The sequence below is a fragment of the Eretmochelys imbricata genome, chromosome 27, assembly GCF_965152235.1.
Source record: "Eretmochelys imbricata isolate rEreImb1 chromosome 27, rEreImb1.hap1, whole genome shotgun sequence".
Lineage (NCBI taxonomy): Eukaryota > Metazoa > Chordata > Testudines > Cheloniidae > Eretmochelys > Eretmochelys imbricata.
The window spans coordinates 9,701,458-9,844,375 of record NC_135598.1 but is presented as its reverse complement, the minus strand read 5'-3'; the positions used below and the strand labels follow the sequence as shown (position 1 = coordinate 9,844,375).

The 142,918-nt window shown below is 51.1% G+C and overlaps 1 protein-coding gene and 1 non-coding gene across 2 annotated transcripts; both read left to right on the top strand.

Moving 5' to 3' along the window:
* The first annotated feature begins 73,015 nt into the window (after window positions 1-73,015).
* Window positions 73,016-110,021, top strand: NGFR (nerve growth factor receptor). The gene is made up of 6 exons (XM_077806504.1): window positions 73,016-73,060; window positions 82,450-82,591; window positions 95,079-95,438; window positions 106,274-106,508; window positions 109,173-109,333; window positions 109,720-110,021. Exons 1-6 carry the CDS (start codon window positions 73,016-73,018, stop codon window positions 110,019-110,021), a joined length of 1,245 nt encoding a protein of 414 aa, XP_077662630.1.
* LOC144258179 (U5 spliceosomal RNA) lies at window positions 77,008-77,118 on the top strand. Its single transcript, XR_013344644.1, has one exon. It is a non-coding gene; the product is annotated as a U5 spliceosomal RNA (small nuclear RNA).
* Window positions 110,022-142,918: the final 32,897 nt, after the last annotated feature.

Sequence of the window (142,918 nt, the reverse complement as noted above, 5' to 3'; positions counted from 1 at the left end):
TAGCACAATGGGGTCCCAGTCTTGGGTGGGGTCTCTAGCTACTGCTGTAATGAGAATCAAACTGAACTCCAGAAAAGGGGTGAGTTTGGATTTTGCACTGGGTGTGGCCTGTGCTTGCAAAGCATGTTGGGAGAGGTGCCTGCTCACAAGCTTACATTACTTTTAAGATATTTTCCTTTTTCTCTGAAAAAGAAAGAAGAGTCCTTCATGGAAATTCAGGGTTTTTTTTTAAAGTTAATGAATAAATGAACCATAATCATGAGCAATGAACTGCTGACCCTCTCTCATTGGAGGGTACTTTGGATACATTTTTTTTTCTTCTTCAATAAATTTAATGCTGGTGAGATGCACTGGGTAGGATAAGGGAGCCCTCTAGCTAACCACAGACCAGATGGAACCTGGTTGTGGAGGGCTCGTCCACTGTCCCCCACCAATACGTCTCACCCACACCCCCTTGTTTTGAGGGACATCACTCACCTGAACCTCAGAGTTCCCTGTACTGCACACAGATGTGTCTTCCCCCTCACTTTTGCTGTGGCCAGTTACTGACACCAGAATCACAAAACTCAGGTTGTCGTTGGAGTTATTTACACTCCAGCAAGGAATCCTGGAGCATCGCAAGCTTCATAGATTCATAGTTTGTGAGGCCAGGAAAGGACTGTGGTGATCAGCTCGCCTGATCTCCTGCATAAGCAGGCCCAGAGAATCTCACCCAGTGAGGCCCATGGTTGAGCCAGAGCATCTCGTTTAGAAAGACATGAATAAAATGTTTGCATGCAGCGTTGTTGTAGCCGTGTTGGTCCCAAGATAGTAGAGAGACAAGGTGGGTGAGGGAATATCTTTTATTGGACCAACTTCTGTTGGTGAGAGAGACGCTCGCTCTCTAAAATGTTTGTCCATCATTTAGAACGATGGTCAGACATTGTAGGCCACATTTGGGCTTTGGCAGGTTGATGATGATGATTGCACCCTATTGGGCTAGGTGCTGTCCAAACAGAATCAAAAGAGCTTACAATCTAAGTACAGTATAAGACAAGAGCCCATGGGGGGCTACAGACGGATGGATGGGGGAGAACAGTGAGCCAGGGCAGGTCAGCATGATGGTCTCCGCTCACCCTGCTGTCTCACCGTCCTCTGGTTTTTTGTAGGCATCCCACCAAAGGCTGGTTTGAAGGAGGACAGTGAGGTGGAGAGAGACGGTTTCATACTCTGATCTGGACACGCTACTTCTAAAGGGAGTTCAATCTCCACAGCTCACTCTGCTCTTGGCCTCTTTAATGCTTTTGCTGCTTGTGGGTGGGCGCTTCCAGGATGGGTGACCGGCTTTTTCAGGTGGCTTCCGGGTAGAATGTAGCTTTCCCTTGGTATAGCCCTTTCTGGGAATATTCAGATCATCTCTCTCTCTCCTAGTGTGCGTGGAGGCTGGGGGAGAGGTATTGTGGGGTCTGGATGATAAAAAAAAAAAAACAACAACGCATCTTTCCCTTGCCTGACTCGGATTCTTTTGTCAAGTAAATGAGGGTTTGTTGCTCCATCTGCAATTCCAGCATGGTTTGAAAACCCCAAGCTAATTATTAAAACGGCCTTCGTGAGAGCATCAGGCAGCTGGGACCGCAGGAAGAAAACAACCCATTAAAGAGCACAAATGAACTCGGCGTGCAGGGATGGGTTGGAATCAATGGCTGTGCGCCGGCGTTCATGTTATATTTATTCCTCACTGCACTCACGGCTCAGCCCCCTTTGGAAAGGGACTCTAATAGCATTTCCATTTGTAGCCAGAAAGCTTTGGAAGCAAGGCAGCCTCTCCCAGGCCGGCCCGCCGGTGGCGAGGCAGGAAGCCGAGGCCTTTCCTTGCCAAAAAGTCATATCCCCCGCTTGTGTCTGTCCGATTTGGTTGGGGAGCCCGGGTGGGTTTCTTTGGTCTGTGGTGGCAGCTGCCTGGAGGCCCCTGTGCACTGATTGGTCGTGGTTTGCTGTGCACGGTGTCGATGCCGTGAGCAACACCATTGTGGGCAATGACTAGGCTCCGCAGCCTTTGCATGGCCAGGCTCCGCAGAGAGGCCACGGAGACTGACCCCGTAACGAGATCCCTTGATGGCCGGGCTGGGCCCCCTGTCCCCGTTCCGCAGACAGAGCACTTCAGTCTCCCTGGTTGTCCGTCTGACACCTTTCGCCAGGGCTGCTTTAAACCCTTCCCCCACAAAAACCCCTGAGAGCTCCACCCTGCAAGGGCTTTGGCCCCGAGCCTTAAAGAGATTTAGGTGCCTAACTCATTGAAAGCAGTGGGAGTTAGGTGCCTGAATTCCATGGAGGAGCTGGGCTTGAGGCCTTCAACTCGCACGGAAGTCGATGGGACTTCAGGGCCCTCAGCACGTGCAGGATTGGGCTGCATTTGCTCACAGCCAGATTCTGGGATTCTTACGTCCATTGTGATTTCAGTGGGACCACTCATGGTCTGTGGTACTATTCAGTGTCAGCAGGGGAATGAGAGCCTGGCTCCTGTCCGCTAGGCAGAGCAGTTCAACATGGACCTGTGCTCAGTCCTCCCTTTAAGTTTCAGTGACCAGTGCACTTTGGGACAGGTGTCTCGATTGATTAGTGCGTATCCAGGCACGGGGACAGGCGTCTGCCTAGGGATCGGTGCGTATCCAGGCACGGGGACAGGCGTCTGCCTAGGGATCGGTGCGTATCCAGGCACGGGGACAGGTGTCTGCCTAGGGATCACTTGGTATCTAGGCACAGGGACAGGCGTCTGCTGAGGGATCGGTGCGTATCCAGGCACGGGGACCTGCATCTGCTGAGGGATCGGTGCTTATCCAGACACGGGGACAGGCGTCTGCCGAGGGATCAGTGCGTATCCAGGCACGGGGACAGGCATCTGCCTAGGGATTGGTGCGTATCCAGGCACGGGGACAGGCGTCTGCCTAGGGATCGGTGCGTATCCAGGCACGGGGACAGGCGTCTGCCTAGGGATCGGTGCGTATCCAGGCACGGGGACAGGTGTCTGCCTAGGGATCACTTGGTATCTAGGCACAGGGACAGGCGTCTGCTGAGGGATCGGTGCGTATCCAGGCACGGGGACCTGCATCTGCTGAGGGATCAGTGCTTATCCAGACACGGGGACAGGCGTCTGCCGAGGGATCAGTGCGTATCCAGGCACGGGGACAGGCGTCTGCCTAGGGATCGGTGCTTATCCAGGCACGGGGACAGGCGTCTGCCTAGGGATCGGTGCGTATCCAGGCACGGGGACAGGCGTCTGCCTAGGGATCAGTGCGTATCCAGGCACGGGGACAGTTGTCTGCACTGTGATGGGTTTGTATCCAGGCACAGGGGCAGGTGTCCGTATTGCATGCCTGTGACTTCATGAGATAGAGTCCTGCTCTTGCCCAGGTTTGCTCAGTTACTTCACACGAGCTATCAGAGAACTTTGCACTCCCCATCTGTGACTGAGATCCTTTTGGAACAATGGCACTTAAGTCTCCACTTCCCTCACAACCCGCAGCTGGTCTGAACACCCAGCCATGCCCCTGTGACCCCTCCAGCACTGAGGACTCTCTCTCACTGTCAGGCTTCCATCAAAGATGCTAGCCGTAGGTTTCCTCTCTTTCAGTCCAACAGCCCCATTAAATCCCCCAGGGCTCTTTATGACTAGGAACCTTTTACTTGACTGACAGATGCATAGACAAACCTGACTGCCTGGATGGGTGGCTGTTTCCATGGTAATAGCAAGAGGGTCAGAGAGAGGTCTGGGATGTTTTAGTCTTCCTGTAATATCCTTAATTGCCCATTTATTTAGTGCAATTAGTCCCAGGTGCTTGTTCTTGTCTGTGTGACCCCTAGCGAATGCATCTTCAGCCCTGCTGGGCTATTCTGAGCTGCCCTATCGATCAGTTTCCTGCCAAGGTGGCTGAGTCTATCAGAATTCTAATTTAGGCATCATGTGATTGTGTATAGTGCGTGTGCTTGAGTGTGCATGGGCATATACATCTCAAGTGCAAAACCACCCCTAAGCAGTGAGGCCTTGTTACATTTACCCCCTGCAATGTCAGCAAGGCCCTGTCCCACATCCTGTATATTTTACAGCATGTACATTGACACCGGACCTTCATGCAACTTTTGCAGATTGTCACAAAATTTTACCAGCCCAGATTCGTCATCCAACCATCACCGGCAGGTCTGGGGATAGTGTAGCAATGACTGATGATATTGTATCCGCTGTACCTCAGAAGGACATTGCTCACTTTAGTCCCAAAATTACCTACATGCCACAATAAATCTCCTTACTTCTGTTGTTGCATATTATTTGGATCTGAAATGAAGAATCATAAAACTGTGGAACTTATGCTGGGCCTGACAGGACCAACCCAATTTGTCCCGGAATCCTGTTTCCATCAGTGGCCAGAAGCTGATGCTTCACAGGAAGGCATAAGAAACGCCTATAGATGGCTGATGTGGGATAACCTGTCCCCTCATCAAGGCCTCGACTTATCCCTAACAGTTAGAGGTTGTCTTAAGCCCTGAAATATTAGGTTTTATCTCCCTTCTGATATTTTTGTTTTAGGTATTATAACTCTGGATATTCTTGTTATCCATATAACTATCCCGAACCTCTCTGAATCTTACTAAGTTCTTGGCCTCAATGACATCACGTAGCAGGGAGTTCCACGGTCTAATTACATGTGTGGAAAAGTATTTCCATTGTCAGGAACTCCTTTTGGAGTTTACAGAGGGTGTCATTCTCATGAATGGAATGAATTCCAACGTATTTTAAGTTTCCTCCCTGAATAATTTTGGTGGGTCCTGTCTTTTAGGTCTTCATCCACATTATGTCCCACACTTGGCCCTGGTCAGATTAAGAGGTTTGCAATTTGCCCGTGGTGAGAATTGCACAAGGCTGTTTTAATGGATTTCTTGTGTAGATTTTAAAAGGAAATCAGGAAGAGATACTACTGCTCGGATTGTAAGATCTTTGGAGCCAGGTACTATCTTTTAGTTCTGTGTTTATACAGTGCCTAGCACAATGAGTCCTGGTCCGTGACTGGGGTTCCTAGGAGTTACCCCAATACAAATAATAACTACTGACATGAAATACAGATGAGCTGGTTATGTGGACACAGCCATGGTTTTTTCTAGTTTCCTGCCTTTTGTGTGTTTGAGTTTGTTTTTTTTTATGTTGCACTAGTATAGAGAGGTTTTTTGCATTTCATTTCCTACCCTTTTAAAGCAAAAAATGAGGAGGAAAAGGAAACAAAGCAAAACAACAAAATCCAAGAACTATTTGATGTAGGGAGCTTAGAAATTTCCTGAGCTAGAATTGTCCAGCTAATGATGCTTCCTAAAATCTCTCTGTTCAAATGGCTCTTTACTGTTTCTGGTCAGAACCGGAATTTCTGTTCCATGGGAAATTCCGACGTTCGGTGGGGTGGGGTGGGGTGTGTGTGTGTGTCATAGTTTGGAACAAAAAGCAACATTTTGAAATTTGCTATGAAATGAAAGTTTTAAAGAAATGGTTTTGCGTCAATTGAAACGTTCCACTGTGATCAAATTGAAACGTTTTGTTTTGATTTAGACTCTTTAAACATTTTTTATTATACTATAAAATAAAAGACTTTTAGAAACAAAACCATCAAAATGTTCTGTTCTGAAAATATGGACATGATCAAAACGCTTCGCTTGGGATTTTTTTTTCCAAATGAAATTTCATCAGCCAACATGTTCCCCAGAAAAGTTTTGATTCTGATGAAATTACATTTCCTGACAGAAGAAGGTTCAGCTGGAAAATTGTTAAATAGCTCTCCTCTTTATCCTGTATAGCCTAATCAACAGAATAAGGTGTCCTTACAAACCATCCTGAGTACGGGTAGACTTGGCCAAATTAGATTTTTATTTTATTATAGTTTTGATGGGTAATATTGATGTTAATTTGTAAGCATTTTTTTATTTTTATCAATTTAAATTTTCACGGTCATACAAAATTATAGGTTTTAAGGAATTTTTTTCTATCTTTGATTTGAATGTTCACAGTTGGGGGAAATTATGGGGGGGGAGGGGGTCAGACAATGGGGGAGGGGCATGCAATAATTACACATACAAATAAAATCCAAGCAACACACGAGTTGAGGCAGATTAGGGGTTTGTGGGGCCCTGGGCCAGAGCAAGTGGGGGCTGCTCCCCAACCCCTTCCACCTGCAGCCCCCCCAACCCCCCGGCACTCCTGCTGGGGAAAAGGGGTCGGGGCACGGAGGGCTTGCCCTGCCCCCGCCCAGTACTCCTGCTGGGAAATGGGGTCGGGGCATGGGGGCTTGCCTCACTCTGCCTGCCCAGCACACCTTCCGGGGAGCAGGGTCGGGCCATGGGGGCTTCCCTGGCAGGAGCGCTGGGTGGGCGGGGCGGGAAATTGGCCCGGGCCCCTGGGCTAATCCGTGACTGCACACGAGCAGAGAGAACACTGTGACCGGCTGCTAATGTCAGTGTTGTAATTTCAGAGGAGCAGCCGTGTTAGTCTGTATCCGCAAAAAGAACAGGAGGACTTGTGGCACCTTAGAGACTAACCCATTTATCTGAGCATAAGCGTTCGTGAGCTACAGCCCACTTCATCGGATGCATTGCAGATCGGCCCCGTTTACCACATCCCTTCTAGGGAGCAAGAGCAGCCGGGGAAGGTCTGAATTGGGCCTTCGCTCAGCAGAACTGGAAACTCAGGCGGGCAAGCCTGACACGGCTCGTTCGTTGTTGTTGTTGATGCGCAGGGGCCGATGCTCCGACAGTGCTCGCCGGCTCCTAGGAGGAACAATCTGGGCCTTTGTGGAGGCTGGGAATGTCATGGGAAAAGAAATCTCCCCCAAATGGCCAGTGATGTCACTAATCATCTGGGCCCCTTTTGTCCGGCAGGGCGTTGTGCAAGCTAGGCTGCCAAGAAGCGACGGGCACAGTTCACCACAAGGGTCTTCCCACGCTGTCTTTGCGGTGGGCAGGGGGTGCGTGTGGTGTGGGAAGGGGGGAAAGGAGCTGCAGAAGCTCCCCGCTTGGTCAAGTTTTATTGAGGGAGGCGGCGAGAGGCGCTGAAATGGACGGAGCTGCATGAGTCAGCGCCCGGGGGGCCGGGCAGTTATCTGAAAGGGCAGAAATAAGGCTGGGTTGCTCCCTGGGAACAACGCAAGGGGAAGTGACATTATCTAGCCCCGCGCTGAATCCTGCCCCCCCCCCCAGGGGACCCCATTCCCACACCTAGAGTTCTTGCCTCCCCCAGCGCGGGAGATCAGGGAAGGAGGCAGGGCGTGGCCAAGTCGGGCTTGCTGCCTGGTGATTCTGCACCCCCGCAAATCCCCATGGGGCTCATTGAACCAGGGGTGAGATGCCTCAGCCCCCGCTGCCCCTGAATATGGAATGGCTCCACCTGCCTCCCTTTGAATCCGCCTCAGTGAGTCCTCCTGACTCCTCCAGCATGGCGGGATGGATTTGCCCCCACCCCCGGACAGGGTGCAGGGCCCCCACGGATCCCCATCAAGATCCACCCAGATTCGGTGTCGGCAACAGGAGGACACGGCCCCGCCATTCCTCCCAACCAGCTTTGCGTCTGTTTTCAGCGGGTCTCTTCCCAATGATCTGAGCGGCTGCACTCGGCAGAGCGCGACGGGATACGTGGCAGAAAAGGTGCGATCCAGGGCCAGGAGGATTGTTATTGTTCTTAGTGACTACACAGGGACTCGGGGGAGTCATCCTGCTTAAAGGGTCTGAGGGCAGCTGGCATTGATCAGCTCTGTCCAGAAGCCACACATGTTCCTCCTCCGTCCCCTTTTCAGGCTGCTAAAGTGATTCCAGACCTTTTGTTCTCAGCGTCCAGAGAGATTCTCCGAGCAGCTTTTTTCAGTTGCCGTTGCAGGTCTCCACGGCCCTCTCAAGGTCATAACAGCAGCTCATGTGTCGTTTGCTTTAAGAGAGAGAGAGGGTGAAAATATGATGCTGGCCACGTCGATGAGAGAGGGGTCCTGAGTCGTGGCTGTTTTTCCCTTCCCCCCGCGTTCGACACATGATGGTGAGAAAGAAGAAAACCTTGCAAAAGCCTCTGCTGGAACCAGATAGACGGGCGCTCAGTGATGCAGAGAGCGAATATAAATAAATCGCAATGAAAGATTGGGGAAGTTGTCACGGCGCACGGAGCGCCAAGACTTAGAGCGGAGTAAGAGGGGCGATTTGGAACATCTGGTTTTCAGACCATGAAGCTCCAAAGTTTTCTGGTGCGCTGGGCTCCGGGATGCTGCTAACCCTCGCCTCACGGCGTCTGCGACAGTGTTGTCACATTTGCCGGTCTCTCCCCCCCAGTTTTAATCCTAGAGGCCGGGCACCAAGGCCAAACTTTTCAGACGGGATTTGGAGGGGCCTCCATTTCCGAGTGCCCAACTTGAGACACCCTCCCGGGGGACTGATGGTCAGGTGCTCAAAAATGCCTAGGGTGGAATTTCACCCCCTTGCTGCCACAGGCTGATGTGGGGCCAGGAAGAAGCGGAAGGTCTGCGTGGCTGGAACATGAGCCAAAGACTCAGGTTCTCTTCCCTACTTTGCCAGAGCCTTCCTGGGGCAAGTCATGTGATCTTTTGGTGCCTCAGTTTTCCCATCTATAAAATTGGGATAATAGCACTGGCCTACCTCACAGCAAAGATTCTGAAGTACCCCAGTACTACCCTGATGGGGGCCAGATAGGTGCTTAAGATGGATGGCTGCTAAAAGGGGGCTTGGGGAGAATTCCATGCATGCTGTTATGGTCATCGTAGCATGCCCCAAGTTATGAGCAGCCCTGGGAAGGCTGTTGTAGCATAGAGCAGCCACCTGGGCTGCTCCAAGTTACACTGGTTGCCATTTTGTCTTCCACAGTAGCCTAGCATTATGAGGGCAGAAAAATGGTGTAAAGCCACCTTAGTGGGCAGAAAAGTGGTGTAAAGCCACCTCCCTCCCCCAGGGCTGTCCCAGGAAGGTGCTGCCTAGAATCTCACCCCAGTGTTCACAAGCCACAAAGATGGCTTTTAGGATTTGCCCTCTCTCGTCACCCAGCAGCCTTTACTCCTCATCCAAACAGTCACCATCCTTCTTTAAGGGCCTGCTCCTGCTCTCGTTCAAGTCAATGGGATTATTTTGTTGCAATTGATTCAAAGGCGGCAGCCTGGGTCCCTAAAGGCAGCAAAGTTAAGTGCCAGGGATGGAGCTGTTTACAGCCCTGTTCTTTAACTCTTAGAGCTTCTAAGAGGAAACCAGGATTCTCTGCCAAATCCACTTCCATTGGTCCCCAGATATTTCCTCCCGAGTATCTCCACCCCAGCATCTCATCCGTCTGCATCTTTCCGAACTCTGGCACTGACAACAACCGACAGATCTTTGAGCTTAAACCTTTTTGCTGCCTATTCCCCCATAAACCAAAATTTCAGTGCGCCTTAATTGTCTGCCAGTTGATTGCCTAAATTCCCCGCTGACACACATAATCATAGAACATCATAGAATATCAGGGTTGCAGGGGACCTCATATTGGGGACGAGGCGACACAGGGGCTGGATAAGCCCACCTTTAACTCATCAAGTCCCAGAGTTCCAGCCTGAAAGTGCACTTAGCGAGTCAGAAGAAGGCGGTTTAGAATAGACACAATGTCATTATTTTTTCTTTCTTTCTTTCTTTTTTTTTTTGCACCGATTCCTGGATGGTTAACTTGCTTGTTTGCAGCAGTAAAGGAAGATGCACAATATGGTTGACCGCGGGGGCTCCTCTTGCACACTAGGGCCAGATTTTCTCAAAAGTCCAGCACACCTAATAAGGGTCTGATGCTCAGTATGCAGCAGCTCCTAGTGTGACCCAAGGGCTCCGGACACAGCTCTTCGGAAAACCCACCACCTTATTCTGGGGCCTAAATGGGGGCTGAGCTCTTTCCAAATCTGGCCCATAACCACTTCCCTGCCCATAACTCTGCTTTTAAAATCTGTCCAGCTATGTTTGTTTTCAGTACCTCTATACCCCTGCCGGCAAGGCTTCATTTCTACTCAAGGGCTGTTGTATCAAATTTCCTTCTCAGCTACGCCAGTGTAAATGACAAAAGGATTTGGCCCATTCTTTGGGAATCCAAGCTCGGCTGAGAGCAGTACTGGGGATAAAAAAACCTAACTTGTTCCAAGGCTGAGCTTGATAAGTATATAGATGGGAGAGTGTGATTAAGTTGCCTACAATGGCATATGGCCCATCCACGTCTGCTTTGAGCAAATATCTCTAATGGCCAGAGATGGGACACTAGATGGGAAGGGTTCTGAGCTACTACAGAGAATTCTTTCCCAGTGTCCAGCTGGTGCGTCTCACCCACACGCTCAGGGTCAAGCTGATCACCATGTTTGGGATCGGGAAGGAATTTTGCACCAGGTCAGATTAGCAGAGACCCTAGGGCACGGGGCGTGTTCGCCTTCCTCTGCAGCATGGTCACTTGTTGGTTTTAACTACAGTAAATGGTGGATTCTCTGTAATGTGAAGTCTCAAAATCAAGTTTTCAGGCATGGGCGGCGGGTATTGTAGGCAGGAGTAGGCTGTGCCTCCCCAAACAGCCTAGCATGGTCCCACACACACTCCGCCCCCCAGGCCAGGCCCCCTCCTGCGATTCCCAGTGCTCTGCCCTGGCTGTCCCAGGCTGGCTGGGACTGGCTGGCCTGCCTCCCGCAGGGACTCAGGGCAGTTGGTGCTGGGGCCGCGCCACTCAGAGCACCGGGACTGGGGGCGATGCCTGGTTGCCCGGAGCTGGGGGCACTGTCACCTGGTGCACCAGGGCTGGCCGCGCTGCCCGGCCACCCGGAGCACCAGGACTGGGGTCTTGCCCCCTGGCCAGCCGGCGCTGGGGCCGGGGGCTGCAGTGGGGGTGCTCTGGGCTCCTGCTGGGGAGGGGGGCAGAATGGGAGGGGGAGAGGAGGGGCCTTGGGCACAAGGGGAGGGAACTAGCCTCCCACAATGGCACGGTCACCGGCCACCCATGATCAGGACTTCAGTAACGCAGCCAGAGGTGATGGGCCTATTGCAGGAGTGGGTGGGCGAGGTTCTGTGTAGCCCGTGGAATGCAGGGGGTCAGACTAAACCAGAGGTTCTCAACTTTTTTCTTTCTGAGGCCCCCCCGAGATACTATAAAAACACCACAGCCTAGTTGTGTCACAACAAATGTTTTTCTGCATCAAAAAGCCAGGGCCAGCATTAGGGGGTCGTAAGCACGGCACTTGCCCAGGGCCCCATGCCACAGGGGGCACCGCGAAGCTACATTGCTCAGGCTTCAACTTCAGCCCCAGGTGGCAGGGCTCAGGGACCCGGGCTTCAGCCCCTTGCAGTAGGCTTCAGCTTTCTGCCCTGGGCCCCAGCAAGTCCAATGCTGGCCCTGCTTGGTGACCCCCCTGAGACCTGCTCAAGGAACCACTGGACTAAATTATCCTAATTGTCCCTTTTGGCCTTAAAGTCTATAAATAATAGGGTTTTTTCACTTTGATGGCAATCCTGGGGGCAACAAATTGTTGCGTGTCAAACCAAAAATGAAATTTTTCTACATTTTTGGTGAATTGAAAAACCATTTCCAGCTGAACAAAATGTTTTGTCTGACAGAGAACAAAATGTTTTATTTCAATTTTGAGCATTTTACATTTTAAAGAAACGAAAGGACATTCTGAAGCAAAAAGTCATTGTGAACAGAAAATTTGAAATGTTTCATTTAGAAAATGTTGAAATGAAATGTTTTGATTTTTTTCAGGTTTTTTTTCCCCTGACCAAAACAATTTGGTGAAATGGACCCAGATGCATGAACTATTCCGGTGTTACTGAATCTGCATTTTTCACAGAAAAATCATGTTGCTCACAAAATTTCACCCGTCTCTATGACAGCATCAGTTCAACCTGGCAAAATCTGAATGTACTTCGGTGAAACTGGCACGCAGAGCCAAGTTTACAGCAGTGGGTAAAGATCAGAATGTATCCAACTTCAAAAAAGGGTAGGCAATGCCCATCTTGCCTTCCCTGAAGGTTCTGCTGCTGACTTGGTAGGCTGGGCATGTCACTTAACAAAAGGTTATCATATGTAATAGAATATTGTCACCCCTGCGTTGAGTGGTAGCAGTTGTTGGGGCCTTGTAATTTAGCTTCGCATTGGAACTGAAAGCAGTGACACGGAGTCTGGGTATATTTTTCATGCAACTTGTTTATTTACCCTATGTACACCAGTCCTGGAACAGAGGTGGTCACAAAGAGCACACAGGCAAACCTTTCTTTCAGGGATTGCAACTTAGGCACCAACGACTGATTCCCAGGGAACAACTCTGTCTCTGGATTAAGGCAGAAAGCAAAGTCTCTTGAAACTTGCCACCGTTCCCCGCACAGAATCTTCACAACACCAAAAGCAATATCATCAGTTCTTCAAAGCCTCAAAACTTGCTTGCACACTAAAGAAAAAGTTCTTGTAAGACTATGTGTAACAGCACCGCCAGGTGATTCCTGCCATAACAACAGGAAGTGCTGGTTCTGAACACAGCACCAAGACCTTTGCTCACTCACTGAAAATCAAGCAAACCCCCAAATTCCTATAAAGTCAGTATATGTTTTAAGTAGGTCACATATTAGTTTAGGTCCAGTAGTATTTCTCCAAATCTATGTAGCTGCTCATTACAATCATTAATGAATTTATCCTCACAACAACCCTGTAAGATAGGGAATTAAGATCCTCGTTTTACCATTTTGATAAATGCAAAGTAATACACATTGGAAAACATAATCCCAACTGTACATATAAAATGATGGGGTCTAAATTAGCTCTCTCAAGAAAGAGATCTTGGCGTCATTGTGGGTCGTTCTCTGAAAACATCCACTCCATGTGCAGCGGCCATCAAAAAAGCAAACAGAATGTTGGGCATCATCAAGAAAGGGATAGATAATAGGCGAGAAAATATCATATTGCCTCTATATAAATCCATGGTATGCCTGCATCTTGAATACTGCATGCAGATGTGGTCGCCCCCTCTCAAAAAAGATATATTGGAATTGGAAAAGATCCAGAAAAGGGCAACAAAAAATATTAGGGATATGGAACGGCTGTCATATGAGGAGAGATTAATAAGACTGGGACTTTTCAGCTTGGAAAAGAGACAACTAAGGGGGGATGAGTTAGAGGTCGATAAAATCATGAGTGGTGTGGAAAAAGTAAATAAAGAAATGTTATTTACTCCTCATAACACAAGAACTAGGGGACACCAAATGACATTAATAGGCAACAGGTTTAAAACAAACAAAAGGAAGTATTTTTTCACATAATACACAGTCAGCCTGTGGAACTCCATGCCAGAGGATGTTGTGAAGGCCAAGACTATAACAGGGTTCAAAAAAGAACTAGATAAGTTCATGGGGGATAGGTCCATCAATGGCTTTTAGCCAGGATGGGCAGGGATGGTGTTCTTAGCTTCTGTTTGCCATAAGCTGGGAATGGGCGACAGGGGGGTGGATCACTGGACGGTTACCTGGTCTGTTCATTCCCTCTGGGGCACCTGGCATTGGCCACTGTCGGAAGACAGGACACTGGGCTAGATGGACCTTTGGTCTGACCCAGTGTGGCTGTTCTTATGTTCTGTATGAGGAGAGATTAAAAAGACTGGAACAGTTCAGTTTAGAAAAGAGACGAAGGGGGGATACAATAGGGTGCTACACAATCATGACTGGTGTGGAGAAAGTAAATAAGGAAGCATTATTATTATTATTTACCCCTTCACATAACCCAAGAAATTAATAGGCAGCCGGTTGAAAACATACATAAGGAAGTACTTCTTCACACAACGCAGAGTCAACCTGTGGAACTCCTTGCCAGGGGATATTGTGAAAGCCAAAACTGTAACTGGATTCAGAAGAGTTAGATAAGTTCCTGGAAGACAGGTCCATCAATGGCTGTTAGCCAAAGTGGTCAGTGATGCAGCCCCATGCTCGTGAATGTTGTACGTTCACGAGAAGACCAACTGCTAAGATCCATCCTTTGCAGTCCTGCAAAGAGAACGCCAGGGCAGGTTGCTGTCCCAGGATAAATGCTCCTGTTTTCCTGCCCTGCAGAGATGCCCTGGAGTACCTCCTGGCATTTCACAGGCAAGGTGTGTGTGTGTGCTGATGGCAGTTCCTGAATCAAGGTCATTGAACCAATTTCTCCTGGTGTGGGGAGCAACTGTGCTTGAGCGAATCACCACCACTCCCCAGTACAGCCTTAGCTCCCATTCCTGCTTTTCTCTGGGGGACCTTGACTTCAGGGTGAGGAGCAGCGGGGACTTGAATTCCATCTCCATTCAGCAGAGACTACGGTGACTGGGGTGGGGCTCCTGCTCGCCTTTGGAAATGGAGCCAACGCTTCAAGAGCCCTTGCACAAGCTCCTGGAGATGCCACCATCATTCCCACGTGGGCCTTCAGCACCACTGAGATGCATGTGACTTCAAGAATGGGATGGAGGAAGCGTATGGCACAAAGGAAGTGAAATATTCTGGAAGGGATTCAGCCTGCACTTCTGCAAAGAGAGGCCATAAACACTTTTGGGTTGGGGGAGACACTGCATTGTTCCACCCATGAGCCCCAACAAAGGGGGCATAGGAAGGGTGGAGCCAGGAGTGGACGGGGTTATAACGTGGCATAATGACGCTGGGTTATGGATGCCTTCAGACTGTGGAGCAGTCCTCGGGAGGCAGCCGTCCATTTGAGCAGTCCCTGGCTGCAGGCTGCACCAGCCGTCTGGAGCAACCCCAAATCCTCAGGGCACAAAGACTGTGGAGGAGCCCAGAATCCCAAGGCCCTGCTCCCCATCACCCTCGGCCTACACCTTGGCATAGCGCAGAATCTCAGCCGCTGTGTTTGCATGTAATCAGCTGGGTGAGGCGGAAGGTCCTTGTTATGTTACTGTCTGATTTAGGTGGATTATGCTTCAGGCCAAGGCTCTGTTAGGAATTCTTCTCCAGGAGACACAAAGTTTGTGCCCGGCGTCTTTTCATGAACAGCAAGGAGGTTGAGAGGGGACATCTCTCCCAGACGGGACCTTTCAGCAGCCTATTAGAGAAAGCAGCAACAGTAACAATCAGAAATAATGAGCTGCCGATGAAACAAAGATGAAAAAACAGCTCGGTTAATGGCTGAGCACAAAGGGGACTTTGAAGTTTATTGGAGCCAGACCCAGAGTCCCTCTAACAGATAAAGCGACCCCAGGATGGTGGTTTCCTGATCCCTCCAACGGTGAGTTTTGGGGACTGACTGGAGATGTAACAATCTTGGATTCATAAAAGGGAATTAGAGCAGGGCAGCTCCATGGGGGAACAGCTCAGGAGACCCCAGCTTGAAGAATCATCTCTCCGCAGAGGTCAGCTAGTGTGAGAATTATGATGCATGAGGGTTCGGTGCAGGGCTGGATTAACTCTCCCATGGGCCCGAGGCTATTTGATTTTGTGGGGCCCCTGGGGGTTTGGAGTGGGGGAGTGGGCTCGGGATTGGGGTGTGGGAAGGGGTGCAGCTCCAGCTGTGGGGGTGGGCTCTGGGGTGGGGCCAGGGATGGGACAGGGGGTTGGGATGCAGCAAGAGGTTCGGGGTGGGAGTTTGGGTGCAGGAGGGGGCTCCGGGCTGGGGTAGGGGGCTGGGGTGCAGGAGGGGGTGCAGGGTGCAGGCTCTGGTCGGGCTGCGCTTACCTCAGGCGGCTCCTGGATGGCGGCACAGTGGGGTTAAGGCAGACTCCTTGCCTGCCCTGGTTCCGCGCTGCTCTGCTCCCCGAGGTGGCCAGCATGCCCGGCCCCTAGGCAGAGGGGCCAGGCCGCTTTGCATGGTGCACGCTGCCCGTGCCCACCCCCACAGCTCCCATTGGCCGCGGTACCTGGCCAGTGGGAGCTGCGGAGCCGGCCCTGGGGGCGGGGGCAGAGCACAGAGATTCCCTGAACGCCCCTCGCCTAGGGCCCACAGGGGCACATCAGTAGCCGGTGCTTGTGGCTCCAACCCCAGGGAGGCGCCAAGGCTCAGGGACCGGTGCCCGGCCTGCAGCGCAGAGACTTGCCGTGGGCCAGATTAAAAGAAGCAGTGGGCCGCATCCCACCTGCGGGGCCCCTGTAGCCCAAAACCCTGGGCTGCAGCCTCTGCATTAATCTGGCCCTGGTTCAGTAGCAAGGTTGCGCCCAGATTCTGCTGTCAGTTATGTTGGTGTAAATCTGGAGGAAAACCATTGAGTTCAGCAGAATTACACCAGTAGAGTTTAGGCCACTAATTCAGAAGAGCGTCCCAAGCAGGGGACTAGAATGGGCGTCCAGATGCCTGGGTTATAGTCTCAGTTATGCTGCCCATCAAGTCACTTTCCCTTTCTGTGCCTCCCTGCTTCTGTCTTGTCCAGTTAAACTGTAAGTTCATCAGGGCAAGGACTGTTCTAACTCTGTACAGCACCTAGCACCGTGGCCTGAATGCCACTGATGCCTAGGCGCTACTGTGACATTACTTCCACCACTAATAAGGTATGAGCAGATATAAATTCCCAGGGCAGAAGAGGACTGCCACCATCTCCTGGGCACAAGAGAAAAAGAGTAGGCCAGGAATCCTGTGATTTCCGAGAGGCTATTTTGTGGTGGGGCAGCGTGGAAGTTGCTGAGAAATTAGCTAATAAAGACCGCGCTTGTGTCAGATAGTGAGCACCATGAAATCTTTCACAGTGTAATGGGGAGGAGGTATCTGATCTGGATTTGTGTGCCCAGCTGAAACGGGACTTGGGTACAGCTGATGGGAAGAAAAGATCCCCGCCTCGAATGAGGCTCCAAGTGCAGACCCTGGAGAAGATATACCTGGGTATGGGCTCTGGATATTACTAACCCCTTGAAGAACAAGATGCTTCTGAGCTGAATTTCTCAGCCTATCCTGGGATGGACTCAGGGTGCAACATCCACGGGGAGAAAAGACATCTGGACGGGATTCCTCTACGATGAAAGCCAGGCTTGACGACTCCCAGGAAAGGGAGAAGAGGCTGGAAAGAGATTCGGCGCTGCCCTGGAATTGCGTCTGTGTTCAGCACCCCCAGCAGGAGGGGTGGGGAGGAAGATTTCTGTGCCTGCCACCAGCACAGTAAGAGAAGGTGGCTTCATAGCTGTGAGATGGAGGGTACATAGAGGAGCTCTTGGATATATGCTGAAAGGGGAAGACAGTGTGTGTGGGTGTGGGTGTGAGACACACTCATCCACCTGCCCACCCCTTCTCTCTACCTCCCGTATTATGGCTGCTGCTATCTGCACTGGAGAAGGTACATGTGGTGTAGCTATCACCATCCATGAACTGGCAGTTGGCCCTGCACAGGATTTATTACAGTGTGATTAGAACAGTTCATGGCAGGCTCCTTCCTAAGCGGGCTCCGCATTAAGGCAGGAGCTCAGTTTTCACACTGCTGCTAACTGAACAATTTGCCAGGCTAATGGGAGAACTAATGAGGCTGGCAGGAGGGGTGGAGAAAGCTGGGGGCTCCTTCCTTTGCAGGTGAAAGGGAGCCATGACATTTCCATGTGCTCCTCTGACCGACCCGGGGCCTTTCCGGAGGCAGAAGCAGACCCATCAGTTTTCCAACCTTAATCTTTACACACTCCAGACTCAGGGACTAGGCGCAGCCTTTGCCAGGAGTGTGGGATCAATTTGCAGGGGAAGCAGCCAGAGAGAGAGAGAGAGCGTAGTTACTGATCGGGCACATTATTAATTTTACCGAGATCTGATCAAAAAAACAGGACACCAATTTCAAAGTGTCCAAGTTGTTTCCCTTTTGCAGGGGACCTGTTGTCACGCAAATTGTTTTTGCCATTTTTTTCATTTGCCGGCATCTCTGTTTTCAGGAAGAAAATGTGGGTTTGCTGTGTATAAAAAAAGTCCGTCATTTTAAAGCAAATTTTGACAAAAGTGTCATGGGAAATGTTGGTAATGTAGAATTCTTTTAACAGAAAGTTTCAGGGTTTGGGGTGGGTGGGGGGAAACACCATGTTTTGATTAAACAACTTTTCATGGCTAAAATGTTAACCAGCTCGGATTCTGATCAATTCCTGGGCTTTTCAGAGAGAAACATACTTTCTTCCTTTGCAGGATATTTCTCCCCGGTTCACTGGCCAAGTCTTCATTGATCACGTTATGGGTCATGCAGTGCTAGGAGAGGTGGATGAAAGCAAAGCTGGGAGAATGGGTGTGAGTAATATTTTTTTATCTAGATGTCCCCACTTAAAATGGCTTGCTTTGGTGGCCTAGTGGCTAGAGCACAGGGGTGGGACTCAAGAGATCTGGTTCTTTTCCTGGTTCTGCCACTGGCCTGCTGGGTGAGTCATTTCAATGCTCTGTGACTCCGTTTCCCCATCTGTAAAATGAGGCTAATGACACTGCTCTTCTTTGTAAAGCACTTTGCGTTCTACTGATAAAAAGCAGTATATAAGAACTAGGTATTATTGAGAAGGAGAGTGGTCTAGTTCTAAAAGGAGGAGGCTCTAAGATCCAGGTGGTCTACATGCTATGCTTTTGCCCCCCTCTAAGACAGGAATGTGGCCTCAGGGCTTATGGCTTTGTGCTATGCATCTGGGTTCCAGCCCTACCTCCGCAAGGGGAAATATGCTTTACAGTAAGGACTTCCAGATTCTATTTCCCCCTCTGTCCCTCCAACCTCGGTCAAATTGCTGACTCAGTTTCCCTACCTGTTGTGATTTACCTTCCCTTGCTTGCAGCAATGTTGTGACACTGAATTAATTAATCCTTGTACAGGGATCTGAGGAATTCTGGAAGGAGAATATATTAGACTGCTGCCGACCTCTCTTGCAGTATACTGTTCAGACAGCAAAGAAATCTGGGATGGGAAAATTCTTGTTTCATTTCCAAGCCCAATTCTAAAACAACAGAGGTTTGGAAACGCTAACCTGTTCTCAGTTGCTCTTTATTTTAATTGTTCTTTTGCGCCAAGGGAAAGCTCCTCTTTTAGCAATCAGGACCATGCCCCCCTGGTCGTACAGCAGACGAGACCTGAATCTCACCTTCACTCACTTGGACCCAAAGGGCAAATCTGGGAGGGAAGATGCTCTGATTTTCTGGCTCCCTCTGGGATTCTAAAGGTCAGGGTGGCTGGCAGCTCTCATTACATGGGCTAGAACCAGTTAATTAACTATTTTTCCTTTGAGTTTCTTGGATAAATTCGAAGAGAGACCCTCAACTTTCTCCCCACAGTTCCTGGAGAAACATGATTCACATGCCCAGGGGGTGTGAAGGTCAAAGTGTGGAGAGAGGCTTGCGGGAGGGTGGATCCAGAGTTCAGGCACAAGTAATTCAAGCTACAGCTAGGCGGAAGGGGCACTATTGCATTCCCAGTTAAGTTTAGATTCTGGATTTGTTACTGCGCCAAGTCTAAGGCTTGACTGGTAGAGACAAGGACCAGAGCTAGGATTGGGTGCAAAGGGTGCCGAGATACTTGCAAGCTGCCCTCATGGACTCTCATCCCCTACTGGAGGCATCTCATGATAGTGCCTGACCCCATGGGATTCCCTCCATGTCAGATGGCAGAGAGCTGACATGATCAGCTGTTCTGATGAGTTTTCTGCCAGCGTGGGCCAAACACATAGAAGGGATATGGCTGCATCCAGATCACAGTTTGAAAGCTAACCCTTCTGTGATGGGGTGTTCACCCCATACTAGCCTAGAAGGGGTTAATGAGGCTGAGAAGGGGGCCAGTGAACCAGACAGGCAACAGCTGAGGGGAATTCGGTAGCCTCTGAATGATGATGGAGCCCAACTGAGAAAGAACAGGCAGGGCTAGTATAAATCCAGGAAGCTGGCAGAAGAAAAGGGCTGCAGAGAGGGAGTCTGCAGCTACTGTCTGGCTGATAGAAAGGGAAGGAAACAAAGCAACCCACCCAGTAGAAACCGCTGGGGATCCAGGCTCTGAAGGAAGGATTTATCCTGAAGGGTGGTGGAGTGAAGGCTTGAGAGAAGCAGAGTGAGAAAAGGTCTCAGGGAAACATCAGCAAGGTGGGACATTGCAGAGCTCAGTGGCTGATTAGAGGGTCTCTGAGCTGGAACTGGAGTGGAGAGCAGGCCTGGGTTACCATACCAGCCACTGGGGAAGTAGCATGATCTGGGCAGTGAATGGGAAGACTACTTGAGACCGTTTATGTGGAGAGACTTTGGTACCCCCAGAAGGGAAAAACACACAATGTGGCCAGAGGGCCAAGCCACAAAGAACACCCAGAGAGAATCATAGAATATCAGGGTTGAAAGGGACCTCAGGAAGTCATCTAGTCCAACCTCCTGCTCAAACCAGGGCCAATCCCCAATTTTTGCCCCAGATCCCTAAATGGCCTCCTCAAGGATTGAACTCACAACCCTGGTTTTAAGCAGGCTAATGCTCAAACCACTGAGCTATTCCTCCCCCACACTGAGAGAGGCGTCAGTGTGCATGTGCAAGTGACAGAAGGAGGCATTGCTCCTGGAAAGAGCTAAGCCCCAGAGCAGCCAGCAGGAGGTGCCCTAGCAGTAAGGGTATCTGGTGACACCTTCTGAGTTAGGATAGAATCCAGAAGCAAAACCACAGGTCTCTGTTTAGATTGGGGATTCACTCTCCAGGCTGTGCTGAATGAGGGGAGGGACTAAAATGCCCTTTGATAGGTAGCGGGAAAGGACAAAAGAGATGAATGGACTCAACGAAGACCCCAATTCATTTCACATCAAACGACAAGGGCTTTTATTCCCACTACAACCATAGGCAGAATTTGAACTAGCAATGAGTGGGGGGTGGGAAGGGGAAGAAGCACCATGTCCATCTAAAATCTCCCTCTAATTACTAAAATTCACTAGCCAGCAAAGTTAAAGTAGGACCAACCTGCTCCTGGGAGAGTGAAAGCAGTGACATTTATATATTGCTGGAAATAGTCCAGTCCTGCATTGAAGGAGCACAGCGCCCGGGTAGTGTGGGGATGGAGAAGATAGCTGTCCATGCTTTCATGTTGTAGAAGCTAATTTATTGTCATTTATATGAGCCCCTACTTGTGTTAGGCACAGTACAAAAAAATCAACAACGAGGCGTTCTTGTGGCACCTTAGAGACTAAGAAATTTATTTGGGCATAAGCTTTCGTGGGCTAGAACCCACTTCATCAGATGCACGGAGTGGAAAATACAGTAGGCAGGTCTAAATACACAGCACATGAAAAGGTGGGAGTTGCCTTACAAAGTGGGGGAGGTCAGTGCTAACGAGGCCAATTCAATTAGGGTTGATGTGGCCCATTTCCAACAGTGGGCAAGAAGGGGTGAATATCAACAGAGGGGAAATTACTTTTTATAGTGCTAACGAGGCCAATTCAATCATGGTGGATGTGGCCTGTTCCTAGCAGTTGTCAAGAAGGTGTGAGTATCCACATCCACCCTAATTGAATTAGGAGAAAATGTGTGACTCAGGCCGACTTAAATCTCCTATGGATGCAAAGCCTGAGACTAGTGCCCTCTCCGCTAGATCACACTGCCCCTCTTGGGAAAGGAGAGGACTTCAGTCTCCTGAGCTTAGCAATGCAGCAGACTTAAATACAAAAAAATCCCCAGTCATCTTTCTTATCCCAACTCCTTTGTTTGAGGAAATCTGCTGCTTTGAACATAATCTCAGTCCTGGATGCTCAGGGAGTCGCCAATCCCACACTAGGAAAGCATGAGGAACAGAGTAGGAACCCAGGACTCATGGTTAAAATCAGTTCCCTCTCTCTGCTCCCCTCTGCCATCTCTGACTGACCCCTCCTGGTATGGTTTATGCATCTGGAGACTTGGTTTTCTCCAATAAAAGTTCAATCGATATGGTGCAAGTTTCCGAATGCTGACAATGAACTGGGCCGTTTGAAACAGCCTAGGATAGAGAGAGCAGAATGTGGGGCACAGAGAGAGAGATTGAGACTTAACAGCGAAAATGTAAATGGCTCATTTCCTGTACTGCTCCATCTCCAAAAAACAAGATTATACAGCTGGAGAAATAACAGGGGCGGTCGAGTGGCGAGGGCTACAAACAGCAAATGAACATCCAGTCACATGCTCAGTGGGCCCGTAGCTTTATTTTGTGGGGCAGACATTTAAAGGTGGAATTTTAAGGCTCTGACAGGGGCAGGTCAAGCTTAACCTCAGCCTGACTTGCTGAACCCCTTCAGAAGGGCTCGGGGTAAAATCGACTCCCTACTTTCTGTTGATGTGCAACACTTCTGGGATGCTCCATCCACCTTTCTCCTACACAGCGGGGGGGAGGGGGGGGTTTGGGGGGGGGGGGGAGAGGGATAATAAAGGCTCTTCTTGTATCCTTGCGGGTCTAGGGAAGTTATCTAAGGTCTGTCGTGATGGAGATGGGGCCAGACCTAAAATCCTGAACCAAACACTTCAGGCTTTGGGGAACCTCGGCTTTCTTCTCCTCCCTACCACCTTCTCTATTTATATATCCAGCATTGTGTCCCTCTGGCCTTTTGAAGTTCTTGGCTGGTCTTTCCTCCTCCCCCACCAGGTATGGAACCTCTGTGAGTGCTAATACCCTGGCCATTCCATTTCCCCACATCCACCAAACCTCCAGGAGAACTTCTTGAGAAGTAAGGTGGTTTGTCTTCATATTCAAGGCCCATCATAGCCTATCCCTATCGTCTCTTTTGCTATCAAGATGTCTAGTCCTGCCTCCGACCAGCCCCTGATCCCAGCCTCCATCTCCCACTTGTTACTTCTTCAAACAAGCCCCTTTGCTTTGCTGCCCCCCAGGCTTGGGAGGCACTCCCTGTAACCGTAAACATGTGCAAAATGACCTTCCTTCAGATCCTTCCTTAAAACTCTCCTGTGCTGTGAGGCCTACAAAAAACTTGACAACAGCTAGGCCTCTGGTGAGCTCAGACCACTGCCCGTCCTGCTGACCAATCTTGTCTCATTGTTTCCTTATACTCTGTCCATCTGCATCCATCAGTTGTCTCTTGTCTTAGACTGTAAGATATTTGCGGCAGGGACTTTTTGTTGCGTTTGTATGGTGTCTAGCATACTGTGATCAGGACTCCTTAGAGCAATACAAATAATTATAATGGGAGAAACCAAGTGAAGTGTCACATCCCATCACTTTAAGGACACCAAACAGTTGATGTCTGCATTGGGCCTGGATATGCATCCCAAGAGACCTTTTGATAGCCCCAACATATCACCAAAATTGCCCCGGGTTCTTTGACTGCCTCACACAGACGGCTCCTACAATATCTAGCTTGGGGCTATGTGTTCCTAACGCTATGTCCTCTCTTCCACTCCCTGAGCTATGGGACAAGCCCTTAAATAATTTAATTCAATTGGGCCTTATGGTCCCTGCCAGCGAAGTTGACTGATTGCAAGACCTCTGCTCTCCCCTTTCCCTAAAGGCTGATCTTTCATTTAAAGTGCTTTTCCAGGTCTGTTACGGAGGGAGGATGTGGAACATACCAGCCCTGATTAGCAAGAGAGCAGCTGAGAATGAAAACTTCAGAGCTGAATTTTAAAGAACCCCAAAGGTTGGGGGCAGAGGGCCCAGATTCTGTGCTGCAGCCCAGAATAAACAGCGCAGCGTGCTCCGGCCATTCCTCATCCCACCTCCCTCTTGTCCTCTGTGGCCAGGCTGCATGGGAGGAAGTTTGGCATAGAGAAGCCTATGCCAGCCACATGCCACCTGTGAACTGGATAAATTCCCTGGGACACTATTCAACCTAGTTTACACTGTGGAAAATTCATCCTTAAAAATTCCCTTTTCATTAACATGGTCCAAATTAAGTGTTGGCTGGACTGTTCGCGGAAAGCAATGCACAGGGGTTTCTTCTTATCTACTACACTACTGGGAGAGTAGTAGGGAAAGAGGGTTAAACTCTAGTTCACAGGCATATTTGATCCAGAAGCAAGTTTGGATCTGCCTTTATTCAGAACCAGAGCTAGGGAAATAATGAATTATAAAAAATTGTTTCAGGTCAACCCAAAAATAATTTTTTTTTTTTGGTTATGTTCAGCATATCAGAAAGTTGAAGACAAATTAGTTTGGGCTCAAAGTAAATGTTTCATTTGACCCAAAATGAAACATTTCAACAGTGAACATTTATAACGTTTAAGTATTTTTAAGAATAAATTTAAGAATGAAAAGCTGTTTTGAATTTAGACATGGAAGTGTTTCATTTAGCAAAAGTCAAAATGGAACATTCTGAGTTTTTTCCCCCGTGACCAAAGCAATTTGATGAAATCAGCACAAATTTGCACAATGTTTTGAGGTCACGGTGGTTAATTAAATCAACTGAACATGAGCTCCCAGTGCAATGCCGTGGCCAAAAGAGCTAATGCGATCCTTGGGTGAATAACCAGGAGGGGGTTTGAGTAGAAGCAGAGGGGTAATTTTATTGCTGCTGGAATCCTGTGTCCAGTTCTGGTGTCAACAATTCAGGAAGGATGTTGGAAAACTGGAAAGGGGTCAGAGAAGAGCCACGAGAAAGATTAAAGGATCTGAAAACCTTCCTGACCGTGATTGACTCAAGGAGCCCAATCTGTTTAGCTTAACAAGGAGATGGTTAAGGGATGACTTGACTAGTCATTAAGTAGTTACATGTGAAACAAATATTTAATAATCGGCTCATCAATCTAGCAGAGAAAGGTAGAACATGATCCAATGGCCAGAAGTTAAACTGAGACAAATTCAGACTGGAAATAAGGTGTACATTTTTAACAGGCAGGATAATTAACCACTGGAACAATTTATCAAGGGTCGTGGTGGATTCTCCATCACTAGCAATTCTTAAATCAGGGTTGGATGTCTCTCTAAGAGATCCGCTTTAGGAATTATTCTGGGGAAGTTCTCTGGCCTGAGTAACACAGGAGGCCAGATGAGATGTTCGCAATGGTCCCCTCAGGCCTTGGACTCTATCGTGCAGTACACAGGAAACATCACAGCAGCATCTGGAAAGCCTATGCGATGGTTTGTCCCATACTCAGGATTCGATCACTTGCAGTGCGGGGGATTTAACGTCCTGCAGCATGGAGCTATTTATTGCCGGGACAGTGTTAGCAGGAGGTGGAATGGATCTCTTTCCTTTGCCACGCTACGAACATTGTGTCCGTCCCATCAGGACTTGGCCACGTTTTTCTGTTTTCGTGCTCATTTCTCTTTATGTGCCTCTGGTGACCCAACGCAAGCTGTAACCTTTCGTCTCTGCTAGCACGAGCCGAGATGCGGTGGCTGATGTTCATTAACACACTTCTGCCCTTTTGTGTTACCCCAGGTTGGAGCATGCCTGTGGAATGTGTCTCCACATCTCTCTTGGTCAAGTGAGGAAGGGATCCTACTGGATTATTAATAAAAACAGCAGCGCGTGGGGGAGAACTGGCAGGCAGGGGTGAATGACTGAAGCAAAAGCTCTTCTGCATCGCTACAGAGATTTCCCATTCTATAGGCTCTGTATACAAAGGATGGTTAAGGCACTGAGCTGGGAAGCCTGGGTTCAAATCCCGAGTCTGATTTTCTTGAAGAGGGGGGAACGCCAAGCATTCCCAGGGCCTTGGCTGAACTGGGGGAGTGCTAATGAAGAGCCCGGCAGTAGGGGCAGGGATTTTAGGTCATAGAATATCAGGGTTGGAAGGGACCTGAGGAGCTCATCTAGTCCAAGCCCCTGCTCAAAGCAGGACCAATCCCCAATTTTTGCCCCAGATCCCAAAATGGCCCCCTCAAGGATTGAACTCACAACCCTGGGTTTAGCAGGCCAATGCTCAAACCTCCCCTCAATGCTCAAACCTCCCCAATGTAGCTATCCCTCCCCTCAGGTCTTCGTTACCCACAGTTTTCGAAAGAATTTAGCTCTCATTTAGGGTGCATCTACACAGCAGTTAAACACCTGTGGCTGGCCCGGTCTGCTGACTTGGGCTGCGGGGCTGTCAAATTGCTGTGCCAACATTTGGGCTCAGGCTGGAACCTGAGTCCAAGCCTTGCAAGCCGGAGTCAGCTGACCCAGGCCTGCTGCAGCTGTGCCATGGGTCTTTTATTCCAGTGTAGACATACCCTTAGGCACCTCGTTACAGGTCAGGTTTTCACAATGGGTCAGGGCCCACTGTGCGTTTTATGGCCAGATTTTCAACACTGCTCAACTCCCAACATGCTAAGCGCCCATGAAATTCTGAGCCTTAGCAGCTGGGCCTCAGTTTCCCCATCTGTAAAATGGGGATCATTGTATTTCTCCTCTCTCAGACTTTGCCTGTCTAGTCTATTGAGACTGAAAGCTCTTGGGGGCACGGATTGTTTTGCTATGTCTCCATACAGTGCCTAGCACCATTGGGCCTCAATCCAGATCGGGCCCCAAGGCACCATTGAATTAGTAACGATAGATTTACTTAAGAAAAAGCAAACTTATGGCTAACACTCCCCACCAAAGGAACCTGCACCCCAAACTCAAAACAAACTCTTGGAAGGATAAGAAAAATGTGGTTCCATTTTTTCAAGCATATTGTTTTCCCATTGGCCTTTTCACTTTCAGTCCCCAGTTTGAATTCCACAGTCAAGGCTGTTCTTGTGATGATGCATAGAGGTTGGAGCGTGAAACCGGGAGCCAGAGGGGCTGCGAGACCTAATTTATTAATGTTTATAAAAACACTTCGAGAGAGAAAAGTGTTTCTGGCTGGACAGAAAGCAGGAAGTGCTTTAAATCAATGGAGAAATCCTGTTCTCAGATTTCTAGTCTGCCGAGTCTGCCTAAGGTTCGGAGCAGTGTGTCACCTTTGTTTGATTATTGTTTGGTGATACAGTTCCTTTCACCCATCTTTAGCATGGTGGCCCATTGAAGACAAAGCATCATCCCTCTCTACTGGTGCCAGAGGTGCCTTGGCTGATGGTAGACTGATTCATGGAAGCTAGATAGATTCATGGAGGATCGGTCCATCAATGGCTATTAGCCAGGACGGGCAGGGATGGTGTCCCTAGCCTCTGTTTGCCAGAAGCTGAGAATGGGTGACAGAGGATGGATCACTTGATGATAACCTTTCTGTTCATTCCCTCTGGAGCATCTGGCATTGGCCACGGTCAGAGGACAGGATACTGGGCTTGATGGACCTTTGGTCTCTCCCAGTATGGCCATTCTTATGTTCTTATGTTCCTACCTATTCAAGCTTGAAGAGACATGACTGGGCATTTCACTAGCTGTTGATCTCTCTCACCCAGGTGGTTCCATAGTTCCCCAGCAGTGGAGGGCACACGGATTGTGAGTGGGTTATTATGCTCGGCTGATGCTACAGGGCAGAGCCACAATGGACAGTGCAGTGTGACTAATTGACAACATGCTCTCAGAGGCTGTGGCAGAGAGAGAGAGGACGGGAAGAAAGATCCTCTTTCCTTTGCTTTTTAAACTGCTCAGGCTATGAGCAGCGGCTTCCCACTCGCCCTGCTGTGTCATTCCTGCAGGACCCCTGCAGCATTGACCTTCTCACTTCCAGCAGGATGCTGGTGGGGGCCTGGAAGTGACCCCCCTCCAGCCGTTGTTTGAATGTCCAGGATGTTTCCTGCGTGGATGGGCTTTTAAGCAGGACAAGACAGAGCTTGAGCTCTTCCACACTTGAGTTGTCTTGATGCCTCGGCAAGCAGCTGGTCTTCAGCACATAAAGGATCCCAGATACCACTGGGCCCGCGTCAGCTTCACACACAATGGCTGGGTTGTGCTGAAGCATGAAAGGCTGTAAAAGGGGCGGGGGCGGGGGGAGTGGGAGGGGAGAGATTTTGGGGTGGGGGATGACTCTCTAGTGTCTGTGTTGGCATCTTTATGTAGACAGCAAAATGGTTTAAATTAAAGCAGTTAAGTTAATAATAAAAGCTGAAGATTAGAGGGAATTTTTGCCCTGGAAGGCAAAAGATCGGAAGGATCTTGCCCCCTGTTCCCCACCTCCCAAAACAGTTTGCATGACAAAGCATTCCCCCATGCGGATTTTATTCCCTTCCCCCCGCAATGTCTCGGAAGTCTGGGCTGCAGCATGTTTGCTCCCTTGGGCCTTTGAATGGAGATTTTATTGCAGCTAATAAATGTTATGATTGCAGCCTTGCAAAATGCCACTCGCCCATGCGCCGGGGCTAGTCTCTGTTTTGATGAACGGGTGAAATATCACTAATCTTCTGATTGCCCTCTGGGGGCAGAGCAGGCGCGTAGATGGGGTACCAAGGTTGGCGAGTTTGCAGGCCATTACTGGGGCAGATTCGCGTGCCGGTTCAGGGAGGGAGAGGAGGCTGTTTGGTCCCAGTGAGGATACAGTAGGGCTCCTGGAGCTGCCCCTAAATTGTACCCCTGTTATAATTACCCTGGCCTTGCCCCTCCTCCAGCCTGACCCTACCCTACCCTCCACTGCCAGCCCACTCTTGCAAGCTTTGGAGTTGCTATGGAGGCAGGGCAGAGCCTCTATAGTCCTGGGAAATCAGGAGACCTGGGTTCTGTCCTCGGGTCTGCCATGTAATCATGGCCAAATCACTTTGTCTTTGCTTCCTCTCCCACCCTTTGTCTATTTAGACAGTAAAGTCTTCAGGGCAGGGACTGTCTCTCACCATGTGAATATTGCCCAGGGAGGTTGTGGAATCTCCATCATTGGGGATTTTTAAGAGCAGGTTCGACAAACCCCTGTCAGGGATGGTCTAGATAATACTTAGTCCTGCCTTGAGTGCAGGGGATTAGATTAGAACAGGGGTTCTCAAACTTTTTCTTTCTACGCTATAAAAACTCCACAGCCCAGCCACAGTAACTGGTTTTCTGCATGTAAAAGCCAGGGTCAGTGTTAGGGGGTAGCACGCAGGGCAATTGCCTGGGGCCCCACGCCACAGGAGCCCCACGAAGCCACATTGCTCAGGCTTCGGCTTCAGCCCTGGGTGGCGGGACTTTGGCTTTCTGCCGAGGGCCCCAGTGAGTCTAGTGCTGGCCCTAATTGGCGAACTTCCCTTTCCCCCCTCCCCCCCGAAACCTGCTCACTGAGGACTACTGGATTAGAAGACCTCTTGAGGTCCCTTCCATGCCTACGATTCTATGTGCAGCACCTAACACAAGAGCGCCCTGATCTTGTTTGCTGCTACTCTGTTGTAAGCCACAGTCTCCCAAGCCTGGCTTCATGGGAAACTCCACGACGGAGCCTGCTTTCCTCTGCAGACCTGAGTGTCAGTGGTCTTTATTCCTTTATACAGCCCTGTGAATGCACGTGGGGATTTATCATAGAAAATCAGGCTTGGAAGGGACCTCAGGAGGTCATCTAGGCCAATCTCCTGCTTGAAGCAGGACTAATCCCCAATTTTTGCCCCAGATCCCTAAATGGCCCCCTCAAGGATTGAACTTGCAACCCTGGGTTTAGCAGGCCAGTGCTCAAACTACTGATCTATTCCCCCCCAAAATTTATGGAGGCAGCTAGAGACAGACTCTCTTTTGCTGCTTTTGTTTCTGTTTTCACTCAGATCCAGATCTGAACACAGCCCTTGCCCCCCTCAGCTCCACCCCCCCAATCCCTATGTCAATTCTAGTTTCTCTCAGCCTTTGAAGGGGGCCCCTGGGCATAGCAAAAATCCAGAGCTCAGCACAGACTCGGTATAAAATTAAGAGGGGACAGCAATTCCTTCCCTGCTGCCGTCCCACATGGCCCCTTGTGGCAGGGACACATCTGAGGTCAAGGGTCGGGCCCTCCTCTTGAACAGAGGGTCAGATCCTCAGCTGGGGCAAATGGGCCAGGCTCCACGGATGTCAAAGCTCATGCTCACCAGCTGAGGCTCTGGCTCATTGATGTGAATGAAGCTCTGCTGATTTACACCCTCTTGGGCCCAGATTCAGTCCCTGAAAGGGTCTGGGGGTGAAGGAGCTCTGGGTCAGCCCTTAGTCTGCTATCGGGCCAGGGAAGGGTAGGCACCTTTCTCTTTCTAGAGATTTTACAGAATCTCCCTACCGTCGAACGGCCGAGACACATTACAGAGAGGCGGGGACAAAAGCTGCTGCTTTTTCCACCAGATTCCTCCCAGCTCTTAATATCTTTGGGAAACTCGCCCTTGGAAGCAGATTTTCCTGAAACGCACACAACTCTGAAACTCTATCTGGGGAGAAAATTCTAATTGGCCATGACAGAGAGGCCCTTCCCCGGTGCTCTGGGTGCGCATCAGCCTTCTCTTGTTTCGGAGCATGTTTGTATTTGGTCTCTTTTGAATGTGTCTTTTTTCCCAAGGTTTTCTGTTTTATTGAGTCTCCTCGGACTGTTCCCCTGGGTCCAGGCATGCTCGGGTTTATGGGCTTTTCTTGCGACCTCGAAAGCAGCAAGGGCCAGCTGGGCAGCTGCTCAGTGGTAAGAGGCTGATTTGGTAGAGCAGGAGTTGTCCACTAATTATGGGCCATGGACTTTCTAGGCTTTATTAATAAGGTAAATTCTAATGGGGGCTGGTGGGGAACTCTCCATCCTTGTCCTCAAAGGAAATCTGCGCAAATCCTTCATAAGATAAGCCTGGGCCCTTAAATTCATAGATTTGGCTAGACCTACCTTCAAAATACTGCAATGGCGCAGCTGCTGTAGCTATGTGGATGAGAGAAGCCCTCCCATCGACATAACCCTGTCTACACTGGAGGGTTAGGTTGGTCTAACTGCGTTGCTCAGGGGAGTGGACTGTAAATTTGTAGTGTAGACCTGGCCACTGCTAGACACCAGAAATCATGGGCTCCATAGCAAGACTGGTTTTGTCTCATTAAAGCAATCTGTAACCCACTTGCTCTCCTTTGTCCTGTGACTGCTGAGGTGTTAATTGCCCACTTCGTTTACTCCTTGTGCTTGCTAATCTGTTCCACCGGCTGTGACACCCTGAGGCCTAGTCTACAGGAGGAAGTATAACAATGTCGCTCAGAAGGTGTGAAAAATCCACACCCTTTGAGCAATGCACTTAAAAAAGCCTAACCCCCTGTGTAGACAGTGCTAGGTTGACAGGAGAATTCCCTTGTTGCTTTCACCAAAAGAAGTTACTTTGAAAAATTATATTACCTCACGCACCTGGTCTCCCTCGTATCTGGGACCAACACAGCTACACCAACACTTCACGCAACTTTGTGTGTGGTCAGTCTGAAACGGAATTAAACCTGCAAGTAGTTCTATTATCTGGGCTTAGCATTCGACTGTTTAATGTTACCCACGCAAACTAAACCGACCTCAACTTCGTTTCGTTTGAGTTGAGACCAGCCACACGCAACGCTGAATGCTGGGCTGAAGAGCAGCGCCAACCACTCCACTCCGCAGGCCTAAGGCAACTGTCTACCATTAGGAGAAAGCTGGTCTGAGCAGGAGATGGAGCCTTCTGGGGGCTGGTCCAAGACTGGAGTGAACTCCCCTAGGACTTACACACCCTCATTAACCTCTCCACCTTCCACTTCATTGGGCTGGTGCACTTCTCCAACTGGCCTTCGCCAATGGAAACACAGAGCAGCCTGGACAATCCCCTGCCTCCTGTCACAGGGCGTATCCCTCGCACTGGTGCTGAAAAGGAAAAGGGAAGCTGGAGAGCTCTGTTAGGGCAGCTGGTTGTATCTTGAGGGTGGGCCAGGCCCAATTAAAGACGAGTCCTAGCTGAGGAAGGGGCTGGGTGAGAGGGAGCCCAGCTGCAGGGAGAGAAGGAAAACTACGGTCCCTTTCATGACAGTAGGGAGACTGGCAAGGTCAAAGAGGAAGCTCAGGGAACCCTGTCCTGGGGAACTCTGGCAAGAGGCCAGGAGAGAGATGGGGAAGTACTGCCCACACAATTCTCCTCCAGGGGAGAGGGTGAGAGAGCGAATGACCCGTATGTGATAAATGCTAGTCACGTCCCTTAACGCACAATTGCAAGGTGCTCAGGCATGACTAGGGGTCCGTGGCAACACAAATCATATCATTTTAATACAAATCATAATACACTGATGAGAGCAGTATAAGAATCCAAATAGAATCAAAGCTAATGTGACCAGTTTTAAACCAATGGAGGAGTGTCCGCACAGGGATTTGCACCAGTTAGCTAAACAGGTTTATACACTGTTTGTTTGTTTGTTTTTTTAAGTTAAACTGGTGCCATTTATGTGTGGCCGCAAGCCCTGGGAATCAGGCCCACAGTAATGCAGAGGTGGGAACAGAAGAGGAATAGCTGGCTCCCATGCCTCAGGGAAGAGGACAGACAACGAGAGGTTTTGTAATTAGCACTGGAGATACATTTTTCAAACGCAGGGAGGCCTCTTAAGCAGTTTGGGGGAGATTAAGCAACACAAAGGTATGTTTTGATTGTATAGATTAGGTGATACCATTGGCAGCATTTCACAGGAACATAAAGAAGGATCTTAAAATTTCAGAAGATCCAGAAAACCTTGGGCTGAACGCAAAGGAGCATTGAGAGAAGGAACAAACTTTTTTTTTTTTTTCAGGTCTTATATAATATTTACCTGGAGGGAGATGACTCAGCCGTTGTGCCATCTGGCCAGATTCTTTCTACACAGACAATAGCATAGAGGAGAGAAGCACTCCATCCCAAGATGCAGGCCAGGGAGTTGGGTTGGGAGGGATAATGGGATTTACAAAATCCTCACGTGGATGGAAATGTGTGATAGATTTCTTTAAAGGTGTCAGTGAAAAGGCAAGCTGGGGGCTGGGGTCGGAGATGTATTTCAGTCTCCCCCTGTGACAATGGAAACTTGACTTCAGTAGGAGTTATCCCTCAGGGAACAACTGGGCCCACTGATAATCCATGTGGCTGCAACTATGGGTCTCATCACCATTGTATTGGGCACCTCCCAGCCACAAATGAATTTACCCTCGCAGCAGGTCTGTGTGGGAGGCCATTTTACAGATGGGGAACTGAGGCAGAGCAAGGTAAAGCAATTTGCCAAAAGAGTTAGTTAGAAGGAGTGGAGTCCAATCTGACGAAACGCTTGTTCACAGCTTAAACCACCAGGAGCCAACCAGCGGACCGAATTCGGAGATGAATCCTGGTCACGTGTCACCTGAGGCACGATGCACATCCGCTAAGAAGACCACACAACCATCCTTCGTGCATAGCTAAACCCCTGCAAACTTTAATGGAGAGAGAGAGGGAAAGACATCACGTGGCCCGCTGTGGCTGGTGCACAAACAAAGGGTAAGGCACCTGCTATAATACCTGCTGAGGGAGTTTTCCTCTCGCTCAAGTGTCAGAGACTTGTGTCTTTGAAGCTACTCCCAGCATGGCAGGGACACACGCGCATCTGCTTTTTGCAGTGGACAGGTACAATTCAGCGTTGCGTGGCAAATGGAGAGAGCGCCTGGGGAGCGTTCCTCGTCTTTCTTTGGAATTTGAACGGCTCAGGGGGCTGTTGAGTGGTTACAGTTCACGGGGTGGGGGGGGGGGCAACAGGGAGAGACTCCCCCCTCCCCTCCCCACAGCAATCTCAGTGGACCCAGCCCTTCGTGCTGACTTAAGCTGGTGCAGGTCAAGAACGCGCGAAAAAGGAAAACCCCCCTCACATCTGTAAACCGCTGGAGCTGGAGGTGAGGAAAGGGGAGCTCGGCTCCCCCTTGGAGCACCCACTCAGTGCTCACTCGGCAGGAGAGGCACTAGCCGAGGAGGAAAACCCACCCAGAAGCTGCTGCGGCCAAGAGGCATCCACGTCTCAAAGGGTGCACCTGGCCCTCGGCTGCTGGCCTGGCAGGGGAATGTGCTTCACGCCTGAGCGGCACGGAGGTTGCTCCCGGTGTGCTAACCCGCCCTGGCATCTCCTGGCTGCAGCTGCGGATGGGCGGGGGGATTGATGAGCCTGTTGCAGGGGGATTTATCCTAGCGGGGCTCCTCGAACGTTAGCATAGCCTTCCCCTTCCTGCCCCCCAGGCCCTAGGACAGCAGCACATCCACCCTGCCCTCGAATATTTGATGCCCAGCTTGGGGTTGGGGGGGAGCCATCTGTCGGCCAGAGCACTCGAATAGGAAGCTGTAGTCTCTTCTCAGCGCTGCAGCTGACCTGCACCGTGACCTCAGGGGAGTTTCTTTACCTCGGTTTCTCTTTCCCAGCCCTTTATCTGTCTGGGCTGGTTAGACTGCAAGCTCTTTGCGGCAGGAACTGTCTCTGACTGTGGGAACACCGAGGCTGCGAGGCGATATTAATAATAAAGAGCAGGGCTGTTGCCGACTCCTGCGTCAAACTAATCCAGGGTAGAAAACAGGGGTTCTCGGCCTTTTCCATTCCAGGACCCCGCTTCATTTAGCAATGTGGGCTATGACCCCTTGACTCCTCTTTGCACCGCCTCGGGAGTCATGGTCCCAAGGCAGAGAACCTCTAAGATAGAATATATATATATATATATATATATAAAGAGAGAGATCTTTCCTTCTCCCTCCCTTGCCATTTTCTCTGAGCTTCCTAGCGCCCCAAGAAGAAGAGACACCTCACCGTCGATTCCAAGAGAGACGGCTGTATCTCTCTCTACACGTCCAAATTGGTATTCCTACCACCAGTCTCTCCTGATACATTCAACTCTTGCTTGCTCTGTGTTTGCACACTCACTTCCCCAGGGCAGGAGGATCTAGTGCTCAGAGCAGGGGACGGGGAATCAGGGTTCCCAAGGGCTAGTCCCAACTCCGCCACTGAGCTCTCTTTGTGGCCTCGGGAATGTCATTTCATCTATCTGTGCCTCACTTTCTCTGTGTGGGGGAAAATAATATGTAGCATTCTTTGCAAAGTGCTTTAAGTTTTTTGGCTCTGTAAATCACCCAGACAGAGAGCGATATGTACTGGACACCTTTCACTGAACAGAAACGCCGCAAGATCAGTGCATTTGCTGTTATGGCCGAGGGCTGTATGAGTGCAGGCTTCTTGCTTCCCCTGGGCATCAGCACTGAGGGGCTGATTCTCAGTTGCCCTGCACCTTGCATAGTCATTTGAGGCATTGCAAAGTGGGGGGTAAACTGATCCCCTTCTGCTTGGGTAGCATTTTGCACTGGTGTAAATAATCCCCCTGGTTCAGGGCCAGGGAGATTCGGGCCCAGGGAGGTGATGTGGCAGCAGAATCAGCGAGATTAATGCTTGTACCTTCTCCTCCTGCCGTCTGAAACATTTACTCTCCGTCAGCCTGGCTTCCTACAATTAACTTAATCCCTGAGGAGCAATCTGTTACAGCTCTAAAATATAACCACCTGTTTTGACCTGTAGCTCCAGGTGTTGCTCCTGCCAGCTTTACAGACTCACCCAACATGGCAATGGCTTATGGGCAGTGCCCCACACCTCCTGTACCCATTGGTCTAACTCCTAGGCTAGCTGCTCCTAGCCCAGGTCCCTTCAATCAATCATCTGAAGGAGGTGCTTGTAGAAGGGCTTCTGGGTATGTGTCTAGGTTCTTGTGTGGTGCTCATCTCTGTAGCATGTGAGCACCTTGCTTGGAGACATTAACAAACTGAGCTTTGGTGCCCCGACGAGATCACTCTTTTTTAAACATGGTGCAGGGACAGGTAAGTGCTTGCCAGGATCAGAGAAGGAGACTAGACGGGGCCCATGGTCCAATGGTTTGCACGCTAGCATGGCGCTCTGGGGGCCTGGGTTTACTTCCCTGCTCTGCCACAGAACTCCTGTGTGACCTTAGGCAAGTCCCTTAGCCTCTCTGTGCCTCATTTGTGCCGGGGGATGATAGCGTGGCTCTGCCTCACCAGGCTGTGGTGAGAGGAAATACGTTAATGACTGTGAGGTGCTCAAAGGCTGTGGTGATGGGGCGAGAGGCTGAGATCAGAATCCAGATTTCCTCCTGAGGCTACAGGGTATCATCCTCCCTTTGTCAGTGGCCGGGGCCCTTTTCCATCGGGACTGAGCAAACACACACAGGCACTTGGAAGTTGGTAGTTCTCAGCCTGCACTGGGGTCCAAGTCACAAAAAATAGCCCCACAACTGATCATTTGGTCGGGCACCTCATCAGAGAGATGATGAATGGGCTATGGAGACGGAAGTGTTCTCTAGCGACGATGGGACACTCACACTTGCCAGAAAGAGTTCAGAGCACTACTGCACCTATCAGTTAGCACCCTAGGGTTGGGGATAGGGCACAGGGTGAATACCCCTTCTGTCAGCCTCCCCCCCACAAAATGCAACTCAAACTCCATCCAGGGAGCGTTTTAAAGTCATAGACACATTTAAAGATCTGGGGGGGTAAGAGAGGAGATTGGGGTAGAAAGGGATGGGAGAGGAGGTGGCAGTGGGGGGAGAAGATAGGGAGTAGGAAGAAAAGACGGGACACTTGGCGGGGGGCAGGAAACATCTCTTCATTCTTGTATTTGTACAGCACCTTGCACCGCAGGGTCCTGGTCCGTGACTGGAGCTCTTCGTGCTATCGCAGTACTAAATGATGATGATGGGGCTGTCAGCAGAGGAGGGGGAAGGGTTTCTTCCTCCTCTTCCCCCTTACATCTCCTTCCCCCATTCTCCCCTTTGTTCCTTCCATGAATAAACGCTCCTCTGTTCTGGAGGCAGTTATTCCCTCCCTCTCTCCCTCCTTCTGACGCATTATTACTACCCCGTCTCTCCCTGTAAAGTCTTCGCCGCGTGCTCTGACAACCAGGAAATATGGCACAGTGAGCTGAGACCCCAGCAGCTGCCACTGACTCCTTCCCCGCCATGTGCCTGATGTTAAATATTGACTGGTGGGGCCCCCGAAGGGATGATCATTAAAATCCTTCCAAGGCCTGGATGGCTCAACGAAATCAGCCAAAGGAAAGGAAAGCTCAGGAGGTTTATGAAAATCGGAATGTGTAGCAGTCATTTAGCTAAGGTTAAGTTTTCCGTACGGAAGAATTAACCGGAGTGTTTGTGAGAAGAGGCAAGAGACCACATGCCACGCATGGGAGCCGGTGAGTCAGTGTGTCCCCCCTCACCCCCTCAGCACAGATCTTCCAAATCTGATCTGAACCTCTGAGGTTCAAATAAAGTTCAATTTTTGTGCATCGTTTTTCACCTGCCAGTTGTGACTGGATAAAGAAGTGAAATAACATCATGGGAAAGGCCGTTTCCTTGCTGGATCAGAAGCAGGAATTCTTCCGTTTCCCAGTCCATGCAGCTAACAGATACTTTTCAGCCCAACAGACTTAATTTAGACAAGAAGAGCAATGAAACAAGAAAGAACAAAAGTAAAGTCTCCAAAAGAGAGCACAGTGTTTGTTCCACATCTCTAACTGTCTGCACTGAACCAGACACAAAATGGCTGCTGATCTCTGCAGCCAGCATAGGCCCCAGAGATGGAAGGGCACAGTACAAAGAAATAGAGTTGTCTCAGTCACGTCGTTATATATACCACAGGAACTGCTGAAGTTCTGGCAATAGAGGCTGCTCTTGGGAGAATTCCAGCCCAGAAACTTTCCTGGCAGCCTCAGCACAAAGAATATTTCCTTCCGTGTCTCATAGTGGAGAAATCATTCCCCAGCTACGCCTGCAGTCAGTTTCCTGAGGAGCTTCCAACCCATAATGTGAGGCTATTCCTGAGTCAATACCAGGGAAAGGGCAAAATGTCTCTGTAATTAGATTTTTCTTGAGACTTCATGTTTAAAAAAGTATTTTTTATTCTACAAACTGCAAACAAAAGAGACACCCTTTTAGATGACTTCTATTAGATGTCTTTTCTGAAGAAGGTCCCCGGATGAAATTAACCCCTGTGCAGAGGAACAGAGTAACAGCTACCAGTTTGGCCGAATACCAGTGACTGATCTGGGGAACCTCCAGACCTAAAATAATGAACTGCTACCACTTGAGCGAAGGAAAGAAACCTATTTAGCTGGTGCTATAACAGAAGCATATCCTCTGTAGATATGCCACAGAGTGGGAGCCTAACACACGCTCAGTAGTGGGTTTCATCAGCCGTAGCCGATGTATTTAAGGTTTATAGGGCTTGATGCACCACAAATGTCATGCTTATATCTTGCAGAGAGCCGGCGGATATTTCTTCTGATGAAAAATTATGGTTTTCTATAAACTAACTGTGGGAGAATATCAGTGCCAATGGCATGTTCCAAAGCTGCATTTTGAGCCAAAGCGCTGCATTTCAACCGAAGTTCAACTTCCACTGTCATTTTCACCTGACATGGCCATTGAAAATGAAACATTTTGGTTGCAGTCAGCATTTCGTTTCCATTAAAAACCGATCAAACTCTTTCGATCGAAAATGTTCAAATGATTTGTTTCGACATTTCTGAATTGAAACGTTTTGGACCGTTCCGGTTTGCAAAACTTGTTTCGACTCTTTATCCCAATTCAAGATCAAAATGAACGTCGACGTTATTTTCCAGTGCCAGTCAAATTTTCGAAAGAGCTGAGGTACAAGTTTTTAAGGGCTCGGCACCCTGAACCGGCCCTGCATTTTCAAAAGACTTCAGCTCCCACTGAGACACCCAAACAAGGGCCAGATTTTCAAAAACACTCAGCACCTAAAGATGCATCCAACATTCTGAGCTCTTTAGAAAATTCGGGCCCCAGGAGTTAAGTGGTACCTAAGTGTTGTGCTGGCCTTCTTCACAGAGGTGAGTTTCACACTGAAAACATTATTTTTGCACACCCAAAACTTTAATGGAATGGGAGTTCTGGGGTGCACAAGGAGTGCAACGTTACAAGTTATTTTGAGTCTCATGATAATTATTGTTTTCCTTAAAGCCCCAGCTGCTGGAGTCAAGTGGATATGTGATTATTTCAGCCTTCATTCTTAAAGAAAAATTAAGTTTCTAGCCCTTGTGGCTGTGGAGAAAGCTTCAAAATGTGACCCCAGGGCACCCAAAAGGCTCAAAAAGCAGAAGGCAAATAAAAAGAGCCCCACATCTATTGTTTGTACATAGTCTCATGATTGTAAAGCTGATCTCGTGATTTTTGGTGACATGATTTTGGAACATTTGGGGTTGGCAATACTGGGATTGCAAGATTGGTCCCTTATTGTGGAAGTATTTCTTCTTTAGGAAGTATTTCTGCACACAGTGTACAGTCAACCTGTGGAACTCCTTGCCAGAGGATGATGTGAAGGCCAAGACCATAACAGGGTTAAAAAAAGAACTAGATAAATTCATGGAGGATAGGTCCATCAATGGCTATTAGCCAGGATGGGCAGGAATGGTGTCCCTAGCCTCTGTTTGTCAGAAGCTCGGAATGGGCGACTGGGGGTGGATCACTTGATGATTCCCTGTTCTGTTCATTCCCTCTGGGGCACCTGGCACTGGCCACTGTTGGCAGACAGGATACTGGGCTAGATGGACCTTTGGTCTCACCCTGTAGGGCCATTCTTATGTTCTTATTGTGATCTGAGGCAGATCTTCCTTATTGAGTTCTCACCAGACTGAGGGCTAGTGAGAAGCCCATAGGGATGTGTGTGAAAGGTGACGGTCGGTTCCTCCCTGCTACCAGCAGGAGTCGCTGTCAACAGAACGAGGTGCTTTGAAAGCCCTGTGAAAGCAGACCATGTATGACGGTGTGCGTGTGGAAAGCAGAAGCATCTGGTGCCCGTAGGAGGTGCTGTTGTAGGGTTGCATGAGACATTTCAAGGCGGAGAGAGCAGAGTGGGTTGCTGGGAGGGATATGTCTTATTTAAAGGAAGGGAAGATCTGGCTTTCTTGGAATGCTCGCAATTTTTTCCTCGCTAATCTTCAAATATAAAAACACTCGAGTCTCCCCGGTATTTTTTCATCCCTGCTACCCCGTTATCTGTCTGTGCAATATGCTGGCAGCTCCAGTTCATTTGTTAAAAGTCGAGGCTGGCGACCGGGCTGATGGCACGGTGATGTGTCTCTCCGAAAAGGGAGCGGTAAAGGGGAGACAGCTCCTGATTCCTGCTCCGGCTCTGAAGTGAATTCCATGTGGGGGAGAGAAGGGAGACAGCCAGCGCCATCAATTAGCCTCAGTGTTTCCTAATGGGACCCTGATTTATCTTCTGCCTGCTGTCTGAACTAATTGAGTTCATTCCACTGGGTGATTCATGCCATGGAAATGGGTTCCAGAGAAAATGGGACCTCAAGCCACTTCAGCAAATCCCCAGGTTTATTAGCCAGGGAGCCTTAATGGTTTTAAAACCAGAAGACTTTCAAAAGGCACATTCGACCTGGAATCAATCAGTCACTGACAGTGGCCACAGCTCAGGTTTCAACCGAGCTGCGGGCGTGGGGGGAAGTCTTGGTGAAAGTTTTCCCAGCTGCTGCTGACTGTGGCCTTGAGGGTGTTAGAAACGGGTGCCTTTGAGATGGGGATCCACGGATAATGAGAACGCCTGGGAGACATGGGGCGAGATTTTCTAAGAGTTTAGGGCTGGACTTCCAAGGGCTTGGCACCCACAATTCGAGCTGGATTTCGACAACACCCCTTCCCTATAGCAGCTCCCGGCGGGATAACAATAGCTAGATTTTCCAAAATTGCTCAGCTCCCATGAAAAACGTTTTTTCGACCAAAACTTTTTTTTTTTTAACAGACAGTTATTGCTTGGGTCAAAATGTTTCAGGGTTTCGATCTCCTCACCCCGCTTTCCTGCTCGTTTCCCTGCCCCGCCCCCACTAACACCACCTCTTTCCCCCACCCCTTTTCCTGTAGTGCCCTGGCCGAAGGGAGTTTAACTTCAATATGTGCCCGATTGGTTTGCAGAATGAGGGCCTGTGGTAAGAAACCCTGATGCTTAAAAGCAGAACTGTCTGCTTATAAAACTTAGCAGGCCCCTAGGGTCTGTTCCTGTGGGGTGCTCAGCACCCCAAACCCCCATTAGTAGCAGTGAAGTTGAAGATGCTTAGCATCTAACAGACCCTTTACCAGGATAAATTGTGTCAGATCAGACCTTTAGCATGCACCAGCAGATTATTGCATCCCTACCCTTGACTCATAAGCTTGTGGGCTGACTGCTCCCGTCCTCCAAGATATTTAGGTACCTAACTCCCATTGATTTCATTATGCCAATGGGCATTAGGCACCTACATATCTTGGAGGATCGGGGCCACGGTGTCTGTGCAGATTTGTTTGTACGCACTTGTGCACATCTGCTTCAATCCCATGCTGGTTTGTGTGCATACAAGGGGGCACCAGTGTCCCATTTTGTTCACACCTGCCATATTTGTGTTTGTTTGGACACTGGGCCAAATCCAAGGAAGTGCCTATGCAGTCCTGGTGAAATCATGGGGCATTTTGCATTAGAGTATAAACATCAGGATTTCACCCATTTAAGTCTTGCAAACCCCAGGACACTTGATCCATGGTATTTTCAGCAAATCTTGCGGGCAGCTCCGTTTTACATATCCCCTCTTACGTCCAACTTAGCCAGGAGTTAGTCATACAGACCCAAACTTGTCATGAGACTAGGACCAAACTGTCAAGTCAGGATCAAAGCAATGCATGAATTGGTCCATCTAACCCAAGATCCTGTCTGTGTCATTGGCCAGCACCAGATGATTTAGACAAGAGGAAGGTGCAAGAACCCTGCGGTAAGCAGATATGGGATGATATGTGGGAAACCCCCACATAGGTCTCATCTTAACCCCTACTAGTTAGAGATTGGCTTAAGCCCTGAAACACAATCTCCCTTCCAGAACTCTTGCAGTTAGCATTAATCATGGATATTCTTCTTATCCATACAAACATCCAATCCCTCTTTGAATCTTATTAACTTTATCCAGACCCTTCACAAAAACTGGAGTGCTTCACAAAACCCTCATGATCAAACTTGCTGGTCTTGGGGGAACCTCTCTCTGAGCCCCCCTCTGTTTTGTTATCCCCATACCTCAGTCGATTTCAGCTGCCGGTCCCCCAAATTTCCTTGGCCTTTGTTACGGAGGGTTGACATAGCGCCACGCCCAACGTGCTTGTCTATGCATGGATCCCATGTGCATGTATGAATATTCATTCATGAATATGTACTACATGTGCATAGGAAGACAACTTTGCCAGAAGCTGGGAGTGAGAGACTGGGGATGGATCACTTGATGATGACCTGTTCTGTTCATTCCCCCTGGGGCACCTGGCGTTGGCTACTGTCGGAAGACAGGATACCAGGCTAGATGGACTTTTGGTCTGACCCAGTAGGGTCATTCTTGTGTTCTTAGGTTCTTAACTATGTGTGTAAAATCCTTGGGCCAAATTTGGCCAGTGACTTAAGTGGTGCTGCCGCAAGGGATTGCTCGAGGATGGAATTGGGCTGCTTGTTTGTGAGATTATTTATTTGTCTGTGCATGCATTGTGTTTGTGGGAGGGGGCAAAGCAGGCTCGTGAGTGCATATGGATGTGTGGACATGTACGTTTATGTTGTGATGGCCTGAAGGAGCACAGGGCAGGGCATAGACTCATAGACTGTAAGGTCAGAAGGGACCATCAAGATAATCTAGTCTGGCCTCCTGCACATGGCAGGCCACAGAACCTTGCCTCACCCACTCCTGTAATAGGCCCATTACCTCTGGCTGAGTTACTGATGTCTTCAAATCTTGATTTAAAGACTTCACGTGACAGGCAATCCACCATTTGCACTAGTTTAAACCTGCAAGTGACCCGTGCCCCGTGCTGCAGAGGAAGGGGAAAAAAACCCAGGGTCTCTGCCAATTTGACCTGGGGGAAAATTCCTTCCCTACCCCAAATATGGCGATCAGTTGAACCCTGGGCATGTGGGCAAGACCCACTAGCCAGACACCTGGGAAAGAATTCTCTGTAGTAACTCAGAGCCCTCCCCATCTAGTGCCCCACCACCGCCCGCGGGAACCGCCCGCGGGAGATATTTCCTGCTAGCAGTTGCAGATTGGTTACATACTATTGTAGGCAGTAATGGATAATGGTTTGCTTGCTTTCATCATGTCTCAGGGGTCCCAGCGGAGTCTGAAGGCTTGGCCTCCTATCCCATGTATCCTGCCCCTGCTGCTATAACCAATCTCTGAAGGAGGAGGGTGTGACGGTGCAACTCCTCATGGAGATCCTGCAGCATTCACACCATAAAGAGTTAAAGCCTTCAGCACCGACATCAAGGGAGGAGGGAGAGCCTCCCATAAAGGCATCACAGCACTCAGCACGCTGCCCACTGAGAATCCTTAAGGAATCTCTAAACTCCCTGCACAGCTAATGAAGAGTTTTTACTGAAATCTCAAAATCTCCGAACATTGCTAATTGCAAAACAAATAAACACTCTCTCTAATCAGGCCTCCTGCCAAATAACTGACCAATTTAGTTGCCTCTCTCTGAACATTTTTTTAGTTCAGTAATGTTCTCATTAAGGGTGAGGTGCATAGGATGAAATGGCTGTTTCAAGGTGACCAGGATGGGGTGCAATGGCTGTTTCAGTGTGTCCAGACCTGAATGCAGTAGCTATTTTAAGGTCAACAGAATGAGACGTAGGTTTCTGGACATGGATCTACCTGGGATACTATAATATTTTCTAATTTATATCCCATTGTAACGCAACCTGTTCCTGTTTGCCTTTGGCAGCCATTGCACATTGAGCAAACTCTGAACTTGTCAGCATCTTCCCTAGATCCTCTCCCAAGGATGTGCTGGCTAATGTAGGACTCCACAGCATACATGGGAAACCCAAATGAGTTCTCATATTTGGCACTTACATTTTGCCCAACTTGGTTGGCCAGTCACTCACTTTGCCTGAATTCTTTCGAAGCCTCCGGTGACTCCGTCACTCTTCCTCTGTCACTCTTAACAGCTGCTTGGTGTCATCTGAAAACATAGCCCTTCAGAGAGGATAGAGGAGAACTTCCAACACTGATGCCCAAGGCAGCCCCACTACAGAATCTCTCTCATTCCATGTAATAGTAATTAAGGTCTCATCAAGCACCATGAATGATTTTGAGGTTGAGCACCTGGCTGCAATATCGGAACGCAATATAGGTGCATATGGGATCTGACCGTGTCCTTGAACTTGTCACTCCAGAAGTCCAACGCGGAAAGAGAATCCAGGAGCACTGTTCAAACGTGGTTTCTTCCTGTCTAGACTGATAGTGCTGGGCTTCGACCTATTCTAGTCTGTTTGGGTTCTTATAATGCCTTCATCACCGTAGCCAAGCACTTTACCCGATCATCATGTTATTGCAGCATTAATGGGACCTTGTTCCCACCCCGATCACTCACTTTTATCGCTTCTTTACTCCATGCTTCCCCCACCACTTCAACTACTACTCACCCTGTGGTTGTTACATTTCTGTAACAGTGTCATGTGAGGGATCTTGCTAAAAACTCTCTGGCGTCCTGAGTAATTTACATTCATCCATTTCCTCATTTGTTTCCTTTATTTATTTGAGAATTCCAGCAGGGTTAAAAGGCAGGATTCACCCAGCAGAACCATTGCTGGCTCATCCCCATCCGTTTATTTTTATCCAATTGGTCTTCATTAAACTGACCTTTATAAAGCTCTCAACCAATTTCCCAGAGCTGAAAAGCAGTTTATTGGCCTATCATTTCCTAGGTTCCCCGCCCTATTCCCTGCCATTGCTGTTCTCTTTTATATTGGTACATAAATCCCAAATTAAATACAAAGCTAATAGGGATTTACTGCAAAGCTCCAAGGTTTACATGGTACGCTTATGGAAAGTTTATTAAAGAGATCTTGCAACTTCATCTGGTGGTGGAGTGGGGGAAAGATTCTCAACTGCAGAGGTGGATCAGAAGTCAAACCCCATATTTGGTCCCCAGGGTGGATTTTTAGGGTTAAACAGAAGTGCATTAGCAGACATGGAAAGGAAGTTTGCAAACCACCTTGAACCTTATGGTCCCAAGAAAACTGGATATTTCAACTCTGGTGAACTGGTGGCTTCTGGATCAGATACTAGTGGACAGGTTCCACATGGCTGAACCCCCACCCCAATGCTGCTAGCTGGTCCCCTTGATGGTAGAGGAGCCACTAGGCGAACGGGCCTCAGAGACACTTCTCTACTCCCGTGCCAGCTCAGGGGTGCGGTACAATGGAGGGGGAGTGTGGCGTGAAGAAGCACATCCCGCCGCTGCTGATCCCATATTTGTCCTTTGGGAACACAGAGGATTCAGTCTTCAGGGCTGTCAGTCACCTTTTCCCAGCACTAAATGCACTTTGAAAAATGAAAGGGGGAATAAGATCTCTTGTGATTCACAGCTGCCCGTGGGCATCGCTCATTTTCCAGTCCACCTTCTGACCCGACTTTTAGTTGCCTAATATGGGGACAGCAGGGCACAGGGAATAGAACCCAGGAGTGGGGCATCAGCAGACCTGGGTTCTATTTCTGACTTGGTCACTGACCTCAGGCGAGTCATTGCTTGGCTCTGTGCCTCAGTTTCCCCATTTGTAAAATAGTGGTGGTGATGGGGCGTAATAATAGCTACCTTCCTTTGTTATTACTTGTATTGTGGCAGTACCCAGGAGCCCCAGGCTTCCTCATTGTGCCAGACGCTGCAGAAACACACAACAAAAAGCTGGTCCCTGCTCCAAAGAGCTTGCTCTGTAACCAAAGTAAGCTAGAGAGAGTGGGACCCATAAGGTAGCTAAGAATTATTACTGGCCAGCAGCAAGCCCAGCACGTTCCACTTTAAATTGGGTGGTGGCAAGTGTGCATCCACTCCACGGCTTTTAGGGGTAGAGGTCCAACCTGCTGGTGCTCAGATGTGCTTGTTAAGCTTTGCCATTCGCTTGTTCCATAAAGGTGCTTTTCTCTTTGTTCCGGGGGCCAGCGTATGCCTGATTTGCATGAGGAATGAAGGCAGCTATTAGTGTACATTTTCTCAGCAGACTGGGAAATTAGCCCCATTAGGAGTTAGTCACAATTGCTGGGAAAATACTCAGGAGGTGCGAGAAGCCCCCTAGTAGGAGGCATCAGGAGCTCATCCGCTGAGCGGGGCAGCAGCCTGCAAAGCAAGAAGGCTGGGAGTTGTCTCAGGGATCCATATCCTTCTCCAAGTGCCGTCACGCAGAGGCTCATTCACCTTCAGACTCTGGGGATTGACTGGTATCCAAAGATCAAAGTGTCCAGGTGTCCGGTTTTTGACTGGAAAGCCCGGTTGAAAAGGGACCCTGGCGGCTCCGGTCAGCACTGCTGACTGGTCCGTTAAAAGACTGGTCGGCGGCGCAGGCAGGCTCCCTACCCGGCTCTGCGCGACTCCCGGGAAGCTGCTGGCATCTCCCTCTGGCTCCTAGGTGGAGGGATGAACACGGGGGTTCTGCACGCTGTCCCCGCCCCCAGCGCCAGCTCATCTGCTCCCATTGGCCAGTAACCGTGGCCAATGGGAGCTGACTGGGTGGTTTCTGCAGACACGGGCAGCGCGCAGAGCCATGTGGTCGCGCCTCAGCTTAGGAGCCGAAAGGAGATACCGGCAGCTTCCTGGGAGCTGCCTGAGGTAAGCACTACCTGGAGAACACATCCCGCATCCCCTCCTGCACCCTAACTCCCTGCCCCAGCCCGGAGCCCCCTTCTGCACCCCAAACCCTAGCCCCACCCCAGAGCCCATACCCCGAGCCAGAGCCTCCATCCCCCCTGCACTGCAACCCCTTCCCCAGCCCAGCTCCTCCTCCTGCACCCTGAACCCCTCATTTCTGGCCCCACCCCAGAGCCCGCAGTCCCCAGCCCAGAGCCTGTACCCACAGCCGGAACCCTCACCTCTACTCCCACAAACCCCAACCCCCTGCTCCATCCCAGACCCCTTTCCCACACCCTGAACCCCTCACTTCTGGGCCCAGCCCAGAACCCACACCCCCTCCCATATCCCAATCCCCTGCCTCAGCCTGGAGCCCCCTCCCACACCCCAAACTCCTGCCCCAGCCCGAAGCCCTCTCCTGCACCCCAAACCCCTCATCTCCGGCCCCACCCCAGAGCCTGTGCCTGCAGCTGGAGCCCTCACCGCCACCCCCCCACACACACTCCAACCCCCTGCCCCAGCCCGGTGAAAATGAGCGAGGGTGGAGGAGAGCGAGCGACGGAGGGAGTGGGGTGGAGTGAGCAGAGGTGTGGCCTCAGAAAAGGGGCGGAGCAGGGAGCGGGGCAAGAGTGTTCGGTTTTCTGCAAATAGAAAGTTGGCAACCCTACCTACATCACAATCCATTTCAATGCAATTACTCCTATTTTGCCTGTGTAACTCTAGATTTCAATACCGTTACTCCTGGTACACAGCTGCTACTTCACATGCTTAAAATTAAGAACATGCTCCAGTACCTTCCTGAATCAAGAGACCTGTGTAAAGACTCACAGCCAAGTCCACTTTTGACCTTGCAAGGCATCATGACACAGGCATGTTGCTTTCACATACATGGGTTCTCTGCCATGCCCGGGAAAAGAAACAGGCACTGGAGAGCAGGTGCTTTTGTTTGTAAATGCTTAACCTCACCATGCAACCAGCTGCCGTTTCTTTGCCTTCTCCATAGGAACCACTAATTCTTCCTGAAAATTTATTTCCCTGCATGGGAATATTAATGAATCTAAAAGGAACCCAGGAGCCCCCTTCCCCATTAGAGCTCTTGTTCTCTTGACCTTGATGAACACTTCATTCCTGAGTGTTAATCGGAGTGTCTTCTCCACTTCAGGGAGATGGATGGAAATGCATTTACCAGAACCACATGGCTGCGAGATAATGCATCTGACCAGGCTCTGAGAAGGACCCGCCACATCTCTGAGGCTCCAACCTACAGCTCTTTTACGGGGTGGAATGAGGATCTTGTGGGTTTTCTGGAAATGTAAACCAGGAATAGTATCCTGATAATGCTGAGAAAGCTCTGGGTGGGATCAGGAGAGTGTTTTAGGCTCTGAATTAATCTGCAGGGATTTCTCATCATAAATGTAACACCAGCAAAAAAATGCAGTTTTTACCAGCATCGAGGTATCTTCTTTGTGTGTTATTACCATTCACATGAAGACTAGTCTGAAGCTACCCTTCTCAACATTGCTCCCTTTATATCTCGGGCAGATCAGTTCCCAGTGCAAAGAGAAAATGACAATAGAATTGTCACACCATGGCCAGTACGCTAGGAATTGTCTTGAGCAGCTGTTCTCCAGCTACAGTTCATGGCCCCCCAGTAGAGCCCGTCAGGGCAGACTACAGAATGAGAACCCAGCTTTGGAGGATTTGGGGGTTGGAAAAATGAGGTGGGTCCACTGAAGCATTTTGTCCCTACAGAGTGGTCCAAAGAATGAAGATGCTGGAGAAGCAAAGTTATAAAAGGTCTAATGTTTGTGGAATAACATCACACAAAGGAGGGAAAGTCCAAACACTCCGGAGTGTGAACTTCATTAAACATTTTTTTTTCTTTTGTCCTGACTTAGGATGAAAAACCAAAATTTTGGTTTTATTTCTGTGCTACAAAATTTTTAAAAAAAGTTTTTTTCATTCACGGTCCATCAAAATATTTTACCCTTTTTAATTGTTAAAAGTTTTAAAATGTACAATAAAGTAAATTTTGAAATGAAAAGTCAATTTGGAACGAAAAATGGAAACTTTTCATTCTGAAAATGTTGAAACTTTTTTTTCCCAATTTTTTAAAACAAAATTTTGTCCAAATTCATACAATTTGACCAAAAAAATTTGGTTTTTGTCAAAACAGCATCTTCCGACAAAAGCTTTTCTACCAGCTCTTCTGGCAGACTCAGGGAGTTCAGTCTATTTAGCTTAACAAAGAGAAGGCTAAGGGGCGATTTGATTACAGTCTGTAAGAACCTACCTGAGGAACAATTATTTAATAATGGGCTCTTCAATCTAGCAGAGAAAGGTATTGCATGATCTAATGGCTGGAAGTTGAAGATAGACACATTTAGACTGGAAATAAGGTATAGATTTTTAACTCTGAGGGTAATTAACCACTGGAACAATTTACTAAGGGTGGGGGCAGATTCTCCATCACTGACAATTTTTAAATTAAGCTTAGGTGCTTCTCTAACTGGAATTATTTTGGGGAAGTTCTATGGCTTGGGTTATTCAGGCGGTCAGAGTAGATGATCACATTGGGCCTTTCTGGTCTCGCAATCTATGACTCTGTGTTCCCCAAAGGCAAGGCTAGTCAGGGCAGGAGAAGCCCATGCTTGGATGGTTCAGGAGGTGAGGGCCAGCTTTGCCTTTTTTTTCAGGTAGAACAAGGAGAGTCCCCGTGCCTGGTGGTCCCTGCTATACACTTGCTAGTTGCAGTCACTTGCCGTTACATCTCCCCCTCCAAGGAGGGCTTAGCGTGCCTGAAATGCTGTTGCGACAAAAAGAGAACGTTGAAAACAAAGGGACAAATTGTCCTCACAGTCACACCAGGGTAAATCCAGAGCACTCCACTGAAATCAATAGCTACACCAGACTGAAACCATCATATGGGAAAGCCAAACCCTGAAGTCTTTATTAACACAAAACTCAGTGGGAGGAGTCAACACGCAGTGAAGACTTCCGTATTTGGCCCTGAGACCGACACTGGGTCCAAAACCTCCCTCAGAAGTTCATGGGATCTTTAGAAGAAAATGCTACCGAGTTCTGGGTGGAGAAATAACCCTACAGGGTACCTCTGTCCCCAACGCCCCATCTCTGACCCAGCCAGCATAACTTCTGTAAGGTTCTCTAGAGATAAAGAGATTGTGGGCTCTTCTTTCAGTCCCAGTGATTGCTGGTGTGAAATGGCATCTCCCCCATCCAGCCTCCCAGGCTTCTCTCTTTACCCTCATGAGGCCTTCTCTTTGGCCTGAACCTGTTGGAAAATCCAGCCTTCTGTGCCGCTGATGCATGGAAAAGGAGACAAAGGGAAGAGGTTGCGGTAGAAAGCAATTGCCATGGGGACAGTACCTCTGAGTGGCAAGCAGGCCTTGTTTGCTATCTTGCTTTGCTTGCCTTCTTATGTATCCCTCTTCATATCTTTTGGGAGCTGAATTCATTGGTGCTGCCAGATCTGGAGTCCCGGGGCGCCGGTAACCAAATCTTCCCCATCTGGCATAGCGGGGTTCTGCTGGCCGGTGTTAAATTGATGTAGCAGGGCCAGGACAGAGGGCCTCAATGGCTTGATAGGAAACCCCTTGCCTTGATTAAAGCTTAGAGACAGCCGCACAGAGCCAGTCAGAGGGGAGTGGATTTGACAAATGGGGCGAGTGGGAAGGAGAGAACGGAGTAAGGAGGAGGCAGGGAAGGGAAATGCAGACAGACAGCTCCACAAAGAATGGTACCCTCTGATGAAAGGAAGGGAAGGGGGCTGGAGCACCAGAGAGGGGAAAAGGAAATCAAGGCAGACAGCCTGCAAATGGGCTGATTAAAGGGGAGAGTTTGGAACCAGCCCTAGTGCCCCACCAAAGATTGATACTGATGGCAAGTTAACCATCAGCAGGTTTGAGGGTTGGAAGACCCAAAGTGAACACACTCACCGTGTCCCATGCACAGAGGTGCACAGTCATACGCAATGCATGTTTCCACTAGCAGTCACATGGCCACATATACAGCCATAACCAGTTGCAAGAAGGTGGATGAGCACATGCAAACATAAAGCCACCCCTACAGATATCCTCTGGCCTACGTGGACAGTCATACATGGTGGCTGGGATTTTCAAAGAACCCTAAAAGAATTCAGGGGAAGTTGGGTGCCTAATTCCCTTGGGCTTGTTTGAAAATTCCAGCTAGAGCTGGTCGGAAAATTTTCGTTGTGCCAGGTTTTCACTGGGAAAGGTTGTTTTAACCAAAGTGAAAATGTTTAGAAAAAAATATGTTGATTGAGGGTGGAATTTTGTTTTGGAAACACCCTCCCCTCCCCTGCACCCAAAGGGTTTCAATAATGTTGCCCTGGCCCCTCGGCCAAAGCAAGTGGGGGCCCCTCCCCATCCCTTCCATCTGCAGTCCTCCCATCCTCCTGCGCGGGAAATGGGGTCAGGGTGCAGGGCTTGCTCCGCCCCAGCACTCCTGGCGGAGTCGGGGTGTGGGCGCTTCCCCCGCTCGCTGGCAGGAGGGCTGGGTGGGCGGAGCAGGTCAGGTTGCGGGAGGCACCCATTTTTCCAGGGCCCCCCAATTGACCGGGACAGCACACGGAGCCCCCGTGGATGTCCCCATGCCTAGGAGCCGGACATGTCGGCTGCTTTAGGGAGCCGTGCGGAGCCAGGGCAGGCAGGGAGCCTGCCTTAGCCCCGCTGCTCTGCTGACCAGACTTTTAGAGGCCTGATCAGCGGTGCTGACCGGAGCTGCCAGGGTCCCTTTTTGACTGGGCGTTCCAGTCGAAAACCAGACACTTGGCAACCCGAGGCACATAAACTTCTCAACTCTCGTGAGCTGTCACACTTTGGTCTCATTTCGGTTGTTGGGGCTGGTGTGCGGTGCTTGGTGGGGTTCACGGCCTGCAATATGCAGGAGGTCGGGCTAGATGATCTAGTGGTCTGTTCTAGCCTTAGACTTGATGACTCTTTAAGGCACAGAGGAGCAGAGGGCCTGCAGGATGGCACAGGGCAGCCTGGAGAAGAGGAATGCATGGGATGTGCAGGGAAAAAGGGGAACACAAGGAAACCCAGGAAAACATGAGGGATTGTTGGGGAGCACAAGGGAACAAGAGTGGCGGAAGCATCCTAAAAGTGGGGGGACCACAGGAACCCGAACTGTGGCCTTGCGTCCCCCCCATGCTGCCCCTTCCCCCTGAGGCCCTGCCCCCACACTGCCTCTTCCCCCCAAGATCCCACCCCCTCTCGCTCCTCTCTGTCCCTCCCCCATCACTTGCCCTTATGGCAATAAAAAGGGAGGGCTATGGCCTCCTGGCCCCCGCCTCCCCCAGCCTCCCCTTCTGGTGCCCCTGCAAGGGAACATGGAAGAGAGCCGGAAGATGGGTGTCAGGGGGTGCTTGGTCCCTTAAAGAGGGAGCGGGGTCCAGTGCTCCTGTGACTCGTCAGCTGCCTCCCAGTTGGACTTAAGAGAGGGCACCTGGGCCATATAAATGAGAACAACTGGGGTAGTGGCAAGTCAGTTAGGACAGGGGTGGGTGAGAGGTGCAGAGACCCAGGGAGAAACAGGAACTGCGGCAGGGAACTGGTACAGAGAGCGCTGGGGAAGGAGAACAGGTGATTACCATCGTTGGGGACTGGCCCGAACCCCCTGCTGAGTTACAGGAGCGCTCGTGCAGAAGCCCTGGGGACAAGGGGAAGAACGGGCCTGGTTAAGGGAAACTGAGTCGACGTTGGAGGGCGGCTCCCAGGAGCAGGGGTAGGAACCCCAGGCAGGGACATCTGGGTCAGTTGTGGGGTTCTCTCACGGGAGATTTGACTTAGGGCTGCTGGCGAAGTGTCCAGGGAAAGAAGCGAATCTGGCAGCTCTTAGGCAGGAGCTCTGGGACATGGGCCAAAAGCCTGCAAACAGATTGGCTCTTGGGAGGGGGAGATGGTCAGGAAGTCACAGGCTGGGGGTGCAGAGCCAGGGACCATGGGGAAAGCAGGGAGAGAAGTAAGCAAAGGGAGTGCAGGGAAGCGCTGGGAGGGAGAGGAGCCTGGGGGGATCACAGACAGGGCACAGGGAGACTGGGAATCCGTTTCATTTATTGAGCTGTTCTCTTGTCTCTCCGTGGGAATAAAGGAAGCTCCCTTTCCCAACCCACACCTCTGTTCTCTGTGGGCTGATAGCAGCTGAATGGGCTTTGCGTGGGGGAGACTTACACAGGACCCACCCTCGTTAAAGTGGCCTTTTCACCCAGAAGTAGAGAGCAGGCCATGTCCATGAGCACTGCTTTACCTGAGATGGTTTGGCCACTGGATGCCCATAATCCAAGGGTTGTTAACCTGCAAGGGTGGAACAGGTGCAACCATCTTCCCTTTCTTTGTAGCTAAATGGGATGGGTGGATGTCAAAAATCTCTTTGGTTGTAACAGGAAATGGTTGAGAACCATCTGGGTCCCAATGTGACAATATCCTGCCTCCGTAGGAAGTGTCTTGCTGCCAGATACAAGAGCTGGCCACGGAGCAGGAGCCTTTCTAAGCAGCTCCCCCATTGTCAAGGGAACCTTTCTCCGTGTTAGTCTCATTCCAGGGTCGCCTGGGGCCGGGTAGCAATGAGCCAAGTCCAGTGACAGAACAAGAGGAAGAGACGGAGCGCGCGCCTCTGAGCGACCGTCTCCTCTCTGGCTGTTGTCTCCCAGGGCTGGAAATGACGGCTTTAAACTCAAAGGCACCATCTTTTTTGGTTCAAACCTAGGGAGATAATTAAATATTTAGAGGATGAGCTAATTTGAAAATGGTTGCCTTCTGCTGAAAAGCACTCAGCCATCAGATGGGATATTAAATCCCTCGGCTCTGGCTCTGGTCTGTCATCAGAAATGTTTTAAGCTTCTAATAAGGAAGTAATATGATAAACTTTATTACAAAACTTAATTGCGAGGAGAAAATTGCAACGTCACATGTGCTACGGTGCAGGATCACTTTTTAAACTTCCTGACACAAGACATTAACAAGGCCGCAGCGGGAGGGAGGGGAAAAGACATACACAAGGGAAAGTGGTGGGGGAGCCAGCCAATGATTTCTTTCATGGCCAGGACACTGCTTTTCCATCTCACTGGGGAAATATTTCTTGATTTTTGAGTTAGGCCCAAATTAAAATCCTGGATCCAGACACCTCTGTTCTTCAAGGGGGGTTGAAATCCAAAGCTGGATCCAGATTGGCCTCCCAATTCCACCGAAGCTAGTGGCTAAAGCCACGTGGACCACAGTGGGGCTGGAATTCAGATCCAGGCAGCAAGGAATTCAGATTTAAAGACCCTGAATTTAGGTTCCTATGAAATCTGCATCGAAATGGCTTGATTCTCTGCTGCCTTGTGACTCTTATGAATTAGTTTATTATAGTCGGACCTAGAAATGCCGGCTGAGATCAAGACCTCATTGTGGTGGGCGCGGTACGTACACATAATGAAAGACAGGCCCTTCCCCAAAGAAAAACAGCCACGCTCACAAAGCAGATCTGGGACTAGAACTCTGGTCTTCTAGAACCCAGTGCACTCACCTTATAGGTCACATGGCCTCCTATAGTGCTACCTTGCCCATTGTGTTGTCATTTATATTAACGCAAAGTCAGAGTGGTAGCTATTTGCAAAGGCCACAAGGTCTGAGGCGAAGGAGCATCAGACTCGGAGCACCTGTGCTGAATCCATCACAATGTCATCTGTAAAGCAACTTTCCCATGCATTGTATGAAGGGACTGAGTAATACATAGGCCAAATGGGGTGGAAACCCTAGAGCAATAACATTGGCAATAACTGCAAATATATATATTTTTCTGCGGAAAAGGACCTAGGGGTGACAGTGGACGAGAAGCTGGATATGAGTCAGCAGTGTGCCCTTGTTGCGAAGAAGGCCAATGGCATTTTGGGATGTATAAGTAGGGGCATAGCGAGCAGATCGAGGGACGCGATCGTCCCCCTCTATTCGACACTGGTGAGGCCTCATCTGGAGTACTGTGTCCAGTTTTGGGCCCCACACTACAAGAAGGATGTAGTTGGTTGGTTATAAACTGTTCAGGAAGGACAGGCAGGGCAGAAAAGGTGGGGGAGTAGCACTGTATGTAAGGGAGCAGTATGACTGCTCAGAGCTCCGGTACGAAACTGTAGAAAAACCTGAGTGTCTCTGGATTAAGTTTAGAAGTGTGTGCAACAAGAGTGATGTAGTGGTGGGAGTCTGCTATAGACCACCGGACCAGGGGGATGAGGTAGATGAGGCTTTCTTCCAGCAGCTCACGGAAGCTACTAGATCGCATGCCCTGATTCTCATGGGTGACTTTAATTTTCCTGATATCTGCTGGGAGAGCAATACTGCGGTGCATAGACAATCCAGGAAGTTTTTGGAAAGCGTAGGGGACAATTTCCTGGTGCAAGTGCTAGAGGAGCCAACTAGGGGGGGCGCTTTTCTTGACCTGCTGCTCACAAACCGGGTAGAATTAGTGGGGGAAGCAAAAGTGGATGGGAATCTGGGAGGCAGTGACCATGAGTTGGTTGAGTTCAGGATCCTGACGCAGGGAAGAAAGGTAAGCAGCAGGATACAGACCCTGGACTTCAGGAAAGCAGACTTCGACTCCCTCAGGGAACGGATGGCCCTGGGGGACTAACTTGAAGGGGAAAGGAGTCCAGGAGAGCTGGCTGTATTTCAAGGAATCCCTGTTGAGGTTACAGGGACAAACCATCCCAATGAGTCGAAAGAATAGTAAATATGGCAGGCGACCAGCTTGGCTTAACGGTGAAATCCTAGCGGATCTTAAACATAAAAAAGAAGCTTACAAGAAGTGGAAGGTTGGACATATGACCAGGGAAGAGTATAAAAATATTGCTCGGGCATGTAGGAATGAAATCAGGAGGGCCAAATCGCACCTGGAGCTGCAGCTAGCGAGAGATGTCAAGAGTAACAAGAAGGGTTTCTTCAGGTATGTTGGCAACAAGAAGAAAGCCAAGGAAAGTGTGGGCCCCTTACTGAATGAGGGAGGCAACCTAGTGACAGAGGATGTGGAAAAAACTAATGTACTCAATGCTTTTTTTGCCTCTGTTTTCACTAACAAGGTCAGCTCCCAGACTGCTACGCTGGGCATCACAAAATGGGGAAGAGATGGCCAGCCCTCTGTGGAGATAGAGGTGGTTAGGGACTATTTAGAAAAGCTGGACGTGCACAAGTCCATGGGGCTGGACGAGTTGCATCCGAGAGTGCTGAAGGAATTGGCGGCTGTGATTGCAGAGCCATTGGCCATTATCTTTGAAAACTCGTGGCGAACCGGGGAAGTCCCGGATGACTGGAAAAAGGCTAATGTAGTGCCAATCTTTAAAAAAGGGAAGAAGGAGGATCCTGGGAACTACAGGCCAGTCAGCCTCACCTCAGTCCCTGGAAAAATCATGGAGCAGGTCCTCAAAGAATCAATCTTGAAGTACTTGCATGAGAGGAAAGTGATCAGGAACAGCCAGCATGGATTCACCAAGGGAAGGTCATGCCTGACTAATCTAATCGCCTTTTATCATGAGATTACTGGTTCTGTGGATGAAGGGAAAGCAGTGGATGTATTGTTTCTTGACTTTAGCAAAGCTTTTGACACGGTCTCCCACAGTATTCTTGTCAGCAAGTTAAGGAAGTATGGGCTGGATGAATGCACTATAGGGTGGGTAGAAAGCTGGCTAGATTGTCGGGCTCAACGGGTAGTGATCAATGGCTCCATGTCTAGTTGGCAGCCGGTGTCAAGTGGAGTGCCCCAGGGGTCGGTCCTGGGGCCGGTTTTGTTCAATATCTTCATAAATGATCTGGAGGATGGTGTGGATTGCACTCTCAGCAAATTTGCGGACGATACTAAACTGGGAGGAGTGGTAGATACGCTGGAGGGGAGGGATAGGATACAGAAGGACCTAGACAAATTGGAGGATTGGGCCAAAAGAAATCTGATGAGGTTCAATAAGGATAAGTGCAGGGTCCTGCACTTAGGACGGAAGAATCCAATGCACCGCTACAGACTAGGGACCGAATGGCTAGGCAGCAGTTCTGCGGAAAAGGACCTAGGGGTGACAGTGGACGAGAAGCTGGATATGAGTCAGCAGTGTGCCCTTGTTGCCAAGAAGGCCAATGGCATTTTGGGATGTATAAGTAGGGGCATAGCGAGCAGATCGAGGGACGTGATCGTCCCCCTCTATTCGACATTGGTGAGGCCTCATCTGGAGTACTGTGTCCAGTTTTGGGCCCCACACTACAAGAAGGATGTGGATAAATTGGAGAGAGTCCAGCGAAGGGCAACAAAAATGATTAGGGGTCTAGAACACATGACTTATGAGGAGAGGCTGAGGGAGCTGGGATTGTTTAGCCTGCAGAAGAGAAGAATGAGGGGGGATTTGATAGCTGCTTTCAACTACCTGAAAGGGGGTTCCAAAGAGGATGGCTCTAGACTGTTCTCAATGGTAGCAGATGACAGAACGAGGAGTAATGGCCTCAAGTTGCAGTGGGGGAGGTTTAGATTGGATATTAGGAAAAACTTTTTCACTAAGAGGGTGGTGAAACACTGGAATGCGTTGCCTAGGGAGGTGGTGGAATCTCCTTCCTTGGAAGTTTTTAAGGTCAGGCTTGACAAAGCCCTGGCTGGGATGATTTAACTGGGAATTGGTCCTGCTTCGAGCAGGGGGTTGGACTAGATGACCTTCAGGGGTCCCTTCCAACCCTGATATTCTATGATTCTATGATTCTATGATTCTAAGGATGTGGATAAATTGGAAAGAGTCCAGCGAAGGGCAACAAAAATGATTAGGGGTCTGGAACACATGACTTATGAGGAGAGGCTGAGGGAACTGGGATTGTTTAGTCTGCGGAAGAGAAGAATGAGGGGAGATTTAATAGCTGCTTTCAACTACCTGAGAGGTGGTTCCAGAGAGGATGGTTCTAGACTATTCTCAGTGGTGGAAGAGGACAGGACAAGGAGTAATGGTCTCAAGTTGCAGTGGGGGAGGTTTAGGTTGGATATTAGGAAAAACTTTTTCACGAGGAGGGTGGTGAAACACTGGAATGCGTTGCCTAGGGAGGTGGTGGAATCTCCTTCCTTGGAAGTTTTTAAGGTCAGGCTTGACAAAGCCCTGGCTGGGATGATTTAACTGGGAATTGGTCCTGCTTCGAGCAGGGGGTTGGACTAGATGACCTTCAGGGGTCCCTTCCAACCCTGATATTCTATGATTCTATGATTCTATGATTCTAAGGATGTGGATAAATTGGAAAGAGTCCAGCGAAGGGCAACAAAAATGATTAGGGGTCTGGAACACATGACTTATGAGGAGAGGCTGAGGGAACTGGGATTGTTTAGTCTGCGGAAGAGAAGAATGAGGGGAGATTTAATAGCTGCTTTCAACTACCTGAGAGGTGGTTCCAGAGAGGATGGTTCTAGACTATTCTCAGTGGTGGAAGAGGACAGGACAAGGAGTAATGGTCTCAAGTTGCAGTGGGGGAGGTTTAGGTTGGATATTAGGAAAAACTTTTTCACGAGGAGGGTGGTGAAACACTGGAATGCGTTGCCTAGGGAGGTGGTGGAATCTCCTTCCTTAGAAGTTTTTAAGGTCAGGCTTGACAAAGCCCTGGCTGGGATGATTTAATTGGAGATTGGTCCTGCTTTTGAGCAGGGGGTTGGACGAGATGACCTCCTGAGGTCCCTTCCAGCCCTGATATTCTATGATTCTATGATTCTATATATGTGGGTGGGTGTGCTGGGGCATACAGGCCCCACCCGGGCAAGGAGAGGGTTAATGAAGGCCTGTGGCCCCCCCTGGCCCAGCTCTGCTACACCTGCATCAGATGTCAGGTGTGGAGAGGGTAGTTAAAAGGAGAAGGCCCAGCCCAGTTTGGGATTGACCAAGAAGGACAACACACCTCTGCTTCTCCTTTGGTGAGGGAAGCCAGGTTTCAGCCAAGAGTCAGAGCCCACTTACTGCCTGGATGAGCCTCTGATGCATGGGATGACCAGTCCCAGGGAGATCACCCACAGGATTGGCTGCTTGAAGACCAGCTCTGAGTAGGAAGGTGGGGTCTTGCCAAAGACTCCTCAGATACTCCTCAGAACTGTTTTGGAGTTCATACCATTCCTTTCCTTTTGAACCGTAATGCCCTGGCTAATTCAAGCATTTCATAGCCAGGGGGGCTAAAACACCACTGCATTGGACCCTGTGAGAAGCAGCATCTGCCCATCAAAGACCCTGTGAGAGGGTGAGTAGGCATTAGGTGCTGTACATTTGTATTGCTCTTAGGTGTATTATGGTCGCTCCTAGCCACCCCACTCAAGAACCAGGGCCCCATTGTGCCAGGTGCTGTACAAACACAGAGCACGAGCATGGTTCCTGCCTTGAAGAATTTATAATCTAACCCCAACCGTAACTCTGCTTGGGCCAAATCCTGTAAATCAAAAGCATGCAGCACTGGCCTAAGTTCTGCGCCGCTCAATGTCAGTGATACAAGTCCCATTGATGCCAGGGGGCAGACATCAGCCAGCGCTGAGCACTTGTGAGAATCCCACCCCTAAAAGCAGAAAGAAGGTCTCTCTCGCAGTGTTTGCGGAAGGGTGTTTCTCTAGCTGGGGGCCTGGCCCTGCTTCCATTGAAGTCAGGGGAGGTTTAGCCCCTGGCTTCGGTTGGAGCCGAATCAGGGAGGGCATAAACGTGAAGGAAAGCAGCTCAGGATTGAGCCGGGTGGCTAATCCACACAAGGATGGCAGGTTAAAAACATGAGTCTATGGCCCCTGTTTTCTGTGCACTCGAGGAAGTGGCTGTTCTTTGGGATGGGCCTGAAATAACATCCCCCATGGACGGTGGGTATCGTAACACAGGCTATGCCTCCCGTAAGCCAGACCATGGCCCCACCTATGCTCTACCCCAAGGCCCCACTCTCGCTCCTCCTCTCCCCGAAGCTGGTGGGGGCTCTGCTCTAGCTTGGGGGGCAGACGTGGCCAGTGGCAGCTCGGGCCAGCTGGCAGCCCAGGGGTCAGGCTGGTGCTCGGGCTGGCTGGGGTTCCTCTGGCCGTGGGGGGGCTCAGGCTGCCGGGGGACGGCCTTGGGTGGAAAGGGCAGGGCTGGGGGCTAGTCTCCACACAGGGGAAGTTCACCTGCTACCCTTGACACCCCTTCTCCCCCCCCAACCCGCAAGTTGGGATGTGGATCAGAAAATCGGCGTCACTCCCATGCCCCGTTTCTCCCTCTCGCACATATGGTGCCCTGACCTGGCTGCTTCTCCAAAACAGACAATCCCACTTTGCTAGCCCCGGATGTCACAGTGCCCACATCAGAAATGCTTAGAGGAGGCAATGAAGCGGGAGCAGACAGGGAAATAAACCTGATTTAAAGAGAGGGAACCATGGGGCCAGTGACCCAGCAGCGAGAATGAGTAATGGACGCGGAGTCAGTCATATCCATGAATCTTGCTGTCTGGAAACTGCTGCGTTGCAGCGTTTCTGGCTATGTCCAAGCAGCAGGCGGCAAGCGCTCTGCAATATACAGCTGTCCACGGAAAGATGGTGGCCTGTGATTTAATGAATCTTGTAGTAAACGATTTCAGAGCGGGAGGATGGGAATCTCATTCCAAACTGGAATCTAAGCCATTTCCTGACAGCCACTGAAGAGAATGCAGGAGAGGGCCCGCCTGCTACTAGCTACTCTTCTCCCTCCCCCCCACCCCCATCCTCCTGGTAGCAGATGGAGAATCAGTCCTGAGCAGAATGAAATGTCTGTCTAGAGAGCGGTAAGGATGTGGGATGGTGCAAGGAGGAACAGTTTTCAGAGCAGATGGAGGGAAATACCAGTCAAGTGAAACCAGCTGCCGGGGAAAGTCCAAGGAGGACCAAGCTGGACTCCCCTGCTCCCTGCCAAAGGGCTGTTAAGATGTAACCAAGCTCAAGGATCATGTGTAAGGTTATTTCCCCAGGTGTCAGTTGAGATCTGGTCTTTAACGAGAAAATGACTCCGTGCAGGGCATCTGTGGGGGCTGATTGGGGTCGTTAAAGCAAAACACTCCACCTGATAAAAGGGTGCAAAGCCCAGAAAAGGGATTAGAAGGAGAAGCCCAGGGCTTTAAAGGCAGTATGTCTCAGAGGGCTGCTGGTGGGAATGAGAGGTGCTGGATGGTACTTGGCACCTGGCAGGGTTTGGCCCAAGCAGAGCTAAAGTTGGGCTCAGGAGCTCCTGAGTTGGGTCGGGAAGGGAAAGGTGTCGCCTGCCTCCTGAGAAACGCGAGGGTCAACAGGTCCATGGGGGCTGGACGCAGCACAGCAGATGGAGTCAGACTCCAGCTTCCTGCTTCTTAGAGCCACCACGGGGCCTTTGGCTTAGCACAGAGGACCAGGGAGAGAGAATGCACAGAGCAGACCCCAGGCAAAGCCACGCCGGGAGCAGCCCAACGGAGAGGGGAAAAACAGATGGCTAGGAAGGGTCTGTCTTCGGTGAAGAGTTCCCCTGAGTTGTTAGCACTCGGGTTGCTCCCCCTCAAGTTAGCCTAGCTCGAGCCAGAGCAGCCCCGCTGCGAGAGAACGCTTGAGCTGCGCTCACTTGTGTGCGGTGCTAAGACTTCTGGGAGCACATCCCATGGTCCTTTGTGCTGCAGCAAGCTGACCTGCTCTAGGACTTCTTTCCCAGTGAAGTGTGGGAGACCTTGTCTGTCCTTTCTGGGTGCATAGGGGAGAATTGTGGGAAGATATTGGAGGACTAGCAGCGCTCGAGTAAAGCTAACCAGCATCCATGCTGTCAAATGATCATGTTAGCAGCTGACGGGTTGTGCTCATTTGAGTTTTAGCCTATACCCCCTTACGGGCCAGCCAAATCGAGCTAAAAGCACCCCCACTCTCAGGGGAAGAGTTTCTGTTTGCGGACAGGACTCCAGTTAGGAGAGGCAACACTTGAATTACCTTGGCAGTGAAAACAAGCCTGGTAAAGGGTACAGTCCAGAAATGGGAGGCTGAAAGCACAAATATGCACATTTCTGTCCACTTGGAGCAGAATCCCAGAGAGCTGTTGAGGAGGCTGTGCTGTCTAGTGGTTAGAGCAAAGGACTGGGAACCAGGAGGACTCTGAGTCATTCTTGGGTGCTTAGCTACCACGGCAATCGGTGCCTTAGAAATATCACAGATGACCTGGAGCAAGCCTCTGTGGTTCTGGATACACTAGACAGAGTAAAAGGCAATTTGAAGCTGAGGTAGTTTGAAACTGGTTAGGTCACAATGATGCAAACCCCATTTGACACATGAGGAGGGTTACACTGATATAGCTTTACTGGTGCACCTATCCCCTGTGAAGACAAGCCTTTCCAATTAAACATAACCCAAGAACTAGGGGTCACCAATGACAATAAGAGGCAGCAGGTTTAAACAAACAAAAGGAAGTACTTCTTCACATTACACACAATCAATCGGTGGAACTCCTTGCCAGGGGATGTTGTGAAGGCCAAAATTATAATGGGCTTAAAATAAGAATGAGATAAGTTCATAGAAGATAGGTCCATCAATGGCTATTAGCCTAGATGGCCAGAGATGCAATCCCATGCTCTGGGTGTCCCTCGCCTCAGACTGCTAGAAGATGAATGACAGGGGATGAATCACTTGATGATTGCCTCTTCCGTTCACTGCCTCTGGGGCACCTGGCACTGGCCTCTGTCAGAAGACAGGATACTGGGCTAGATGGACCTTTGGTCTGACCCGGTATGGCCGTTCTTGTGCTCTTATTGTATAGTAGAGACCAGCGCTGGTCCCTGTGCCAGATGGAAACCCCCTCTCCATCCTGCCTGAAAATACTTAGGATCATAGAATCATAGAATATCAGGGTTGGAAGGGACCTCAAGAGGTCATCTAGTCCAACCCCCTGCTCAAAGCAGGACTGATCCCCTACTAAATCATCCCAGCCAGGGCTTTGTCAAGCCTGACCTTAAAAACTTCGAAGGAAGGAGACTCCACCAGAGATTCTACTTCAGAGACAAAAGAGAACAGCATAGTAGAGAACAGAGAAAGCAACATCTTGATCCCCAAACTGAAGGGACAATCATGATTTAGAGCAAGTAACTCCAGATTAATTAATTCTACTCTCCCTTTCATCCCGGGCTCTCTAAGCACTTTGTAAACGTTCATTAAGACTCCCAAGAGATCTGCAAGCAAGCCTAGTATTATCCCCACTTTACAGATGGGGAAACCATGACACGAGAAGCTAGCAGCCAAAATGTCAAAAGTGGCCACTGATTTGTGGGCACAGTTTGAAACCCTTTAGGTCTGATTTGCAGAGATGCTGCCTCCCTCTGCTTCCAGTTTGAGATGCGCTTGGCACATCGGAAAATCAGACCTCAAGGCCTCTCCCATCAGGTGAGAAACTGAGGCCACCAAAACCAGAGGTCACTATTGAAAATGTAGGTATGACTTGCCCAAAGTCACGAGCAAAGCCAGGAGCAGAACCCAGGAGTCCTGACTCCATGTCCAGCACCTGCCTTTTTCCTTCATATCTAGGCAACAAAGGACCTGAAGTTCATTTCCTTTCACTTGCAGAATTCCTGGTCTATCAACAACATAACTGAATCAATCAGTTCCCAAAACCTGGGCCGGTGAGAAGAAAGCTTGCCATGCCCTTGGCATGTGGAATCGATCAATACCTTAAATAGAAAAATATTGATAATGCAGTCTCCAAGCTGCTGCAGCAGACATATTTATGCCCCTAATTATACGCACCATGAGGAACGTCCCCTGAATTAAGTATGTTGTTTTTGATTTTGCAAACTCTTGTTGCTCAGGGGGGGAAACTCATGTTCTATTTTTATGTCTCTCTATTTTCCCATTGTTCTAGCCCGTTCGTGGCTCATCTTTCTTGGACATTGTGGTCTGTGGTCCTAGCAGACCCCCATTCTTTCTCCTTATAAGGAACTGAAGTTTCATTTCATGCACTAAATGACTGCCCCTCCCCCCGGCTATGCTTTAGCAATGAATCTTCATGAAAGGACAATTTATAGGAAACAAAGGGAAGATGGGAAGCCCTGAACTGAAGAGATTAACAAGTGAAAAGGGGGAAGCATTAGGAAAAATGATAGGTCTGTCTAATGAGAACCTAAACTGGACACTCTGACATTGATGGAAATCAGACTTTTGTTAGTTAGGGGAATGTTACACCCCATTTACCTCCCCAAAGTTATGGGTACAAATTGATCTCGCTCTTGTTGTTCATCACATGATAGGTACCAGCATAACTGAAGTCCGATATTTATCCCCAGAGAAGCCAGCAAGACATCCCAAGATTCAGCACGTGGTCCCTCCTCTGCATCTCAATCTTGATCTGCAGAGACCATCTGTAGGGGTGGGAGAGGATTCCTGTCTGCCTCCACCTTCTTTATGCAAATCCAGCAGTGTATAGGTGCTGGAATCCGGGCTGATGCAGGGGGAGGTTTCCCCAGGCAGCATAACCTCTCTTCCTCATAACCCGTGGAACCAGGGGCAGGAAGAGGCATGTTGGAGGTGGGAAGGGGTGTGTCTGGAGCGCTCTAAACTCTGGCTATTTTGTGTTGCTGGACAGCTCCATTGGGAACCATTGGAGGCAGCATAAATTAGACCAGCTCTTTATAACAGCCAGACAGTCCCCAGCCAAGGCCAGAATTTGCTTAACTTTAAGCACATGCTTAAGTCCCTTTGACGTCAACATGTGTAACTTATCAGGGCATATATGTCATTTTAAATTCCTTGAGCAATTCAGACTGTTCTGTACCTACAGTATGCAGTGCAGTTGTAGCCATGTCAGTCCCAGGATATGAGAGACAAGGTGGGTGAGGTAATATCTCTTATTGGACCAACTTCCGTTGGCGAGAGAGACAAGAACAAAATAGATTTGTCTAAAACATCAGGCAAAAAACCCTCACAGGTTGTGACTTCAGAATGCAAATACTTGTGCTGCATAAATTGGAAGGCTGCAGATGTTAGGATTTGGGTTATAAAAAAAGAAAACACATAGGAGTTTTGTTTTGTTTTTTTGCAAATTGTCACCTCATAAAACACATCCCCATGAATAGTCCTGGTGCCATCTTCTGGGTTTTTTTTTGGATAGTTTATAGAAAACCAATATTTCTAAAACCTGCAATTTTTGTGACATCTGCATGATCTTTATTAGAGCTAGATGAAACACTTCACGTGGAATGTTTTCCTTCTGGAAAATATGGCTTTGTTAAAACCAAAGTTTTTGGTGGGGGAAAAATGAGTCTCCACCCCCATATGTTGTATGCAGTGTTCCCAGGATATGAGAGACAAGGTAGGTGAAGTAATACCTTTGTATTGGACCAGCTTCGGTTGGTGAAAGAGAAGTTTAAACTGGTCCAATAAAAGACATTACCTCACCCCCTTGTCTCTCTGTCTTTCCCACATGAAATTTCAAAACTGAAAGTTTTTCACTTGTCATTTACTTCACGTGTTATTTCTTTCTGGTTTAAATAGGTGAAAGCAAAACAAGAGTTTTAAACTAAGTTGATTTGAATCAAACTTGTTCCTTGAGTCAGTTTGAAACTTCCTCTGGGAAACCAAATTTTGAACAACAAATTTTCATGGGGATAAAAACTGGATTTCCAACTAGCTCTTGTCTCAGTTACAGATATATTTAAAGAAATGACTGGGTGTAGACAGATACCAAAACAAAGTAGTAGACCATCATAATTTAGTATGCATTTCTGAAAATGGATGAAAATTCATCTAAAAGCATCAAATTAAATTTCTTTCAACTCCAGTAAGTCACAATAAAACTGGGTTTCTGTCATTTTTTAAAAAATTGGAACAGTTTAAAATTTGTTTTTCCAAATATATTCAGTTTAAATAAACAAATCGGAAATCCTGTTTTTTACAATATAATTTGAAAATCAAACATTGTAATGGAGTTACATGTTGATACCATTGTAATGTCTGTGGGAGCAGAATTTCATAGATTCATATTTATTCTTTGTGTTTAGTCAGTACCCAGGGACACCAGTCTTGCACCAGAACCTCAGTGTGCCAGGCGCTGTACAAACTCTCACTCCCTCCTTCAAAGATTCATACTTGCAAAGTCAGAAAGAACAAGATTGACCTTGGGCCTAATGCAGGCCAGAGGCAAATGCTTTAATTTCTTTTCTCTTGTTAGCCTCACAGCCCCACAAGGCGGGGGCTTGACTCTAGGACCTTTAACACCAAAGATCAGCTTGTTACCACTTGGGCTAAACCAATGAATCCAAAGATAATGACTAATTGGGGGTACCTCAATGACTGGGGGCCCATTTGAGACACCTTGGGCCTAATTATTTTTTCAGAGTTTTCCATGACTTAGAAGTACAAATCCCATTGATCTGTCTGCTGAAGTCAGATAGGCCCAGATCCTCAAAGGCTTTTAGGTACCTAATTCCCATTGGTTTAAATAGTAGAGGAGGGCTAGACACGTGAATGCCTTTATAGGATCTGGACCCTAGGTGCTTTTGGAGATCTGGAGTGTCTAAATGGGAGCTGAATTCTTCTGTCTATAAATGGTCTCACTCTCACATGTACAATCTCAATGAAGATGGAAGTGAACCTGATGCCAAGCAACCCAATTTCATTTCAGCCCCAGCTGTGCATACTCTGGGTAGTAGTGTTATCTTTTTCCATGTGTGTCTATGTATTATTTATTCATCATTATTTATAACTGATTGTAATGTTTTACTGTCTTTGTCGGGCCTGTAATTACCTACTGCTTTTGCGTAAAATCAATAAAAAGTTTGAAGGCAGGAATTCACACAGTGTTTAACGCTATCTATTTCTGGGGGGGGCCTCTGAGTTCACAGGCCACTCGTGCATGGTGGGAGGAAAGCAGGCCAGCATTTTACCCCTTGTTGGTATCTGGGAGCAGAGCTGGCTTGGATAAAAGCTAAATTCAGAGAGAAAGAACACTCTGATGAAAACTCTCTCCAGGTTCACCGTGCACTTAGGCTCCATCCTTGAGAATAGCTTAAGAGAGCACTTTGTACGTACATAGGCATTAACTAATTCACCCTTAGAATACGCCTATGAGGTAGGTGTCTGTGGGCTTGTCTACACAGGGAGTATTCCTGAATAGCTATTCCAGAATAAGGGGCTGTCCATAAATGATGTAATGCTTTAGGGGGTGGATGGGGCCGTAATTCTAGGTGTCTGTTTCAATGTTACAAGGGGATGGATTGGTCTTGAAAATCACCAAAAAAGGTTACGTAATTTATGGACAGACCCTAACTCCCTCTGAGGATGCTTTATTTCCAGAATAAGAGACCCTTATTTCGAATTAGTTTACCCTAATATTCTATACAACAGTGAAGAGTTGTTGTTGTTGGGGCCCAAATTTTGCTCTGAATTACACTGAAAGCAATGGGATCACTCTAGATTTATGAGTGGAACTGCCACCAGGATAAAACCCAGCATCTGGCTGTCTTGTAGGCACACAAATTTAGCCATGATTTCCTGATGTGCATCTCTCTAATCATCCGGTCTTCTGTCTTCTTTCTCCTCCCCTTTCTTACTGCTGTTTCATTCTCTCTCTGAACCCTGCCCTCTTATCCCCTCCCTGATGGATAAATGCTGACTCAGTAGCAGATGAATTCAAAATGTGATGAGCCCCACATACAATTCTTCCTGCTGCAGCACAGAGGGGCCCTGCAGCTGGATTGCCACAGCGTGGCTGAGCTCAGCCCCTGACACTCCTTCCTTGAAGCAGACAGAGTCTATCTCTGTGTGTGTCTCCCCCAGGAAAGCTGGCTAGGAATGACACATGGCTCATGCAAGATGAAGGAAGGGCTTCCCCTCCTGTTAGAGAAACACACACACAGACACAGACAGCCCAGCTGGCTCGTGAGCCGCACAGCTGAGCTGTTCAGATTAGTGCAGTCTGTCACTAGGAAGTGTTTTATTCTTGCATGATAAAGGAATGTCCCAATCCTGCTGTGAACGGGTCCAACTCAGCTCCCCTGAGCCAAACTCCCTCCTGAGGCTCAGGGTGTTACAAATCTGGGCCTGAATTTTGCCGCTTGAACTAATTTCAATTGAACTGTCTAATTTCAATGGGACCAGCAACAAACACCTCCCATAAAACTGGATCAGTGTTCAGCACCTCCTGCGTGGGTTTTCGTCCTGCAGTGTCCCTAGAGCGAATTATTTAGATGTAAATGCCCATATATAAAGTTCTGGGGGGTTAACAATCACTTAGACCTGCAGTCCCATAAGGATGACTACCCAGTAGTATAAAAATAATCACAGGCAGGGACTAATGAGCTCAGCCAATCAATAAATCAAAGCAACAGCAAAGCCCCTTTTGCCCTCAACTCCTTAGCAATGTCCCACTAAAACCCTAGCAGATGGTTTTTTGCAGCATGTCTGGAGGGCCATCAGCTTGGCACCTATTTCAGACCAAGGGCATGGAGCATGTTCCAGAGTCCTTCCTCTCTCCAGCTAGCATGGGGCTGGAGAGATCCAGAATGGGGGGGGGGGGGAGGGGACACACACTACCAAACCTCTGAGAGATGGGGCTTGAGCAGATGGCTGGAGCATTTTAGTTGTGGCCTTTGAAAATGCACCTCAGACCTGGGGAGAGTCACATCTCTCTTGTCTATCAGCTTCCCTGCCCCCAAAGTAGTCTCCATACTGGCTCCTCCCTGCCCTATACCTGACTGCCCCAGCCCAAGAGAGGGTCAGGAACAGGCAGTGAAGCCAGGTCATGCTGGGGGTTCAGGGCACAGGAGGAGGGTAGTTGTGGTGGCAGGAAGGTGGGGCAGGGCAGGGCAGGGCAGGGCTCACTCCAGTGACTAGAAACCCTCCCTCTTTTTTAGAGGCCTCATCTCCTTGGAGACCAGATATGCTAGACCCTAAACCTTCCCCCTTGGCATGGAGTCCCTTGGGCTCCCGCAGAACCCCAGGAAGTCAGCCAGGACCTGGGTGTTAACCCTAGGAGGTCAATCTCTTAAAGATCAAAGCCCTGAAGTTCTTTGTGGACCAGACGCTCCCCGCACCCTCCAGTCATTAGCGTCCATTGTGTGGTGCCCCTTGGCCTGTACGAGGAGCTTTGTTGTGACACACAGCCATCAAGGGCTGCCAGCAAAACACATGGCGGGAGCTGATTCAGCGGCCCTAGCTAACGCGGTCAGCAAAGACGCCGAAGGAGGTTACAGTGGGAGCAGAAGATGTGACTTACCATAGCTGTCTCCCAGCCCAACTGCAGATACAGCCCACCTGACGGGGTGTCTGTCTGCCTGACTCTGCTTTAAACGACCATTATATTCCTCCTCGTGGGCCAGTTGCTCCATCCGTGTCAGGCAGTTCGCTCAGGGCTGAGCAGAGAGCAGTATGTGGGCCTAGGAAGAGGCATCGGGCTTTTGAGGACTGAGTATCCCTGAAGAGTAGAGCATATGGGGGCTGGGGGGAGGGGAGATCACAGATCTAACTGCATGGGGCTCCTGCTTTCTGCACGTTCTGTAGATCAACCCCACAGCCTGTGAGCCAGGGCAGGCAATGCCTGAGAGGGGGGTTATTCGAGCCCAGAACCCTGGAGCGGAAAGTGTTAGCCCACGGGTAATGGAGACAAGAGGCCCAGTTCTCCACTCGCTCACTCCAGTGTAATTCCCTGATCTGCATGGGCGTGAGATCCGAATCAGGCCCAAAGGGTTGAGTTCCAGAACCCCTGAGGTGGAGGGGTTTCCCTATGATTTCCACTGTAACGCAGTCCGGACCCAGAGCTCCTATACAGTGGCTTTTCCAGTGCCTGTGTTTGGGTCCCTCAGATTTGAAGGTCAGAGTCAGAGGGGATGCCTCAGTTACAGCTGGGGAAGTGGAAGTTCCCTGTAACTTACACACTGTGGGGCTGGGAGGTGGTAGGAGTTAAGAGGAGGAAAGATAATTTAACTGACACTTTCCTGTTCACTTCTTTCCCTCAGGTGCTGCTCATGTCTAGCCCTGGAGCGTGGCAATTACACCAGTGTAGCCCCACCTTGCACATCACCTCTGAATGGGGGCCTTTGAGGATGTGGGGGTTGTTTCAGGGTCCATGACACCTGGAGTCGATTTGTAAACTCCCCGGAGTTTGGAAGGCATTCCCAGGGAGCAGCAAGGGACTTGTGTATTACTAGAGAGAGGAGTGGGAAGCACAAGATTAGTCATCTCCTTGTTCTGGATCTCCCCCATTGTAGCCACACCCCTTTGCCCTACAACCAGGCAGATCTCCCCATTGCAATCTTCTCAGCATTAGCAAAAAGAAAAGCTTGGTTTGTCACCACTGCTTCCAGCTCCAAGGGTTTGATCCTTGAGTGGGCACTGGGCTCATGTCCCAAAGACCAGCTCTGCCAAGTGGGTACTCAACTGAGGACCCTGCTCCCAAGCTTCACCCTGGACAGACAACTGAGTGGAGCCAGCAAACCAAACTTCAGATCCTGCCCTGGGGTGGGATGCACGTGTGATGCTACGTCTGGCTGATGAAGAACAAACCGTATCCTTTGTTTAATTTTATTGGACTTGAGCGAAAGGCTCTGAAAGAGGGACTTTCCTAGAGATCCTTTGTAGCTGCTCATGAGAGCAGACTGAGCTGCCCAGAAGAATACAGCTGCCCCACTCGTGCTGTTTGACCCCATCCGCTTTGGCAGGTCGATAGCTCGCGTTTGTGAGAGGAAACGCAGCCTGAACCGATCAATATGACAAAGTCCTTACTCCAGCAGCAGGAAGGCTTGCAATGGCAGGAAGGCAGCCCAGAGCTGTCTGCGGGGAGGTACCACCTCTTCATTACAAGCCGGTTAAGGAAGGGTGTTTAACATATGGGTGAATGCCCAGCTGCTCTTAGCAAGGTGAAGCCCGTCACGCTGCATCTCGCAGCCAAGCAAGGTGTAGTAACGACGGCTATAAACCAGTGCTACAGTCATCATCTGAAAAACACACCCCGCAGTCATGCTCCTGCCTTCAGCGGTGGGCGCTTCATTGCCAGGAAGATAGATTCAGCTGGAGGCAGTTCAAAGGAGAGCGTCAAAAAAAAAAAAAAAAAACCAAAAAACCATCGGGGAGCTGCAGGGCTTGATTTGCGAGGCAAGATCAGAAGAATTGAAATATCTTGGCTGAGCAACTGCTCTGCAAGACCCTGGTCTCCGCCTGCAAATGCCGGAAGGGGGCGGAATGCACGAGGTTTAATGAGGCACAGCGGGATGAGCAATGGGGAGGAAACCGGCGAAGGACAATAACGCGCGAGTGGGGGGATGTCTCTTGGGCCTGGGGTGTCAGAATGCTGATGCCGGGAAGCAGTGAAACAGTCTCCTGGAGCGATTGAAAACTAAACTGGGGCAATGGATTGGAGACTGGAGGGAGGAGGGGAAACTCCTGCACCAGCTGGGGGTGGACCTTTAATTTCTCACTCAGGCAAAAATCCCACAGCACTCACCTAGGGGTGGGAGGGTTTGGCCTTCTTAGATGCTGCCAGGTTGTGGGTCCTGGCCGGAGGGCAGGACGGTATCTTAATTAAGGCCATTCTCCTCCTTTGGCTTGGTTTTTCATTCACCCATTTCCAGCGAACTCCAGAGCTGGGCCAGATCCTTAACTTGCTTTCCTAGGCCAAAGTCCCATTGTCTCCCAGTAAGGACTGGGGAGGATCGAGTACATAGGTTGGGGTGCAGAAAGGAAGTCACAGCGCCCCCCTCTCCTCCCCCCTCCCGCAACACCCCCCCCTTGAGTTTCATCCTAATTCTCCACTTAACATTAGAGAACAGGCTCACGTTCCCCCATGCCTTGCCCTGCCAGCTGCTGCTGGAGCCATCTGGCTTCGAGAGCTCCTTGTCCCCCGGGGTTAGGGGACATTTTGGGAGGGGCAGGAACGCCGAGGCCCAAGGGAAGAGCGCCCAGCCAGCAGGAGGCTGCAGAAACCAGGTCTGTGCACAGAGGAGGGAACTTGCTGCCAATCAAGGAATCAACTCACCGTTTTCTTTCTTATTATATGTATTATTGTAGCACCTACTGACCCCAACTGAGGTCAAGGCACCTTTGTGCTCGGTGCTGTAAAAACCCGTAGCAGCAGACAGCCTCTGCTCCAAACAGCTGGCAATCCAAACAAAGGGAGCGTTCTATTGCACCTGTGTTACAAATGGGGAAACTGAGGCAGGGAGTGTTGTTTTTTTTAAGTGACTTGCTCAAGGTCACATGAGGAGTCTGCAGCAGACCCTTGGAAATGAGCCCAGATCTCCTGAGCCCCAGAACAGTGTGGTAGCCCCAAGACCACCCTTCCTCGCTTGCAGTGAGGGACAAGGGGAATTTTACCTTAATAATAAAAACTGCACTACAGTGTTCTCCAGTAATGGCCCCAAACAGTGTCGTTACAGTGTTTAATTAATACAATACACAACCATAATCTCTCCACACACTATGGTAGAACAGGATTCTTCCGATTCTCCCCTGCAGCATGGGCCCAGTGACCCTAATGCCAGCATCCCTGGCCAGGACAGGGGAATTGCTTGCCCCAGTATAGGGCAATTCTCTGGAAGTTAGGGCCTGGGTAGTTCCTCCTCTGCACACCCCTTTCTGCTGCCGATGTAGGGACAGGGACTGGAGGGAAAAGGAATGTGACTGACTGGCAGTCCCTGGTTGATGTATCAGCCCCCAGGGACCGCCAGCAGCTGGGCTCGTTTAGAGCAGCCTTCAAGCTGCTCTGAATTATGCCGCACACCCGAGCTGCACACAGCTGGCCTAGTTTCAGGAGGGGCAAAAGACACTTCCTTGCTCCCCTCTCCGCCAAACTGTACTGGACGCGTCTCCACTGTAACGGAGGGTCTGGCCCAAACATTGTGGACCATTCTTGTAGAATACTATGCTCGCTTTTAAAGAAGGGACTCTGACGTCTTTGGGACCCGGGCTGCACAAGGGCAGTCTCCAGTCTTCATTCCCATCTGGGCAGCCCTCTCCACACCAGCAAGCTCTGACTTAAAAGAGGACCAGTGGGATGGGCAGGTGAAAGGGGGAATTTAGCCTGCAGGTCATCTTCCTCTTCGGGCTGCCTCACCCAGGGGCCTCAACCCGATGGAGGCTTCTGGGTGCCGCTGTACCACAAATAAAGACTAAAATAGACAGGAGCAAAGGTGGACAGACAGATGGGGGGGTGGGTGGGAGGGATGCTGGGCTGGGTAGATGGATTTGGGGGAGGGGGGTAGGCATAGGTGGGTAATACAGAAGGTCCCCAATGAAAGCAGTCCATCGGCCCTGTGTGTAGCCCTTCTCCTGGAAACCCAGGCCATTTAGCTGCCATTCAGCGTTTCCAGGGCCATGCATGGCAGCTGGCGAAGGGGAAGGGAGCTGGAAGTTGCCTGCTGGTTCTTGTCAGTTTTGTGCATTTCCCAGCTAAATTGTCTCCCAGGCTCCTTTCCGAAGCGTCTCTGGCTGAGCAGGCAGATGCCAGCGTGTGTGTGTGTTACAATATTCCTGGGGGTGGAGGGGAAGTGTGTGTGGGGGGGGGGGCGGCACAGGGAGGAGGGGCTGCTGCAGTGACTTGGGTTTTTGAAAAGCCACCCAGCCAGTGGGAGAGCAGCATCGATCGTTTTAATGAAGCGGGGCTGAGCTTCGGGCTCAGAGGCAGGTGCTGTCCCGCAGCCAGCCGGGCTGCGTCCCTCTTCCGACCTGAGCCCGCCGGGGAGGTGAGAGGCTGCAGGGGCCCGGGGGGAAGCGCCGCTCGCTCTGCCCCGTCGCGCCCGCCCGCGGGAGGGACCATGGGGAAGAAGCTGCTGCTGCTGCTCCTGCTGCTGGTCCCAGGGGTGAGTCAACCTGCGGGCTCTGGCGGCGCCCCGGGCCCGGGGAAGGGGAGCCGGGTCCCGGGGGGGGACCGTGCGCTTGGAGAGCCCCGGAGGAGGAGGCAGCCCCGCGCAGGGCGGGTGGGGAAGGGGGGCAGGCGGGCAAAGGGATGGGGCGGGCGCGGGGGGCAGCCGGACGCAGGGAGAGAGGCGGGCAGTGTAGCGGGACAGGGGACGGGTGTCCGGGCACAGGCGGGACGGGCTGGGGGGCTGGGGGGAGCAGCCGGATCTAGGGATGGAGACAAGGGGTGCAGCGGGTCAGAGGGGACGGCGGGGCAGAAGGGCTGCGGGGGGTACCCGGGCACAGGGGGACGGGGGAGTGGTTTGCGGGGGAGCGGTGCGGGAGGTACCCGGGCACAGGGGGACGGGGGAGTGGTTAGCTGGGGAGCGGTGCGGGGGGTACCCGGGCACAGGGGGACGGGGGAGTGGTTAGCTGGGGAGCGGTGCGGGGGGTACCCGGGCACAGGGGGACGGGGGAGTGGTTAGCGGGGGAGCGGTGCGGGGGGTACCCAGGCACAGGGGGAGTGGTTAGCGGGGCAGAAGGGCTGCGGGGGGTACCCGGGCACAGAGGGAAAGGGGGGTGGTTGGGGGGGAGCGGTGCGGCGGGTACCCGGGCACAGGGGGACGGGGGAGTGGTTAGCGGGGGAAGGGGTGCGGCGGGTACCCGGGCACAGAGGGACGGGGGAGTGGTTAGCGGGGAAGGGGTGCGGCGGGTACCCGGGCACAGAGGGACGGGGGAGTGGTTAGCGGGGAGCGTTGCGGGGGGTACCCCGGCACAGGGGGACGGGGGAGTGGTTAGCGGGGAAAGGGGTGCGGCGGGTACCCGGGCACAGAGGGACGGGGGAGTGGTTAGCGGGGAAGGGGTGCGGCGGGTACCCGGGCACAGAGGGACGGGGGAGTGGTTAGCGGGGAGCGTTGCGGGGGGTACCCCGGCACAGGGGGACGGGGGAGTGGTTAGCGGGGAAAGGGGTGCGGCGGGTACCCGGGCACAGGGGGACGGGGGAGTGGTTAGCGGGGAAGGGGTGCGGCGGGTACCCGGGCACAGGGAACGGCGGAGTTAGTGGGGGAGCGGTCCGGGTGGTACCCTGGCACAGGGGGAGTGGTTAGCGGGGGAAGGGGTGCGGCGGGTACCCGGGCACAGAGGGACGGGGGAGTGGTTAGCGGGGAGCGTTGCGGGGGGTACCCGGGCACAGGGGAGCAGCGGGGTGGGGGTACCGGGGTACAAGGGGACTGGGGGAGGGGTTAGCTGGGGGGAGGGTTACAGGGGGACGGAGGGAAGGGGGTTAGCCGGGGGGAAGAGGGTTCGGGGAGAGGTACCCGGGCACGGGGGGAAGTTAGCCGAGGGGTGCGGGGGTGGAGGATGGCCAGGCAGGGGGGTGCAGAGCGGTGGGCTGCTAGGCACAGTGTGTGGAGGGGCACAGAGAGCAGGGCTGGGCTGTGACCTTCTCCCCTCTGGACCGGGCACTTTGCCTGGAACATGCTCCGTCCCCTTCCCTACAGCTGAGCCCCGCCCCGGGGGCTCCATCCAGCCCAGGAGCTGAACGCCCACAAAGGGATGCTGAGGGGCTTTAAATCAATGCACGCGGCTGGGCTGGGGATCATGCGGCCAGACTGGCCCCTGTGATGCATCCATCCAACACCCCTTCCCTTCTCTTCCCTCCACCCTCTCCATCCACCCACCCCTTTCCCCAACCCATCCACCCACCCCAGCAGCCCCGTCCCCTCCCTTTCCCGACCCCTCCTCCCCACTCACCCGCCTGTGCCCCTTTCCAGACACTCCCCTGCTGCTATCCCTTTCCCAGGGATGGGGGTGGGGGCAAAATCTCTCCAACACCCTCAGGCGTCTGGTTGAACGGCCTGGCAGCTTCCAGTGTCCCTGCTCGGGGTGCTTCAGACACCCATCCCTGGCAGAGAGAGGGGAAGCCCCAGCCCAGGGAAGGTATCAGCCAGCAGACCCCTTTCCACAGCTGGCTCAGTTCAGCTAACCTCACCCTTAGTCTGGATGGCAGCCCAAGTGCCTGGACCCCTGTGACCTTCACACATAGCAGAAGGGGCTAGCAGGGGGCCAGGGGTTTCTCCTCTAGTCTGGGGCCCCCTGAGGGCATCTGCCCCCATGAGATCTGGGCTCCCACCCGAGCAGGAGCTAGGGGATCATAGAGCAATTGTGCTTTGATTGCTAAAGCACCCCTCTCCCGCCCTCCCTGGGTTCTTGTGGGGGCACCAGCCATTCAAATATGATAGGGGACAACCATTAAAAGCATTGCACGGGGGAGAGTGTGAAAGGCCAGTGAAATATTCACAAGCCAAAGGCAGTGACCGAGCAGAAGAAAAGGCCCCTAGGCAGAGGTATATTATAAATCCCTAGGAACAGAGGAATTGCTAGCCCCACTCAGATCCACAGCCTGGGTAGGAGTGGATGTTTCTGTGGATATCAGGACTATCCAGAATTATGAGAGTTACTGCTGAGCACATTTTGGAGGGGATTTTAAACCTCATACTTCAGGGCTTGAGCCAACCTCATTTATTTAAAACCATTTTGCACCTCCTTAGCCCACAACTTGATCTACAGAGCAGAAACAGGCCAAGGACCCCCAGTGCTCTCCCTGCTCAGCTGTGACCCAGAGGGATCACCTCTGGGGCTCAAAGGGGTGTTCACTTGTACCCTTGATTCTCTGCTGAGACAGCCAGCCGAGGGGCGTGTGAGTGGGGAGGTAGGCAGTTGTGGACTGCAATGAGCACATCTGCCCCTAGAAGGTAGAGAGACACCCATCAGCCCACTTCACACAGACCACCGAACAGATGGAAATAACTTTCAGTCATCACCGAGCTGCACTGGATTGGAACCGCTTGCTTAGAGCCGAAAGGCTCAGTGTCCCATTACCAACCCCAACCAGCAGATAAACTCCTTGGGAGGAATAGGAAGGGAAGGGGAAGGGTCTTCAGTTTGGTCAGCGCCGTTCTCAGGTGGCAGGATGCAGAGAGAAACTGCCCATGTGGGGCTGTGACTTGCGAATGACCCAGGCTGTAGAATTCAGATCCAGATTTCAGATGTCCCCAAAGTATGGGGGTTGTTCTGAGCTGGCATTTTGGTTCTGCTGGTTGTGGCCAGTGAGGCTAGTAGCCATGGAATGTGACAAGCCTGTGGGGCAGTATGGCTCCAGGATTTTGGGCCCATCTCCAGCTTGAAGTTTGCCCCAGGTCTCCTGTTCAGGATGAAATCTTTTTCATGCCAGAGATTTACTGGTAATGTGCCCTGCTACCATGTCCTACATGTATTCCAGGGTTTATGATCAATCATCCTCTTCCTTAAAAAAACAAAACAAAACACACACACCCCACCCACACACACCAGCACAACTTAAAAAGCAATTAAAAGCTCATGGAGGTGTCAATCTCCCCTTCTTGTTCCAGCTGTCATAATGCTTTATGGGGTTAATACCTGTGGCTTTGTCAACAGGAGTTGTGTTAATAACATGCACATTTCGTTGGACTAATGTAGACCATGTGCCCTCCTATAAATGTGTTAATCTTTATGGGAGTTTTCAGTGCTCGGGACGCAGAGCGGAAAGGGAAAGGCAGGCTGGCAGGGAGGCTGGATTCTGGAACCTGGGAATGGAAGTTATATTTTCCACATCATTTAGTAGCACTGAGGGGAGGGATTGCCAAGGAGCAGGGGGCATTGCTCATTTCTTCTTACCTTTCCTGGCAAGAATTACAACAGGGGATGCAGAGTGTGGGCTGTCAGTCAGTGGCCCCCGCCCCCGGCAATCAGATTGCCAGGGATTAGCCATATCTCACAGCTGCTCTCTCCCAGCAGGGGGCACTGCAGGGAGTACTGGCCGCAGGAAAGCCTGTATATTTCACTTCTAGCTTCTAGGAACCCTGGCAGAGGCTGGGGTAAGAGCCTGGCTATACTTTGGTTTCTTTTCAGATCATATAAATCTTTCACCTTTTACTACAGATTTCTGTGGAGAGGAACATTTATGAGTTTCTACCCAATTTTTTGAGGCTTCTTGGTAACCCACTTCATTCAGTCCCTGCCGGCCTGAGCAGACTGGGGCCGAAAGCACAGCTGCTTCGGTCCCATTCGTTCCCAGAGCTATTCATAGTAAGAAATGTGAGCAGCTGGTTTGTTACTCCAGCCCCAGCCTCTGGCAAGAGGAGTCACTGCCGGAAAGGATGCAGGACAAGTCACTGAATGTTGACCCACCTACTGCCGTCCTTGCCCCTGTCATCAGGGGTCACTGTGGGGTGATGCAGGAGGTGAGTAGGGTGACCAGATGTCCCCATTGTATAGCGACAGTCCTGATATTTGGGGCTTTTTCTTATATAGGCGCCTATTACCCACCACCCCCTGTCCCAATTTTTCACACTTTCTGTCTGGTCACCCTAGAGGTGAGCTGGGTGTGATGGCTCTTAAAGCAATTTCATCTGGAGTCATTTGGGAACTTTTTGATGACACTTCCCCCTCTCGTTGTAGCCTTTTGGCGGAAATTTGCCGGTTTTAATTAAACTTTCACCAGGAAGATTCCTTGGGTCAGGATGGAATTTCTGAGCAAAACGAGAGCAAGCCCCCTCACCATGTGATAGCCCAGTGGTTAGGGCACTCAGCTGGGCTGCCGGGGGTGACCCGGGTTCAAATGCCTGCTCTAAATCAGGTAGAGGGAGACTGCATCTGAAGCTGGTGGAATCAGGCAGAAGAAAGCCTTGAGTCAGGGTGTTTCTTTGCCCTAGTCACAGGGCCCTTGGCTTTTCTCTCTCTCTCATGTTTTGTGGACAGGTTTGAAAGGTTTCGGTTTCCTTCTGAGGCGGAATGTAAACACATTTTGAACCCTCAATATTTTTCACCAAATGGGATGATTTTCTTCTGGCCAACCCTAATTTAATTCTTACCTTCTTCCAGCAGGGGGCACCGTGGAATGCTGTAACCCCCCCAGCTTCTCCAGTCCCAACCTCACCCAGCAGAGAGGCCCTAGACCCGAGTTTCTCAACCCCGTGGGTCAGCACCCGACATTGGGTCACCGGAATGTGTCAAAGGGCCCCGAGGCGTGGGGCTGGCTGGGCTTGCCTCCCTGCTCCAGGCACTGCAGCCTCTGGGGTCCCAGCGTGGCGCAGGTTGGCCGAGCCGTCAGGCTGACGGGAGTCCGGGTAGACTAAATTTGAGTGAGTGGTGCTGCAACCCCATAAGCCAGGTCACAACTCCACTCCCACCAATTTGGTCCAGTCAGGTTGCAATGCCTGGAGCAGGAGAGCCGAGCCCAGCCAGCCCCACAGCACAGGAGCTGCAGGACCCGCCATTGTGGGGTGAGTGCTGGGCAGGACCCAACCCTCTCAGGAGACAGAATCCGACCGAAACCACCCCAGGGCCTCCGCCCCCAGACTATTTACTGGGTCGTGACAGGCCATAAGCATCTACAACTGGGTCCTGAGCCCCGAAAGGTTGAGAACCACGGCCCTAAAATAATGATACAAGAGCCTGTGAGGAGCTTGCAGTTACTACTTTACTTACCAGGGAGCCTTCTTAGCCTGGATATGCCGGCTTGAGCATGAAGCCCCATCTCTTGGGGTCACTCGTGTGATGCAACGTTTACAAGAGGGTATGTGTACCCGGCAAAGAAAAACACCGTGGCACCGAGTATCAGAGGCCCGGTCAATTGACTGGAGTTTGCGGGGCTTGGGCTGCGGGACTAGAAATAGCCATGTAGACATTCAGGATCGGGCTGGAGGGCAGACTCTGAGCCACCCCCTTCACGTGGTTTCAGAGCCCAGGGTCCAGCCCAAGCGAGAACGTCTACACTGCTGTTTTGAGCCCTGTGAGCCAGAATCACTTGATCCAGCCTCCAAGGCTTGGTGCCGTGGGTCTTTTATTGCAGTCGTGCCCAGAGAGAGTCATCCCAGACCCTCACGAGTTAACCGTGCTGCCGAATGCAGTGCCAATGCCCACATGCTCTCAAGCGCCGGGTAATTGGAGCCCTTTGTCATTCAAATGCCTGTAATTGGCGCGCCCTTGTCTAACACCAGCATCTGTAATAGACAGAGCACAGAGTTTATTAAATGGACACTGGGAAAGGAGGCAGAGAATTGGCCGAGGGAGGTGCCCGCTGTGCAGGGAGCTGAGCTGGCTTGCGAAGGCACTGGGTTCCTTCGCTCAGCTCGTCTCCCTTGCGTGGCGAGGGGCGGGTGGGCAAGAGAAATTGCCAGGAAAGTGTCTTTCCTGCCTCGTTTTTTTTTTTCCCCTGGCAGGGTTTGTCTTGAGAGATTTTTTTCAATGCTGTATTTTCATTTCTGGCATGAATTGTATTGCTCGTGAAAGGTGCAGCAGGGAGATGCTGCTTTAGAGTCCCGATGGGCTTGATAACTGTACCAGACACCTACCCGGCACAAGAGTTAACCTACTAGTTAGAGGCTGATATTATCATAGAATATCAGGGTTGGAAGGGACCTCAGGAGGTCATCTAGTCCAACCCCCTGCTCAAAGCAGGACCAATCCCCAATTTTTGCCCCAGATTCCTAAATGGCCCCCTCAATCATTGAACTCACAACCCTGGTTTAGCAGGCCAATGCTCAAATCACAGAGCTATCCCTGCCCCCAACTATGGAAGTCAAGAGGGGGTGTGGTGGTGAGAATCCAGAAGCTCCTCTCCCAGTTTCTGGGAACAGGGGTGGGACTGGGATTCCTTCCAGTGATGCTCGCCCTAGACTCTGCTCCATCTTGTGTAGCTGCTTCTGGCTATTGGTGGCAGATAAAGGTGAACTCCCTATGTTTGCTGGAAGGAAGGAAGAACTTTTTCTCTCTTCCAACTCCTCTTAACTATTCTTCCCACACTCTACTTGCTGCTGCTGGAGAGGTCAGATTTCTGCTACTCTACCCATCTCCAAGTGACTTTTTCTTCATGAATAACTCCAATGCTTTCTTGTGTTGCTGCCCAGAGCAGCAGACTAAAACTGACATGATTCTTGTTCCCAGAGGCCATGAAACTGACCAGGCTTCTAGGTTTCATTCTGCTGCTATTTGAAGAAGCGGTAAGCAGCAGGCAAGCTATCTGTCTGCAGACTCAGGAAGACAGTGCTGCATACATTCCCATTTGAGAGGTTTTCTTCGGAAACCTAAAAGCTAGAAACACAATTAGTTAAAAAAAAAAAGTGAATCTTAAATTGCATAGAGATTGATGATTTATGCCTCTCATCATCCTCGCTCCCAGAACCACATTGGTCATTGGGGCACCATCATTGATAAGCAATCAACCAATTGTCTCCACCCCTGATGACTGTGTATCAGTGCTTGAGTCTCTCTGAAGTCCATTCCTGTCCACTCTTTTATGTTGCCAATCCATCTCTTCTTCTGTTTACTTCTTCTCTTCCCCTGTACTGTCCCTTGGAGGATGACCTTGGATAGGCCAGATGAGCTTGTTACATGGCCGTACCACTTCAGCTTGTGCTTCTTCACGGTCGTCAGGAGGTCTTCATATGACCTAGCGCTTTGAGTGATGATGTTACAGACCTGTTCGTTAGTGATGTGGTCGAAGTAGGAGATGGTTATCAAAGGATTAATTCAGAGTATTATGAGTTGGAGCCATGTTCCACCTCGCCCTTACTTCCTGTTTTAGTCAATGGAAGCTTCCCCTCTCCACTCTGTTGTGATGCAATTCAATAAAGTAGCAAGTTCCCAGCCTGCAGTGCTGTGAGCAGATTTATTTTTGTCGCACTGAGTGGTCGCTTCATGAAAATACCCCACCCCCAGGAAATGTTTCCCATTCAGCAGTAGCCAAGAGCATTGTTCAAGTATAGCTGTGTTTGTCGACGGCCCTGCGGGACCACTGCTCAGGACAAGGAGAGAGGTATTTCAGTCTCTCTGTCCCATGTATTCCTGGGCCTTTCTGTTGAGACCGTAGACATGGTTGGCAGTTAGTGCCAGTGGCGGTCGGCTTGTGACGTGCAGAATGGAAAGTGGCGTGATGCTGCCAAGCTCATTTCATGCAGAATGCCAGATAGCACCTTTTGGTCCCTGCCTGGGCTAGTTTTGCACGGGGGCCCAGAGCCTCAAAAGTATTTAGGCGCCCAACTCCCCTTGGTGGAAGGCTCTGAATCTCGTTACCATGCCCTGAGCCATCCAATTCTCCCCTTCATCTTTTTGTTACCACAGCTCATACAAAGCGGCTGGCTGCTTCTACCGACAAGCATTGCAGCGGGGAAAAATAATAGCCTTTGCAAGACGTAACCTTTGCCAACACTCGGCCGCTAGCTGTCTCTTCTAGGGAAGCAGATGCCGCGTTGCTAGGGAGGGTGCTTGACAGCAAGAAGCACTTTATGAAGTTAAAGCACCCAGCCCTCCCACTTCTCAGAAAGGTTGGCCTCACTCATCTGCCGTTTACCAAACCCACATGATGCATATGCAGCTCTGTCCTAACCGCGCAACTTGTGGCGTGTTATTGCTTCCATACGCCAGGGCAGGATTTATTTAGAAAGCAAATACCGTTGCTTCCATTAGACAGTGATATAGCTGAATCCCTTGGCACCATAATTACCAAGCACTTCAAAGCGTGCGCTTCCATTATCAGGCCTCGGAATTCAGTCCTGGAGCTCAAGCAAACCACGGTGCACTAGGCGTAGGGTGACCGGATGTTCCGATTTTATAGGGACAGTCCCGCTATTTTGGGGCTTTGTCTTAGACAGGTGCCTATTACCCCCCATTCCCTGTCCTGATTTTTCACACTTGCCGTCTGGTCACCCTAACTGGGCGAGGGTTTGGGATGGTAGGGTTTAAAACTCAGTTAGCTTTTCAGCTCTCCCACTGGGTGGCCGCAGCGACCTTGGGCAAGTCTCTGAGTCTCTGTTTATTCCCCTGCATCCGTTCGACGTCACAGGGATGGTTGGAGGGTTAGGTGGTTAACGATTGCAGAGTGCTTTGAGATCCTTTGATGAAAGGCTCTATAGGAGTGCGACTAAGGAGTGCAATAGGCACCCAGAAGAACCCAGCCTCCCCCACCCCACAATGTGCTGTGCCGGCGGAGGGCAGAATCCAGACACTTGGTTGCTCTCCTAGCTGATCTCACTCTAATGCTTTTGGGGGCTTTATTGGGGAATGGGAATTTGGGGCAGCGGGGGGAGGAGGGGAACGACACTCCTTAATCCCTTTCTTCTCCCAAGTCTTTGATGTTAATAATAGTAGGTAGGTGAGCTCATCTTAAACCCAGATGTTTCCAATCAAGTGCATTTTAGGCTGGGGCGTTTTGATCATGCTGGACACCCCTCCTGCTGGTGGGATTGAATTTATTTAGTTACTTATTTCCTCACCCACCCCACCTGCACAGCAAAGAGACTGACCCGATCATTCTGTTTCCCTCCCGTGGCAGGGGCCGGCATGGGCTGCGAAGGAGAAGTGTCTCACCAAGAGGTACACCACCAGCGGGGAGTGCTGCAAAGCCTGCAACCTGGGCGAAGGGGTAGCACAGCCCTGTGGGGTGAATCAGACGGTCTGTGAGCCATGCCTGGACAGTAAGTAGCTTGTGCTCTATTTCACCCCTGCAGCGAGCTTTGGAGGTGGGGGGAAAACCGCCTGCTGCCTACTGCACTGGGGATAAAGCTGGGGGCGGGGGGTGTTGTGTTCCAGTAGAGGGGAGAGATGGCTGGGTGGAAAAGCCCTTGGGATCACTGGGTGCGTATTGTCTTCTCATGACTACAATACACAGAGCACCTAGGAAAAAGTGGGTATCCCCTTTGCTCTGTCATCCCATTTGGTACAGTCCTCACTCAGGTATCTGCTTGCTCCAGACTAGCGAATTGCTCTCACCTGCAATTTCTAATCCGCCCATTACTATGGTATCTGGTCTCCCTTTATATCATTTAAACCCATTCCCCCCCTCACAGCAGGTGGGATATAACAAATAGACCATATCCTCCACAAACACGATAACCACTGTCACCGAAGCCTCTCAGCTGCAGAAGGCCGGTGTGGCCTCGCGGTCTGATCAAGCCAGCTCCCCGTCTGCATGTACCCACTAACTTGCACATCCAAACGGCAAAGGGGTTTCTGGGCTTTCTCCCCCTGAGCCCTCCTCTGAGATACCAGCCCTTTGCGTTTTCTTCTACCGGCCATTTGTTTCATTCCCTCCTTCCTTGGGGTCTCTATTCCTCTCCACACCCACTCAGCCCCTTCCCCTGGGCTTGCACCGGCTGATGGCAGTTGCTTGGTTCTCTCAGACGTTTGGGAAATTATCTCTGTCTTGCTTAGCTGTACGGTCTGCCCAATGGGATGTTTTCCAATGAGCCTCCAACCCGGCTCTTTTACAGTATAATAAGAAAGTGGAATTAGACCGACCATTTAGCAGGGGATGAGGACAAGGTAGCCCCAGTAGGACAAGGAAACCAGCTGTTTGATCACAGATGGATGAAGGCATTTTGTCGCCATCAGATGCTTCATATGTGCTAGTGATCTCAGTGCACACGAAGTGATGAAATGATTGAGCGATTATTTCTGTAGTGCCAAGGCTGTGTACGGTGCTTTGCAGAGAAAATAAAAACACCAGCCCCCCCCCATCCTCCACCACCAGGGCAGTCTGCCCTGCAAATATTTACTATGGCAGGAAAGTGCCGAAATGCTGCTGGTTCCAACCGTTTGCAGCGAAATCCGCACAAGCCAAAACGCTGTGGTGAAGGGCTGCGTGACGGTTTGTTGCACAATTCTTATTTTGACCCAGAGCAAAATTGAAAATGCTGCAGGGGGAGAAGACCTCCCTGAGGACAAGGCTTCCCCTGTGGAGGAGAGATCCTTGGGGAGAGTGTCTCCTGAAAACAATTTTTGGAAGAGAGGGGACTGGTGCAGGAGAGGGTGCCGACTGGGAGGGGGCTGTGGGCAGGTGATCTGACTTGTTAGAGGAAAATGCTCTATGGCCTGTCGTCCTGCACTGGCTAAAAATATCAACCTTCCTGCAAAATCAATGAATGCCACTTACCCTCGGAGTGAATGGCAGTAAGGACTCTGGATATTGAATACCAGCCCCGCTGTCTGACCTTGGAGGAGAAGCGTGTTAGCACCCTGCAAAGCAGCTTCTACCAGGGAGCAAACCCTGCCCCGAGAATATGCTGGTAACTCTCTTTAGGTCTCTCACCGGGTAACTCCCTGAGCAGGGATTCCATGCTGATGCGCCTTTACAATCACGCAGAGCAAATGCTGCATGAATCAGGTCCCAGGGAGACATGCCAGCTCTTCATTCCAGAAGGAAATGTGGATTTGGAAGAAGATAATTCCCACCCGGGTAATGGAGGGAGTGCGTATGCAGTAAATGTTGAGTGAATGTGAATGGGAGTGAACATGTCCTTGGATCACACTTGTTTGTGCGGGCAGATGGGTGTATCATGACTATGGCTCTGTACTTGCACAAGTGTGTGTTGTGCCCCCCTTTCGAGGCTTTTTCTCTGAAGGTAACAGCCTACTACTGCTGCTGGTTAGTGATGTTCCTCCCTTAGCTCAAGTCTGTGCTATGGACCTACAGGTTAACCACTCCTGGGGTTGGCTCCGTGTGCAAGTGTTTGCATGCTGTCTCTGTGGACCGTAGCTGTATTTGTGGCGGGCATGCTGTTGGCTTTGCCATGCAGCGGCAGCTTTGTGCGCGCGGCCTGCTGGAAGCCAGGCTCCCAGCCTCTTTCACAGATGACGGTATTAATCCTCACGGACACATGTTCGTTCTCCACTCTGGGCTTTCGAGTCGTTTCCACTCTCACAACCTCAGAGTGGGGACATGACATTTTTCTGCAACTCCCCTCCCCTCCCCCGCATCCTTCCGGCTGGGATGCATTCTCCCCTGCAGGATGGAGCCATTCCAGGTCTCATCATGTGATTCCCTCCGGGAATGTGTGCGGAGGGCGGTATTGAGAAAGCAGGATCAGAACTCGGGTGCAGCACTAGAGCGTCTGTCCATTAATCTGCACGTGGGTGGCTGTGTGTATAAATACACGTGTTTCTGTTTTACGTGCCCAGCTGACCTTGACATGTCTTTGTATAGCTGGCGTGTGTATTCCCATTCTGCTGCTAGGACTGGGTTTGCTCTCTGCTTTGTCACACCGGGGAGCTGAGCGACGCAACCAATCACTCATCAACAGGGTCTTGAGGTGTCCCCTCTCCCCTACCCCAGTGTCACAAAGTAATCCAGAGGCAGGAGTGGCTGGGGGTAGAGGGACTGAATGATCTAGATCAGGGGTTCTCACCCTTTTTCTTTCTGAGGCCCCCCCAGTATGCTATAAAAACTCCATGGCCCACGAGTGCTGACACCACCGGTTTTCTGCATATAAAAGCCAGGGCTGGCGTTAGGGGGTAGCAAGCAGGGCAGTTGCCTGGCGCCCCATGCCACAGGGGCCCCCACGAAGCTAAGTTGCTCAGGCTTCGGCTTCAGCCTAGGTGGCAGGGCTCAGGGAATACCGGGCTTCAGCTCCTTGAGGTGGGGCTTCAGCTTTCTGCCCTGGGCTCCAGCAAGTCCAATGCAGGCCCTGCTTGGTGACCCCCCTGAGACCTGCTCGTGGCCCCTCCCCCCCCCCCCCCCGAGGAAGCCCTGGACCTCTGGTTGAGAACTGCTGATCTAGATAATAGGGCAGCAGGCTGGAAAATAGAAACTCTGCCACTGACCTGCTGCATGCCCTTAGGCAAGTCATGTCACCTCTCCGTGCCTCAGTTTTCCCCGCCCTTTGTTTGACTTGCCTGTTTAGACTGTAAAATCTTCAGGGCGCGGATTGTCTCTTACTATGCGTTTGTCCAGCACCTAACATAAAGTGGCTACTTTAATGGAAATAATAAGGAAAAAACTATGATGAGAAAAGCTATAACTTGGAGGTCACTTTTTAAAAAACCCAGATTAAAATACGGGTCGTCTCAGAGCCAGGGGTGGCAGATGGGTCAGCTGGTCACTCTGCCCGCCTCAAGAGGGAGGGGCTCAAGGTCATCAGGGGAGCAGATGTGCCCAAGAGGCGCTGCTGGTGAAAGGAGAAGAATGAGTGTGACCCAATGGGGGTAGCTAGGAGCAAAGGGAAGCTGGGAGGCAGAACTTGCTGCCGTGAGCTCCATCAAGCCGTGGGACAGCCTCTCCAGTGCTTGGGGGCATTTGGGGGCATTTAAAATGAGAAAACAGTTGAAAAGATCCAGTAGGGACCAATCCCCTATTGTGATCCCTCGGGCGATGGATTGGCTGAGCTGCGGTAACAGCCTTGGTCCGTGTCTGATTGGAAGGAGCCCTCGGCCTTGATTCTGGTCTTGCTTGCACCTCTGTAGATAAGGAGCCCAGGGGCTATGCCAGTGTAAGGCCGGTGGCCGGCCCTGCAGAATCAAGCCCCTCGCCTCTCCTGTCCCAGATTCTGAGCCCTGCTCCCTTCCCTCTGTTCTTTGTGAAATATCGGCAGTGTGGAGCAATCCAGTCTGACACCGGCGCTGCTCCACGTGTGAGAATCCCTTGGGCTTTCATAGGAGCATCAGATGGCTGCAGAACCCACAGGATTCACCTTAGTGGATCGTAGCACGGGCGTTTCAGATCCACTAACCTACCGCCAAGCACTGGCTCAGACCATCGACCCATCAAATCCAATCTCCTGCCCCTGGCAGCTGCTACTACTTGGTGCTTCAGAGGGGGGGTGAGAAAATGGGTCTTCTGCAGCCTAGCCAGTTGTGAAAGGCTGTCCATGGTGTGGATTGGGTGAGACCGTTCCTTCTGGGCCTCAGCAGGGGATTGCCTTACACCCCGGAGCGTGGCATCTGCCGCCCCTCGATCACAGCATCCAGAATAATCGTGCAGTCGCTGGTCATTAAATGATGGAGCCCTCTAATAATCCAGCCCCATCGTTTGGCTCGGGTGACTGCCCACGGTTGCGGATTCCTCCAGTTTGCCCTGAAAAGCCTTTCCTTTGATTTGCTCCCAACTGGCCGGCCTCATTTATTGCAACTGATTCGACAACAGCAAGGCGCAAAAGACCATCAGTGCAAAACTCGGCCTGTGGAGGTGGAGAAGAAAACATCACTGGCTGCTGGGGGAAGGGGGGGAACCAGGTCTCCTTTCATGTTGAAGTTCAACCCCTGAGTCCTGCATTAGCCCAAGCAGCTGCATTCCCCCGCCCCGCCACCGCCAGCCTCTCCCGACCGCTGTCTCATGATTTATTTATTCATCTCCTCAGCATCCATCATTACATGGGGGCCTGCTTGATTCTCAGCTGTAATTGTTCAGCTTGCCTACCCGGCTGCCACTGAAAATGTGCCCACTCAGCCGATATGCTTTTCCGGTCCAGCTCCTCGGTCTAATGGCGTCCATCAATAATTCAGAATAATGTAAGGAATTAACCCAGGTTAATGGGAGCTGTGCACTCCGGCGTCTGACTGGGAACTGCGATGCCTTGGTTTGCTCAGAAAGGCAAGGGAGGTGATGGGGGCGGGGGGGAGTGGGATGGGTGAGAGGGAGAGAGAGCACAGGTTCATAGATATTAAGATCAGAAGGGACCATTATGATCATCTAGTCTGACCTCCTGCTCAACGCAGGCCACAGAATCTCACCCACCCACTCCTGCAATAAACCTCTCACCTATGTCTGAGCTACTGACGTCCACAAATCATGGTTTAAAGACTTCAAGGTGCAGAGAATCCTCCAGCAAGTGACCCGTGCTCCATGCTACAGAGGAAGGTGAAAAACCCCCAGGGCCTCTTCCAATCTGCCCTGGAGGAAAATTCCTTCCCGACCCCAAATATGGCGATCAGCTGAACCCTGAGCATGTGGGCAAGACTCACCAGATACCCAGGAAAGAATCTTTGTGCCAAGCTGGTGATGGGATAGGGGTGGGGGGTTCATGGGGGTCAGGGCCTGAATAAAATAGATTTGGGAGGTCTGATCTCCGTTCTGTGCTCAGTTACGACCACGAAATTGGCGGCCGCAGGAGAAGCCAAGAAAGCAGAGGTGGGCAGAGAAGAGAGAGCTGCTTCTGGGATGGAAAACTCAAATTAACAGATTTAGGAGGAGAAGAGGAATGCCCCCACCCCCCTACACACCCACACCCACTCCTTGAGGGGCTAAGGGGCCAGAGGAATGCAAATGATCTGCCGCTCAGCGCTCCCCGAGCTGGCTGGGACTGAACCGAGCCAGAGAGGATGGGAGTTGGCGAATGGCAACGCCGTGGGGTGCCAGGGTGTGTGTTTGGGGGTGCTCTCAGCCACAGAGCAGAGGATGGAAGCATCTTTCAAGGACTAGCAGGGGCAGCGATCTACCCCCCCAACCACCACCACCACGGCATACGGTACAGCAGGAGAGGATGGTGGGGAGAATGGTAATACCTGGCCAGTGCCAGCAGGGTGGTGCATGATATCCCTGCTCAGGGAGTTACCCTGGCACGCTCACCTTTCGGGATGCTCTGACCCGGCTTGGCGCTCCCAGCACAGTGGGGGGACAGATCGAGGTCGCCGCCAGGAACAGCCTGTTCACAGGCACCAATGTTTTCCCTTAATAGCCAAGCTAATAGTGATCAGCTGCTTTGGGCCACATGGGGACCCCTTTGCCTTTCATCGATAGCATCATCCTCCCTGTGATCCTTCGACACCGAGAACTGATGCTGCTGAATTATTGAGGACCCTGCCTAAAATAGCTAAACACGGCTGCTTTCCGCACCTCTGAACCAGCGCGCTTTCCTGCCAAAAGAAAAGTCCTCCAGCTGCATGGAGATGGAGCCACTGGGGCTTGACCGGCTGCCCCACCCTTTCCCGGACCTCCTGGCAGATGGCTGGGACAGCTCCGAGCTATTCACTATGGCCGAGGAGCCTCAAAGGTGCCTAACTCCCATTGGTCCTGGGCCCAAACACCCAGGCCTAGTGGACACTACGGAATGTCACCGTGTTATGTTTATTGACATGATGCAGACCCTGGGGAAGAGGAGGGGCCTGTTATGGCCTGTTAAATTCTGTCCAATGGCACGTCCGTGCGAGGAAAGATCAGCCTGTGATAAAGTCACTGGTCTGGGACTCATGTCACCACTGAGTTACACGCCTACGTGGGTCAATGGGGAGTCTGTGGCTACCATTGTCTTCTCCCGCAAGGCACTGCACATCCTACCATGGAAGACATGTCTAGCACTCCCTGCCAATACAGCGTAATGCCACAAGCCCGTGAACTAGCCATCTCTCCTTCAGGGCCGTACAGCCCTGTCAGGGAGGCCTCGGCTATCCAGTACTCATTGCTTGGCACTGACTATCTTGCCAGCTCCCGCCCTGTATCGAGTCTTCCACGTCTGGTTGAGCTTATGGAAAAAGGTTGGCGTGAGATCTCCTTGCCAGTCTGGTTATTGAGAGAGACAACTCCAGTGGATGATCTCCCAGCAATGGGTGAACAGAAAGGACTGAGAGCATTAGATTTGTCAGCCACCTTTAACCCCACTGACCACGAGATGTCACTGAGCAAGGGTGGTTCACAAGGTGCCCTCCCTGAGGGCTCCGGACCTTTGGAGTTCACTTCCTGGCAGCCTGAATGGGTCGGCCTTCAGGGGCCTACCTTTTCTCCTGGCTGGTGAGGAGATGAGCAGTTGGTAGGGCTGGGTAGTCATGGGTGGGACTCTGGGGAACGTGTGTGATATGTTGTCATGGGGTTGTTTCATTTGCTCAGTGGGAATTATAGAATATCAGAGTTGGAAGGGACCTCAGGAGGTCATCTAGCCCAACCCCCTGCTCAAAGCAGGACCAATCCCCAGTTTGTGCCCCAGATCCCTAAATGGCCCCCTCAAGGATTGCGCTCACAACCCTGGGTTTAGATTGTCAAGAGCACTGGATGGGCTGCTGCCTTCTCGAGAGGAAGGGTGGCCAAGTGGTTAGGACACAGGACTAGGGAGACCTGGGTTCAAGCCCAGAACTTTGGGCCTGTCACTTAGCCTCAGTTCTCCATCTGTACCACGCATCAGCGGTGTTGTGCGGCTCAGTACATTAGAGATGGTGAGGTTACTAGGTAACATGGCAATGGGGCCACCTTAGCTAGATGATAGTGCGTACAAATCTCAACAGATACATCTCCTTCTTCCTCAGCCCCACTTTGCCTTTATTCATAGAAGGGAGTCAGTCTGGCCCCCTGCCCAACACAAGCCAGAGAACCTCATGCAGGAATTCCTACATCCAGCTAATAATTTCTGTTTTAGCTTCATAGCGGTGTGGGCGGGATGTGTCATCCCACAGAGATCTGGCTTGTTCCTCTTCTCCCTTCGTTCAGGGCCTCCCAGTTCTCAGCCCATGATCTAGCCACCTCCTGTCTCCTCCTGTGACCCCACCATGACCCCCAAGTCTCCTTACTTGAATGCCCGTGCTCTGCGCTGGTAAGAAAGGCTCAAAGACCACAGCCCCCTCCCCAACTGCTTATTTCAAATGAAGCTGGATTCAGATCCAGCTCTGCCACAGACTCCCTGTCTGGCCTTGGGCAAGTCACTTAGGCTCAGATCCTCAAAGGTATTTAGATGCCCAACTCCCATGGGACTGGGAGTTAGGCGCCTAAAACCATTTGCAGATCCGGGCCTTAGTTTCTCTGTACCTCAGTTCCCCATCTGTCCAGTGGAGATAACACCACTGCCCTGCCTCCCAGTTTGTGGGAGGGAAAATGCATTAAAGGTCATGAGGTGCTCAGAGGCTACAGCGCCGGGGACCCTAAGTTCCAGCATGGGACAGGCAGCTAGCAAAGGGCAGGTTTAACCAAGACTCCGGGAGCAAGGCGGCCATGATGGCAGCATTCAATCCCAGCAGAGCACTTTGCGTCCTGTCATTCATCGGGATAATTGCTGTCTCCCGCGAACGTTCTCGGGAGATCGCCCAGGTAATTAAAGATTAATACACGGATGGATAACTTTCAAAATGAGGGGGAGGCTGAGCCGAGGATTCGGGTTAATCTCTCTGACACCTTTCTCCCCTGAAGAGGGGGGGAAGATTCGAAGGCCCGGAGAGAGGAACGAGGTCGGAGGCCCTGGCAGGTCAGAGCGGAGGAAATGAATTCAAAGGACGTAGATGAAGAGACAGTGACTGCAGGCCCTACAGGAACTCCTCTTCCCCGGGTTAAAAATAACTTCAGATGCTGGGGCTCCTCCCTGTAGCCATGGGGGCAGGGTGGGGGCCCCCAGGGCTCTTCTCTCCCCAACCCACAGGGCCCCCCTCTGTCGGGCCGGGCTAGGGACAGGGATAGCACAGGACTTGGAGGGGAACAGGCAGCCTATGCCCTGCGACGGTCAGCTCAGAGCAACCCATCGCCCAGCTCCTCTGCCCAGCAGGGCCTGTAGGCCAGGCCAGCCCTACCCCAGCACAGCACTGTAGCCCTTTAAAGTAGCCCCTGGCCTCCAGCCTGCTGCACCTCCAGCGAAGTCTTTCTCTTGTGATTTGAGTTCAGGAACTCAGCCAGAGGTTTATTACAGGAGTGGGTGGATGAGGTTCTGCAGCCTGCAATGTGCCGGGGGCCAAACAAGATGATCATGACGGTCCCTTCTGGCCTTAAAGTCTCTGAGCCCAGGAGTCTTGGGGGTCCTGGGGAGGGGAGAGGGAAGACAGCGTGGGATACGTGTGGGGGAGATTGATTTATGCTGAGGAATCAGTTCTGCAGGGTGCCGCTGAAACCGGAGACCAAGGAACCAAGGCTCGGGCAAGAGTCAGCAATTAGCATCGTACGCTCGTGTTTATATTGGGCTCCTGCATCTTGATTCTCTCCTGTTTTCCATCAGTCATTGATGGGAAACAGATGCAGCTAAACCAAATGGGGCGTGTGGCCGCTGTTTGGGGAAAATGGCTGTTCGGTGGGGGAATGGAGGGCAGGCAACGCCCCTCAAAATCAGCCCTGACAGGGCAAGGCAGAAAAAGCCTCAACGGTGTTAGAAGAGGAAGGTTGGCTTTGTTGATAAGGCACCGGGCTGGGATTCAGGAGATCTGACTTGGATTCAAGATTTAAATTGTAAACGCTTTGGTGCAGGGACTGTCAATCTGTTCTATGTTTGCACAGAGCCCACCACAGTAATACAACTTTGTAACATAAGAATAATTCCGGGTTCAAGTCCCATCTCCGCTAGATGTAGATGCCTTGTATAACCTTGGCCAAGTCACTCAGGCTGAGATCCTCAAAGCTGTTTAGGGGCCTAACTCCCATTGATTGATAATGGGAGTTTGGCGCCTAAATAGCTTTGAGGGGCGGGGCCTGTTTTTCTCACTCAGTGTCAGTTCGGAGCCTAGCACAACGGGACCCCCCAATCTCAGTTGGGGCCCTCAGACACTAATATAAAGAATAAGGCGAATGCCTAGAGCACCTTTGGGATCACGGAGCACTTGACAGGCTGTATTCAGAGGGATCCCTTAACAGAAGGCGGGTGGGCAGTTCAGGGGTGGAACACAGCAGCCCGTCAGTGCCATGTGACAGCAGTCACCCCCTACATCGACATACTTAGTGCCAGCTGCTCCCCTGCCCCTGAGGCTCTGGATGGATCCAAGCCCACAGCAGGCAGCCTCTAACACCAGGGCCTGCAAAGTAATGAGAGGTGGACTCCATAGCTGGGGAGGGATTAGCCTCTGTGGGGGACAGGTTGGCTCACAGGATGGGGTGTCAGCATTGGGAGGGGAGCAGGATTATAGGTACTCCACTTAGGAAGGAACAGTCAATTGCACACATACAAACTGGGAAATGACTGCCTAGGAAGGAGTACTGCGGAAAGGGATCTGGGGGTTATAGTGGATTGCAAGCTAAATATGAGTCAACAGTGTAATGTTGTTGCAAAAACAAGCAGACCTCATTCTGGGATGTATTAGCAGGAGTGTTGTAAGCAGGACTTTTGTGTTCGGTTCTGGGCACCACGTGTCAGGAAAGATGCAGACAAACTGGAGAAAGTCCAGAGCAGAGCAACAAAAATGATTAAAGGTCTAGAAAACAAGACCTGTGAGGAAAGATTGAAAAAATTCGGTTTGTTTAGTCTGGAGAAGTGAAGACCTAGAGGGGACATGATAAGTTTTCACGTCCATAAAAGGTTGCTATAAGGAGGAGGGAGAAAAATTGTTCTCGTTAACCTCTGAGGATAGGACAAGAAGCAATGGGCTTATATTGCAGCAAGGGTGGTTTAGGTTGGACATTAGGAAAAACTTCCGAACTGTCAGGGTGGTGAAGCACTGGAATAAATTGCCTAGGGAGGTTGTGGAGGTTGTGGAGGTTGTGGAATCTCCATCATTTGAGATTTTTAAGAGCAGGTTAGACAAACACCTGTCAGGAATGGTCTAGATAATACTTAGTCCAGCCATGAGTGCAGGGGATGGGACTAGCTGACCTCTCGAGGGCCCTTCCAGTCCTATGATTCTATATTGTGGTGCAGTAGCAGGAGAGAGTGGGCACCTGGGGGGTGCTGGTGGTGGGGTTGTTGGGGTGGGCTAGGCAGCTGCGAAGGGGGTGAGTGGACCCTTCTGGGGTAGCAAGCCATGGACTGGCAGCTGGAACACGGGCACTGCCAGACTGAATCAGAGCAGGGATCCCTCTAGCCCAGGGCCCTGTCTCTGACCATGGCCAGAGGGAGGTGCAAGAAACCCCTGCAGCAAGGTGTTATGGGATAAGCTGCCCTGGGAAAAATTTCCTCCTGACCCCCTGCCCCTCCCGCCAATAGCCTCCCCCGCTCACACCCTGGCATAGAATCGTAGAAGATTAGGGTTGGAAGAGACCTCAGGAGGTCATCTAGTCCAACCCCCTGCTCAAAGCAGGACCAACACCAACTAAATCATCCCAGCCAAGGCTTTGTCCCGGGCCTTAAAAACCTCTAAGGATGGAGATTCCACCACCTCCCCAGGGAACCCTTCCAGGGCTTCACCACCCTCCCCGTGGAATAGTGACACCACTTCCCTTCTCCACATGACCCTCAGGGAGGCAGACCTGAATGAGTGTGTGCAGTGAAACACTCTTTCACGCCCTCCCATTAGCAACACGTGCTAATTACACGGCAGTTATGCCAGAGGTTAGCTTGTGGCTATCAGTCCGGGGTCTCCCAACGAGGCAGGAGTTCAGAGGGCCTGCGTTAGCGAAGCCTGGGGCTGCCCCTCTGTTTGTGCGGAAAATTGTTCTGCTCTGATTACAGGGTTAACAGCAGCTTCCAGCAATCCGTTGTTAGGGTGAAGGGAACCCGGGTCGGTTTAGGCTGCTGTAGTTAGTGCCTTTCCCTCTCCTGAACTTCCCCTTCCTTATGGGGCTGGGTGGGTTTGGGGGTTTGCTATTGGAATCCCGAGCTTTTCCCCACTAGGCTGCTGATTCAAATCCAGCCAGAGGGAATGGCTTGTGAAATGAGCCACTGGTCTCAGTCCAGTGCCCTCTGGACAAGGAGCGCTATCATCCCCTTAGCACCGATGAGCAGGCTGGGGACTGGATGGGCCATGGAGAGTTAGGAGCCTCCACACCTTTGAGGCTCGGGGCCTGAGCTCCCGGGGAAAGGCAGGACAATGCGGAGCCATGATCTGGGGAAAGGGGACGTGGGTCTCCAGGGTTGTCAGTCTGGCACCTTTCACCAGTACCAAACACGCTTCCTAATAACAAAACCCTTAATTTCCTGGGTTTTTAAAAGCTTGGTGCTGCAGCTGCAGAGGGCTCTTGAATCTCCTCTTGTTCCAGTCGGGTAACAGCCACGTACAGCTAAAGAAGTTGCCTGCACTAGGACACGACAGAGCCCCAAGTTTTTGTCCTGCCGCAGCTCCTGCCTTTGGCCAGTTTGCATTGCCACCAGTAGCTCTGTTTAGAGGGGGACGCGATATAGTCTATAGGTCGGTGTAGGAGCAACGGTATCATCCGTTGCAGGAGCAGGGGAACGCAGCTGCGGCAAAGATGGAACCAGGAGCTTCCAAACTGCTGCAGCTTGAGCTAAAAAGCCACGGCTGCCTAGTCGGGGCAGTAACAGACTCCTATCCTCTGCGGATCAGCACAGGCCTGTAGCACTTGCTCCCCAGGGGGTTACCCACACACTGATCTCTCACTCGCGCTCTCTCTCTGCTCCATTGCAGGTGTGACCTACTCGGACACCGTCAGCGCCACGGAGGCATGCAAGCCATGCACAGAGTGCGTGGGCCTGCAGAGCATGTCGGCTCCCTGCGTGGAGTCGGACGACGCCGTCTGCAAATGCGCCTACGGCTACTACCAGGACGAGGGGAGTGGGCAGTGCAAGGAATGCGAGATCTGCGAGGTGGGCTACGGCCTGATGTTCCCGTGCGGGGACACTCAGAACACCGTCTGCGAGGAGTGCCCCGACGGGACCTTCTCCGATGAAGCCAACCACATGGACCCCTGCCTGCCCTGCACCATCTGTGAGGAGAACGAGGTCATGATCAAGGAGTGCACCCCGATATCCGATGCCGAGTGCAGAGGTAATGGACCCCTGCATCCCTGTTCTGTGGAGCGTGGATCATGGTTGTTCAGATTAACACTTTAGGACCAAATCCAGCCCCATTAAAGGGCAATGGGAGTTTGGCCCTTAACTTCCTTGGGTTCACGATTTGTCCCTTAGTGACTTTCAGGTCAAAGGAATAAGTCACCCAGCATACCTTCCATTCCTACCTCTCAAAGCATTTTATCAAGGGTAGGTCAGGAGCATTAGCCTCACCTTACTGAAGGGAAAACTGAGGCACAAGGAGGGTGAAGTGATACGTTGATGGTCACACAAGGAGCCAGTGTCAAAATTCGAGGACCCAGGAGTCCTGGCTCCCAGTCCCCTGCTTTGATTATGACACCGCTCAAACAGCTGAGCAAAGAACCCAGGAGTCCTTACTCCCAGTCCCAGCCCCTAGACAATGTGGCCTCCAAGCAAACTGGGACCACCTCTGCTCCCCACCTTTCCGGGATGTAATGGTAAAGCAGGACGTGCAGAGTTTGATTGTTCCATATGATTCCACCTGTCCCTCCAGACAGATCTGGCTTCCCCAGCAAGGTCGCCGTGCCAATATAGAAACAGATCCCAGACGAGCAATGGAACCAGCCACGATGTTCTCTGACTCTGCCCCCACTGCACGGCCTTGGCGGCTGTCCCTCCAAGTCAGAGAGAGCTCCGCCTCCCGCATGCTCCACCACCGAGCCCACCCCAGCTGCTTCCCGCATCAGAGGCAGGGGAATGGGCGTACGGAAGCTTTTTCATATGGAAATTCTTTGGCAGCCAATCTTTGTTCACCTGGGAGGCCCAGGGATTAGATCAGGGGAGTGTAAGCCTGGCCAACTCCCATAGCATCTTTGTGCCTCGGTTTCCCCTTGTGGATAAAGGGGGTAATGGTGCTGCATCCAGCTGGTTATGGTGCTTTGGGATCCTCCAGTGAAAGGTACTATAAATGCAAAGCACTATCTGTCTCCGCTGTATCCCCGGGGCTGATACTGATCATCCATCAGCTTAATTCACTGCTGAACATGATGATTAAAGCTGCTACACACAGTAGAGAAAGCAACGTGGAGCCTAGGCGGGGACCACTGGAACGCCTGGGGTCAGAGTGCTGGTTCTAGACAGTGGTGTCGTACACATCAGGGTAATAAAGCAGCAGCCCCCAAGGCTAGCAGGAAAATCGAGGATGCAATACTGTCTTGGATGCAGCCCTGGGCATTTCAGGGGTTTGACACTTAGTGGGCAGATTCCAGAAAAGCCAGCACATGTTCTAACCATGTGGCTTTGTGTCTGCTGCTTCAAGCTCCCAGGTGGCTTGCAAACATCTGCCCTGCACTGGTGGTTGGTCTGGTGTGTTTCCAAGGGGTCTATGACTTCCCGGCAATGGCAGCCTCTTGGCTCCAAGGTGAAGCCCGGCTCATGTGGGGAGGGATATGCCCAGAGGTCTCTGCTGGCCGTGTTTAAAAATAATCGGCCTGCCTGGTAGGTACAGGAACCTGGAGCAAAGGGCCGACGTTTAATAGCTTCAGACGCTTTGTTTGTGGCAGTTGGAGCCTGGCAGTCCTGGCCTTCTGTAAAATGGAATTTGGCAGCCGGCGGGTCCCTAATGGGAATTAATTGAGGTGTTTCGTCGCTGACAGGCGTAGGGATTGCACTTCCCCAGGAGGCGCTAGTGTGCTTCATTTTGGGGGTGTGGAGTGGACCCAGACCTTCTCTGAGTTTCCTATGGCACAGGGGAGCTTGGGGCCTGGGCCCGGTGTACGATAACCCTGCCTGTTTTCAGAGCAATATGTGCCCTATGGGCTGCCCAGAGGCTGAAATCCCACCCCCGTGCAGAGAGCCGGTACCAGACCTAGGTATCATGCAGGACTTCAGTGCGGCTTCAGCCTCATGCACAGGGGTTGGAATTTCACCCAGTACAGGGACTGTAATTGTCCCTTGCCTGTGCATGCGGATGTAGGGGTGGGGGAAGTCCCCTGATTCCTGCTCTCCCTACCCCCTGCCTTGCACAAGGCCCAGGGACAACCTCTCCCTAGAATCCTACAGCAGCCCCGTCTAGTGCAGGGCCTGCTGGCTCCAATGAGGCTCTGTGCCTGGCAGAACCAGGCCTGTTGGCATGTGGGATCAGTGACTGAGTTTCACGAGGGCTCTCTGCTTCCTGAGGCTCCGCTGTGCCACCCCACAGGAGGGGTGGGGGGGCCAGGCTCCATTTTGCTGGGGAATTGTGTTTAAGAAGAGGGAAATAGGGAAATCGGGAGTGGGGGACAATGGTTCAATTTTCCCCTGGGATCAAATCTCAGAATGGGGAAACAGGCCAGGGTGGGTGAGACAGAACAAATCCACACAGCTCTGCAGGGAATGGCAAGCTCTGGCCTGCTGGCTACAGTCCTTCTGCTCCGTCGCTGCTTCTTCTAATGCCCGTGTTGAGTTCAGGACCTGGAGTGTCATGTCAGTGGGATCCGGGATAGGGACTGAGCTCTAGGGTAAGGAACAAGCCCTCGGGGCCAGCTGGGGATCAGCTGTAATGTCAGCTTGGGACTTTGCCTCAGCCCCCTCAAAGGTTTTAAGCTCCTCACTTCCACCGAGGCACTCTGGGAAGAGAAGGGGTAGGCTCGGGCCTGGGAAGTTTATGGTCCAGTGTAACCCACCGGTGGGTGTGAGCTACCAGTCCCAGGTCCCAGAAGAGGTGAGTCTGGTATAGCCCTAGCTAAGGCGTGTGGGCTTACACTACAGCAGCTTATGGGGTTTGTTTTTTTAGCTCTGGAGGTTCCTGGTTCAATCCCCCAGGGTGCCAGCCAATCCAAATTACATGCAGATTAGCACTGTAATAGTTTACACAAAATGTCACCTGTGTAGGGAAGGGACTCCTTTGTTAGAGGATCAGATTCTGTCATCTGGCAGTAACCCCCTGTTCCCCAAAGCTGAGTCCTCTGCTGCCCCAGCCACGCTGATGACACTTCACAGCGAGGCCCTGGTCCCCAGGGGATTTCCCAAAAGGGGCAGCCCTTTATTTAGAAAGCTCATTAGCAGGATGAATGGCATGATCGGCTGGTGGCAGGGGTGGGGGAGGGCACCAGTTTCCTCCTTTGGTTGGAGACGTAGTTATTTGCCCTGCCTGGAGCACAGAAGTAGAGAAGAGACCATTGTGCCATGGGTGTCTCTGATTCACCGCTGCAAGGCAGGGGGAGTTCTGGGCAGTCCTTTCTGGCTGATCCCTTTACAGGGTTGAATAAATGGAGCCAGAAGTCAAGGCACAAAGGGTGGGCTTTGTTAGCCAGATTTTATGCTTGGGGGCACGAGGGGCGGGATCAGAGCCCAGCAGAAAATAGCCAGGAAGGCCTCCCCAAGGCTTGCTCTGAAAAGGCGGCATGGGTTGGCACAGGAGCCGTCTGTTCCAGCCCAGCTGAGGGCGGTGTGCGGAGTAGGGGGGGCTGCCAGTTGCTACAAGCCGTTCTTCTGAGCCAGGAGCAATCGCCAGCCTGAGAAACTACCTCTGGATCTGGGTTTGCTCTTGGGCCAGGCCCCGCGTGGCACTCTAGTTAGCCTGTTCCTATGGCAGGGGTCGGTGCCCCGACAGGCTCCATGGCCCTGCTTGCGCCGTGGTTCTGGAGGGGATGGCAGAGGGGCCTGTGTGCGCATTCAGATGGGCAGGGTTTTTTCCAAAGGTTCTGGACAGGCATCACTCCTGGAGCAAGGGTTCATCTGCAGTGTGTTTCTGACACGGCTATCGGAGGGCAGTGTGGCGCGGGCGTGCTCTGAGCTGGGCATGGCAGAGCAGGAACTCAGGCAGTTTCCAGAAGGGGACTGCTGAGGTCTGTCCTGATTTAGAGCGCACGAGCAGCCTAGAGTGAAAGATACCAAAGGTCTAGAGCTATGGGCGGCATCATGGAACATTCCAGATGTCGGCCTTAGAACCCCAGGCTGCAGCGTGGACCATTCCAACTGCTGGCACAAGAACCCCAGGCCACGGCATGGACCATTCCAACTGCTGGCGCTAGAACCCCAGGCTGCAGCGTGGACCATTCCAACTGCTGGTGCTAGAACCCCAGGCCGCAGCGTGGACCATTCCAACTGCTGGTGCTAGAACCCCAGGCCGCAGCGTGGACCATTCCAACTGCTGGTGCTAGAACCCCAGGCTGCAGCGTGGACCATTCCAACTGCTGGTGCTAGAACCCCAGGCCACGGCATGGACCATTCCAACTGCTGGTGCTAGAACCCCAGGCTGCAGTGTGGACCATTCCAACTGCTGGTGCTAGAACCCCAGGCTGCAGCGTGGACCATTCCAACTGCTGGCGCTAGAACCCCAGGCCGTGGCGTGGACCATTCCAACTGCTGGTGCTAGAACCCCAGGCCGCGGCGTGGACCATTCCAGCTGCTGCTGCTAGAACCCCAGGCCACGGCATGGACCATTCCAGCTGCTGGTGCTAGAACCCCAGGCCGCGGCATGGACCATTCCAACTGCTGGCGCTAGAACCCCAGGCCACGGCATGGACCATTCCAGCTGCTGGCGCTAGAACCCCAGGCCACGGCATGGACCATTCAAACTGCTGGTGCTAGAACCCCAGGCTGCAGTGTGGACCATTCCAGCTGCTGGTGCTAGAACCCCAGGCCGCAGCGTGGACCATTCCAACTGCTGGTGCTAGAACCCCAGGCTGCAGCATGGACCATTCCAACTGCTGGTGCTAGAACCCCAGGCCGCGGCATGGACCATTCCAACTGCTGGTGCTAGAACCCCAGGCCGCGGCATGGACCATTCCAGCTGCTGGCGCTAGAACCCCAGGCTGCAGCGTGGACCATTCCAATTGCTGGCACTAGAATCCCAGGCCGCAGCATGGACCATTCCAAATGCTGGTGCTAGAACCCCAGGCCGCGGCATGGACCATTCCAACTGCTGGTGCTAGAACCCCAGGCCGCAGCGTGGACCATTCCAACTGCTGGTGCTAGAACCCCAGGCCGCAGCGTGGACCATTCCAACTGCTGGTGCTAGAACTCCAGGCCGCGGCATGGACCATTCCAACTGCTGGTGCTAGAACCCCAGGCCGCGGCATGGACCATTCCAACTGCTGATGCTAGAACCCCAGGCCGCGGCGTGGACCATTCCAACTGCTGGTGCTAGAACCCCAGGCCGCGGCATGGACCATTCCAACTGCTGGTGCTAGAACCCCAGGCCGCGGCATGGACCATTCCAACTGCTGGTGCTAGAACCCCAGGCCGCGGCATGGACCATTCCAACTGCTGGTGCTAGAACTCCAGGCCACACAGTGGACCATTCCAACTGCTGGTGCTAGAACCCCAGGCCGCGGCGTGGACCATTCCAACTGCTGGTGCTAGAACCCCAGGCCGCGGCGTGGACCATTCCAACTGCTGGTGCTAGAACCCCAGGCCGCGGCGTGGACCATTCCAACTGCTGGTGCTAGAACCCCAGGCCGCGGCGTGGACCATTCCAACTGCTGGTGCTAGAACCCCAGGCCGCGGCATGGACCATTCCAACTGCTGGTGCTAGAACCCCAGGCCGCGGCATGGACCATTCCAACTGCTGGTGCTAGAACTCCAGGCCACACCGTGGACCATTCCAACTGCTGGTGCTAGAACCCCAGGCCGCGGCGTGGACCATTCCAACTGCTGGTGCTAGAACCCCAGGCCGCCGCGTGGACCATTCCAACTGCTGGTGCTAGAACCCCAGGCCGCCGCGTGGACCATTCCAACTGCTGGTGCTAGAACTCCAGGCCGCGGCATGGACCATTCCAACTGCTGGTGCTAGAACCCCAGGCCGCGGCATGGACCATTCCAACTGCTGATGCTAGAACCCCAGGCCGCGGCGTGGACCATTCCAACTGCTGGTGCTAGAACCCCAGGCCGCGGCATGGACCATTCCAACTGCTGGTGCTAGAACTCCAGGCCACACCGTGGACCATTCCAACTGCTGGTGCTAGAACCCCAGGCCGCGGCGTGGACCATTCCAACTGCTGGTGCTAGAACCCCAGGCCGCCGCGTGGACCATTCCAACTGCTGGTGCTAGAACCCCAGGCCGCCGCGTGGACCATTCCAACTGCTGGTGCTAGAACTCCAGGCCGCGGCATGGACCATTCCAACTGCTGGTGCTAGAACCCCAGGCCGCGGCATGGACCATTCCAACTGCTGATGCTAGAACCCCAGGCCGCGGCGTGGACCATTCCAACTGCTGGTGCTAGAACCCCAGGCCGCGGCATGGACCATTCCAACTGCTGGTGCTAGAACTCCAGGCCGCGGCATGGACCATTCCAACTGCTGGTGCTAGAACCCCAGGCCGCGGCATGGACCATTCCAACTGCTGGTGCTAGAACTCCAGGCCACACCGTGGACCATTCCAACTGCTGGTGCTAGAACCCCAGGCCGCAGCGTGGACCATTCCAACTGCTGGTGCTAGAACCCCAGGCCGCAGCGTGGACCATTCCAACTGCTGGTGCTAGAACTCCAGGCCGCGGCATGGACCATTCCAAGTGCTGGTGCTAGAACCCCAGGCCGCGGCATGGACCATTCCAACTGCTGATGCTAGAACCCCAGGCCGCGGCATGGACCATTCCAACTGCTGGTGCTAGAACCCCAGGCCGCGGCATGGACCATTCCAACTGCTGGTGCTAGAACCCCAGGCCGCGGCATGGACCATTCCAACTGCTGGTGCTAGAACTCCAGGCCACACCATGGACCATTCCAACTGCTGGTGCTAGAACCCCAGGCCGCGGCGTGGACCATTCCAACTGCTGGTGCTAGAACCCCAGGCCGCGGCGTGGACCATTCCAACTGCTGGTGCTAGAACCCCAGGCTGCAGCGTGGAACATTCCAGCTGCTGGCGCTCGAGCCCGCAGCCTGCAGCCTGGACCATTCCAAATGTCGGTGCTAGAGCCAGAAGGTGGATTACTCCCTACTCGCGTAGCGGGCAGCGTGAAAAGCCAGGTCATCAGGCAATGGAGAAAGCAGCAGATTTGGGAGGGTAGGTGGCACCAGGGAGAGTTAAAACTGAAGCCGAAGCATCAGCTCAGCGGTCACGCTCTCCTGGCAATGGGATGCTGTAAGCGTCGGAGACGGTTTCGTGCTAGAGACTATAAAATCACAGGCCCCCAGGCCTTGCCTTCGCCTGTCCTGCTCTCCCCCCGGCCACCTTTCATAACCTCCCCGTGACTTTTCCTGCCTTTTCCCCAGCAACAAACGGGTAGGACCCTCCCTGCTTCACAGGCACAAGATGAGACACGTTTTCTTCACCAGGCATGCCTAGGTGCGGTTCTTGGCTGAAGACAGGGAACCAGCCAATAGGCAAACATTTTCCTCCCCTCCGGAGCTGAAAGGACAGGGTGTGTCCCAGAGCAACGGGGCATGCATGGAGGCTAGGAGCGTCTGGGCACAGAGGGGAAGAGAACAAACTGGGAACGCCGCTGCTCTCTGACTCTTAGTGACTCATGCCATTGAGCTGGAGGGAGGGGATCCAGGTGAAACAGGAACACCTCGATGTTAACAAGGGACGACCCTAGCTCCATGCCTGACTCCATGCATGTTGCTGAGACGGGTGGCAGTCCTGTGTTTGCCGCGCAATAGCTGTGTCTGCAGGCTGCATAGCACAATATTCCCGTGTATTAAAATCAATGTGACAGTGAGCCCTAATTGAGGTTGGGGCCCCATTATGCTAGGCCCTGTACAGATCCAGAGTAAGAGACTCCTTGCCCCGATGAGCTAAGGGTCTGATCTGCAAAGGTATTTAGGCACCTAACTCCCATGGATTTCAGTGGGGAGTTAAGCACATAACAGCTTTGAGGCCTACAGCCTAAATAGACAAGGAAGACAGAAGAAATGGTATTATCCCCATCATACAGATGGGGAGCTGAGGCACAGAGAGAGGGGCTCAAGTTCACAAAGGACAGTCTGAGACGGGGTAGGAACTGAACCCCTCTCTCGAGTCTTGGACCACTATCCATAAGCCCATCCTTCCTGTGCAGGATAAGGAGACGTACATGCACAGTGCAGCACGCCGGCAACGCGGGGCTTCCATTGCCTGGGTGGAGCTGATCCACCGAACAGCCCCGCGGGTCAGTTACTGCTGCTGCCACCCAGCCGGGCTCCAGGCGGAAAGTAGGGCTGAGAGGAGGAACAGCAGAAAGAACGTCTCTCACCTCAGGCTCCGATCTAGTCAGATTTCATCAGCAAAGCAGGGTCGGGCCAGGCCAGCACTGCGGTGAGAAATCGCGCAGGGAAAAGCCTGGCCGTTCGCGATAATCACACGTGCTGTGGGCACATCTGCCAGGAGTAGGAGATGGGATGTTACCCCGTGTTCCGGCAAACCTCCAGTGGCAGGCACAGAAGTTTAATCTCCTGCCCTTGCAGGATTGCTCCCGACAGCATCTTCTAGTGAGTCATCCTGCCTAGATGTCTATATCTCCGGGGATGGAGCGTCCATTGGAAGACTCTTACCCAGTCACATAGATCCCACTGTTGAGGGTGTTTCTCTTGATATTTATCCTGCATCATATTACTTTTTTTTTTAAACCATCCCCTTATTTCTAGTTACAACTTCTTGGACCATTCTCTTTGATATTGAAATAGTTGTGGCTTTAGGTGGCCTGTCCCACCTTAGTTATTACTTATTCAAGAGACATGTGTTTGGATGAGTATAACCTAAATTCCTTCTCTGGGTTCCCCTGGCAATGGATATTCTTGGTTCCTCTCGTCCATAAATTGTAGGCTAGTATTGTTGTACGTAGCCAGCTCTGAGGAAGGGACTGAAGGTCCGGAACAAAATCCATTTTTGCCATAGACGATTTGGAAAAAGAATTCATTCTGAGAGGTAATGTGAGGAAAATTGGCAGATCTGATTTCTATTCCCAGCTCTGCCACTTACCTGCTGGGTGACCTTTGGCAAGCCACTTCCTCTTTCTCCTTTGGCATGTCTCTTTAGATGTAAGCTCCTTGGGGCAGGGACTGTCTCTTATTAAGTGTCTGTGCGCTGCCCTGCAGTGGGGGGCTCTCGCCTCAAGGCAACTGAAATACAAATAATAAGAAGAAATAAGAGCATAAGAACGGCCACACTGGTTCAGAGCAAAGGTTCATCTAACCCAGAATCCTGTCTTCTGACAGTGGCCAGTGCCAGGTGCCCCAGAGGGAATGAACCGACCAGGGAACCATCCAGTGATCCATCCCCTGTCGCCCATTCCCAGCTTATGGCAAACAGAGGCTAAGGACACCATCCCTGCCCATCCTGGCTAATAGCCTTTGATGGACCGATCCTCCAGGAACTTTATCTAGTTCTTTTTTGAACCCTGTTATAGTCTTGGCCTTCACAACATCATCTGGCAGGGAGTTCCACAGGTTGCCTCTGCGATGTGTGAAGAAACACTTCCTTGTGTTTGTTTTACATCGTCTGCCTATTCATTTCACTGGATGACCCCCCTAGTTCTGAGCCTGAACCAAGGTTAATTTTAGGTATGTTTGAGGTTGGAGCTGAACGCTTTTCAGGCCACTAAAAAGCGGCCTCATCTCAGTGATGAGCGAACAGCTTCCTGTGCACATGCTATACGGCGATGGCCATTGGACGAACCGTGCTCCATAGACTGTCCCACGCTCTTGCTAAGAATCTGCACTGCTCCGCGCGTTCTGTTAGACCTTCCGACTGCTTGCTTCTTCACTGCATTCAGCCTTCCTCAGTGGTGACCCTTCCCTAAGAGGGAAGCGATCAGGTTACTGCAAACCGTGCTCAAATGATCATCACAGCTGCCTGCCCTGCTTTTGATCTCTTCCCTGACGTGCTTCCCCCCTTGCCTAGCTTCATCTACACGGTCTGCAGTCCCCAAAGCTCTGATTGCTGCTGTCTGGTCCTAGTACATCCAAGTGGGATGCATCTGCTTTGCTGATGAGTGTTGGTATTTGACAGCAGCGCTGCGTTTCTGAAACCCTTTGCCCTTTTCGATTTGGTTGGTGCTCCAAATTTCACGCCCTTTAGAGAACGACAGGTCAAAGCCCCACAGTCCTTGACCATCAGGAAAAAAGCCTCCAATAAACAAAAACTGGTAAAGAGCAAAGGGCAAAGATGGCTCTGAGCTGGCTCCAGGCAGGGTCAGCCGTCCCAGGGTGGAGAAAGGGTATGGAAAAGATTCAGCGCTCTCTGGAATTTCATGCCAGCATACAAAGGCTGCTACCTGCAGGGATATGTGACGCTGGCCTGCTGGAGCTAATGAGACGGACTAATGAGAAGGAGGAATGGGAGACACAATTCACACCGAGGGTGTGCCATGTTTAGGGTTGGCAGACAGTGGTTAGAAATGGGTTCTGGCTGCAGAATTCGGGGTCGGGGGGTTAGGCTGTGGGCTTCCCGTGTGAGCCCACCTCTGCCAGGAAGTCCTGACAGTCTTTGGGCAGGTTTAGTTACCCCTGAGATAAAGGAAAGGAGGACTTGTGGCACCTTAGAGACTAACCAATTTATTTGAGCATGGCTACTCTCATTTTGAGCCCCACTAGAGAGAGTCAACAGTGGGGACTGTGCAGTAGCTGTTTTCATAGCGCTCACCCATCCATGTGCCATGATGTGGAGAGATGGCTAACCCTGTTAAGGGTGCCAGAGGGGTGTGTCTGTGTGAGGAGGGGCGGGGCCTCGTCTTGGCTCCTCCCCCTGGGAGCCAGCACGGCTTCATTGGGCGTGTGCTGGCTACAGCCTCCCAAAGGGTGGCAAGTCTCACTGCCCGGCGCCTCTGGAGGCGTTATGCCTTGCCTCCCCCTTCCCTACGGTGCCTAGACTAGTCACAGCCATTACTGAGCGCTCGAGAGGCGAAAGGGAGGCGGGGTGAATTGCTAACTCGTTTTTATTCCCCTTGGCAGATCTTCACCCGCGCTGGACCCCAACCCTGCTGGGGTCTGACAGCCCCATGCCGTTCACCAAAGACCCGTATGATACCGAAGGCATCGCCAGCACTCTAGCAGATACAGTCACCACCGTCCTGGGTAGCTCCCAGCCAGTCGTGAGCCGCGGCACTGCCGATAACCTCATCCCTGTCTACTGCTCCATCCTGGCAGCCGTGGTGGTGGGGCTAGTGGCCTACATTGCTTTCAAAAGGTAGGCAGGGGCCAATGTCCTGATGGATTCTAGGAATGGAGGGAGGGCTCCAGGAGTGGGGGAGGCTGCCGGCCTCAGACTGAGGCCCAGGGCCATTACTGCCGCATCGGGCAGCTTTCTCTAGCAGCATCTGGTCGTCTTGGGACCTTTGGTGATAATGGAGTTATCAGATTTGGCGGTTTACTCAGATTTACACTTCGCACTGGTATAAATGACAGCACCGGAGGGGCACATTTGGGAGTTGGGCACTCGTCTCCTATGGAAGGCCAAGGGGAGTTGGGCACTCACATGCCCTGCAGTGCAGAGCAATGGAGAATTGGGCCCTATATGGTTTCTCTCACCTATCTTGTTCTTTCTTTAGCTCGCTCATTTCCCTTTGGGGAGTGCTTGTAACTCCGACACATTCTGCAACTGCATCACTTTCAGTGTCTTGCACCCTCTCACCCGCTTTGTGCTGGGAGTTGCACCTGGTGCCTATGCAGGTTGCAGCTGGTTCAGTGTTTGAACAGAGGCTACGATTTCTCCACATACCAACGTGCTGGAAATAATCCCTAATCACTGTTATTCCCAGGGAGGAGGCTGAATTCTCTGCTAAGAAAACTCCCATTGACTAATCAGTGATGCCGGCAGAGGTGCACCCCAAAGACATTCCCATGTGCACACCCACAAGCGTGTTCACACATGCACCCGCACGGTTCATATGTGCATATTCTCACCCAACTACCTGTGTGTACCGAGTCACTGCATTCACATTCAGTTGCATGTCTGCACACAATCCCATGTGCCTTTGCATATCGCTCGGTGCAGTGAGTCACACATACACAGAGGCCCACATGCTGTTTCACAGGCATTTCCACGTGCACACCAAAGCATATAAACACATGCATTTACGTGCGTGGACCCCCGGTTTGACGTGCATTTATATGAACCCACACAATCACAGATGTATTATTGATCAGAATGCAGCCATTTGATTAGCTCTACACTCGTGGTCCATCATTAAAAAGCTCAAATCATAGACCTGTAAGACTGGAAGGGACCTCAGGAGGTCTTCTAGTCCAGTCCCCTGCAGTCAAGGCAGGACAACCTTATGACCAGCCTCAGCCAAGTTTATTGTCTAAAGACAAAGTCGTACGATACAGAAAGGATGTTTATGTACCGCTCCCTCTGGGAAGCTGCTTCTCGCAGCAAGTGCTTACACAGTGGGTTTGCTTCTAAGATTGTGGCCCCCCAAACTAGCTATTTTTATAGTACACCCATTTACAAGTTAAAAGCATTCAATAAGACACCCAAGACTAAAATTCACCCATCAGCGTTTTTACCTGTTTGTCCTGGTACCAGGGTGTGCCCCTTAGCTCCTTTTGAACAAAGCACTCCATTCCACGCCATGAAAACAGTCTCTACTTTGTACCAGAGCAGAGCACTCATGTCTCTTGATTTTGACAGGATTTATGCTGTATCTAGCTTTGCAAGGTATTGTGGGAGATATCGCGAGTGGGCAAGCCTGACCCTAATACAACCCAGTGCTAACATTCATATATAATGTAATGTATATGATATTAATATGATGGATACTACATAATACGGTATGCAATACGTATCACCTATACATTGGCTAACAGTATGCACACAGTCCCATACGTGCACAGACTCCAGTGCATAAATGCACGCAGACTGGTTTTCATGTTCGTTAAAAAAATATTTGTATGTCTAAAGGAAAGTTTATGTTTACAGGAAACGCAGGTCTCCGGTGGTGCAAATTGGCACTGAATTCAGTGGAGTGGTGCCAGTTTACACTGTTGGAGAGTTTGGCCTATCGACATCAGGAGCAATGCAGTAATTCTCCCCTGAAGGATGAATGCTGGCTTTCTAGTCAGCCTGGCTAAACCTAGGCCGCCAAGCAAACTAAACCAGTCCTGTCCTAATCACAGTGGACTCATGCAGCCTGACTCAGTGGCCACACTCACCTCTGTAACACTACTGATTTCAGTGGAAGAGCTAGCCCTATGCTTAAAAGTTGGGTCGGCCTAGCTACATCCCTCAGGGCTGTGAAACATTTTGTGCCCTGTGCGACGTAGCGTAGACTGTAGATGTGGATAGGTTGGCAGAAGAATCCTTCCGTTGACCTAAGTACCACCTCTCGGAGAGGTGTATTAACTACATCGTGGGACAAACCCACGCAGGAAGTGTCTATGCTGTTGCGTAGGAAGTGTCTACACTACGGCACTATGGCTGCAGCCCGGTCACTGTGCCGTTGGGAGTGTAGCCATACCCTTGATCCTCATTTATACCTAGCTGAGACTTAGATGGCAAGCCCTTTGAGGCAAGGACAGTCTCTTTGTTCTGGGATTGTACAGCACCTAGCACCCTGTAGGGGGTCTTGATCCGTTACTAGGGCTCCTAGGTGTGACTGCAATACATCCTAGTAATCAGTATCAGGATGCTGGAGCCTGGATCTCTAAGGACGGCGGTTCTGGCTCTCTGCTGCTTTGCCCTCGTATCAACATTTATACCAGCAGTGCCAAGGCAGACAGGGCACAGAGGGGCAGGACAGGGAGAATGAGGCTCTGTGACTCTGGCTGACTTACAATAAGATCCAGGTAAGAGGCTGGTGGATGTGGCTGGATTGGCTGTTTCATTCCTCTCCGCTGGTCCCTTCTGCAGGTGGAACAGCTGCAAACAGAACAAACAGGGCGCCAACAACCGCCCTGTGAACCAGACCCCCTCTCCGGAAGGAGAGAAGCTTCACAGCGACAGCGGGATCTCCGTGGACAGCCAGAGCCTTCACGACCAACAGCCACCGACACAGACCGCACAGGTGCAGGGTAAGGTTTATCCACCAAGCCGGGCGAGGGTGGGACCGGGGCTGGGCGAAGTCTGCAGTTCAGGGCTGGGGCGCACTGGTGGAGCTGGGAGGGTCAGACATGGTATTGTGGGGAAGGGGAGCTGCAGGTCAGGATTGGGGTAGGAGTGGCTGGACAGGTTGGGACAGAGGGGAGCCCAGGACTGGAACAGTGGGGTGATGCTGCAAGCCCAGACTGGGGAAATAATACACAGGAGGGTACAGGCCATAGGCATCCCCCGGTTTGTCTTGGGAAGCTGCCCGCCCCCCAATCCTGGGACTCTCCTGGGCTTTCTGACCCCTTCTGGTTCAGCTTCATCTCCCAAAGGCTGCAGTCACCCTGCTCTGTTCCTTCTCTTCCCTGCACAGCTCTGAAAGGAGACGGAAACCTCTACACCAGCCTGCCTCCTAACAAGCAAGAGGAGGTGGAGAAGCTGCTCAACAGCTCCCCCGAGGACACCTGGCGTCATCTGGCAGGGGAGCTGGGCTACAAGGAGGATCACATAGACTCCTTCACGCAGGAGGAGTGCCCTGTCCGGGCCCTGCTCTCCGACTGGTCCAGCAAGGACAGCGCCACCATGGACGCCCTGTATTCCGCCCTGCGCCGAATCCAGCGGGGAGACATTGTGGAGAGCTTGTACAGCGAGTCGACCGCCACGTCGCCGGTGTGAAGGGCGGGGTGGGAGAGGCGCTCCCCAGCCAGCCCCTCTGCGACCCCACAGAGATACCAGCCGGCAAGAAGATGTGAAGGAAATGGGGTTCCAGCCTGGGCCCCCTGCTATTTACGAACAATCCTGTATGCACTGACCTCTTATTTTCAGTATTGTCCCCTTTTTTCTATCCCCCTTTCTCCAGCAGACAGGCTGATGCGAAAGCAGAAGGGATATAGCCAAGGCAAATGGGAGCTGTGGCCTCCTTCAGTCTGGCTGGGACCTAGGAGTGCTTGACGGCTTCGGCACATCCTATGTGAGCAGAACAATCTCTTGTGCCCCCCCGCCCCGAACCCCAACAACACTTCTTCAGTAGCTGTAACAATGACCGCATTTGCTCTCTCAGGTCTCTCCTCTTTCTTTCTCTGTCTGCTTCGTTCCCCCTCTTCCACTCCCCCTCTGAGGATCTTCCTCTACCCCACCCCCCACAATATCCACCCCTTCCTATTTGCCCCAGATCACCAGTTACTCCCCCTTTGAATTGCATCTGCCAAGCCAGGAAGGATGGATCCAGCTGAATTCAGAGAGAAGAGGGTGGATTTCAAGGCTAATGGTTGAGTGAAGATGTTATTAACAGGGAATTGGGAGGGAGGGTGGGGAGCAGAGGGATATCATTAGAAGGAGCTACCCAAGGATGCATCATGGGGGAAAAAAGGGCTCCCTCCATAGAAACACACATTTGTGCCTCTGCACTGTCTTTGGGAGCGGTGAGGGGCGGGAGGACTTTGTTTCCAGCAGGCAAAATCTACACTGTGAATCATGAAACATACAGCGTGCATGTTGGAGACAGAGATCCACATGCCTCCACAACACGCACATGCCTCAGGCTTGGAAGAGTTTGCCTTGGTCATTAGCAGCCAGGCTGCCTGACACGTTAAGAAACAATCTAGTCACCTGTGGAATAATGTCGTTTGCCCGCCTTGGATGCTCAGCGGTCAATAGCCAGCACCTTCCCAGGCACTGATCTCTCCAAGGCAGACATCACCCTTGTTAGAGCCACCAAATTCTAGTGGAGAATAGCAAACGGCTAATGGTGCTTGGAAAAGCAGGAAACAATTGCCATCCATCACGCTGCAAGCCCGGTGCTGCCATGGAGATCTGGGCCAGCTGCAAGGCCCCTGACTCAAGCTGTCATCCCAGACCCATCATGTATTGTACTGGTGAGACACTAGGAGAAAGGCTCTGTGCCCTTCCTCGGACCAGTGATCCACCCACTGTGGGCTATAATGTCATCACGCTGCTGCATTAGCGGCCGACGAGCAAGGGGAAAGTGGGTCTGGGCGATGTTAGTGATGGAGTTGATTCTATTCTATATGGGCTCATAGACTGTGATCATTACCGCAGTATCTGAGCTGGTACGGATAAGGCTTGAAAGGGTCGGAGGGTGATTTGGAAGAGCGCCCAGAAGCTCAGCTGTCTTCACTGTATTATCTGAACCTCTCGGTCTCTGCAAAGCTGGAGACATCCCAAGAACAGGCTCCTTTGGGTATTTTGAGGCTTCCAGGGAAGACCCGGGTGGTAGAGAGGCAGCTGCAGCAACCTGTCTAAAGGAACAGGGCGTGGGGGAGTGTGTTCAATGGAGTTTTTCCCAGGCTCGGAAATGGGTTTGGGGGAAAGATGGTGTTGGAGGCGGGGGAAAGATGGGTGAAAATGGGTTTGGGGGAAAGATGGTGTTGGGGGCACATCAAAAAATTTGGCAAAAGAAATTCAGTTCAGGTCGAAATATTTCGTTTCCATCATTTTGAAGCATTTTGTTTTAATTTTGACCATTTGAAGGGTTTTTTTTAATGGGGGGGGGTACTAGAATTAGCTTAATTTTTTAAGCAAAAAGCTACTTTGAACTGGAAAACTATGATTTGTCATGTTGAAAATGTCAAAATAAAACATTGACAATTTTGACACACTCCCCCCCCCACACACACACACAATTTGGGGTAGGAAACTTTTGTCAAAATTGACCCTTTCCTGCAAAAAAAAAAGTTTCCATTTCAAAAAAATCAGCGTTTTCCAGTGGAGAAAAAAAGTTTCTTTGGAAAATTCCTCACCCGCTCTACTATTCAATGCAAGTAAGAATCCGGCCTCAAATGTCTCCAGTTCTAGAATATACCCTGCTTCTGCCCTCACAACACAGGATCAAATCTCATTTGACTGGTAGCTAGTGAAGAATTGTAGCAGAACTGGGGTGGGAAGGGGAGCCCCTCACCCTTCCTCCTTTTCTGCCTCTGGTCTGGCCTCTTCCTCCAGTCCTCAAGCCAGCAAGTCCACGGCGTATATCCATAGAGCTGCTAATTCATTAACGGCCTGACTCTAGTCTCCTTGCTCAGACAGCATTGCCTTGGAAAGCAGTGGGAGCGCTGTCAGAGGAAGGAGGTCAAGAACAGGGCCTGCAGTAGCTGAGTTTTGGTGATGGTCATGAGTTCACAGATGAAATGAAGTCTATGGGCCACGTTCATCTCTGCTCCAATTCTGGGGGGGCTCCAAAGGGGCCGAACTTGTCCCTGAAAAGGGAAATCTGAGAGACTGAGCTACGTAAGTGAAGGACCTGCTGTTTGCCTCCCAGCTCCGCCAGAAATCTTGTTATTAAATGAGGAAGAAGGGGGGAAAAAAACCAAATGAGACAACTAAGAATTAATTGTAAATAATATTGTCTTGTTTTACTCACTGCTAAATGTTTCTAAGTGTGAAGTGGATTACAGTGCTGAAGAGCAGGAGACCTTGGCTTTCTCATCAAGGGCTTCTGTTCAACGCTGCCTTAGCATGGGGTCTAGCTGTTACCCGTTCTTCCACAAAGCTATGATAAGTGTTATAACCAGTGCCATTCAGCGCCAATGAACTGACTGGCCTCTCAGCGTCTTCCTGATGGACAGTGTTGTGGCAAAGATCCGTTTGCTCATGGCTCTGTGTTGCAGGTTGAATTTTATGTTACCAGCCTTGTATTTGTTACAATAACCTTGATTCTGGCCTTACAGAGGGAAATTGACATATGCACACTTTTTTTTTTTTTTAACAATGATGATGATGATGATGGCAGTGTTGAATGGCCATGCGAAACTGACGAAAGCAGAGAGATTAGATCCAGGATGAAACTTCAGGCCTTTTTAAAGGGACAGGTTGAAATTTTCAAAGGTACCCATAGTTATTAGATGGCACCCAAATCCCACTGAATGTCAGTGGAAGTTGAGCACTTAACTCCTTTAAGTGCTATAAATTTCACCCATTATGCTTTAAAATATGGGGGTGGGGGAGTTGCTAAGAATTGGGCTTCTCGAACAGGATTTACAAAAATGTCCAGCTACCATCATACTTTTGATTGATTTAGGAGTACATGCCCTTTCAGTGGGGCTTGAGCTTCTAGGTCACCTAAGATGCTTTGGAAAACCAGACACCCATGATGACCATATGTAGGCATGTAATTAAATGGCCTGATTTAGGGGTGAGCACTCAGCAAGCAGCTCCCTATGAGGTCAGTGAGAAAAGAGCACCTCTGAAAATCAGGCCACTTAACCAGGTGCCAAAATATGGACTTAGGAACGGATCATTTAGACCCCCATTTCCGAAAAATGTTGCCCGTTTAGATGTATATTTTTTTTAAGTTTTAGAAAACTTAATATGAGTAGAAATGTCCCAAATATTTTAAGCCAAAAAAAAAAAAAAAATGACAATGGAAACGGGAGGGATTGGATCAAAACCTTCCTGCTTTGGCGCTGAAAATGTAAACACAATGGCTAAGGTTTTCAGACGTGACTAGTGACTTCAGGTACCCAAGTGAGGGCACCTTAAAAAGGGGGCTGATTTTCAGAGGGTGGGTGCTCGGCTCTTTCTGAAAATCAAGCCCCTTTAAGGTGTCCCCAGATAACAAGTCACTTGCAAAATGCTTGGCCAGCAGCATTGGGCTAATGCATGAGAAGCAAAAACTGAAACTTACCCATCTAGGTCAAACTGGGAGAAAGATAAACAAGCAATGAAAGACGAGAAACAATAAAAAAGGCACATTTGAGTCAGATGGATGTTATCTTTAACCATCTATATGGTGTTGTTAGTAATGCAGGCAAGGGATTTTTTAAAAATATGTTAATAGTGACCTTACCACTCATTTTTTGTATGCAGACACTGAAGCATCATATAAGAAATCAGGTATTCTTCACAGGCCCCAGGGGTGCTTAGATATTGTACATGGAGAAACAGCTTTAATTTTTGAGTTGCCTTATATACGTGGAAGGTGATCGTAGTCATAACATCCCTGTGTTGTGTTCCAGACAAAAATGCCTTGCAGAGAACTCTGAAAAGCAAATTCATAGATACTACAGTCAGAAGGGACCATTATGATCATCTAGTCTGACCTCAGGCCACAGAATCTGCAGACTCACAGCTATGTTGTCAAGCTGGTTTACATTTTTCGAACTATTGGTTCCCACCGGAAGATGAGGTTTTCCTCAAAACTGAAAGTTATCCCAGGAAAATGTAGTTTTTTCGGTGAAATTTTATTTTCATTTTCAAGGGAAATTTCGGAACAAAAATATTCATTTAGCTTCATTTGAGATGGCAATTTTTGTTTCCATTGCTGAAAACCGAAACAAATTGAAAATTTCTATGAGCATCAAAAGGAACATTTGTATTTGAATCGGAATGAAATAAACATTCTCAGGTTTTGCTTTAAAATTCCCTGCAAAACATTGGAACGAAACTTTAGCTGAAGATTTTCAACCAGCTCCAATATTTTGGATTCTCTCCATTTTTGAAGCGCACGGAAACTTGCATGAGAACAGGATTAGATTGGGGTTTTGGCTGGGATTTGCAAAGTACACACTGAAAGTCAGTGGAAGAAGTCTGAGGTACTTATGACAGGTTTCAGAGTAGCAGTCGTGTTAGTCTGTATTCACAAAAAGAAAAGGAGGACTTGTGGCACCTTAGAGACTAACCAATTTATTTGAGCCGAAGCTTTCATGAGCTACAGCTCACTTCATCGAAAGTTTATGCTCAAATAAATTGGTTAGTCTTTAAGGTGCCACAAGTACTCCTTTTCTTTTTGAGGTACTTATATTGTTCCCATCACTGTGGTATCTGTGCAGGGATGGTGTCCCTAGCCTCTGTTTGCCAGAAGCTGGGAATGGGTCACTTGATGGTTACCTGGTCTGTTCATTCCCTCTGGGGCACCTGGCACTGGCCACTGTCGGAAGACGGGATACTGGGCTAGATGGACCCTTGGTCTGACCCAGTAGGGCCATTCTTATGTTCTTATCTGATCACCTCCCACTCTTTAAGGCAGGGAAGTGCTATTATTCCCACTTTACAGATGGGGAAAGTGAGATCCGGGAAGAATAAATGACTTGTGTCAAATCAGAGAGAAAGTTTATGGAAGAACAGGGGAAATAAACCCAGCTCTCCTGTGATGCAGGTTAGCATTTCTCCATCCTGCTCCCCCTGCAACCACACAGACCCTGTGCTGTTTCTCTCTGAGGAGTGATGTATATGTTCTGATGGCTAAGGAGGACTCTACGAGTTAATGTTCTTCCAGCTTCTTAAAAAAGAAGTTACTCAGTACCACAAAGCAATATTTGATCATATTATTTGCACTGTGAATCCTAAAAGCAGAGAACAGAACAAAAGCATCCTCGTTAATCACAGATCTCCAAATAATTCACCCCCCGTAAATCCTTAGGAGTCACACTGGAGAAACATTGTGTTCCTTCCCTTCGGGGTGAAAGGGTTAATTTAAAGCAAGGCTCGCATTTACATCCCCACCCCACCTGCAAAAGCCTGGCCCTTGCAGGAAGAGAGGACAAAAAAAAATAAATGGCCTGCCAAGCAAGTCAGCGAGGGTCATCTGCTCAGGGGCGGCCTGCCTGCAGTGGGAACAAGGGAGAACTCAGGGGTTATTTAGGGCACAGTGTGAGAACAAGGAAAGATCCGGCCTGCTCTGCAAAGAGAGCAGGAAAGGATGGGGCAGCTAGAGAGCCTGGCCGAAGAGGTGGGGCTGGGGAATCTCTAGTGGAGGAGGGGAAGAGAGACTGTGAGGTGTAAGGGATGCCTCCCTGATATGGAGAAAGGCTCAGGGAGCATTGTGGCATCAGGAAGTGGGGGAGATGGCGTCTGTGTGAGGGGGAAGGCTCAATGCAGCGTGATGGCTCCAGTGGGCATGGGAGGACGGGCACTTTGGCAGGGAGGGATTCAGCAGTGGTAGCCACGGCGGCTCCTGCTTGAGTAACAGCCTCCATCTCACCCAGCAAACTATAGTCCTCTGCTTGCCCCATCCCAGTGGGACACAGTGAAAGTGTCAGAGGCAGAAGCAGGGGAGGGGGGTGTCAGGAGGAGAAGGAGGCTCAGTGGAGGATGAATTTTTAAGCCCTGAAAAGTCTGTGTTCATGCCAATCTCTCTGTAGACCAGGCAGAAAGACCCATTCAAAGAAAGAACCATTTCCACAAGGCATCAAATGCGGATGGCCTTAGCTGGCAACTGCGCATGCAAAACCCACCAGTTTGGAGAATTTGTTCCAGACTCTGAGCCCAGCCACCCTGGCGTAAATCCCAGTGCAGTCCAGTGGAGTTCGCCTGAATGTGCAAATCCACTGACATTGGGACGACTCTGGATTTATGGCCCGTCTACACACAGAAGTGGCACTGGTTTAATTAAAATCCATTTCAAAGCTGAGCTGTTTTCGTGGCTATAGTGTAAACATACCCTCAGCTCAGCTTAAACCTGGCTTCCAGTTTTACTTGCGTTGTTAAATTTACTGGTAAAAATTAAACCGCTACACATTAGATTTAAACAGATTGATGAGCGGCCACATTTGGTTTTTGCACAACTTAAACTAAATCGGTTTAAAGTCACGCTTTCATTTAACCGGGTGCAATTCAGTGTGCAGAGCAGGAGCTCCTGAGCTCAGAAATCTCTTTCTTATCACCAGAGCAATATTGCTAAGTGCTCAGGTCCTAATGGCCATGTAGGAGAAGCCCCTCGGTGCATCACCAAATTCCATGCTGACGCGAGAAGCGTTCAGTATGCAAAGAAGGACTTAGGGACACTTCACCTTCCTGTTCTGAGACAAAAGTACCAAGGGAAAAAATAAGCCAAAGTTAATGATCTTGGAGATTTTTGTTGCTTTTTATAATGTTTTGTTGTACAAAGACAGCACGTTCCTCTTGTTAATACCTGTTATTATCCCGGCCCCTCGGGTTTCTCTGTAATAGGAGTAATGCCAATTAGAAATTCTTACAATGAATAAATATTCCTGTAATTCAACCACCCAGTTAGTCCTTTTGCTGTGATTGGTGTCAGCAGTGGGCGTTTGGGTGGATGGCTGACATGGCCCAGGATCAAAAGGTTGTGTTTGTATGTCCATGAATGAACATGTGCTTGTGTGGGCAAGTAGCCTGGTGTATTGTTCAGCCGTGAATAAGCAGCATACAGCGCTGGTGTGTCGTGGATGTATTTAGTGTGGGATTGCTTTTGCCTTCACTGGCATGTGATCGTGTAGTTGTGATTGTTAGCATGCACGTGTGAGTACGTTGGTGTTTCACACTGTGTGTGTGTAGGCGTGTGTCCTCACGTGTGTGTCGCACAGGAATTTGGGACTGTGTGTATGTGTTTGCTGGACTTTGTGTTCGTGTTGCTTGGACTGTGTCTCAAGATGACGTTTTTTGCTCCGGATGACTTGGGAACACCAGGATTTAGCTCACAAAAGCTTATGCTCAAATAAATTGGTTAGTCTCTAAGGTGCCACAAGTACTCCTTTTCTTCTTGCAAATACAGACTAACATGGCTGCTACTCTGAAACCTGGATTTTAATTGCTGTTCTACCGCTGAGTTTACCCTGAGACGCCAGTCAAGTTGCCTTAGCAGTCTATGCCTCATTTGCCGCAGTGAGGATGATGGTCGTGTTATTGGGGTAAATTAGTGAAAGGTGGCCTTCAAATGATTTTTAAATAGTGGGAATCGCACTCTTTCCCTACCATGTTTATGAAAGAAAAAGGGACTTAAGAGAGTTTTTAAAGGTGGGGGTTTGTTTTAGTTTTTTCCCCCTGCTTGATTTTTAACCTTAGAAATATCAGAAGAATGAAGTCTGATCTTCATTGATTTGGAGAGAGGATGTCCTGGGCTTGTCAGATGTGTACTGTGGGAACTCACGCCTCAATTAAAGCAGCTGGGTTGAGGACTCTTTAACAAAGACTTCTTTTCTCCCAATTGTTCATTGGACAGAAGGGCTACAGAGATCATACCAGTATCAGCATCTGACCGAAGATACTGCCCTCAGGTTTCAGTCTTGTGTGCGCTCACAGTTTCACTAGTTAGCTGATCCCCAAAGCATCTTCCAATGCAGACAAGACCTGGATTTCTAATGCTTTAAAAAAGAAGAAAGAAAGAACGAAGAAAACATTTTTCCTGCCCCCAAAACACCTTCCAGCTGGTCTTTAGCTAAGAAAAAGGAGCGTACATAGACACAACCAAAATTATTATTTTGGGGCATCTTTTAGATGTGCCAGGTGCTTTGACCAGCAAGGACCCCATTGAGGTCAATGAGCCCAGAACTAACCTGATAAAGACAGAAAGGGCAAAGTTTAGTATTTGTTATGGTCCAGTTTTCCAAAGAACCTAGGGCCAGATTTTCAGTGGCTTTCTGCTCCCATTTAGACACCTAAATACGGGCCAGATTCCCAATGCTCAGCAACTACCATGCCTAAAGGGGCTTTAGTAAAAGCCACGGGCCCCACGGCAGACAATATGCCCTTCAAATAAAGGCAGTGCTTGGTGCAGAGTGTGTTTATAAGCACGTGGCGGTAGGACTGCGCATGTGTTTGCAGAGTTGGGGTGTGGATCTATACACACAGGTTGGGAGGGGTGTGGTTCTACCCACAGAAGCATGTACGCAGCCCTGCTCCCAGGGTTGTAATAGGAGTCTTGAATGCAGGTGATTTTATTTTCAGCTGCCCCAGTTCCCTCTCCTTGGTGGGTGTTGTGGTGAAGCCCAGGATTATAGATGTGTCACTCCCCTCCGCTTGCACCTTCCTCCTGGCACGGCAAATAACAAAATGGTGAATAACTGCAGTCGGTTCATTATTTTAACTTGCTTCCCCTTAATCCCCTAGGAAGGGGGTGGGAGTCTTTGAGAGGCCAGGGGTGGGTGGGTTGGGTTGGGCCATGAGCTGGATTGCCTTTGTCCCAAGTTTCAGGGTGACAATACCACCTGCAAGGTTCCAAGTGGGGGTCATGGCATCCTTGCCTCCTGTTTCTCTTCCCCGGATTCAGAGCCCTGTTTGGGAGAGGTGGGGGGGCTAGGAGGAGACTCAGCAAGGTGGTCTTGATGTGTGGGAATGGCTGTGTAATAAGCTCCCACCTCCCCCAGGAAACGAAACCGATTTATGGTTATTGCAGGAGGAAAAATATTAACAGTAAGGTCTGGAAAGGAGCCTGAAGTTCACATTGCTGTGGTGAGAGGGACTCGGACAACTTCCTTTCTGCTGTTTACAGCTCCCCGAGGAGCGAGAAATTGGCCCCTGGCTCAATCTCACATGTGCAGTAATGAGCTCCAGCAAGCCTCGCGTCAGGTGACTGATGGAATCCATTCAGGCGGGTGGGGAGGGCAAAGGGGGGGCTGGGGTGTGGGTGGATTGAAGCGCACGACCCCGACCGAGCCACACCCCCGACCCTTTATTGACGCTCTGTTATTCGCTGCACCCCGTCAGCTCCTAAACCCACCAGCCCCCCACTCTGTGCCTCAAACAAAATCCCCCCCCAGTGGTGCCCTCTCCTCCCTCTGCTCTCTTCAGACCGCCCTGTTCCATTCCCTTTCCCAGACTTCCAGGCTACAACCGAGATCTGATTTCTCAGATCCCCTTAATTGTGTCCCAGTCCCTGCTGCGACCCTACATCAGATCATCTGCCACCACGGCCCCTTCCCAAGCTCTGCATCCCCAGTCTCACCCCCAACCAACAGAAGATTCCTCCTACCGTCTGCCTCTTCACATGCCTCTTCCATCCATGCTCTCTCCTACTCACCCCTCTCAAGGCATTCTCCATTCACCCCTAGCCCCAGATCCTTCTCTACCAATCTGCCTGAGCCAGTAACCCTTAGTCCATTCTTCCCACCACCAGCACATATACCAGGTGAAATCCAAGCCCCCATGCCATCACTGTTAGAACTTCCATTTGACTTAACAGGGTCAGGATGTCACCTTTTCCATTGCTGTGTCCTCTGTCATGTCCCTTAATTCAACTTATGGTACCGTTCTCTCTAGACACCTGCCACCCTGTATTTCCCAGTTCCCATCTACACCCACCCTATTTGCCCAGTCCCCTCACCCATCCCAGAAGCAAAGATCACAGAACCTTCTCCCCACATGCACAGCCCAGCTGGTGGTAGTGACAGAGGTGGGCCCAAGCCAGGACCATAGATGACCCCTCTCTGAGGAGAGATGCTCTGGCTGATGATGCACTGGGCAGGGAGTCAAAAGATCTGGGTCTAATTCCCAACTCAGCCACCAATCCCCTGTGTGACCTTGGACAAGTCACTTAATCTACTCTGGGCATAATGCTTCTCTACCTCATAAGGATGCTGGGAGAATTAAATAAACTCCATTACTAATTAGAGGGTGCTCAGATAGTTTGCACTTACCTAAGCACTTACCTAGCCAGCTAGGAATGAGGGCAGGGGATGGATAAAGTGGGACCCTATTCTGGGCAAGTCCCTCTCACTTTGGTTCTGTGAAACCATTAAGCCCCAAATGTTTAAAAATTGTGAGTCAGGCCTGAAAATATCATGAGATCCACTTAAAACTCATGCGATTTTTTTAAAAAATGACAATAGAGGTTCTTTTTGTCTTCTGGTTCCTGTGCCTTTAAGGTGCACTTGGGTCCCATTTCCAAACTTTCCTCCTCCAGGAGGGCTGGAAATGTCCTTTTTCTTTTTAAATGAAAGCAGAGATTCTCTCAAAAATAGCAGGACTCCAGGCGCTGGGGCTTTACAAATAGAACTTTCTATGGCGAGGCTTGCGAGCAAATTGCATGAGTTGGGAACATGGCTTAGGGCCAGAGTTTTGCAAAGCACAGCGCCCCCATGCTTTCGGTCCTGCTGCTGGCTCCCTCTGTTCCTGGAGCTGGCCGAAGCGTCTGTGTTGGTCCCTCTCGGCTCGTTAGCACTGACTACACTCAGATGGAATATACAGCAACTCTGAGCTGCCCCAGAAAGCGGTGGCACCAGCCGCGATTCACCCCGGTCTCCAGCACGCACATGGCCGAGCTCAGCTCCCGCCACCCAGGTGATGGTAGGAAGCGATTTGTAATCAAAGGCAAAAGGGCCCCCGCTTTTCCTCTCCACAATGAGGCTATTACCTGGTTTTGCCAGAGGAAAATGGGGCACGGGGGTCAGAGGCTGGAGCAGAGCAGCCTGGCCTCCCCACCATGCCCCCGGGCACAATCTGTCTGCCATATGTGGAGGGGAACGCACATTCCCAAATAATGCAAAGCAGGTCGCTCGCAAAGTCAGCGGTGGCGGCAGCGTGCCAGATTCGAGTCAAACTCCATCCCCAAAGGCCGGCTCAGTGTCTTATAAACACAGGGGCTGTGGGGAGGACGGCAGGATTGATGTGATGAAAGAGCAGCATAGAGAGAGGCACATTTCCTTCTCCACTCCCCCTTAAACTCTTTTACATCCATCTTTGCTCCCAGTCCAATGGGGCCACTCGTTCTAATCTAAAGAACCGGATTGAAGGGGGTAGGCAAGAAAGGGCCAAGATGCCCCAAGGGAATTGCAGAACAGAACCATCAGAATAGGCACATGCCAAGAATTGAGTTATTATTACATGGGATACAGTAGCAACCAGAAGCTTCAGCGGAAATCAGAGCCCCGTTGGGCTGGGTGTTGAACAAACACACAGGTATGGCTACCCTGCAGTCAGAGGGTGAGACTGCAGCTCACGGACACAGACCTGAGCTGGCTTTAATCTAGGTCTGGGAGCTGGGAAACTGCAGCTCCATAGTGGGTTGTACAAGCCCACCTGGAACTCTGGGTAAATACTTGGACAGCTAGCCTGCGCGGGAGCCTGTCCTGTCACACCTTCCCTGCTCCAGTACCCGAGCGAGCTAGAATAAAGCTGGGCTGGAAGTGTAGCCATACTTATACTAAGAGAGTCCCTGCCCCACTGAGCTTACAGTCCTAATATCCTAGGACACGGGCAAACATACCTGAGCTCTGCCCCAGGGTGAAATCTCATCTCTATGACTGTCAAGGGCAGTTTCAGTCTGCATGGCCCCTACGGTACTGCTCCCAGCAGCCGGGAACGCTCTGACCTGGCACTTTAAGATCAACCTGGGTGACTGTATAGAGGTGTCTCATCCCAGTACAGACCCAGGCCACCTCTGGGTAGCTTGAGAGCTAAGAGGGTTACCTGGCACAGCCTGACCTTGAACACGACTGCACGGCAAAGGGATACCTATCGCTTCCGCGGTTGCCATTATCTCTGCTCTGAGCCGACTGTGTCCAGGAATGCGCCACGGTGCTCTGTCCTACCAATCTTCCCTGCTGGTCCACTCCTACCCCTCGCCAATGAGCATCTGGGAACATTAAATCTCTCCCACTGCCCCTATCTGAGCCTCCAGCACGGCTGTATCCAGTATAATAATCCCCATCCCCTCCCCATGCCGGTCTCATCTGGCTAGATCAAGGGAAGCACCTGCGTCAGCTCCCCTGTTACCCCAAGGTGGTGGCTTTCAGGACTGTTCTGTGGCACCGAGTGCCCGGGTGAATGCTCGGCATGGCCCCGACTGTCCTCTCTGAGTGCTAGTGTGACCATATCTGGGAACATCTCCCCCTCATCTCCCCGATGCTCTGCCCTGACACCCAGCCTGAAACAACGTGAAATGAACCACGGGGAGATTAAATTAAAAGGATCTAAATAATCTCTCCTCCCCCTATCTTCCCTGCCTCCGGGGAGGCTGCGTTTCTGAGAGCCGCTCAGCCCCTTCGTCAGATCAGACGGCTGCCTGGCAGCCCCATAAATGCCAAGGCCTCAGAGCTGTTCATGCCAAACGCCCAGCGGGGTAGGTAAAACACAGAGCATGACTCAGCTGCTGTGAACGAAAACAAGAGCAAAGCAGTTGTGAACAGTTTCCCAGCTTCAGCTCGGTTTCTCCTTCCCCGGGCTGATGAGAAAGACAGGTTAAAAAACCAAACCAAACTCCACCGCACAATAGCCCACTCTGGTATGTCAGCTACATGGGCTTATCTGTGCTGCACTAACCCACAGGGGCGAACACTTTTCCCTTCCAAAATTTCAAAATTCATCTTCCCCATATCTTAATTGAGCGTCACCAGATTGCTGGGAAGCTGGTGTTATTATCCCCGTTTCACAGATAGAGAAACCGAGGCACAGAGCAGGGAAAGGACTCACTCAAAATCCTGGAGGGAGCCAAGAATGGAACCCAAAACTCCTAAATCCCCACTCAATGCCTTAAACCCAGGACCTTCCTGACCCTAACTCAGCCAACCTCATGGTGTCCCAAGACCAAGCTAACATGGCCACAAGTTCCAGTTTCTCTACCCTATAGTGTTTCAAAATAAGGAAACAGTGCTGGCCCACCTGAATTTGCTGCTGGCTCTCAAATGTACTGATCTGGATGGGGTTCAGTGGCATCTCAGCCCCAGGTCGAAGTAATGGATGCTGCCCTCGCTGGAAACCGAATCACCCAGACAGTCTTTAAGTGGGGCTTTAATTAAGGATAACACACTAGGGAACAGCAATGAAAATAGCTGTCTCAGGGCAACAGGCTTGATGGAAGGGGCAGGAGTCTGAACAGACCCTGTCGCTCTGTGAAATACCTCCGGGCTGAGCAATTCTGGGACAGGCTTGGCAGCAGCTCCCTGCCTCAGAATTTTAATCATTTCCTTTCTTTTGGTTTGGGGAAAGGAAGGGATTATTTATGGAGGTCGGGAGAAAGTGGTTTCCTTCCAGCCAAAGCCGAGGAGAGAATCCCTGACAGCAGACGGGAGACGTAATGCTCCAGTTCAGTTCTACCCCTTCAAAGCCAGGCTAGCGCAGCCGGGGGAGTTTTAGTCCAGCGAAAGTAAAGTACGGAATTGATCAGAAAGGCGAAAATGCAACCAATCATCGGCCCTGCCATGAACCTCTGCTAAAGCAGGATGTTGCTCCTTTCCAGAGGGACACTTCCAGGTCCCCACCATCTATTTTGAAAGAGCACAGGGCCAGGTTTTCAAAAGATCTTGAATTCCATAGATTCATAGTTTCTAAGGCCAGAATTTGTGATCATCCGGTCTGACCTCCTGCTTAACATGTAGGCTCTTAGACCCAGATCCTCCAAGGTATTTAGGCCCCTAACTTCTATTTAAATCAATGGGAGCCTAAATATCTTTGATCATCTGGCCCTTATAGATTGTGATCAAGTCACCTCTTAATCTTCTCTTTATTTAGATAAACAGATTGAGCTTCTTGAGTCTCTCACTGTAAGGCAGGTTTTTTTCTATTTGCGTGGCAGCTTCAAGGATTGGCAAGCATCCGATATAATGCTAGACTCAGGCTGGATCTTCAGAAGAGTTCAGCGCTCTTGTGCAAATCTGACCGTCAGCGTCACAGCCGGAGCTGTTGGGTGTTGGGCATTTTGAGAGCTGATGGGGACCGGAACAACTAGGTCCCTTGGAACTTTTGGAAACGTCACCCCTGGAGCACAGAGCTAAATATGAGTCACTGGGTAATTTTGGACATTGCTTTGTGACTCAGTTTCCCCACCTGCAAAATAGAGCTATTCTTCCTACATACTGGTCTGTATCCTGTTCTGCCATTACCACACAGGGGTAGCTTCAGGTTTAATTTTTTAATGTCTGTAAAGCCTTAGGCCTAATTAATTAATGTTGGCAGGGTGCTTCCAGATCCCCAGGTCTACCTTGTTTGTACAAATGCCTAATATTGTTATGGTTTGATGCAGGCCTGGTTTGTGGTAGCCCAGCCATGGAATGGGAAAACATGGGACGACTGAGGTATTTAACACCCAAGAAAAGGCAACTACCGCAGGCAAACAGCAACATAACTCTGAGGCTGGGGCTGTCAGAGGAAAAATCTAACATTAATGGAGAGCCTTGAAAGAGATCCGCTGTGCTAGGATGAACTTCACCTACAGCAAATACAGCCTTCGAGCTGGTTCTTGCAGTCTCTATGCAGGGGAATCCCAGCAGATGTCAACGGGAGTTTTGCTTGCATGAAGATTGCAAGATTTGGCCATTGGGAATGTAACAATTTTCTGAAAGTGACTTTTTTTTCTTTTTTTAAAGCAAAAGACATTGGGCCAGTTTAACACTGGGGGGGTCAGCAAAACAAAGATAAATTCATCCCCCGGAAGCCAATGGACACGCACACCAGTGATGACCTTGGTCTCATGTCTTTGGATGGTGTGTTTCACAGGTGGAGTATCACCTGATCCGGTGGGACTGTGTGAAGATCAGATTTTATACCCAACAGGTAAGCCAAACAGCTTTCAAAATACTTAGCTGTATACAACCAGCCACCCTACACATAAACACAACTGGGAGCTGAATCCAAAACAGAAACAACGGAGAAGTGGAGTAGTTAGCTAGGATTGAGTTCCCACTCCCCAGCAGGAATGGAACAGCTCCCTTTCCCCAGAGATGCAATCTGCCTTGAAGCTCATGGAAACACAAAAGTGCATCCCACACACACATTTGTTTTTCTCGAGCAGCTGGACGGCCTTTGTTCCATTTCGAATCGCTTTAAATCCTGCTTTTTTGTCCAGCAGAATCAGTGCAGGCTCTGCAGAGCCTCTTCAGTGTGGTCCTGGAAAAGCCCCAAAGCAAAAATACAAGGTCAAAAACTAGAGCGTCTAAAATAGTTGGCAACTCACGCAAAGACAAACACATAAACCTGCATACGCACGCTAACCTAACACATATGCCCAAGCTGGGCTTTTCAAGGGCCCAGGGAGCCAGCTGCTGACCGGCCCTTGGAAAATCCCTGCCCCCCTTCTGCAGTTCTGCAGAAAAGGACCTAGGGCTTACAATGGACGAGAAGCGGGATATGAGTCCGCAGCGTGCCCTTGTTGCCAAGAAGGCCAACAGCATATTGGGCTGTATTAGTAGGAGCATTGCCAGCAGATCGAGGGACGTGATTATTCCCCTCTATTCGGCACTGGTGAGGCCACACCTGGAGTATTGTGTCCAGTTTTGGTCCTCTCACTACAGAAGGGATGTGGACAAATTGGAGAGAATCCAGCGAAGGGCAACGAAAATGATTAGGGGGCTGGGGCACATGACTTACGAGGAGAGGCTGAGGGAACTGGGCTTGTTTAGTCTGCAGAAGAGAAGAGTGAGGGGGGATTTGATAGCAGCCTTCAATTACCTGAAGGGGAGTTCCAAAGAGGATGGAGCTAAGCTGCTCTCAGCAGTGGCAGATGACAGAAAAAGGAGCAATGGTCTCAAGTTCCAGTGGGGGAGGTCTAGATAGGATATTAGGAAACACTATTTCAGTAGGAGGGTGGTGAGGCACTGGAATGGGCTCCCTAGGGAGGTGGTGGGATCTCCATCCTTAGAGGTTTTTAAGGTCTGGCTTGACAAAGCCCCAGCTGGGATGATTTAGTTGGTGTTAGTCCTGCTTTGAGCAGGGGGTTGGACTAGATGACCTCCTGAGGTCTCTTCCAACCCTAATCTTCTACGATTCTATGACAAGGATCACTGAAAAATTGCTCTGTTCTATTCATTTCCTCTGAAACATCTGGCTCCGGCCACTGTTGGAAGACAGGATACCGGGCTAGGTGGACCCTTGGTTTGACCCAGTCTGGCTGTTCTTATGTTTGCGTGAGCTGGCAAAGGACACGTGGCAGTCAGTGAATGTGTATGTATTTTGGGGTCATTCTCTCAGCAGGGTGGTGGGATTATGCAGGAAAATACAGAGAAGAGAAACAAATGACAGCGAGAGAGAGATGGAAACGCCCATAAAAAGAAAGCATGCGCCCTTCTCTTGGGGTACGTCTATACTGCAGTCACAGGAGATGATAGCAGCTTGAGTAGACATACCTGAGCTAGCGTTACTCTAGCTAGCTCGGGACCCAAAGCAGTGATGTTGTAGCTGGATTCAGCGTGGGCTTGCTAACAAAGTAATTACCCAGGGTTCTGGACAGCCCACACTGCTGCAGCTTCACTGACCCAAACTAGCTAGATGAAAGCCAGCTTAGGGAAGTCTATTTGAGCGGCAATCATCCCCTGTGATTACAGGACAGATATACCCATCAGCTGCAAATCCAGCTGCATTCTCGCCAGGCCAGTTTGAGTGCCGCTGATGAGATGTTTTTTCCAAGCCCCGGCACATTCCAGACACCCCCTTTCCAGCCGGGCGGCTGACACCTCTGACTACAGCATGTCCTGCCCGGCCCTGCACTGACATGATTCTGATGGGAAAGGGAAACACCTCTCATCACCTGATGCTGCATCTTGATCAAGCTAGTTAATTGCCGTTGGAGGAGGAGGTTGGGAAAGACTTGCAAAGAGCAGTCAACCATTTGGGGCTTGTTTGGTGTCATTGAGCCTGGGGCATGAGAGCTAAACATGCCCGATTAGAAACATACAAGTCCTGGCTGGTGTCTGCAAGTGGAAGTTGGGCGCCTTATAAATCAGCCTCCAGTTAAAGAAAACCATTTTATACTTAGGACAGATTTTAGGGTTGCCAACCCTTCAGGATTGTCCTGGCATCTTCAGGAATTAATGATTAATCTTGAATTAAAGATGATGTCTGTGACGGGTTGGATCACAGAAACCCTCTGGGAGCTGCCACCTGATGGGCCAAGACTACTTCTGCCCCTGCTTTCCTGCCCTGGCAGTTTAGGACTCCAGCACCCAGCCTGGTTTGAGCCAGACCCGCTAGCCGGCTGCAAACCCAGACCCAGGTCTGAACCATGTCACCTAACAGCCATAGGCTTAACTGAAAGCAGCTTACAGAAGCGTTCCTGTCCTTGACACTCAGATGCCCAACTCCCAATGGGGTCCAAACCCTAAATAAATCTGTTATAAAGCTTATACAGGGTAAACTCATATATTGTTCGCCCTCTATAACACTGATAGAGAGATATGCACAGCTGTTTGCCCCCCCTGCAGGTATTAATGCATACTCTGGGTTAATTAATAGGTAAAAAGTAATTTTATTAAATACAGAAAGTAGGATTTAAGTGGTTCCAAGTACTAACAGACAGAACAAAGTGAATTACCAAGCAAAATAAAATAAAACACACAAGTCTATGTCTAGTACGGTAATAAAACTGAATACAGATAAAAACCTCACCAGTTCCAGTAAGCTTTCTTTTACAGACAAGTCTCCTTCTCGTCTGGGTCCAGCTATCACTCACACCCCCTGTAGTTACTGTCCTTTGTTCCAGTTTCTTTCAGGTATCTCTGGGGATGGAGAGGCTCTCTCTTTAGCCAGCTGAAGACAAAATGAAGGGGTCTCCCAGGGGTTTAAATAGACTTTCTCTTGGGGGTGGAGACCCCCTCCTCTTTCCTATGCAAAGTCCAGCTACAAAATGGAGTTTTGGAGTCACCTGGGCAAGTCACATGTCCATGCATGACTGAGTTCCTTACCAGCCAAGCCACATTCCTGGGAAAGCCCAGATGTGGATTGGTGTCTCCAAGTTCATTGCTGGTTTAAGGGCTTCTTGATTGGGCACTTACTGAGAATAGTCTTTTCTCAGGAAGCTGATCAACTGCTTCACTAAAACTACTCAGAATCAAACAAGTATGCAGCCAATATTCATAACTTTGAATACAAAAATGACACATGCATACAAATAGGATTAATAGATTCAGTAGATCATAACCTTTACAGAAATATGTTACATGGCATATGTAGCATAAAACACATTCTAGTTATGTCATATATACATTCATAGATATATTTCCATAAAGGCTTATGGGGGGCACCGTCACAATATCATACAATGAAACCTCCAGGAATACGTCCAACCAAAACTGGCAACTCTAACGCATTGAGAGAGGGCTAATAAAAGATGAACGGAAGCCTAAGCATGTGACAGACAATACTGCTCTTTGAGCACAGAGCATCATCCATACGAATTGTTGCTCTTCTTGTCTTGAGGTGACACCTACGTGACCCAGCCAGGGCTCAGAGCCTCCAGGTGCTAGGCACTGAACACGCACAGCTAATGAAAAGACAACCCCTGCCCCAAAGAGCTTACAAATTTAGTCCGTCACAAGACACACCAGGTAGCTACAACCACCACTCAGAGGGGAGGCAAGGCAAGGCGACTAAAACAAGCGTGGTCACCAGAACACGCAATTCCAGAGATGCATCACAAGCCAAAAGCAGGGGGAGATGAAAATTCGGAGCTGTAGGTAAAGCAGGGGGAAAGGGAGGTTTCCAATGGGATTTGGGAAGAGAGGGAGAGAGATACGGAAAAGCTGCTTCCAGGAGTAGCATAGGGGGAAGTTCTTGTGCCACCATATGGGGTAAATAGGAAGACACAGTCAATGCGGTCGGACAGAGAAAGGTGAGGGACTAGTTTAGAAACCCAGTGAGGGCAGCTTCCCACTGGATCCTGAAGCAAAAGGGAAGAAGCAGAGATGCTTCGGGTACACAAGAGGTCCGTGGTGGACCCAGGCACTGAACCCGGACCATGCCAGCCCCTTTGCCACAAGCCCGACTTTCTCCTTTGCTGCAGCCGTTTGGATGCCTCTGCAGTGGTGTTACTGCAGGGGACAGGCCCATTTCTGTAGGCTGCAGTAGCATGAACGGACACTTATGTGGGACATTGCGTGTGTCTCCTTGGGTTCAATCCCTCGCCCCATATGGTAAGGAGAGGACAGGGCTCTGAGGCTGCGCATCAGCCAACCTCTCCCTCCCCCAAACCCGCCCACTGTGGGGAAGGTGGCTAATGAGCCCCTCCAGATGTCGGCTTACCTCCCTTACACAGCTGCGGGACACGGGCACAAGGTGTCCCCAGGCCGCAGCCGGGGCTGAAAGAGAAACGAAAGGCAAGGTGAACTTGATGGATGACATGACATGAGATTGAGCTCTGGCGTGGAGCAGGGTCACGCAAAGCCTGTGGAGGGAAATGAACCCCCCCCGTGCAGAAGGGCAAATTACATTCTGTATACACCCTGTCTAGCTGAGCTGTCCTTCACATTACTGCTCCTGTGTGAACCCTTGGGCAGCCCAGTCAAGGATCAGGGCTGTCCCATGCTATGGGGCGATACAGACACCTCAAAAAGACATTTCCCTGCCCCAGAGAACCAAACCTCTCCGGTTTGCACTGCAGATCTCTGCAGCAACAAAAAAATCCCACCGGTGCCCCCACACTGGGAGAGAGAGAGAGCAGCGTATGTAACATTAGAAGCAGAGGGCCCCGTGGCCTGGAGCAGAGAGGGCAAAACTTCTGCCAAATGCGCACCTCTGCCCATCGGTCAGTTTCAGGTTACTTGTGAGTAGAGATGTGGGGTCACGGGGGGCCGGGGGGGACAATTCAGAAAAAAAATGAATAAAAAATTTAGTTTCAGGTTGACCCCAAAATATTTTTTTGAACCTTTTCAGGAAGTTGAAAAAGTTGTGGGGGGGAGGGAGGAGAAAATCATATCAGGTTGAACAAAACCCTTTCCTTGCCCTTGAAAGCTTTCGAACGGAAGGACATTTCAAAACAAAAGCTCAAACCGTTTCAACGCTCTCGGCTTTGGTCTGAACAATTCAGCAAACCTGACAATGTTTCAGTGTCCCTGCCCCAGCATTTTCCGCTGGAAAAAAGTTGTGGACGAAATATTGCCCCCCCTCCCCAGCTCCACTGCTGAGGCAGCTTGTACAGGGGGCAGACGGCCAGCTCAGTGGGAAGCGCTCGGTACCGCCGCCCTCCGCGGTGGTCACCCGGAGCACGTTGCAGAACAGTGGAGTTGGAGCATCGGTGCAGAGCTGATAAATGCTGTGTTGTACAATGATTCCCGAGTACGTGTTACTGGCCTGGAGTGGTAAAGTGTCCTACCATGGAGGATGCAATAAGGCTGCCCTCCCCTGAAACCTTTTGCAAAGGCTTTGGGAGTACATCCAGGAGAGCCGCGAATGCCAGGGCAAATTAATCCTTTCACATGCTTGCTTTTAAACCATGTATAGTATTTTAAAAGGTACACTCACCGGAGGTCCCTTCTCCGCCTGCCGGGTCCAGGAGGCAGCCTTGGGTGGGTTCGGGGGGTACTGGCTCCAGGTCCAGGGTGAGAAACAGTTCCTGGCTGTCGGGAAAACCGGTTTCTCCGCTTGCTTGCTGTGAGCTATCTACAACCTCATCATCATCATCATCTTCTTCGTCCCCAAAACCTGCTTCCGTGTTGCCTCCATCTCCATTGAAGGAGTCAAACAACACGGCTGGGGTAGTGGTGGCTGAACCCCCTAAAATGGCATGCAGCTCATCATAGAAGCGGCATATTTGGGGCTCTGACCCGGAGCGGCCGTTCGCCTCTCTGGTTTTCTGGTAGGCTTGCCTCAGCTCCTTAAGTTTCACATGGCACTGCTTCGGGTCCCTGTTATGGCCTCTGTCCTTCATGCCCTGGGAGATTTTGACAAAGGTTTTGGCATTTCGAAAACTGGAACGGAGTTCTGAAAGCACGGATTCCTCTCCCCAAACAGCGATCAGATCCCATACCTCCCGTTCAGCCCATGCTGGAGCTCTTTTGCGATTCTGGGACTCCATCATGGTCACCTCTGCTGATGAGCTCTGCATGGTCACCTGCAGCTTGCCACGCTGGCCAAACGGAAATGAGATTCAAAAGTTCCCAGTTCTTTTCCTGTCTACCTGGCCAGTGCATCTGAGTTGAGAGTGCTGTCCAGAGCGGTCACAATGGAGCACTCTGGGATAGCTCCCGGAGGCCAATACCGTCGAATTGTGTCCACAGTACCCCAAATTCGACCCGGCAAGGCCGATTTAAGCGCTACTCCACTTGTCAGGGGTGGAGTAAGGAAATTGATTTTAAGAGCCCTTTAAGTCAAAATAAAGGGCTTCATCGTGTGGACGGGTGCAGGTTTACATCGATTTAACGCTGCTAAATTCGACCTAAAGTCCTAGTGTAGACCAGGGCATAGATGAGTTGCCATTAGCAAGCGGCATTAAGCGACACTTACCCCGCACGAGGGTCTGTTCTTAGAAATGGATGGAGCCGTGCCATAGCCTGTGGGACTTGTCGGCGACGTCTGTCCACCTGGCCATTGCTGCTGAGACAGATCCTGAGTTTTCAAGCGTGCTGAGCATTTACAACTGCAGCTGAAGTCAGGTGCTTAGCACCTCTGAATATCCCTTTTCTTTGGCACATCATGAGCAAGGGTCTGCCTGGCCCCGGAGAAGTATTTAAAGCGGGGAATTGGGAAGCGGACTCCTGCACACAGCCAGCGACAGCCTGTGGTAGCAAGTCTAAGAGGCCATGTCTATAGACTTGGGCTCAGGGGAATAACTGTGTCGATGTTTGGGTTGGGGCTGGAACTCGGGCTCTGCAGCATAGGTGGGCTGGGGCAGGGGAATGCTTCTGAATGTCTACACGGCTATTTTTGTCTCGGTAGTTTGCGCCCCCGTCTGTAGGGCCCCCCAGGCTCTGAGACTCGCTGTCCTGGGCTTCTACTTGCTGTGAAGACGTGCCCTGCGTGGCCATGGGGAAGTCACCATCTCGCAGAGGGAAAAGGCGGGTGTGGAAGAAGTTAGGAATCGGTCATGGGTGAAGGCTGGCTCGTAAGCAGAGCGCTCTGGCCCTTGGAGGCGACAAGCCCTGTCTCACAGAGACAGGGGATGCTAGGAGATTTAATATAATCAAAATGCAGGAACTCGCTCTGTGGAACAAAGACCCCCGCTCCCTTTGATCCGCCAAGCACCTGGCCTCCATGGGGCAGAGAGAGGGACAGAGCCCAGCTTCACATCTTGGCTCTGCAGACCCATCAGAACATTCCTATTAGTAACCAGGGAATGTTGTAGGAGAGCTGCCTTTGCCCATGAAACGCCTGCACTGAAGCCCCTCACTAGGCACTCACGCAGCCTGGAAGCATCTGAGCAATTCACTGCTGTCTATTGATCCTCGTGGCACCAGCCAGGTAAGGACAGCCTGGTAGTTCGGGTGTTTGCCTGGCTATAGGAGACGCGGGTTCGAGTCCTTGCTTTGCTACAAGACCTGTGTGACCTTAGCCAGGTCACTTAGCCTCTCTGTGCATCAGTTTCCCATATTCAAACTCCCCCGGTGGGTTGTGAGGCTAAATCTGTTAAAGAGGGTAAAGCACTCAGCTACTATGCGAATGGGGGTGGGTGGGTGTATGAGCACTGCAGACAGGTATTAGCCTGGTGGGGAGTAAGTGATTTGCCAGAGGTTACCCAAGACGCCTGTGGCAAATTAGGAAGTTGAATCTTGGCTCCAAAAACCCAGCTTATTACTTTAACCAATAGCTTCTCTGTTCAACCTGCAGCCTCATCCAGAGATGCTTCTTCCTGTAATGATTGGCTACGCCCTCTCCACTGAATGGGCACCGGGTGGGGCGGGGGAAGATCACAGGGCCGTGCTCACGGGTGGCAGATATTACTAGGGGTGAGCCGGCATTTTGGCAAGGCCAAACAAACTATTTCCCTTCAAACATCCTCATTTCACACTCCAAGTGAAGAGGTTGGGACATTTATAATTGAGCCAAGGCCAAAGTTCCTGGGAAATGTATTTCCAACCATGTGGATTTGCTTCGCGTCTTTAAAAAACAAAACAAAAAAACAACCCTCTAATTGGGTCAGGCAAAGCTGCTCCCTGTCTGTGAACAGCTGTCAGGATTCTGGTTTCAATTATCTCTGTGATCAATTTTCTCCATTTACAGCCCATTCTTGCCACCCCAAGCCCATCAGCTCCCCAGCCCCCACAAACACACTTATATTGAAAGAGAGAGACGAGATGTAGCTACCTAAGGGCAGCAGATAGCTGGGTCTTGAGTTAGGCTATAAGGGAAGAGGTGGGATGGGTGAGTGTTGCTCTCTAAGCAGAAGATGCCTCTATTATCACAGAATCATAGAATATCAGGGATGGAAGGAACCTCAGGAGGTCATCTAGTCCAACCCCCTGCTCAAAGCAGGACCAGTCCCCAATTTTTGCCCCAGATCCCTAAATGGGCCCCTCAGGGATTGAACTCACAACCCTGGGTTTAGCAGGCCAATGATCAAACCACTGAGCTATCCCTCCCCACTTCTTCCACCCCCTCCTAAAGGCTGGCTGTGATGGGAAGGAGCCCATGTGCCATGCTGGGGAGAGAAGGAGCCACTGAGTGGTAAAACAGAAAAAGGATGACGATGGAAGGAAAAGGAGAACAGAGAGGGGGAAGAGAAAGAATCAGCAATAGCAGGAGCTAGAAAGCAAGAAAAAGAAAGAGACGAGAGAGAGGAAAAGCGAAACAAAGAGAAAAGGGGAACTCAATCTTTGGTTTTCAATCTATTTGGATTTGGTAACACCTAGAGGGTCCAACTGAGATCACGGCTCCATTGTGCTAGGCGCTGCACATAAAGACATTTACTGCCCCAAGCGCTCGCCATCTCAGTAGACAAGAGGGGGATGTGACTTGCCCAAGGTCATTGGCAGAGTCAGGCAGAGAGCCCAGGTCTGTCGATTCCCATTTCACCTCCCATAGAAGCCAGTGGGAGAAGGATCAGGCCCCTAAAGAGGAGCTGAGAAAGGGGAAGAGTGAGCCAGTGAGGCGAGGAAGAGAGCTGAGGAGGAGAAACAGAGATGAAGAGCAGGGGAGTCACAGGTGGTTTGTTTTTATTTAATTGCCCTCATTTAGTCTCGACTCGCTGCCTCCCCTCCAGAGCATCCCCCCCGCAGCGACTGAGGTCTGGGTTTCATTAGCGGCTTCCCCGCAGGCCACAGCTCTTCCTACCCGCCTCACACCCTGCGCCTGCAAAACCGCAGCCCCAACCCTTCAAAAGCCTCTGAGCACCTTCTCTTCCCAGGAGCTGGTTCCCCACGCAGCAGAGCTTGGTTACTCCGTGGCCAGCTCTCCCTCCCTGCTCGCTCTGCGGCTTGCGGGGAAGATGTAGGACACGGTGGGTTAGGTCAAAACAACCTCCCAGGGTGCTAATGAGCTCCTGCTTCTGCTGGGCCGGCTCTGAGCTGCCCCTCGCTTCCATATCTCCTACTCCCTCTTGCTCTCTGTCCCGTACCCAGCCACTCTCTTCTCCTCCCTCAGTCTCCAGGCAGTCCCAGAAAAATCTTCAATCCTTCACCAAATTTCCCCTAATCCCCCTAAACCAGACGAATCCCAGGGATTCCCTGTCACATCAGACCCCCTCAGCCCAGCTCAGCCTTCAACAAAGCGCTCCTCTCACCAAAACCCAACGAACCAGCCATACGCTCCTCAGGGCCCTGCTAGTTCTCAGCCCCAAGACCTGGGGGTAGATTCTGGGCTGTACCTCCGGGAGGCGCTGCCCAAAGGGAAATCCTCTGGGTCCCTCCCAATAAGATTCTGGGCTGCTGTAGCCTTCCCAGTACTGTGGCTCAAGTCAAGATGGTGGGAGCAGCCTGTGCCCCCCAGCATATCCCCTATATGGGGGCTTGCGTAATGGGGGGCAGCATAAAGCCACCTATGGCTGCCCAGCACAGCATCTGCAGTGGAGAAACTGTTCTCTTGTGAGCTATTCATAGCCCCTTTACGCTGCTGAGTGGTATGTAGGGGCCAGAGTGGGGCATGGAATGCCTCCCTGGCATTCCAGGGGCCTCGTAACCTCCCCTGTCCCCAAGGCTTAGGGGTCACGTAACACATTCTAGAAGGAACCTCGATGTGGATGAGGAGCAGAAGCTCAGGAGCTCAGGACTCCTGGGTTCCACCCTCGGCCCTGCCACTGACTCACTGCATGGCCTCAGTTAAGTCGCTTAACTGTTCTGCCCCGTAGTGATAAATGGATACATCATGCTTACCTACTTCAAACAGCGTGAGGGCGTGAGGCTGAAGTGTGAAGTGAGGGCCTGGTATAAAAGCATAGCACTGTGCAAGCCAATGGACTTATATTGATTGGCACCAGCTAAGAATCAGTGTCTGCAAAAATGCTTTGACTGAAAGTTACTATCAAAATGGGAAGCCTTGTCCTGGCAGGTGTTGGCCGGCGGTGCTGTTACACTGTGGGTACGTCCACACTGCAAATACACAACTGCAGCAGCAAATCTCAGAGCCAGGCTTGGCTGACTCGGGCTCGCATTACTGGACTAAAAATAGCAGTCTAGACATCGCCAGGGGGGCTCTGAGAACCTCCCACCGCACCGGGGTTCAGAGTCTGGTTCCAGCCCGTACGAGAACCTCGACATGGCTATTTTTTTAGCCTGGCCTCAAGCCCAGGTGACTGGATCTGGGCTCTGAGACTCTCTGCCAGAAGGGGTTTGTAGTGTAGACATACCGTAGGCCTGTTGAGTTCTTTTTCTTAGTGGTCAAGCCAGATTTTAGCCTTAGAAGAAAGGTTAGTTCTCAGTTAAAAGCGGTTGTGTGGAGGGGGGCTGGGTCAGCAGCAGGAGAGTTTGCACTCTGGTTCGGTCTCTGCTGAAAGTCAGTTTTTGAGGAAGAGGGGTTCTCTGAGGAGCGGGCATTGGGGGTGAGCTGAGATTCCTGAAAGAAGGGATTGGCCCTGCATGCTGTTTGACCACCTCTGTTCCAGGACTGGGTGAGGGTGTGTACAGAAAACGCTTCCACTTAGAATATACTTGATTTCTCCTTTGCTGGGAAGCTGCTGTAGAAGGCTCCAGGCCCCTGCTACCGCTGGTGTCAGAGCAGGACATCGGTGTCGGAAGAAGGGGCTACAGTATTATTATTACAGAGAGGCCCTTCACCCTCTTCTGCCCAGAGCAGAGGGGATGACCCAGCTCTGCAGGGGGTCTGCCTTCCCGTTCACCCTCTGCTTCCCACAGCCTGAGGGATGAACAAAGAACAACGGAGCCAGAGACAGCCCCGCTCCTGGCTGAGGAACTCCAGATGGCTGGCAGGGGTTTACTGCCCGCCCATGTGCTTCCACTTCCATTGGCCCTGAGAACACGCGGTGACGGCAAAGGTTAAGAAAAGACCAGCTCTCGCCCGATCATCTTTCTTCTTGAAACAATAAACACATGGAGCCACTTCCCACCCTGCTCAGGATGGGTGGGGAGGAAGCGCACGTGCCCTTCATCTTCAGGAAGGAGGAGGAAGTCGGGGGGCAGCGAGAGAAGGGCCCTTTAGGATCCTGTGGGGTCCACTGCTGCCGGGGAAGGTCGAGAGAGTGAGATGGAGACGAGCTACGGTTCCCCGTCTCCGTTGGGCCGTATCCCCCGCTCGGCCTTCTGCGCCCTCACCTGCCCCCACAAGCCATCAATGGGCCTGTCGGTTTCCAGCAGACGCCAGAAGCCGATTTGATTAGAATTTCCTTCTCTCGGCTCAAACTTGATCCCTTAATCCCACCCAGCCCATAGTCCCCACACATATTGCTTGATGCTCACTCCGTACCCAGCTCCCACAACAAACCTCCCCCCTTTTCACCCAGAGCTACATCACTAGCCAGGCCAGCTGGGACCCATCTCTAGCTCCAGCAGACACCAGGTCCTTCCGTCCTGAGAGAGCGGCATGTCTTTCTGTCAAGAGAAACACAGCTCAGGCGAGTCACCAAAGTGCCACGAGCAGAGCTGGTTTAGTCCCTGACACTTGGTCCAGTGGGGCACGTGCCATGGGTGGAGGGCGGGAAGGGGAACCCGTGTCTCTGTTCTAGTCCACACCCAACTGTTTGTTCTGCTGCGTCAACATCACGTCCAACTATACATTTCTCCTACTTTGCCCGTCTGGACATTTTGATTATTATTGATGGAAATATTCTTTGTCGGCTTGTGCGTGTGTGGTGGTGAAATTGACATTTACTGATAGAAGTCAAATCCTTCCAAACCTAAATATTTACTAGACAGGAATTGGCTCCAGGCTGACAAGTAGCATCCAATATTGGAGTTTCGTACAAAACAAATAAGCAAAACATAGGCCCCCTGGGAAAGTGCCATCTCGGATGGAAGGAATGTTCCACCCACCCAAAACACACACACACACTCTCATGCTCCCATCTTCTCTCTAGTCTGGTTTGATCTGGGTTTGACTGACACACAGGTAAGAAGTCAAGTCACTTGGCTGAAGCTGGATGCAGTAACTTAGTGGCTCAGAAAGGCATTAGAAGCCAGAATCCTTGATCACAGGAGGTCTTTTGCCAAGACCTCTCAGCTGGCTCCCTTCCACCCAGGAATTCCTCATTCCCCTGCCCTCGATAGACTATCACGGCTTGGCATTTCAAGCTGTCCCTCACAGAAGAGGCGCACACGATGAGGTGCTATGCCGAACAGCTCAACTGACTATAAAAAGTAGCTGCAGCAGGAGATGGAGGGCGTTGCTGGGCACAGGACTGGAACGGTGGAGAACTACCGGGCACTGGGTCGTGGAATCGAGGGGAAAGACACAGAATTGTGAGACGGGACAGCAGCAGCTTATTTCAGGGTCAGTTCCTAGCAGTCGCGTCTCTGCAGGACCCATGCACAGAAACTGCAGCATCTAACGATGATTTGTGCCAGTCCACAGCCTGCGGGGGTGGATGGGCAGAAGAAGCCAGTGACAGCACGGGCGATGGTGCCATGAGATGCCATTCTGAGGTGTCTTACGGCTGCGGGAAAACCCACAAAAACATCTGTTTGCCAGGATGGGCAGGGAGGGCGTCCCTAGCCTCTGTTTGCCAGAAGCTGGGAACGGGCGACAGGGGATGGATCATTCATTGGTTGACTGGTGTGTTCATTCCCTCAGGGGCACCCGGCCCTGGCCACTGTCAGGAGACAGGACACTGGGCTAGATGGTGGTCTGACCCAATGTGGCCGTTCTTATCTTCTTTAAACCATGGTGGACAATATCTACAGAAGAGGGGGAGGCGTGGGGTTCCCCCAACCAGGGCTGCTTCACTCGCGAGGAAGATCAAAGACCCTGGAGTTAAAGACAAGAGATCGCTTGGCATGGGGAGGAGAGTGTCCCGACAAAGAGGGTGGAAGACGGACTTGCAATGAAAGTGGCTCAGAGCTCTGATCAGCTGTTCATTCGCCCCCGGCTGCATTATCACCCTGACAGCTGGGTATTGATCCCACTGACTCCAACAGACAAACCAGGTGGGAGCGGAGGCATTTCAGACCCACGGAGGACAGAGGAAGTCGTGTTGTTACAATGTATCCGAAAGGTGATGGAATTGGGTCACAGGCCCGAGCACAGAAGCTGGCTGTCTGCACCTGGACAATGAAGCGGCAGTAATCACCGGAGTTCTCTCCCGCTTTGTCCGGAGTGAAAGGAAAGGAGGTCGGCTTACAAAATTACACCCATCTTGCCATCCCCATCCCGGATCTCTTTTCTCTCCAGACATCTCCTCCGCTGGCTAAGGTTACTCCTCTGACAATGGGGCCCAGCTCACTACAGGGGGCTCAAGTTCTCTGTAACCAGGACATGTCAGCACCGGCTGCTCTTTGATCCACTCCCTGCGAAGTTGGGGATGGCGACTGGGAAGCCCAGAGCAGACTGCAGTGGTGAGATAAGATCAGAAGGGAGCAGGTAGACAGGGCCCGGCCCTTTCATTACCCAGCTCGCCTCAAGCTGGACAGGACAGCTGCAGCCAGAGGGTCTCCTGCTCCATATGGGAAGCCTGAGAGATCCGTCTCCCCTTCTCCATCAGCTGCCTCCGCTGATGCTCCAGAAAACATCACAGCTCCACCTTCTGCCCCGGCCTCAGCCCTGCACTTGTTGGGCCATTGTGTGGGGTGGCACAGCTCAGACTGGCTCCCGATCCCCCGTGTAGGTGCTCTGCTGTAGGCAGCCTCTGCCATTACCGATCATACGTGGTTAGGACGAGGTTAGGACGAGCACCCGCGTCCTTCAGTTCCAAGCCACAGGTCCCTGCCATTCAAGCCAAAGGAGAACTCCCCGAGCGGGAAGTGGTAGCAAGTTGTTTTAGGCCCCGTCATTTGGAGGGAAGCCTCAGCGCTCGTTCCTAGGTCCTGCCCTTAACAAGGTCGACGTCCTTAGCAGGAAATCCTACCAGTGTCTTTGTGGGAAAGAGGAACAAGCTGTTCCCATCCCAGCTGTGACCTTCCACTGAAGAGGACTTGCCCAGCCACACATTGTGCCCAATAACCCACTGCATTGGTTCCATCAGCATCTCTTGGGAACTGGCCCAACGGGCCCTGGGATGGGGCCCTAACGATGCCAGCAGCTGAACGTCAGGTCATAGTATGAAAAAGGCCGAGGACCCCTGGCACAGAGCAACCCCTCTGGCCAGCATATAGGGCTTGTGACAACAGAACATAATGATTCAGTGAAGCTCCTGCTGGGAACAGGGCATGGGTCCCTCAAATGGCCCCATAATCACAGGGCGAGCGCTCGGACAATTCAGCCTTTTCCTTCTCCCCTCGCGCACGACGCCACAGACATCCCCACCACCCATCAGAGCCGGGGAGTGTCAGGGCTGCAGCCCTTCAAACACCGGCACTTCCCAGGCTGCCGGGCAAGCGAATGCGCAGGAGGGGGTGCGTGCGTTCATATCTTTTCTGGCTCCCGGCCCCTTGCAGGGCAGTTGCGGTGAAAGGGTTAAACGAGAGCAATCTGGAATGTGTCTCCAGCCCACGTGGCCTGTGGGGAGACACGTGGCTTTCCCTGTATGCCAAGAATCCTCCAAGGGGGAGACTGTGTAGCCGCCCCAATCCCATTCCACCCAATCTGGAAGATGCAAACCAGCTGCTGACTTGAGTGGGGCCGGGGGTGGGGTGGGGGGTCCTTTTGCTGCTGCCATTTGTTTGAGCTTCCTCCACCGAGTCAGGACGCTGGCCTGCCCGCTAGCCTACACTGCCTCTCAATAACAGCCCAACCTAGACTGTAAACTCTTTGGGGAACAGTCTCGCGTACAGCGCTGCCCACAGCGGAGCCTTGTTCCCTTAGGGGACAAGCCCAAGGGCCCCCAGGAGCTCAGTGGCAGAGTCCCGGCAAGAACCCAGGTCTGCTGAGTGCTCTATGCAACACAGAGGGCTTGACATCCTCTAACCCCCACCAGGACGCTGAGAGGCAAGGCTCACACAAGCTTTTCGTGCCCATGTGCTTCCCCCTCTACCCCCAGCTGCATTTCTCTGCTGCCACAGAGCTTCAGGTTTGCGTCCCGCTCTGATGCAGAGCTGCAGCTCGGCCAAGTACATCAGCAATAACACGTGGGTCTGAGGCCCTCAGGACTCTGCCGGTTCCCACTGCGAAGGACAAGTACCACCAGCCACCCTTCAAGTGTGGCAACAGCTTGCAGTGAGCTCTTCCTGGCAATCAAACCATCCTGGTCTAATGTTGCATAAATAGGCCCAGGGATCAGGGCCAGGGTTACAATGCTGAGCTCCCACTCAAGCAGGGAGAGAAAGAGAAGGGCACCCCATTCAGTCTTTCTTTCCTGCTCCACTCCCACTCCTCCTCTGCCTGGAACAATGCACAGCACTGTTCAGTGATTAGTCACAGGTACACGTCAGCCTGTCCTCTGGAAGGGTTGGAGTAGATACTTTTAAAAACGAAGGCCACCCCCCCCCCCACTCGGCTAGAGGACTTCATGGCTCCCTGCGTCCAGCTTTTTTCTGGAGTGTTATTCATTGCAATTGCCCTTAGAAGCCTCAACAGAGCTCGCTCAGGGCTCCATTGTGCTAGGTACACAGGGATAGGCCGTCCCTGCCCTGGAGAGTTTACAGTCTAATTAGACAAGACAGACAGAGGGTGGGAAGGGAAACCTGGGTACCTGCACAGTCTAAGCCAGTGTCATAGACTCTCAATAGACGTGGAAAAGACCAGTTGGTCCACCTGCTCCATCTCCCTCACCCCCATACCCCTCTAATGCAAGATTATTCCCTGCTGAAGATTGCCTAGTGCAGTTGTTTTCAACCAGGGGCCCCCTGGGGTCCACCAAGCAGGGCCAATGTTATATTCACTGGGGCCCAAGTCAGAAAGATGAAGCCCCGCTGTGCAGGGCTGAAGCCTGGGGTCCTGAGCCCCAGGCAATTGCCCTGCTTGCTACCCCCTAATGCCGGCCCTGGCTTTTACATGCAGAAAACCAGTTGTTGGGGCACTGGTGGGCCATGGAGTTTTTACAGCATGTTGGAAGGTCCTCAGAAAGAAAAAGATTGAGACCCCCTGGTTTAGTGTTTTGTCCAATGTAGGTTTTAAGGCTCCCAAGAAATGGGGCTTTGCCCCCTGACTGTGGGAGGCAATTATTATTCCCTGATGCTCAGTCTAAAGGTGGCACCCAGTGGGGGGCATTAAGGCGAAGAAATGGGGAGCAAGAGACCTCAGTCCATGGCTCTGTCAACTCTCTGGACTGCGTTTTACTGCACGACAAGCAGGGAGCCCCACAGCTGTATCCACTGTGGAGATGACTGTACTAGACACAACAATCCCCTCCCACCCCACTCGGAGCAGTTCCTCTTGCTTTTTCTCAGCTCTGGACTCCTCCTCTCCTCGTGCCCACTTGATTAAATGTTCTCCAGTACCCTCTGTGAGGAACCCTGTATATTTTACAGTACGAGTGAACAAGTTCCCATGGGTTGAATCCAGGACATTACTGCTGATCTATGGAAACTAAACTCCCAAATGACCCATGGCATAATCTTCAACTCCTAATAACCCGGGAAGAACTTGCCTGACCCCTCCAACTTGGCAAACGCCTGGGTTATATAGGATGCTCTAGGTCCTGTGGATGCTCATGGGAATCTCTCCATAGCCTGTTTTTCCACCACACTTAGTGAAACTGAACCCTTGATTTGCTAGAACTATGAAAAACACTCCCTGAGCAGGCTACTTAACTGCTTTTTAAATGGTTA

Bases quoted from the DNA above. Each gene is read 5' to 3' on its own strand.
- NGFR (XM_077806504.1), top strand. From the start codon at position 73,016: ATGGGGAAGAAGCTGCTGCTGCTGCTCCTGCTGCTGGTCCCAGGG. The intron at 106,509-109,172 runs GTAGGCAGGGGC...TCCCTTCTGCAG, and splicing joins GCCTACATTGCTTTCAAAAG to GTGGAACAGCTGCAAACAGA. The intron at 109,334-109,719 runs GTAAGGTTTATC...TTCCCTGCACAG, and splicing joins ACAGACCGCACAGGTGCAGG to CTCTGAAAGGAGACGGAAAC.